This window comes from Vombatus ursinus, unplaced genomic scaffold (genome assembly GCF_900497805.2).
Source record: "Vombatus ursinus unplaced genomic scaffold, bare-nosed wombat genome assembly UNPS02014847.1, whole genome shotgun sequence".
In the NCBI taxonomy this organism is placed as follows: domain Eukaryota; kingdom Metazoa; phylum Chordata; class Mammalia; order Diprotodontia; family Vombatidae; genus Vombatus; species Vombatus ursinus.
The window spans coordinates 5,558,471-5,693,521 of NW_020954625.1; the positions used below are offsets into that span (position 1 = coordinate 5,558,471).

Consider the following 135,051-nt stretch of genomic DNA (forward strand, 5'->3'; position numbering starts at 1 on the left):
TATAACCTCGTTTCTTTTTTATTTTAATATCTTTTTCTTTTCTTTTCTTTTTTATAATTTTGAGTTCCAAATTCTCTTTCCCTTCCCTCCCCCTCCCTGAGAAGGCAAGCAATTTGACATAGATTATACATGTGAAACATCTCCATATAAGCCAGGTTGCAAAAGAGAACACAGACAAAAAAAGAAAAAGAAAGTAAAATAAAAAAAAAATAAAAAACAAACCATTATGCTCTGATCTGCATTCAGACTCCATCAGTTCTTTCTCTGGGGTTGGATAGCATTTTTCATCATAGGTCCTTCAGAATTGTCTTGGATCATTTCTTGTTCAGTCTTTCACAGTTGATCATCGTACAATATTGCTGTCACTGTGTACAACGTTCTCCTGGTTCTGCTCATTTCACTTTGCATCAGTTCATATAAGTCTTTCCAGATTTTTCTGAAAGCATCCTGCTCGTCATTTCTTGTAGTACAATAGGATTCTATCACATTCATATACCACAACTTGTTAAAGCTATTCCTCAATTGATGGGCATCCCCTCAGTTCCCAATTTCTTTGCCACCACAAAAGAACTACTATAAATATTTTTGTACATATAGGTCATTTTCCTTTTTTTTTTCTTTTCTTTTCTTTCTCTCTTTTTTTTTTGTTAGTCTCGTTGGGATATAAACCTAGCAGTAGTATTGCTGGATCAAAGGGCATACAGTTTTATAGTCCTTTGGGCATACTTCCAAATTATTCTCCAGAATGGTTGGATCATTTCACAACTCCACCAACAGTGCATCAGTGTCCCATTTTCCCCACATCCCTTTCAACATTTGTCATTTTCTTTTTCTGTCATATTAACCACTTTGATAGGTGAGAGGTGGTGTTTTAATTTTCACTTCTCTAATCAACAGTGATTTAGAGCATTTTTATGTAACTATAGATAGCTTTGATTTCTTTATCTGAAAATTGACTGTTCATATCCTTTGACCATTTATCAACTGGGGGATGACTTGTATTCTTATAAATTTGACTCAGTTCTCTTTATATTTCAGAGACGAGGCCTTTATCAGAGAAACTTGCTATAAAAAAAATTTCCCCAGTTTTGTTTTCCTTTTAATCTTGGTGGTATTGACTTAGTGTGCAAAACCTTTTTAAATTAATGTAATAAAAAATTATTCATTTTACATCTGTCATGCTCTTTGTCTCTTGTTTGGCCACAGATTCTTCTCTCATCCACAGATCTGACAGGTAAACTATTGCATGCTTCCCTACTTTGCTTACGGTATCACCCTTTATTTCTAAGTCATGTACCCATTTTGACCTTACCTTGGCATATGGTGTGAGAAGTTGGTCTATGCTTAGTTTCTGTCAAACTGCTTTCCAATTCTCCCAGCAGCAGCAATTTTTGTTAAAATGAGTTTTTGTCTCAAAAGTTTGGATCTTTATCTTTATCAAACACAAGATTACTATAGTCATTTCTTACTGTGTATTGTGTATCTAATTTATTCCATTGATTCACCACTCTATTTCTTAGCCAGTACCAAATGGCTTGATGATTACTGCTTTGTAATACGGTTTGAGATCTAGTGTGGCTAGGCCACTTTCCTTCACACTTTTTTCATTAATTCCCTTAATGCTTAATACCTTTCTGTTCTTCCAGATGAATTAATTTTTTTTTTCTACCTCTATAAAATAATTTTGGGGGATTGGCATGCCACTGAATAACTACATTGATTTAGGTAGAATTGTCATTTTCATTATATTGGCTGAGCCAACCTATGAACAATTTATATTTTTCTGATAGTTTAGATCTGACTTTGTATGAAGTGTTTTGTAATTGCATTCATTTAGTTCCTGCGTTTGTCTTGGCAAATATTTTATATTGTCTACAGTTATTTTAAATGGAATTTCTCTTTTTATCTCTTGCTGCTGGACTTTGTTGGTAATATATAGAAATGCTGATGATTTATGTGGGTTTACTTTATATCCTGCAACTTTCCTAAAGTTGTTCATTATTTCAAGAAGTTTTTTAGTTGATTCTCCAGGATTCTCTAAGTATACCATAATATCATCTGCAAAGAGGGATAGTTTTGTTTTCTTATTGCCTATTCCAATTCCTTCAATTACTTTTTCTTCTCTTATTGCTATAGCTAGCATCTCCATGTAATATTGAATAATAGTGGTAATAATGGGCATCCGTGTTCTACTTTGATCTTGTTGGAAAAGCTTCTAGCTTATCCCCATTACAGATAATGGCTGTTGTTGGTTTTAGAGAAATACTAATCATTTTAAGGAAAGCTCCTTTTATTCCTATGCTTTCTAGAGTTTTAATAGAAATGAGTGTTGTATTTTGTCAAAAGCTTTTTCTGCATCTATTGAAGAGAATTACATGATTTTTGTTGTTTTTGTTATTGATATGGTCAATTATGCTGGTAGTTTTCCTAATACTGAACCAGCCTTGTATTCCTGGTATAAATCCTACCTGCTCATAATGTATTATCTTTTTGATGTATTACTGTAATTTCCTTGCTAGTGTATTACTTAAAATTTTTGCATCAATATTAGGGAAATTAGTCTATAATTTCCTTTTTGTTTTCTCTCTTTCTGGTTCAGGTATCAGCATCATATTTGTATTGTAAAAGGAATTTGGCAAGACTCCTTTGCCAATTCTTCCAAATAGTTTATACACTATTGGAATTAATTATTCTTTAAGAGTTTGGTAGAATTCACTTGTGAATCTATCTGGTCCTAGGGATTTTTTCTTATGGAGCTCATTGATGATTTGTTCAATTTTTTTTTTTCTAACATAGGGCTACTTAATACTTAAGTATTCTACTTCCTCTTCCGTTAATTTGGACAACTTATATTTTTGTAAACATTCATCCATTTCACTTACACTGTCATTTATTGGCATATAATTGGGTAAAATAGTTCCTAATAATTGCTTTAATTTCCTCTTCATTCATGGTGAATTCACTCTTTTTTTCTGATAGTGGTAATTTGGTTTTCTTTTTTGTTAATCAAATTAACCAATGGTTTATCTATTTTGCTGGGGTTCCCCCCACACACATACAAAACCAGCTCCTAGTTTTATTAATTTATTTAATTTACTGGTTTTCTCATCTTCAATTTTTACTTATCTCTCCTTTGATTTTCAGGATTTCCAATTTGGTGTTTAATTGGAGATTTTTAATTTGTTCTTTCTAGTTTTTTTAGTTGCGTGCCTAATTCATTTATCTGTAATTTCTCTGTGTTATTGATGTAAATGTTTAGAGACATAAATTTTCCACTAAGTATTCCTTTGGCTGCATCTGGTAAATATCAATATATTGTCTCACTGTTGCTGTTCTCCTTAATTAAATTATTGTTTCTATGATTTGTTCTTTGACCCATTCATTCTTTAGGATTAGATTTAGTTTCCAATTAATTTTCAATCTATGTTTCCACAGCCCTTTATTGAATGTTTTTATTTCATTATGATCTGAAAAGGATGTAATTTAAATTTCTGCTTTCCTACATTTGGTTGTGAGATTTTTATGCCCTAACACAGTCAATTTCTGTGTTGGTACCATGTACTGCTGAGAAAAAGGCATATTCCTTTCTATTCCTACTCAGTTTTCTAGAGAGGTCTATCATATCCAGTTTTTCTAGAATTGTATTCGCCTCTTTAACTTCTTTATTTTTTGTTAGATTTATCTAGTTCTGAAAGGCGAAAGTTGAGGTCCCCTACTAATATAGTTTTATTGTCTATTTCCTCCTGTAACTCATTTAACTTTTCCTTTAAGAATGCTGATGCTACACTACTTGGTGCCTACGTTTAGTGTTGCTATTACTTCATTGTCTATGGTACTTTTAAACAAAATGCAGCTTTCTTATCTCTTTTAATTAGATCTATTCTTGCTTTTTGCCTTGTTTGAGATCATGATCACTATACTCCTGCTTTTTCTACATCAGCTGAAGCGAAGAGATTCTGCTCTAGCCCCTTACCGTTACATTACTCTGTGGGCATCTCTCTGCTTCAAGTGTTCCTTGTATACAACACACTGTAGGGTTTTGGTTTTTAATCCTGCTATCTACTCCCGTTTTATCAGTGAGTTCATTCCATTCACATTCAAGATTAGTGTGCATTTCCCTCAATTCCATTTTCCCTGTTCATCTTTCTCTTTCACCCTGTCCCTCTCCAAAAGTGTTTTGCTTCCAATCACCATCTCCCCCAATCTGCCCTCCTTGCTTATCCTGCCCCCTTCTCTTAACCTCTTCCCCTCCTGCTTCCTTGTAGGGTAAGACACATTTCTATATCCAACTAAGTGTGTGTTATTTCCTCTTTCAGTCAATTCCAATAAGTAGTAAGGTTCAAGCACTGCCCCTCCACCATCCCCTCCTAAAAGCTCTTTCATGCCTCTTTTAAGTGAGATAATTTACCCCATTCTACCTGTCCCTCCTTATTCCAGTGCATCCCTCTCTCAATCCTTAAATTTTATTTTTCTTTTTTGGTTATCATCCCATCATAGTCAACTCACAGCCATGCACTCTGTTTATGTACACTCCTTCTAACTGCCCTAATAATGATAATGTTCTTAGGAGTTACATATATCATCTTGCTATGTAGGAATGTAAACAGTTTAACTTTATTGAACCCCTTATAATTTTCCTTTCCTGTTTACCTTTTTATGCTTTTCTTAAGTCTAGTGTTTGAATGTCAAATTTTCTATTCAGCTCTGTTCTTTTCATCAGGAATACTTGAAAGTCCTCTATTTCATTAAATATCAATACCCCACCCCCACCCCCAAGGATTATACTTTGTTTTGCTGGGTAGGTGATTCTTGGTTGTAATCTTAACTCCTCTGCCTTCTGGAATATCATATTCCAAGTCCTCCGGATCTTTAACGTAGAAGCTGTTAAATCTTGTGTGATCCTAACTGTGGTTCCACAATATTTGAACTGTTTCTTTTGGTTGCTTGAAGTATTTTCTCTTTGACCTGGGAGCTCTGGAATTTGGTTACAATATTCCTGGAAATTTTCATTTTGGGCTCTCAGTAGATAACTGGTGGATTCTTTCAATTTCTGTTTTTCCCTCTGGTTCTAGGACATCAGGCAGTTTTCCTTAATAATTTCTTGAATTATGTCAAGGCTTTTTTTTTTAATCATGGTTTCAGGTAGTCCAATAATTCTTAAATTACCCTTCCTCAGTCTATTTTTCAGGTCAGTTGTTTTTCCAATTAGAAATCTCCCATTTTCTTCCATTTTTTTTTCATTCTTTTGATTTTGTTTTATTGTTTCTAGATGTCTCATGGAGTCATTAGCTTCCACTTACCCAATTCTAATTTTTAAGGAATTATTTTCTTCATTGAGCTCTTGCACCTCTTTTTCCATTTGGCTAATTCTACTTTTTAAGGAATTCTCTTCAATGAATTTTTGTATACTTTTTCCCATTCGGCCCATTCTGTTTTTTAAGGTGTTATTTTCTTCAGTATTTTTTGGTGCTTCCTTTTATCAAGCTGTTGATTCTTTTTTCTTTTTTTCATGATTTTCTTGCATCACTCTCATTTCTTTCCTGTTTTCCTTCTATCTCTGTTATTTGACTTTAAAATTTTTTTTGCTTTGTTTTGTTTTTTTGAGGCAATTGGGGTTAAGTGACTTGCACAGAGTCACACAGCTAGTAAGTGTTATGTGTCTGAGGCCGAATTTGAACTTGGGTCCTCCTGACTCCAGGGTCAGTAAAATTTTATATTCTAACATTCTTTTCTCTAAGGTTCTTTGCAGCTCTAATGTTCACTTTTTTTTTTTTTTTTTGGTGAGGCAATCAGGGTTCAATGACTTCCCCAGGGTCAGACAGCTAGTGTCAAGTGTCTGAGGTCGCATTTGAATTCAGATTCTCCTGACTCCAAGGCCAGAGCTCTATCCACTGCACCACCTAGCTGCCCCCAAGTACCTTTTGAGCTCTTACACAAATTCTTTTTGGCCCTGACACCAATTCACATTTTTCCTTGAGGCTTTGTATGTAGGCATTTTGACATTGTTGCTCTCTTCTGAGTTTGCGTTTTGATCTTCTGTCACCATAGTAACTTTCTATGGTCAGGTTATTTTGTTGCTGTTGCTTGCTTATTTTCCCAGTCTATTTCTTGACTTTTAACTTTATGTTAAAGGTGGGTTCTGCTCTGGGGGTGGAGGGGGCACTGTCCCAAACTTCAGGGTTTTTGTGTTTTTTTCAAAGCTCATTTTATTTGGTTTTTTTTTTGGGGGGGTGGGTCTTTTTAAGTTTTTGGTTCTTCCAAGGTGGCATGATTTAAGGAAAGGTGTGGTCACGGCTCTCCTGGCCTGTGCTCTGGTCTGTGAGCAACCACAAGCACTGTTTTCTGCCCTGGAACTGCGACCAGGTAACCAGTCCATTGGTGTTCTTCCTCCCCCTGGACTACTACCGGGATCCACATACGGGCAATGTAAGAGTCTTGCACCCAGGGCCAGCTAAGGGTCACCTGTAATCTCCGCCGGACCAGTGGTCTTACCCCGGTGAGACGGACCTTTCCTGCCGACCTTCTAAGTTGTCTTGGGCTGGAATACCGTTCCACCCCTTCCTTTTTTCTGTTTTGCTGCTCATTTTGAGGCATTATTTTAAAGTTGTTTGGAGGGGAATTTGGGAGAGGTTGGGTGAGTCCTTGCCCTTACTCCACCATCTTGGCTCTGCCCCCTCCCCACATTCTTATAAATATTTCAATGAATAGGGTCTTCCAGGGTTGGAGGAATGCCATTCTCAGCTTCCTAAATCTTCACCAAATACTTCCCCAAATCAGGACTTCACTACACGGCATTGTAGGGGGAGATCCCCCTATTCCACTTCACCCTGGGCTCCCACACACCCAGACCTCTGAACCTACTGAACCTACACGCTGCTCCAGCAGCTATTTGTTTTACCACTGAAACTCTTCCTTCATTACAAAATGATTGCTTTGGTGAACCAGCCACCTGGGGGGACAGCAAACCTGGTCAATCAAGGCAGTCAAGGTTAGAGCCAGACTGTCACAGTTAAAGGATGGGGCATTTTTTGTTGTAAAAAAAAAAAAAAAAAATGGATGGACTCACTTTGGGGGGTGGGGGTAGTAGGTTAGCTTCAAATGGGTTTGTCCCCAGAGAACGTCGGTGGTGGGATTTGATCTCAAGACCTCTGACTCTACTCTTTCCACACCTAGAGGATTTAATCCAATCAGCTCTGAGGACCTGCTGGGTGCCCAGCACTGGAAATATGATGCCCCACCGCCCCCCAAAAAAATCAAGCAATTCTATGGGGCGGGGGTCTTAACCTGAGCTCTGTGAACTTGTTTCTTTTTTTTGAATATTTGGTAACTATGTTTCATTATAATTGGCTTCCTTTGTCATCCAATACACTTTATTTTATGCATTTAAAAATGTCATTCCATCTTTTGACCCAGCAATACCATTATTAGGTCTGTACCCCAAAGAGATCATAAAAATGGGAAAAGGATCCACATGTACAAAAATATTTATAGCAGTTCTTTCTGTGGTGGCAAAGAATTTGAATTTGAGAGTATGCCCATCAATTGGGGAATGGCTGAACAAGTTGTGGTATGTGAATGTGATGGAATACTATTGTGCTGTAAGAAATGACGAGCAGGCAGACTTCAGAAAAACCTAGAAAGACTCGTATGGTCTGATGCTGAGTGAAATGAGCAGAACCAGAATGTTGTACAAAGTAACAGCCACGTTGTGTGATGATCAGTTATGGTAGACTTAGCTCTTCTCAGCAATACAAAGCTCTAAGACAATTCTGAAGGACTTAGATGAAAAATGCTATCCACCTCCAGAGAAAGAACCGATGGAGTTCGAACGCAGATTGAAGCATATCATTTGCTCTCTCTCTTTTTTTTCTTTGTTTCTTCTTTCTCGTGGTTTCTCCCACTGGTTCTAATTCTTCTTTACAACATGACTAAAGTGAAAATAGGTTCAGTATGAATGTCTAAGCAGAGTCTACATCCACTTGCACGCCATCTTGGGGTGGGGGGAGGGGAGAGATGGGGAGAAAATTTGGAACTCAAAATCTTATGGAAGTAAATGTTGAAAACTAAAAATAAATAAATTTTTTAAAAATTAAAAAAATAAAAAATAAAAACACCATTCAGAGAAGGGGTCCATAGGTCTTGCCAGACTGCCTGAAGGGTCCCTTTAATATAACCAAAACACAAATTATAACAGAATATAAACTTCTCTCTATGCCATTGAAAGGCCTTCATATTCTGCCTCCAACCTTCCCTACCACAGGCCAGTCAAACTGGCGTCTCCTTGTTTCTCACACACTATCCATGCCCAGAATGCTCTCCCTTCCTCCCCTCTACCTCGTAGGATGAGTTTCCTTCAAAGCCAAGATAAATGCCACCTCTTACAGGAAGTCTTCCCAGACCCCAACTCCCCTTGAAATTATCTTGTATACATCTATCGTACCTGTTGTCTTCCCCAATACAGGGGAAAGAAGACTGGGTTCAAATCTCACCTCCCATGACGACTGCCACAAGCAGGTCACTACACGTCCGTAGGCCACAGGTCAGACCAGATTTTCAGCTCTTGGGGGCAGGACCTGTTTTGTCTTGTATCCTCAGCACCTGACACAGTGCCTGGATCGGGGTTTATTTTATTTGCTTTTCAAGCACCTGGTGTGGTGCTCTGAGCAGAAACATTAGTGGATGAGCACCTTAGGAGCAGGAGGACAAGAAGCCTGAGCTCCCAAGGAAGAGGGGAGAGAGGGAAACAAGCATTTATTAGGTGCCAACTATACGCCAGGCACTATGCCAAGTGCTTTACAAATATCCCATCTGACCCAAATAACAAGCCTGGGAAGTAGATGCTATTGTAATCCCCATTTTACAGTTAAGGACACTGAGGCAGAGGTTATGACTTCTTTAGGTGGAAGGGCTAGGACGTGTCCAAGGCTGGATTTAAATTCATCCTCCTGACTCCAGACCTAGCACTCTATCCACTGCACCACCTAACTGCTAATTGCTACTAGGTTGGCTCCGTGCAATTACAGGGTTTAGAGTAGGAAAGGACCCTACCTGGAGATCATCTACTCCAATCCCTTCATTTTATTTTTTAAATTAAACTTTGTAACCTTAAATTCAGCAAAAATTCACTTTGTACTACGCAGTTCCCCCACTGGGAAAGAAAGAAAAACAAAACTCCTATTACAAACATGCATAGTTAAGCAAAATAAAATTTCACATTGTACCTATTTAAAAAAAAAGTCTTATTCTGCACTGAATCCTTTGCTTCTCTTGGGAAGTGGGCAGCATATTTCACCTTCAGTCCTCTAGAATTATGGTCAGTTGTCACCTTGATCAGAGTTCTTAAGTCTTGAAAAGTTGTTTGTCTTTACAATGTTGTTGTTGTATACATTGTTCTCCTGGTTCTGTTCTCTTCACTCTGCATCAGTTCCTACAAGTCTTCCCACATTTCTCTGAAACCATCTCCTTCACCATTTTTTCCCCTTGCTTTTTTTTTTTTTTTTTGAGGCAAACGAGGGTAAGTAACTTGCCCAGGGTCACACAGCTAGTGTCTGAAGCCAGATTTGAACTCGGGTCCTCCTGACTCCAGGGCCGGTTGCTCTAAACCACTACATCACCTAACTGGCCCCTTCCCACCCTTCACCATTTCTTACAGCATAACAGAATTCTATTACTCCCTTCATTTTAAGATTGAGGAAGCAGGGAGTCAGAAAAAGTAAGTAACCTGTCTAAGGTCAAATACAGAATACACAGAGCTAGTCTGCAGACACCAAATTTCATGTCATTTCCACTGTACCAAGTTCCCTACACCTGGAATCATTTTCCTACCACTCCGTCTCACCAAGGAACCCATGTTTGGGCACTGAAATAAGCTGAAAAACACAAGAAATCCCCTCTGGTCAGATTTAGCTATTTCATAATATTTAGAGGAAAGGAGAAGAACCACATCAAGTGCTGGACCTAAAATGGGGGAGACCCGGATTCACATCCTACCTCTTAGCACACACTAGAGAGATATAAGCTCACAAGCAAGTAACTCAACTTCTGAGTCTCAGCTTCCTCATCTGTAAAATGGATATATCACATCTGTAGTCCTACCTACTTAAGAGCTGTGATGAGAATATACGTAAACCGGGGTAGTTAGGTGGCACAGTGGATAGAACACCGGCCCTGAGGTCTAGAGGACCTTAGTTCAAATCCAGTCTCAGACCAAATACTTGACACTTACTAGCTGTGTGACCCTGGGCAAGTCACTTAACCCCTATTGCCTTAAAAAAAAAAGAGGGAGAGAGAATATATGTAAACTGCTTTGCAAACTTTGCATCACAGAAATGCCTATTCAGAAAAGGCACCATGCACAATTATGAAGCCAGGGAATGCATCTAGCTGTCCTTTCTCTGGAAATGCAGTGACAGGTCAAGGATTTCTTGAAAACATTCAGCTTCCTTTCTGAAGAAAAGCTACCTCACACTATCTCTTACCCATGTTTACAAGAACCATGAGGATGTCCCCCATCACATAAACCAAAATGCAGGGCACCTCACTTATAGCCGAAGAGAAAAAAGTAAAACTCCCATGAGTCTGCTTAGAAACTTCCAAAGTTTCCCCAGTCGTTCCCATGGAGTCTCTATGGAAACAGGCATCAAATTAAGCAGAAATGTTCATCTCAGTAAGTTCCCAAAGACTTCTTGGCAGGGTGTCTCATTTCCTACCCACTCCTAGCTCCAGAGCTGTTCATGAATGCGTAGCCAGCGGCTGAACAGAGATCCCATCGTGCTCACTTCCAGTTAAGACATTCCGGGAAGTCAGTCAGCAAACGGTTCACATATGAAAGGCACCGTCCATGGCCTGGCCTATTTCTGTGCATGTTAAATTCACCTAAACTCAATTCCACCAAAATCCTGACACATGAAAGGCATACATAAGACCATAAGAAACAAAGATTTCAGGAACTTTGATGAATTCAGAAAAGTGCTGAAAGACTGATTGATGCAACTGAAAGGAACCAGATAATTATTAAAACTGAATGTTGTCTTATTACAATAACCAAACTTGGCCCCAAAGAAACGATGAGAAGACCCCTCCCCCTGCTCCTTTGCAGAGAGCCTAACACCATGGAACATTGCATATGATGTCATACTTTCGAGGTGATGATCAATTTTTGAATTTTTTCCCTTTAAAAAAGGAATTTTACAAGGGATTTTATTACAAGGGATGTCTCTCTGAGAGGGGAAAGGGGAAAGAATAGAGGGAAATGTAGGTCAAGTAAAAACAAAAGAGAAATAAAACCTTTTTTTAAAGTAAAAGTATCGGGGCAGCTAGGTGGTGCAGTGGATAGAGTGTTGGTCCTGAAGTCAGGAGGACCAGAGTTCAAATCTGACCTCAGACCAAACCCTTGACACTTACTAGCTGTGTGACCCTGGGCAAGTCACTTAACCCCAATTGCCTAAAAATTTAAAAAAAAAATTTTTTTTAATTAAAATAAAAGTATCATGTAAAAAATGCAAGTGGGAATATTTGAAAAACCCAACCTGAATTCATTAACATCTTTTTGTTGAATTACATGACTTCCAAGGTCCCATATAGCCCAATGCAAACATTTTAATTTGAATGAAATGAACAGACACTTTTACAACAACTGTATATGATCCTAACTTTCAAGAGACTGATGTTTCAGAAAATAACAACAGAGCACTGGCCAGAGGGTTAGGGAAACTGGAGGTTTCCCTAAATCACAGCTACTCCACACCAATTCTACCTATGCCTTGGGCAACTCCATTCTCCTCTGTCTGGGCCTTAGTTTCCCTATCTGTAAAAGGAGAGGGATCTGACTAGACTAGGTGTATAGGGAATATTCTGATTTATTTAGAATTGATTTCCAATCAACGAAGTCACAAAATTTTTTGGTGTATTCTTGAATCACGTCCCAGCCTTTTCTGTTTGAAAAATTACTATTTTATTTCTTATATGTACTTAACATAGTAAACTCTACAATTTACTTTCTTTCACCTTGAATAAAACTATGGGGACTAAAAAAGGTTCCCTGCATGTAATGACTTCTGAGGCCCTTTCTTGTTCCCACACACTTACGAAAAGGGCCAATGTCACAGAGTGACTATGCAACAAAGGAAAAATGCCATCTCAGAGCTGAGAGGGACCTTAGAGAGAGGTTAGCCAGCTTGGCCATTTTATAACCGTGACACGTTTTGTTAGATACTCAGAACCGCAGTTCAAACAGATCATCTTGGATCCCAGCCAAAGAATTTTTACTCAAAAAACCCCCAAAATCCCTCATTGGTAGTAATGGAGGGAGACACTAGGAATTACTTCATTTCCAGTCTGATTTTCCTTAAAAGTATCCGGCTTGAAATTATGTGCCTCCTTAACAAGCACTTTCAACTTTATAAACAACTGCCTCTGAGGTGGTGAAACCAGGAGGACATCCCCAGTGTGGTTCATTTTTCATCTCTTAGGACGTAGAAATGGATGTTATTCTTTAACAAGGCTCGCTTTGAAGGCTGGAAGGTGATGGGAAGACTACATACAAATACACCCTAGAAGATCAACATTCCATGTATCTGCAGCCCACAAGAGGGGCTCTGTTCTGAAAGACCTGAAGTTTCTTTTTGCATTTCTAAGCATTTCTGAGATGCAGATACACAGAAAACATAGCCTACAGGCTTTGTCATTCCTATAAGCACAGGTCTACGCAGCCAGAGAAAGGACCTGTCCACTGACAAACGAGCTCAGGTCCCTGGTCCATCCAACGGAATCTAACAATTACCCAGAGAGCACTTCGAGGTCCTCTGGACCTGTGACAAAAACAGTAGGTATGAAATCCACAGGGTCGGCTGGCCTTGTAGGACATGACTGTGACTTCATCCCAAATCTACCTTGAACAAAACTGGTGTGTGTTCTTAGTGGAGAGAGCAGAGACAATGGACAGCGTTGAGTAACAAAGACCAGAGAGGACAGCAGTGTTAAAAAGGGATAAAGCATTTTAATTTGAATTAAATATACATAAACTTTCACAGTCAAGTGTGTGTATGTATATATGTATATATACACACAGACACACACATATACATATATCTCTTGATGTGATTAGTGTAACACATATAAAATACGTTTTATATTACACACACACACAGAGCTCAACGCGGTGATTAGTATAATCACTTTTCATATTCTATGGTTTTCCTTTCAAAGATGGCTCCTTTTAAGGGTGTGGCCTATATTCCAACCAATACAACCCCCTTTCATCAGACTGGTCCTCAGTCTGGGCTGAAGGAGAACTTCATGCATGAAACTAATTCAGCTCAGAAGTCTACAATGATTAGCAAAAGAAAGTATGGCTATTGCTGACCCTCCCGCCCTAGCCACACCTTGAACTCTGGGGCTGGGAAGCAGCTTCCCCTCCCTCACCTACTTCAGCAAACTCATGATTTAAGGAGTGGTTCTTTCTCCTTGACTCACGGGCAACAGAACTAACTGTTTCTCCAGTTTTTTGGCTACTTGTCCAACTGCATTGAAGCCCTTCCTCACGGCCCCTTCTCCAACTCACACCCTTGACGCTCAGATTTCAGCAACTTCCCCAAGTCACAGTTTGAGTCCGCACCTCTAAAACAGTTATTGTGCGGAGTGGGAAGCGGGCTGGAAGAACCTCTATTTCAAAGATGCATTTCATCACAATTAATAAACGCAACAGAGTGGCTCTATGGGGTGGCGGGTTAATCCCGTTCTAGGTACTTTCCAGAGACAAAAACCATGACTTTCTATTATGCTCCAAAGCAGAGGAAATGTCAAACGAACTCCAGAGGCTAGGGAGTCTGGCCAAACACAGAAGGGTAGCACCACACCCTTCCAAATGTTTCAAAGCCACGAAGAGGCATATTCAGCCCTTAGTTCCTCAGAAGGCAAAGGTTAGAAGACTGGTGATTGTCATCTCAGTTAAACGTTATATTACCATTCATGACGTACTCTTATCAATGAACTCTGTACTACTGAAAGGCATCTGTAGGAAGGGAATGGTGTTCACCCCAAGCAAGGCCAGTTCAGTTCTAGGGCACATGGAGGCCCATCCCAAATGCAGAGGACAGCTGACAGGCAGGACTGAGAGACAGGAGGGGATGGCCCACAGAACTTATCTAGAGACACCAACGTCCAGAAAGGCTGGTGAGCGGCTCGGGGCCACAAGGAGTGAGTAACCAAACCAAAAGGTAAGTCTAGCTCTTCTGAATCCAAACCCACAGGCCTTCACCGTGTGAAAGGCTAATCCCGGGGGCTGAAGGTCTACCTTGTATCAGCCCAGTTTCATCACAGCCTTTCAGTTCTGATTTTAACTAGGCATGAACCCAAGTTTTCTTGGATCCTCGAGGGACAGAACATTGCTAATCAGGATTTCATTCTAAAGTATTCAAAGTATAGTCTGAAAACACTGCAGAAAGCTGGGAGAAGAGGTGCAGGAAATGGATCTTTAAAGAATCAATGTAATGGGTGATCTTAAGGACTAACCAGTTAATATAGTCCTGGGGTTACAGAAATGTTCTTTTACAGTGCTCCAGAGGCTTTCAAATGAAGAAATCCAAGCTAAACAGCCATGTGAAAAAATGCTCCAAATCATTAATAAATTAGAAATATGCAAATTAAAACAATTCTAAGCTCCCACCTCACACCCTTCAGACTGGCAAAGAAGGAAAGTGACAATTACTGGAAGGGCTGCAGCAAAGCAGGCACACTAAGCCAAATACAGGTCCAGACACTGTGGAAACTGTCTGGAGCTACGGCCCACACGTCACTGAACTGTACATACCCTCTGACCCAGAGATACCAAGAAAGACCAAAGAGAGAGAACAAGATCCATAGGTACAAAAATATTTATAGCAGCTCTTTTTGTAGTAGCAAAAAACTGGACAAGAAGGGGGTGCCCATCCATCGGGGAACAGTGAACAAATGGTGGTCTAAGAACATAACAGAACGTCGCTGTGCCGGAAGCGAGGACGAAAGGGAAGGTTTCGGGGAAACCTGGGCAGATTTGTGTGACGAGAGAACAACTCATACGATGGTCTAAAGACAGAGCCAGTGACATACATACCACACATTCCTGTTACTCAGGACAAATCTCATGGTCCAAGACAACGTGGCGTGGAGGGGCCCTGTGACCTCTGTCCGCAGGCGGGGCCCACCCGGAAGGGAGAGCAGCCAGTATCAAAATCGAACCAGAAAAGGCTTTCAAAACAGACGCTGTTTTTATTTTGTACTAAAAATCTAGTGAGCTTTTGGGTTGTTTTTCTTCCTCCTCGTCCTCTCTGAGTGGCTGCCGTCCTCGGCCCTGGCCCTCTCCTCCTCCGTCTGCTGCTTCAGCCACTCTTTCCGCAGCTGCTTCAGCATGTGCGGGGTGAGCCGCCCTTGGCGCACCAACTTCGAGGCCAGGGACTTTGAAGCCAGACTCTCGGCCATGGCGGCCTCCACGGCTTCTCCCGAGCTGGGCTTTGCAGCCCCCGGCAGCTGGCCCTGCTTCCCTGCTGGGGAACTGTCCAAGTTCAACATACGCTGGGCCTCAGACATGCGAATCAGCGTGGTGATGTTGTGCACACCCTTCTGAATGATGCCATCGAGTTCTTTCTGGAGGTCTCGGACGAGGCTGGCATCAGGGAACATGTCCACAAACCGGTAGCTAAAAGAAAGAAGGCATTACACTGGGGCCCCAACATTGGGTTCAACCACAGTGATCAGGGTAAAAGCCGTTTGGCTTTTACCTGCTACATGGACACAGCCAAGTTCTGTCTTACTGCAAACCCAGGAAGTCTTTGTACCCGACCAACAGCTATCTAATGGTGGGATGGCTTCAAAAGGACTGCCTCAGGACAGCCAGCAACTAAAGACGTTCCTAGGGCACCATGTTGGGCCTCCTGAGCTAAGGACAAAAAGCCCCCTGAACATCAGCTCAGCACATGCTAAGTGCTGACTCTTCTTGAGGCCTGTGGTGAAATTCTCAACTACCAAGGGGCCTCCAATCTGGCACAGCAACAATGAAGACTATTCATGGTGAAAACCAGGGCAAGGAGAGACATTTTCCCCAGCACTTCATGGAGTACAAGGCGGTTTCTTCTCAAAAGCTCCACGAGGTCCACAGTGTAAGTATCATGACCTCAATCAATAAGCGTTTACTTCTTAGCCATGAAACCCAGAGCAGCAGCTACTCCTCGACTGATGACATTCTAACTCCACTGGGCAGGTAAGGAGACTAAGGCTCACAGGGATGTTCCTTTGTCTCCTAAGGTTCCCACCGTCTTACTCTTTCCAACACCATCGCTTCCTCCCTTGTGGCCAGAGGTCAGGCCACACAGTCTCACTGGCCTCAGGAGCCAGGGACCTGCTCAAAAAGCCCCTTGCTGGGGCCCAGGTCTGCCCCTGCTGCTGCCAGCCCTCTGCGGAGGCTAGACTGGGTGACCTCTAAGGGCCTTCCAGTTATAAATCTCTGATCGTGTGACCTGGCCTTCACTTGAATGAAGATGCATGCTGAGTACAGGACTCAAAGTCAGGCAAGGCAGGGTTAAAGACCAGCCCCAACGTCACACAGCTCAGTCACTTAGCCTGGCTGGTCCTCAGGCACCTCATATTTAAAACGGAGATAATGACACTTGTATTAGCTTTCTCGAGACCAATGTGAAAACAATCATGGTCACCCTTAAAGCACAAGAGATTCCAGCTGTTTCCAAAAGCTTTTCAATTTGCCCCAAACTGGAGCTGCGCTTGCTGCCACATCGCCATTACCTGAGCCACAGGTAGAGATCCAGAACGTCGTGGACGGCTTCCAGTTCCACGAGGTCCTTGATGTTTTTCGGTGGCTGTAAGGGCCACCTGGTGTATCGGCGTATCCAGGCAAACGTCAGTGGCTCATTCCGACTGAACTGCCTCGCAAACTAGGAGCACAAAGACAAAGGCTCAGGAGGGGAAGAGGCTGGCTGCACAGCTTCCCTCCCAGGAACCACTCTGCCCACACCCCAGCTTGCCCCGTCTTTGGTCCCCCTCTGCTCCTTCAGCCGCCTTCCCTCACTGGCACTGACCTGCCAGGAAGGACCTTGGCACTTACGGACCTGAGTGGCTCTGCGACTTTGCCCATTTCATCTCTTCCCCAACTGGATGCTCGCTGACACCTTCACTCTAAGGCTTTAAGTCCTCTCAAGGCTGCGCCACTCAGACCCACAGCCCAAGCTACTCTCTCCCAAGGACCTGAGGAGCGCAGGGGAGGGAGGATGCTCACCTGTAACAGGGAAGAGCAGACAAACGGCTGCTTCTTGTTGATGGGGGCCGTGCAGAACACGTACCTCACCCGCAGGCTCAGGGGGATGTGCTGGATGAGGTCTGCTGAGAACTTGAAATCATCCATGTTGCAGACAAAATACTGCCCGTCAACCTGGGAGAAGTCCACAAAGATATCCTAGGACAAGACAGAAGACACAACACCAAGTCAAGGCAAGCAGTCAGTCCACGCAGTGCCCAAACCCGACATCGACGGAGCGACCAGGCCAACACAAGGCACTCACTACAACCCCGGGCAATGCGGGCTCTCTGCCCCCCAAATATTCTAAAAGAGGCAACTGTAGGTCCAAAGTCCCTGGTGACGCGTGAAAAAAGAAAAAAACCTAAGGCGATATTTTTTTTTTTGGATTTTCTTTTTCCTAAGTGAGGCAATTGGGGTTAAGTGACTTGCACAGGGTCACACAGCTAGTAAGTGTCAAGTGTTTGGTCTGAGGCCACATCTGAACTCAGGTCCTCCTGACTTCAGGGCCAGTGCTCTATCCACTGCGCCACCTAGCTGCCCCCAAAGGCGATATTTTAAAGACAGAATTTCCAAGCCTGCAATACTAGAAAAAGTTATATAATGAATGAAAACAAATCCAGCTATCCCAAACACACTCATAAGGAGAACCAGTAACTGCCACACATTTAACATTACTGTTGAGATGTAACACAAAGAAAAATTAAAAATCAGAGTCTACTTACGATAAGATTGGCGAGAGTCGTATCTGGGAGATGGTATGCAAACATTTCAATCTGGTCAGCAGTAGGATGAAGGCCAGCTGCCTTTAAGGAGCGTTAAATACAGAGAGAATTAATGAATCAACCAAATAACGTGAGAAACCCCCTCAAACCTCTTCTATAATAAGGCAGTAGTCACCTAATAAATATTGGCAGAAATGACTTGAGATTTTATATTCAGAGCAGAAACTGTGACTCCAAATGGCTCCCAACATATCACTTACATTGCAATGATGTGCACTAGAAATGACTTGGTTAAGTAAGAGAGTAGTGATTTCTGGGTCACTTCCCACATTCCTAAGGCCTCTACCACTCTGGTAGACTATCAGAAAACAGTTCAAGAGTAGGAAATGTCTACAAGTCTCACCGCTGACCAGTGACCACTGACCAATAGTGGGGATGGAAAATCAGAGGAACATCAAGAAAAGACCACAGCACTGGAGACTAGCAGCCTCTTCAGCCCTTCACTTGACCCACCAGGCCAAGGAATGCCCACGGACAGGCATAAGGTCTAAGAAGCAGGAGAAAAAGGGCAAAAGAAAGGATGGGAAAATATAAGAAGGCACATCAAGGAAAAGGACAGCCACAACAGAACAGAAAGATCTCTGGATTGGGACCCAAGGAGCCTCGGGCTGTGCCCTGGCTTTGTCACTCACGACCTCTTCTCTAGGCCTCAGCAAAGAGGTGGAACGGGCCGGCCTCCAAGGTCCCTTCCAGCTTGGACCCTGAACTCCTGTGACTCAATGGTGCAGTGGCCCCACAGCAAAAGTTTGCCCACCCTGGCCTTAAGCAAGCAGATATAAGCTTGTATTTCTATGGCAGCTTCTACCCAATGAAGTAATGGCTCATTTATCCATCACCAAGAAACACGAATGAGGCGCCCTAGCCAAGAGAACTTCCCACATCACGGACACTCAACAAGGCACAAAACCAGCCTCTGTCTCTGAAGCACGTGTTCATGAACAGTCCTAGCACCGAGCCGTTCCCTTAGTGACATGAACACCTCTTAAGGTTTCAGGGCAGCCTAAGTCCGTCCCAAATGGCTCCAGAGAGCCACACAAGAACACTGACAGAACTGACCCCTGCTGCCCCTTCTCAAGGTATCATTTCGAGCAGCTCTTGGACCCTGACAGCCTCCACCTCTACCTACCTCCTACTTTCAATCACCCCAATCTCCAGCCTCATCATCGCACTTTTCTCCCACAAGCCTGTGATACGTTCGGTACAAATATCATTCATACTATTTTACACACAAGGAAACTGAGGCCTGTCCAGGGTAACACAGCGAGGACTAGGCAGAGCTGAGAAGCAAGGCCAGGCTTCCTGAACACAAGCCCAAGGGACTTTCTCCTGTGCTGCAGGGTGTGTCTCTAAAGAGCTGAAGGATGGATGGCCGCAGGAACCTCCCTCCTCGAAAGGCCTCCAGTACACAGGCTTGATGACCGCTCCATCTCCACAGCCGGAGGCCCTCTTGACCACCTTCATTCTAAGCGGTGTGGTGATGCCCTGGACACCTCACTGAGCAGGGCAGTGAGGACAAGGCACGTGCTTGGGCTGACTTACCCCTATAGGCTCCACAGGCTTATTCAGAATCTCTTTCAGTAATTTCAAGTCTTCCGGATACATGGTAGTAACCTCCCCTTCTTTAAACTTGGAGCTGAATCTGCCAGCTCTGCCCGAGATCTGCAAAGCCTGCGAGGTGCTGATCGGCTCCATTTCCTTCTCCCCCTTCTCATTGATACTGGGCTTTATGAGAGAGTTAAAAATAATTCTTTTTATGCTCCTGCAACAAAGTCAAACAAGAGAGATCACAGAGTAATCTCAGCAGCTCAGGGTGCAGCCACTGTTGCAAGATGAGAACAGGGACACCTTTCTCTCCCTTTCAAGGTGCAGCCTTGGAACAACTGGACTATGAGTGTTCCTGGGGATGAGGCTGGTGGCCAGTTATTACTAAGGAATTCTACAAAGAAAGCCTTTTGCACCATCCCCATGAGGCAGATGCACACCGCCACTTCAAGGTAATGCTCGTAACGTGGGCACAGCCCCCCGTGATATCAGGGTCCAAAAATAAAAGTTGGCCAACTGACCGAAGATGAGGGACATGGCCTGTCCACAGGCCCCATCGGGGGCTCAGGGGTACCTGAGAAGGGGCCTCCTTAATAGGAGAGTTCTACCATTCTCTACGTGCCTGCTAAGGGTCAGCGACAAGCCACAACATCTCAGGTCTACATGGCAAGGAGCCTCGTCCCGGAGGGCTACAACCGGCTGGCTGCACAGCCATGGAAAACCATCCACTTCCCCTGTGTTCACAACCAAGTACTCACAAGTTCAGCCCCATGCCAATTGCATCGGTAGCCACCAGGATTTTGCACGGATCATCAGGATCATTAAACTTTTTCGCCTGGGCAAGCTTTGTCCCTACAACAGCGCCAGTCACAAGACAGTTAGATCGGGCCAGGCCAACTCAAGCCCTCACACACACTGAGCATCTTCATGTCCCTCAGAGACTTCCCTGGCCCCTTTCCCAGCCATAAACATTTCCTTTCTCCCACAGGCCTCGATCTTCTCCCTACCCGTCCCAAAGCCCTGGCTGTCTTCCCTTCTAAACAAGCTCTCTTTCTCCTGTTTCTGTGGACAACTTTGGAGGGCTCAGACCCAATCAAAGAAAACTCACCCCATATTTTAAGGGCATTTCTATAATCAATAATGAACATACAGACGCGTCGACAGCCTCAGCTACCAGAATGAAGTCTAATTCCAGATCGTTCCCATGGAGAAATCCCATCTCCCACCCCCCACCACAGAGCATGAGCCAGCACCGCACCCCCCAGCCCCATCTCAGACACATGACGAGGCAAACCTTGTGATGATGAAAACCCGTCCTTACCAGGGGGCAGACTGCCATAGATGACAGCCGACTCCAGGCCCCGAATCTCAATCTGACGACTCACGGAGTAAATGTCATTCTTGCTAAAACAGACAATGCAGTCCCCAGGGCGAAGGTTATCTAGGGACTCGAGAGCCCGATCCAATACGATGATGGGGGTCAGCCTCTCGTAGTTTCGAACCTAGGATCAGGTGTTAAAGACAGTAAAGAAACGCGCATCTTTCTCAAAGTTAACTGAGCTTAACAACAATAACAAAAAGCTCCTACTTTTTCATTTCACTTAAAACAATGCTGGATTCGACACAAACTTTAACAAGTCCTCTTGTACCAGAATTAGAACCATGGAATCTCAGGGCTGGCAGGGGTGCTTGAGACCGTCTGGTCAGCCCCTAAGCCCCTCCCAGGAGGGGGTCCTCAAAGCTGCTAACGGCAGAGCTGAATCTAACAAGGATGCTTGGTACCTGCCCTCCACCCACAGAGGAGCCACATGGCAGATGCCTGCTCGGCCTAACAGTGGCTGCCCTATGCACAACACTTCCCCCTTTAGGTCAGGTACATTTAGGAAATTTAGAAACCTGTCTGGAATACAAGACACACATTTCGCTTAAGTAACATTAAAAACTGAAGGAACCAGAGGCAAAAATTAAAGCAGTATCATGTCACCCTTCCTGCAGGCCAACAGAAACAAAGGTCAGGGACTAACTACCTGGAACCTAGGGTCTGTCACCAGGACAGCTAGAGTCAAACCCAGCTCTGCTGCTCACAAATGGGTGAGCCTAGGAGGCGACGGAGTATCTCAGGAGGCAATGGATGTGCAGTCGGGCCGGAATGGAGCTCTGCCTGTCTGGCTCCCTTTGCCTCCATCTGTACCAAGAGGAGGGGGAGTGGCCTCCTCCCCTCCCCCCATGGGCTGCACATCCACCTTCCTATGCTACAGCCCCCATGCAGCTCCTGGAGAGCGAGTCCACAGTCTGGTTTCTCCAGGAACTCAACTTTTAACAGTGTGCATTCACGGGGAGGGACCATCACAGCAGGATAAAGTGATCAAATGAAATTTTAAAATGTGGCTGGAGAATGAATATATCCAAGTTCTTAGCACTGGATTGATTCTCCTCACTTTGTTTTGTCTGCTTCAGAACCATCACTATCTCACCTGATGTAGTGCCATTTTAATGTTTTGCAAAGACCTGACCCCTTTAATTCTCTCTTTCACTGACACAAGCATCAGAAATCGGGAGAAATCTCCACCAAGGCTGGTTGCCAGCTCAGGCTTCAGACCACATCCACACTGGTGGAGCTGCATCTACACCCTCTGCAGGGGGAGAAGACAGATGGCTCTCATTCTCTTCTTTCCTTCTTACCTCCACCCAAGTCACAAGTTAAGAGAAAAGCAAATCAAAACAACTCTTCTGAGGAGGGATTTATCTCATACCAGCTAACTGGCAACAGTCAGTATTGGAGGGACCGCCCAAAGACAGGCACACTGGTCCTTGGCTGGTGGACCTATGGAACGGTCTAGCCACTCTGGAAAGCAAAAGCGTGTAACTGCCCGCCAACCTGGTCCACGACTGCACCACCAGAAGCAATAGCTGCCAACTGGAGCCCATCCTAGAGGCTAGAGTTAGTGAGGAGGGGGTGACCTGGTCAGGCTGCACTCACTGAAAATTACCCTGGCAACAGAACATCCATAGAAGAGAGCAGAGGGGAAGGGACTCAGGAGCTAAGAGGGGCTGAGGGTCTATAGTAACATGGCGGCCCATGGGTCAAGAAGTGGGAGACATGCTGTCAGGGTAGGAAGACAGGCAGTGGCCTGACTCTGTGGGGTGAGGGAGAGGGAGGAGCTGGCAAGAAGGGCAAGTCTACACACCTGGCAGGCGGGAAGGATGGCACAAGGCAGAGGATCGGCCTGGGGCACTGAGAGGAAGAGGTCAGACCTGCCCAGGGCACGAAGACAGCACTGGAAGCCAGGTCATCCTGACCAAGGATGGCCCTGCTCACTGTGCCACCCTGCCTCTCCTACAGTAATGTGACAAGCCATGCGGCAAGAAGGACCTTGTGGGGCCGGGAGGACAGAACAGACCCATTACCTCCACTTCCTCTCCCGTGGTGTACATCAGCTCCGTCACGATATCAATAGCAGCAGCTTCTCCACACAGATGGATTTCTTGTGCACAGAGTCCTGGGAGGGTAAAGGAAAAGCATAACTGGAACACACAGAGAACAAAACAGCCCAAGGGACTTGGTCTGGAGAGTCAGAGCCTCCAGGATCCCCTGAAAAAGATGGGGAGGGGGAGTGGAGGGGAAGAGAAAGGAAAGGAAGGGAGAGGAGGGGGAGGAAGGAAGGAGGAGGCGGGGAGCAGCAGCTCAGCCCTGATGCCACAAGACCCCAGGGGAAACAGTGAAATACTGACCCAGGAGTGCTCTGGTCCAGGCCCATCCTCTAGCTGGATCTTTAATCATCTGAATTTCATCGATCACGGCCACGTCATCTTAAAAGAAGAAGCCACGGTCAGCGTTCGGCAGAGCAGAGAAATATCATCACATCCCAAGGACGATAAACGCACCCCTGCTCCTTTATCTGAGGAAACCTACAGCAAACACTCCCCTTTTCTCATCTTTTGGGGGGTTGTTCCCCCATAACTGACCCAAAGCAATATTCTGTTTCCAGCAAGGTCATTCTCTGCTGTCCCCAGGCTGGGTGGCTCAGGGCTTCCCTTAAGAGGCTCCAGTGGAGGCCCCTGTGGTCGTAGGAATGGGAGGAGTCACCACGGTCCCCCGCGAGATGAGGCCTGTGCACCTCCAGCCCGGGTGGGCAGTGCTGCCTTCAGAGCACGCCTTGGAGCTCACCCCGCCCCCCACTCATCCAGCAGGTACAGGGTCCATGCCCCCGTCCCACTGCCCACAGCTCACGTCCTCTCCCTCCAAGCTGCCAGGCTTCCTATTGGCGGCATTTCCCCCAAGGCGTTCCCCTGACAGTCTCACCAAACACACCATCTTCCTTTAACAAACAACTGACATCGATTCGGCTATGGGGCATTTTAAGGATTATGAAGCACTTTCCTCAGGGTAATCCTGTGGTAGGTTTATAAGTGCTGTTATCCCAATATGCAGATAAATAAACTGAGGCTCAGAGATGAAGTCCCTTCCTGAGACTGCAGGACAAGCGCATACCAGGGCCAGGACTCAGGCCTCCAGAGGCCAGATGCCCAACGCAGCGCTCCTTTCCCCTCACCACTGACCCCCAATCCCACGCACAGATTGGAGCAGACGAGTGAAAAAGATCCTACGCTCCAAGGGCCTCTACAGGCAAACTAGAAACCTAGTGCTAGAATCCAAAGCCCCAAGGGAGCCAGACTCACTGATACCTACAAGGGGACGTGACGCTGCACATCTCAACAGTGCAAGCAACGTGGGCGGCTGGCTTTCCATCTGGGTCTGCCATCACCCGTTCTTCCCCCGTCACCAAGTCACATGACACACCCTATGGTGATGAAAAGAAAATCAATTTCTACCTTGAAAACAGCAGCACATACATCTTTTAAAACAACAATTACCAAACACATCAGGACTCTCCTCTAACATGGTAAGATTCGCCCTAATGTTAACAACACGTAGTGGGTAACCGGCTGGCTGCGCCAGAATGGGCTTGGTACGGATTTCTAAAGGTAGCCGCCGAGGTGGGATGCTTTAGTGAACCCAAGGGACACAAGAGCGCCCAAGCCTCTTACCAACAAGTGACCTCTGCTCCCCTCAGAACCAGGTAACGAGGAGGGGAGGAGGAGGAAGAATTCTAGGGCCTATCTGGGCAGCCACGTGGCGGCCGACCCCAGTAACGGCGGCTCCACAGGGAGAACCCTGAGCCACCAGTCAGCCCATCCAACTGAGGCAGCGGCCAAAGGCAAAGACGGTAGCTGCAGAGGGCTCCCTCCCCTCCTTGCCCCCAAGCGTCTCTGTGACAAGAAGGGAGGGGAACAGCTGGTGACATACTGACAGCATCATTACTCTTTTCGAAGATCTCGTGGGCCAGCAGCTTCAAAGGGCCACAGTAAACCCCCGACTTGGCAGCCAAGTAGCTCTGGATGGCATGGTAGGTTTTGCCGCTGTTGGTGGGGCCAGCATGGAACACTACCTTCCGCCGAAATGATCTGGCTTCTGGGTACCTAAGAAAGAAGGAAGGGAAACGGTTTAACGCGAGCAATTTTTAACTCCAGCCTGTGACCTGGGAAAATCCCAAACGTGGGAGACTCTGAACGTTTACCAGGCAGCTCCTCTAGAAATGAGACTGCTACCATCCCAAAGGAACAGGTTATGACAAAAACAGGTTTACTTCCTCGCTTCTAGTCAATAAAACCCAATTAATCTACTAACCAGGAGACAAATACTTGTAAGTGCTGCAGATACAAAAGACAAAAACAAATAACAACAAAACCTGGCCCCAAGGAATTTTCAGTGTAACGGGGGAGACAACATGTATACACACAAACTTCACACGCACGCGTGCACACACACACACAGAGTCCACACTACAGCTACAGAGGGAGCCCCCTCAGTGGGCTGAGGCTCTTGCTAGCTCATGGTCCAGGCCTCCTGCTGCTGGCTCTGGGCTGCCGGGGGCTCAGCTGTGCCCACCACTCCCCTGGACTCATCCTGCCATGCCCATGTTGCCCTTCGTGCCGGGTACAGGACCAAATCTGGGGCTGCCTCCTTTGTCAACAACTTATTTCCTCACTTCTCCCCAGACAGAATTTACCGCAATCACTCGGCACAACTCACTGAGTGATGCGCAGCACCTCACAAACGTACAGAACAGTGACTCCACCAGACACTGGGGAGAAGATCGAATTTAGACAAGACTCAGGCCCCTCCCTCCCTCAACGGACCTTACAGTCTAGGACGGGAGAAAACACAGACAAAAATAACCACGCTATTTTGCTTGGAGCTCTCCTCTGCAATGATCACATTGTAGTGTGTTGTTATTATTGTAAGCACCATCATCATTATGAGTGTCTATTTCTTATCTCCTCTAATAGACTAGCTGAGAGGGCACCAAGCCAGCCAGACCACGAACATCCCCTTCCCCAGAGAGTGCCCACCCTCTTCAGCCCATCGAGTCACCCGCTAGAATCCTGCCAGACAGATGGGAGGTCACAGAGCCACGGCGGCTGCCACCTGTCCAGCATCGGGTTCTCCTGAGTACGTGTACTCTTTCCCCATGAGCTCTCTGAGAGCACAGCCTGCCTTGCCTTCCTCTCTGCATCCCTAGCGCTCAGCACAGCAGTTGCGCATCCCCTCCCTAATTCATTACTCGCTCCTTCAGGATGGATTGCTTCATCTTTGTATTCCCAACACCTGGAACACAGGCTATCCAGGGTAAGAAACATTCTAAAAACTGAACAGAACGCATTAGATTTCCCCTGAGAACAAGTCTGCAAGGTCTGAGCATTGTTATTAATCCTACGGATGGTTCACCTTACAGGTTTGTGCTTTTTTGGAAGAAAACAATTGCTAATTTTTAAATCTCAAGCCCAAGACACCAGTCACCCTTCACCTCCACAACTAGAAGAGCACATGAAAAAACTGACCAGTTGGGTGGAAGGCGTAGGTCGCTGATTTTACGGAGATCATCCTTACAAGCCAGCATGGGGAACATCTGCTTTGCATGTCTCATGAAAAATGGGAAAAGATCATCCACGTGAGCTGTGGGACAAGAATCAAGGTCAGCAAAAGGGTCGGAGTGGACACAAAGGCTGTTCCTGACTGTTTTCAGCTGGGGAAGGTTCCCAGGCAGAAAGAGGAAGGATCTGAGGACAAGAGGCTCCTCGGACCCTGTTTTGGGGTCCCACACTGTTTCTTCTCCAGTGAGTATCTGCCAATAGCATCGTTCAGGTGCAGAGACTGAGAGATTTAAGGGCATAAGAGTAAATTACGTGGTTTTAAGTTATTCAGAGAAAACCTGTGTTTATCTCACTAGAAATGCCAGTGCAAAGAAAGGTAAGTTTACCCAAGACTCCAAGATCAGCAGGAGGCTTCCTTCATAAAGACAAATTAATCCCCTGTAAGAAACTACTGCCCTGAGCCTCCAGCCCTCCTGGTGCTCCACCCAAAGGTAACCTAGCTTTTCTTGTACGCTGAGGGCTGCCCCAAAAGACCGCAGGGGCTAAACTGGGGAACCCATCTCAGGAATCCTCATTTTCAACTAAGACATAGTGGGGGGTTATTTAGTGACTGTCCCTCCAGGTGATAATTTTAAAAATTAGACTCCTCCCAAGTTTAATTTCTAAGCCATTAAGTGAAACCTTGAACCATTTCCCGAGGAAGTTACTGATGCCTAAACCAAAACAAACAGGACTCTTGGAGAAAAGTATACAAGGAGCAAGGAAAGGGGGGTAGGGGGAAGGGCGAGGAGGGAAATGCCAGGCTTGAGCCTGTGCAGACCTAACCGCCCCTCCCTCCCATCTACTTGCCTGCACTGAAGCAGATATCATTCAGTGTGATGTGGATGTCCACGTCCAAGGACTGAGACTGTAAGATATAATTTCTAAAACTGATGAAAGCTTGGTGGAAAAGTCGGGCTGTGAAACATAGAAATCAAATTAAGGAAGTGAATTTTACATTTAAAAAACAAAAAAAACAAAAAAAAACCACCTTGATCTCACAAAAAATTTCGTTCGTGCTTAATTCTTATTTAAAAAAAATCTGAAGCAATCTCAAATCACATCTCATACCTGCAGATAAACAAAGGATGCTACCTGAGAGAAAATGACCCAGATAACGTGAGAAGTATTTCAGAACTCTTTCCCAAATACAACTGAGACATGGCCAGACTAAAGGACTTGGGCGTTTCTGCAAACTGGCCTCCTCAAGGGCTTGAGTTCCAAGAGCAGAAAACAGTGTGACAGCCCAATCTGACATAACACGACTTAAAAAGAAATCATTTTAGAAAGTGGAATTTTTTTTTAAAAGACAGGTAGAGAAGCCCTAAATGATAGGAATGAGCCTTTGCTATAATTCTGGTCACATTTTTATGGATTCTAATACAATCCATTCATATAAGGGAAAAGAATCTTGAGTCCTAGCATTATTAAATGGATGAGATTCTACCTCCCAGCCCTGGAAGACTGCCTGTTGCCATTTTTTCTAGAAACCCATATTTTCTGAAGTTACCTTCTTTTTCAATTGTTTTCAGTCGTGAAAACAATTTGTAATCTTTGTAATCCCATTTGGGGTTTTCCTGGCAAAGAGACTGGAGAAATTTGCCATTTCCTTCTCCAGCTCATTTTACAGATGTGAAAACTGAAGCTAACATTGTTAGGTGACTTGCCCAGGGTCACACAGCTAATGCCTGAGGCCACATATGAATTCAGGTCTTCCTGACCCTAGGACCAGCTCTCTGTGCACTCTGGCGCCACTTAGCTGACCCTGGTGCTAACTCACTCCATCAAAATCAGTTTATAGTAGAACCAGCCCCTGTTTATGCTTCCCTTGGTTTATCTAAAACAGAGCATCAGAGGATGTAAGGAGTGGAAGAGACCTCAGAAATCACTTAGTCCAGGGGTCTCATTTCTCAGGCGAGGAAACTGAGGCTCACAAAACCCTAAGTGCTCTGGCAAATGAGGGAATGTGTTTTGCTTGACCCTACATGTCTGTAACAGGTTTTGTTTTCCTTGCTTTCTCAATGGAGGCAAGGAGGAAGTGGGAGGAGAATTTGGAGCTACAAATAAAATCAAACTGAATTAACAAACAAATAAAGCCTGAGTATCTGTAAGATCCAGAGACAGTCCTGGTTCCAAGGCCAGGACTCTCCCCACTAACACATGCTGGAGCAGCCCAGCCCCATCAAGGTGACCTCCCCATTTCCTCCCCTTTATTCAATGTGTCCACAGGCCACTAGACCTGTTTATTCAATCCCCCCTGGTGTGGCCTGCTCCAGAAGCAGAAGGGTTTACTCTATGTCTCTATTACACAGTGAGCAGGCTGCCTTACCGTCCAGACCATAATCGGTGCCCAGTTTCTGTATTTCTTTCCTCTTGTAAAATCTGTCTAAGACTTTCCTGACTTCAGCTGCAAGAAAGATAAAAACAGATTGAATTTTGTTATTTACCATTTGACACATTTTCCTTGGGGTATACCAAGGGAAAACTGCCAATAAAAAGATGCCCATACCCTCTGACTCAGAGATTCCACTACTAGGCCTACATCCCAAGGGGGGCATTGGTCAAAAGAAAGCTCCTCATACAAGCCAAAATGTTTACAACTGTGTGGCTCACAGTAGCAAAGAACTAGAAACCAAGCCAATGTCCTTTGGGGAGTGGCTGAAGAAACTGTGGAACAAGAATAGCATGGACGTCACTGCGTTGGAAGAGACAAAGAACATGATGGACAGATGGAGAGTAAAGCAGATGGGTCAGACTACTGTGATGCAAACAGAGGCAGCCCGCCCCAGAGAAGCACAACTTGGTTTTCAGACTTTGGCTCTGCTCACTGTTTTCTCTTTTGTTTTCCCTTAAGAAATTATTTGTCCAATGGGATTGCTATGGAGTGGGGGGCGGGAGGGGGGGACGGAGGAGGAATATTGGGAGAAATTTTAACAAAAAACCAAAGTTACCCATAAGTTTATTTTTTAAAAAGGAAATGATGCAAAATTATAAAAAACAAGCATGGCCACAAAGAATACGCCTCCTTCTGCTCCTTTCCAGAGGTCCACAAGTGTGGAATGCTACACATATACATCTTAGATGTTTCTCAAAGTAATGATTGGTTTGGCTAATTATTGTTTCTTTACCTCTTTTTCTTTTAAAAAATACATTCTGTTATATGGGATGAGTTTCTGGGAAGGGGTAAGAGAGGATAACAAGGGGAAATTTTGGTAATGTAATGGCCGATGTGGGAATTTGCTTTACTAGCCTATTGTGAGAGCTTTAAAAAAAAAAACACAACCTATTTGATTGCAGTAAGATAATAAATGCTTAGGGGCAGCTGGGTGGCACAGTGGATAGAGCTCTGGCCTTGGACTCAGAGGACCTGAGTTCAAATCCTACCTTAGACACTTAACACTAGCTGTGTGACCTTGGGCAAGTCACTTAACCCCGATCGCCTCACCAAAAAGCAAAAAAGAAAGAGAGAGAAAAGAAAAAAAATAAACGCTTGTAAATTTTAAAATATAATTTAGGTAATGTAAAAAAAAATCAATAAAACTTAAGACATGGTGAGAAGTAAGGAGGTTTCAATCCTGAACCAAAAATTGTACTCTATACTGTGAAAAGAAATTTATCTACTCCTAATTTACAATGTAATTCTTTCCCAAATAAATCAAAAGCCCGAAATCTCCTTAATTAAATAATTGCTAACTCATTTGAGGTACCATTGGTAGCTACTGCTATCACAAAGGCTCAAAGCTACCTTAGCCAATCAAGGAGAACTTCTCCATCCTCCCGCTCCGAGGCTACCTACCAGCTGCCCCCACTCTGGCTCTCACAGATCGGCAGTAACTGGTCAAGCAGCAACAATATTCTTACATTACCTCTGAAGAGACTCAGTGGGGGTGCCCATCCCCCTCGGGATGGCTAAACACATTATGAAATGTGAAAGTAATGGACATCTGTCAGGAGGGTTTTGTGGTTTTTGTTCAATTGAGGGGATAGGAAAAATAACTGTCTAATTAAAAAAAATTAAAAATAAAAACTACTGTACAAAAGTATTTATAACAGCTCTTTCTGTGGTGGCAAAGAATTGGAAATTGAGGGGATGCCCACCAACTGGGGAATGGCTGAACAAGTTGTGGTTGCCATATGATTGTGATGGAATACCACTGTGCTATAAGAAATGATGAGCAGGCAGATGTCAGAAAAACCTGGATAGACTCGTATGGTCAGATGCTGAGTGAAGTGAGCAGAACCAAGAGAACGTTGTACACAGTAACAGCAATATTGTACGATGATCAGCTCTGGTAGACTTAGCCCTTCTCAGCAGAAATCCAAGACAATTTCAAAAGGTTTATGATGGAAAATGCTATCCACACCCAGAGAAAGAACTATGGAGGTTGAATGCAAATCAAAGCATACTATTTGCTCTCTCCTTTTTTTTTTCCTTTTTTCTCGTGGTTTTCCTCATTGATTCTAATTCTTCTTTACAACATGACTAATATGAAAATATATTTAACAGGAATGTGTAAGTAGAGTCTATATGAGATTGCACAGAATTTGGGGGGGAGAAAATTTAGAACTCAAAATCTTAAGGAAGTAAATGTTGAAAACTAAAAAAATAAATAAATTTTAAAATAAAAATAAAAACTGCTTTACAAAAAGAGCCTTAATATAGGAACATTGTTTCTTCTCAAACTCAAAACATAAACAAGGTTAAAAGGGATCTGATTCTAAACCAAAACAGCAGGGCTATTTTTAGCCTCCTCAGCAGTGCCATCTTACAAGGAAGCAATGCCCATTAACATCAACCAGGAACTTGATTCTGACTCTTTCCTCTCTAACATACATGGTTTTTTCTCTTCGAAGTGCCTGAGATTTAGCTTTGTTTCTTCATTCTCAGGGTCACTACCTCAGTTCTTATTTCCATACAATTACTACAAGGAAGCACATGTATCATCTAGCTCTCCTCCCACACCAACCCTTGCAAACAACCTGCACAGCTCACGCTGGCTAATCTTCCTACAATACTGCCCGGAATGGATCTGGAATGAGCTTAAGAGTCTACCTGTGGGCCATGGAGTCAGGAGGACCTGAGTTCAAATCTGGCCTCAGACACATAACACTCACTAGCTGTGTGACCCTGGGCAAGTCACTTAACCCCCATCACCTAGCAAAAAAACCACCAAACAAACAAAAAGAATCTACCTGTGGTGCCTCCCACTTCCTCAAGTCAGAAACCTCCGCCCCTGGCCCTGTCTGTCTGCTTAGTCTGTTCTCTGACCCTTCCCTTCATCTCCAGGCCACGGATGCCCCCCCCCTTTTCCCCAATTCCTTCAGCCATCAAAGGGCCACACAGAGAACATCTATGCTCCTGAGCACGCTGTGGGGCTGTTTTCTAATCTCTTACCAGCTGAATATCACAGGATATTTTATTTAGTAATCAAGGAAAGAATCACTGAAAAAGAACAAAGGAGGATGATGGACCAGCCTAAAGGACAATCTCAACAATCAGCGTAAATTCTTTACGCTCCACACTGGGATTAACATTCTCTAGAGGACTGTAACTGATGTTCTTTGAACCCCAGAGCAAGTTTGTAAGAGAAACGCTAGCACCAAAAAAAGGCAGGTGTGTGCGTGCGCGTGCGCTGTTTTCAACAATATTAATTAAAAATGAGGCTTTGTTTCACTGTTCACATTTGAATGAACTGAATCCAGGACATAATAACCACTCATTAAAAATAACAAGTGATTAATTCAGACCCCCTCGGATGTCAGCCCGAATCCAAACAAGATTGGACGTCACAGCTACTGACTAATTATGAACCTTCCTCATGCTGACTTCAATGGGGCCTGTGGATGTAAGTTCACAATCTGTCATTCTGGGGAAGGTAAGTCTTCTTAATTTAAGTGGACAAAGAACCCAAAGTGACTTAAAAGTGTCACCTCACTAATTATTCAATCCATCAACAAGGTTTTTAGGAAGTGTGTTCACTCTTGGGTGAGGCACGGGGCAAAATCACCAGGTGCTCAGAGCCCTCAGAGGCGGTCTCAGGGGATCTGAACTGAGTCTGGAGGGAAGCCGGGAGAAGGTAGGGTGCAGGCAGGGGGCACACCTGGTGAAGAGGCAGGCTGGGAAATGTCACGAGCTAAGGACTGGAAGAAGCCAAGGCTCACGTGGAGAACTGCCCCCTGGCAAAAGGAAGCTGACTCACAGAAATTCCTTTGCATGCATTGACTCCGGTGCCCAACTGTGCCCAGCAGCAGTCAGGGCCTGGAAGGCCGGGCATGTGCCAGCCAATCAGGGAGGGGAGACCTGGGTTCAAACCCCACTCCCCACCCCCAACTAGGCCCACTGAAGAGCCCTGCTCCTATCCAGTGACAGCCTCAGAATCTAAAGTACGAAAAGGTGGCCCAGTCATCTGTCACATTAGGCCTACAATTGAACCCTCCATGCTGGGCCTTCCTTAGGAGATTGCCTCCAATTAACCCAGCACGGATCTTGTTAGTAACAGGGCTATTTGCAAATTGGCTGCCTCTTGCTTTTCTTTTGTATTCCCAATGCTTCACACAGGGCCCAGCACACAGTAGGCACTTAATAAAGGCCCTTTTTGGTGTTTGTTTTTTTTTAAAGCCAGTAAGCCATTACAATTCCAGGGGGTGGGGGGCTTCCTCCTGGTTGCCAGAAGTGAAGGCAGCACTAGGCCTAAGGAGTAAAGGAGTGGCCAGGGTTCCCTGCTCCCCTAAGGGGGTACAACTGGTACGTGGTTTACCCTGAAGGGGTAAAAAGGCATCAAGTGATAAGACCTCTGTGCTCTCTTGCCTGTGACCAACAGAACACACTAAGAAGAAATCCAGGTGGAGTTAGAGGGAGTCTGAAGAAGGAGGCACAAGGGCTTGCACAACTCCCCACCCCACCCCCAATCATCTCCTAAGTATGTGACCTTGGACAAGTCATTAAACCTCTGTGTCAGATTCCTTGTCTGTAAAACAAGGGGATTGTAAATCAAGGCTCCTTTGACAACTTTCATGTTCTGTTTTTGGATCCCCAGCCCTAAGAGATACAAAGTACATAAGGCATTCCATTCAATATGACAAGTAAGGACCTACCATGTGCCTGGCACTGTGCAAGGGATGAGACAAAAGGCAAAATGGAAGCCATGTTTATCCTCAAAGGGCTTCCATTCTGTTGGGGGGAAAGGTGAAGTCCTTGGCAGGTGCACAGGGCCCCTCGAGCTACTTACGAGGAGCCCCAGCAGCCTTGGGCTGGAACGTGGCCTCCTTGGGGCCTCCCTCCTTCCAGGGCCCATGTCTCTCTCTCCCCTGTCCACTGGCTCTCCTCCGTCCACAGCACTTGTGCCTACTACATCCCAGGAGCTGTGTTAGGCATTGGGGATAGAGACAGAAAATGAACCACGTACACTTAGAAACACAAAGTAAAGACGGTCTTTTTCACCTCAGTGATAATGGTGGAATCGTAGGTGCACCAATCCAGGATTACAATCATCTCTATTTCTGGAGTTACACGGGACCTTAGGGAGTCTCCTGGGAACCCTTCACTGGAGTAAGACCCTGCCTCCTGGCAAGAAGATGAGGCAATGGAGGCGGAGGATGTCTGAGGGCCCCCGGCCCTAAGAAGCAGCCCCAGCAGCACTCACAGCAAAGTGCAAGGTACCCCAAAGAGTCCAGAGAAGACAAGGATGTGCATGTGCACAGGGGAGTGATGGCAGCTCTTTTTGTCGTGGCTGAGAACTGTCCACCACGAGGGTACCCATGGGAAGAGCCAGTTCTCAGAGAACCCTGTAAGGGCCTGTCTGGACTGATTCAGAGAGAAGTGAGCAGAACCAGCACAAAAGAGCAGGGGGGCTAACTCTCTCTGCACAAAGGGGCGAGAGACACGGTTTTTGGACAAGGCCAATAATGGGGTGCTGTGTTTGCATACACTTGTTACAAGGGTTTGGGTTTTCTTTTAGTTCAATTGGGGAAAGGGAAGGTGGGAGGGGAAGAAATGAAATGCTTGTCAATTGGGAAAAACAGTTTTTAAAAAGTGATGGGCAAAGTCTACTTGGGGCCACAGATGTGGAGCTTAGAAAAGACTTCAGGTCACCAAACCCAACCTTCTTACTTCATAGAGGAAGGCGAGGTCCAAGGGGGCAGTGTCCATAGCCGGATTTGAACCCAAGTCCCCTGACCCCTGAGGTACTGCTTTTTTCTTCTCTCCTCCTTCTCTTTCTCCCCAGTCAAGAGCTGTAGCTGTCTTCTGTCCCTCATAGCTGGTCTTCCAGCCTCAGTCTCTTGCCTCTTCAATACTTCCTAATACCCAGGTGCCAAAGTGGTCTTCCTTAAGGACAAATCTGACCACGTCACTACCCGACTCAAATTTCAGTAGTTTCTTATCAATCAATAATCATTAAGTGCCTACTATGGACCAGGCACTATTCTGCTAAGAGCTGAAATATAAAAAGAAACAAAAGGTAGTACTGCCCTCAAGGAGTTTACAGTCTAATATTAGGAAGAGAGAACATGCAAACAAATATATACAAACTATATATAGGATAAATAGGAAATAAGCAACAGAGAGAAGGCACTAGAATTAAGAGGGGCTGGGAAGGCTTCCTGTAGAAGGTGGGATTTTAGTTGAGACTTACAGGAAGCCTGGGAAACCAGCAGCTGGAGCAGAGGAGGAAGAGCGGTCTAGCCATGAGGGAGGGGCAGCAAGGCTGCCCTGTAATAAAACAAAACTCCCAGTGAGCTTTCCAAATTCTTCTCCACCTCACCCCATGGCTCCTTCCATCCTCACTGTAGGTCCCAATCTCCCTCCGATCTCCTCCCTGGGCTGCAGAGGATGCTTCCTTCACTTCCTCCAAGAAGCAACTCAAACAGGCCCTCTCCTGAGCCCTCCAAGTTTGTTCTCAGCTGCCTGGTATTAACAACTCACGTGCTGTGACTTTATTCCAAACGCTCCTATGTCCCTGCTGTCTTCCACATTAAGATGGAAGCTGTTGGTGAGAATGGTTTCATTCATTCCCTTTGTGTCCCTAGCACATAGTAGGCACTTAAATACTTGATCTTACGGACTGACTAATTGATCTTGGAGAAGAGATGAGGGACGGGGGCCAAGGCTTAAGGGATGCCAAGTACAAGAAGAGGAAAACCCAACCTGCAGCAGCTGGGAGGGAAGTGGCATCCCTGGGGTCACCCCACCACCCCTAAATTAAGCTCCCACAGGTAAGCTGGGAATGCCTGCATTGGCAGAATCAAGATGTCTGGGAAACAATTCTCTTGTCAGTTCCTCATTTTCTCCCTCAGCAGCACCTAGTGCAACCCCACCCCCCCAAACCTGATTCCCTCACCATCCCATGTTCTTCTGACCAGAAAATCCTAGTCACCTCCCTGACTGAAGAAACAAAGGATGCCACAGAACTAACTCTCCATCACCTCTCGGTCTCCCTGAACCCCCAGCTGTCAACCTGAGGGGACAATACAGCATCTCCAGAAGAGGGTCCTTCTATGCTGAGGATCTCAGCCCCAGTAATACATGTTCTGGTTTAGAATTGGAAAAGGCCTTCGCACTAATCCACGTCAGTATTCCAGTGAAGGATTTCTCCCCTTTCACCTCTCCAAACACACATATTAAGAGGCAGCTGGTGGTACAATAATGCATGGAAGACTGCCCCTCTGCCTCAAACATGTACTAGCTGTGTGATCCTGGGAAAATCACTTCATTCTTCTCAGCCTCAATTTCCTCATCCACAAAATTAAGATAAAGCCCTTACCTCATGTGGCTGTTGTAGCAGATAATGATATTTAAAGAACTTTGCAAACCTTAACCTTAAAGTGCTACACAATTGTTTGCTATTATTACTATTAAGAGACACTTTGGAACAGTGGGAAATGAACTTGGGAGTTACAAGTCCTCGGTTCAAATCCCAATATTTCCAACTGTGTGACCTGGAGCAAGTAATTTCTTTTGGCCTCAGCTTCCTCATCTGCAAAATGAAAGACTGGAGTCGATGACCTTTAAGGTCCCTTCTAGATATAAAGCCTGTGAGGCTATTTGAGGGGTGGGAGGGGTATGATGCCCTTTAGAAGAAACTGGGGTTCTGAGGGGTGGGATGGAGAGAAGCCAAGAGAAACCTAGCCTGGAGCACAGCCCAGTTCTACCAGTATTTCCAAAATCACATTTTCAAGGGGTGTGTATGTGTAGGTACATGTACACATACGTATATATGCATATGCATATACACACACACACACACACACACAATTTTTATACAAAAACTCTGAGGTTAATGCTAAGGTTATGGTTTATTTCCATTTTACACATGGGGGAACTGAGGCTCAGGAAGGGCTGCAAGAGACCCGAGCTCACCTACGGAGGCACAGCTTCCGCGGTGGGCGTTTCTCCGCGGGTGTTTACCTTCGGGGAGGTGCCCAGTTCTGCCACTGCCTGGCCTCAGTTTCCCGAGGCGTGCTCAGGGTCTCCCCGCCGGTGGGCTCAAGCCCAGGGTCAGATCCCAACGTTCTCACTCCAACGTCGAGCCTCTACCACAGACACAGACATGGCGGGCTCTGCCCCCTTCCAGCCCCCGCCTTGCCCAGCGTTTAAACGCTCAACAAACGTCTGTCAAGCACCTGCTATGTGCCAATGACAGTGCTAAGAGCTGGGGACACAAAGAGAGGCCACAAAAGCAAACCCCCCGGACCCTGCCCTCGAGGGGCTCCCGATCTAACAGGGACACAGTGACCCCAACCGCTTAACAAAGAGCCTCACACACATAAAGCGCTTAATAAGTGCTCTACCTATCTAACCACCTGGTCCAACCTCTCGCTTTACAATTCGACAAACTGAGGCCCGAGAGGAGAACTTGCCCCACACGGGGCGTTGTGGGGGGGGGGGGAGGGAAATGACATAAGCAGAACCGGGGGTTGGAGGCGACCTGGGCTTATGGGCTCGGAGTTGTTACCGGTAGGGAAACTGAGGCCCAGAGCGGTTAAGTAAACGCGACGCCAGGAGGATGGGAAGCCAGGTCCCCTTCCCCCCCGGGAACAGACAAGGAAACTGAGGCACGCGGAGGGGCGGGGAGAGCCTGGCAGGGCCGGGACTGACCTTTGTTGAGCGGCCGCGTAAGCTCGGCCCCCACGTCCCCCGCGGCGCTGGGTCCGAGCGGCTTCACGGGCAGCGGGACGTAGAGGGACGTGTTCGGAGCCTTGGAGCCGCCCGAGGACGACGAGGAAGAGGAGGAGGACCAGGCCCCAGCGGCAGCCCGGCCCAGCAGCCGAGGCCCCGGCCCCCGGCCCGGCCGCAGCGCGGGGCCCACCCGGGCCGGGAACCAGACCCAGCGCAGCGCGCACCACGGCAGCGACATGGACACTCGGCCTCGAACGGAGCCCTCCCCGGGCCGGGCGGACGCGCGCGCGACTGTGACGCAACCGACCGCGACCGGCCCCAGAAGGACCCCGACCGAGCCCGGCCTGCCCCAGGATGTGCCTGACGCCAGCCGGGAAAAAAAGTCCCGCCGAGGTTATTTCTCCGCGGCGAATGAGGCCACTTCTGGGCAAGATACGTCCCGCGGCGGAGCCTTTCTCTTCTCTAAGATCCAGCCCTGAGGCGAACGTCCTTCGGCAAAGAAAACAAGCAGGCGTTTCCAAAGGCCTCAGAGGGCATAGTGCGTGGCCTTAGGACTTCCGACCACAGCGCGCCGGGGATTGGAGGGGGCCGTGTCACGTGCCTCGGGCGGACACACGTGCTGCGGCGCACGTGGGCAGCAAGGACATACAGTCAGGATGGAGCTGGGATGAGTCCTTAGTCCGGGCACTGAGACCAGAAAGGCTACCCGTGTTTGCCCTTCACTGTGACCTTGACCTTTCCCCCTTCCCTGGTGACCTCCCCGCCTGCTCCCGGGGAGCACTGGAGCCACCGGGGCCGAGGCAGGGCGGGGCATCCCTCCCCTCTCAGCTGCGGCTGGGGGGAGGGGGGCCCTTGGAACCGCTGGAGGAAACTGAGGGCGGGCCGACTCCCCCAAGGTCACTGCCAGAGGAAGGGGCAAAGCCGGGATTTGAACCCAGGACTCCCAAGTTCAAACCTTCTCATTTTGCGGTTCGGTAAGAGGCAGCAGGGAGCTGGCCTGGCTGCCCGGAAGAGCGGGGGTTCAAAGCTTGGCGCTGGGGTCATGTCCCGCGTCTGGCCGAGCGCCCTCTCCCCAGCCTAAGGATGGTTTCACAAAGTCGACAAGCATTTATGGGTCGCCTCCTATATCTCAGTTTCCTCCTCTGTGAAATGGGGATAAGAACATCACCTACTTCATAGGGTGCTGGTTGTGAGGATCCCAAGGGTTGTGTGTGAAGCGCTTTGCAAACCCCGAAGAGCTGTATTTGTTGTTCAGTCGGACCCAACTCTCCCAGACCCCATTTGGTGTTTCCTTGGCAGAGACACTGGAGAAGTTTGCCATTTCCTTCTCCAGCTCATTTTACAGATGAGGAAACTGAGGCAAACAGGGTGAAGTGACTCACCCAGGGTCACACAGGAGGTGTTTGTGGCTAGATTTGAACTCTGGTCTTTCAGACTCAGATCCAGTGTTCCATCCACGGGTGTGGTTCCAGAATTTTCAGGGTCCTTGCAGGCCACTGCAGGAATAAGCCAGCAAGGATACGGACAGTTTATTTATCCACTTAAGAGGGTGACACACCCCATCGCTAGGGGATGGATATGTGGGCAGTTCCACAGATGACATAGATGTACAGTCTCTGCCTGAGCTGCATGACCCAGAGAGTCGGGGTAAGGAAAGGTACGTTTCAGGAAAAGAAAAAAGGAGGCTTACTTAAACTGTTAGAAAGGCCTTTAGCATAGATAGCCATTTACACCCCACTAAAGAAAACTGCATCTTCTTTAACAGTCCATTAACATTTGGTATGCCCCTACTTTGTACCTTATTTGGTTGAATAAAGAGAAATGGATGAGTTCCTGAATTTTGAGGGAAGAGAGGTGCTAAAGGTCACCTTCAGTACATTCAGATAAAATAACAGTAAATGCAGCACAAAATGGTGTCAGTTATGTTCTCCTAAAACCCCACTTTCAACAATTTCTCCCTTTGGCCCTGGATTAAAAAAATAAGTTTTTAAATCACTGGGCCATATAAATATTCACAGAATTGCAAGACACTTATTTGTACAGAACCATAGTAAATTTGACAGAGAATTAACAAAAGGATTAAAAAGTCTGAACCTCTTAACAAGATTAAAGGGTCAGAATCATTTCCAAAACTTAAATCACATCCTATACATCTTCTAGAGCTATTGATTTAAATATCTTTAACTATTTGGCAATATTATCTACATTCAAGAGGATGGGGAACCCAGACCTCAAGAGTAGGATCTTATGGAGAGCTAAGATACTCCCAGTCACAGGCTGAGATATAATTAACAATTGTACAAGGAATTAACATGAACTGAATTTAAACTTCCAGTTTAAAATTTAACATTTGTGTACTTTTCCGTAAGAGTCAAGGCATTGTAATGTAAACAATGGACAATAAATGTAACTGTATAATCACGAAAACAAAAAAGAACAAGGAATAGGATGTGTCTTAATGTCTGTTTCAACAGGCATTGTCTTTGTCTTGGGTTTAGCTGTCTACTGCATGAAGTTGTTTGCTTCTGGGAAAGATTTTCCCTTGGAAATTCCATGTCAAAAGAGTCTGTCCTAGTATATGGTCCGTAAAGTATCCAGGTTGTTTCACTCAAACTCAGCGATATGCATCCCTGAATCAACCTCTTGTATGTTTAACTGGGAATCAACTGTTACAAGATGGTACTGATGAGGATGGGATCTGGACCCCAAAAAGGAAAAACCTGGACTTTGCCACAGGGCCCTTTATTATTGCCTACCCCCAGTCTCCCAATTCTGTTACCCTTAACCTAGCCTGCCTTCTATTGTCTTATCTTCCTATGGACCCCTGCCACTTCCCACCGTTAAACTCCATTCTCCCTTGGCCACATGGTATGGTCCAGGCCCCAGGTGTTCTGTTCACCCCAGCTTACTGGCCACTCCCATCCAGATCTTCCTGAGACCCCTCCTCCAATCACCCCACTATTTGGCCACTCCTAGATCTCTCCAACAGTCTTTCTGTATATAAGGTCCATCTTGTCTCCACTGCTCAGATTCCTTAAAAACCTAGCCAATAGCTCACAAATGTTCAGATTCCTTAAGAGTCTGGCCAATGTGGTGGATCCTTAATAAACCTTGTCTCTAGCTGAAAGAAGGCTTGGGTCGAATTCTTTCCGGCAGGACCCGCATGTCGTGATTTTGGGGTCCCAGCACCCCAAACCTCTAGACCTCATCAGTACCTGGAATGGGACTACCACCTTGTTTCTGCAGAGATACTTGTTTCAGTAGAACTTTACAGGTTTCAAGCCACTTGTGGAGGTTTCCTAGATAACATTGCTTAAAACTGCTAGTAATGACAGTATAATTTAATAGGGTCTTACAAAACCTAATCACATCAGCCTTGAAATAAATAGTTCATGTAGTGAAAGCCAGTACATACAGAAGGCTTATGGAGTTAACTTTATGAACATCAGGGCTATAGGAAGAATATCAAATTAAGTTACCCATAATCCATCTGGAAATTTGAAGAGTTTCAGTTTTCACATACCATTTGTTTTTTCTATCTTTGCTTGAATCCTATCCATTGTATAAAATAATGTTATCCATAAGCTAGAGAAAGCATCTTTTTAAAAAAAATCCTTGAGGACCTGACTTTGTAACATTAAGTCCTCTATCTTGATATTATCAGAGAGACCTCAAACAGAAAAAAAATGATTTAAAAGTTTTTGTGCATGAATTAAAGTAATACTATATCTAAGAGCCTCTGTCCAACTTGAAACCATTTAAACCACATCCAAAGCCCATGTATTTGGGCATGTGTATGGCTAACTATCTATAGATAATCAAATGGCCCTGAAGGAGATGCAGTTCTTTGTTCTATTTCTTTTTTTTTCAGTCAAGTTTTCTGTTATCTCCAGGTCAAATTTAAAATATATCATTTACTGTCATCATCTTTACTTAACCTTTTGTTATTGTTTTCACTGTCACAAAAGCAGAATTTATAAGACTAACACAGTTACAGTTATCTAGACTCCTTTAAGTGTATTGTTTTACCTAATGGAAGACATTTGGTAACCAATCACATATAGAAAGTCTAATCCAATTGTTTTTCTCAAACTAAAGTTTACTAATCCATTCAGATGTAAGCTTTTACATCTTTATCACGTGACATCTTTATCATATCCCCCTTTGAGGATATATTTTATCCTATCATTCACCAAAAAAAAATGTGATATTATATGGACATAATTTTCCAATCCAATAATCATGTATTAAATGCCTACTATGTGCCAGGCACTATGTTAAGCACTGGGGATACAATTAATAAAGGGAACAGTCTCTGCCCTCCAAGAACTTGCAATCTGATGGAGGGAGACACACAGAAGGAGCCAGGAAAAGGGGAGAGGGAGACACACGAAGGAGCTGAAACACCAGGCAGAGCAGTAGACACGGTTTCTGCTAAAGGAAGGTATTGGGAGGGGGTTGGTACTCTGCCCTCTAGCCTTCCAAGCACAGGGGAGTAGAGGCTGGGGAGGGACAGGGTGTCAATCAGGGCTTGAATTAGCAGCAGGGTTTAGTGATGAACTTATCCTGGGAGGGGTATCTCTTTGGAGTTGAAACCTGGCAGAGCTGCAGATGCAAAGTGGAGCGAATATATAACAAATTAAACCAATAAGCAAGGAGATGCCAAGTCTCAGAACTTATTTTCCCTGGTTGAGAGAAGTCATGGTCAGAAATTCAGAACGGTAAAAATCAAAGCCATAGACTCCTGTGTACTCTTGTCTCATAGCAGTAGCCCACACGTGCTTACACATTGTAGCAATAAGATTGATTTATAAGTGCTCTCAAGTTCTGCCATGGTCAGAGAAAAGGAGGATGAGGGACATGGATGGTTATAAAAGACTGAATTTGGGTAGGATCAGATAAGTCTCACAGAAAAAAGAACATTTTTAGGAAAAGAAAAAAAAAAAGGCTTAAACTGTCACAATGGCCTTAGCATAGACCAGAATAGACCATAGCATTTATGCCAGGACAAAAAAAACCAGTATCTTCATTTGTTAGTCATTTTAGTTAATTAGCCTTGGAAAAGCTGCTTCTACTACATGCCTTATTTAATAAGATAAAGAGAAGTGAGTGGGTTCCTGGGACTATTCAGAGTCCTATGAGTTTCCTTTTGTAAATGTAAAGTGATTGTGGGAAGACAGGTACCCAGGCCTAAATGCCTAAAGTCACAGACTGACAACCTGTAGGAAGTACACCAGGAGAAAGCTCCTTTAGCTCTGTTTGATTTCAGGTAAAAGTCATAGATAACTTTTTTGGAATAGCCAGCCATGCAACAGAATTCCAGATTATTCACAGAGTATCATAGCTAGGCTCAGAATCAACCAGGTGGGGGAAACTTTCTTGTTCAGAAAGGAAATAGCACACTGGGGAAACTGAGTGAAGAGTATCTTACCATGACTTTCCTAACACTGTCTTCTCAGCTTTTCTGGTTATTTACATTCACTAGTAGCGTCTTCCAGAAAATTGTCTCTGAGCAGCTCTTGGTATTTCCCTTGAATGGTGGAGTATGAGCTTAGCAATCAAACAATTATACCTGAACTAAAAACTCAGAATAAATCAAGTTACAGTTCCAAAATACTCCAGTTCATTCAGCAAGTTGCAGTGCTTACAGTTTAGAGCAGAACATAATTATTTTTATTTTGCAATAATAATAAATTACAATAAATAAAATATCTTTCTTTAGTCCTTACTAAGTATATACAAGGCCTTCCCAAAAGCATTCATCATTTTAATTGTCTTTTTTAGTTAAATCATCCTGATGTAAAAATCAAGGAATTATTCACATTCTGGAGTTGAATACAGAAAAGGAAGAAAAACAAAACTGGCTACTATTGCATATTAACCCCTAAAGTAAGGGAGGAAAAATCTTTTCAACTGTGGTCTGTTGATACTAACTTGGCCCAGATATGTAACTTCAACACATGTTATTCCAGGTTTAGTTCCATAATTTTCATAATCAGTAGCCAGATAATTCATATAAATTACTTCTACATTATAAGCAAATTTAACATCCTTTCCCGCTTTGGATGTGAGTATGTTACGACTTGTTCAGTAGCTTTGTAATTATCCCTAGTCTCAGGGTGGAGTTTGTGAAAGACCTAGTTACATTCTCTTTCCAAGCAGCTCCATTTTTTTTCCATACGGTGGATCTTACCAGGGTAGAAAATTCAGAGGCTGTCAAGGTCTGTGGGGAAGACTTCCCAAGGTAACAAGTTAACTTTGATAAACCAGAGCATATTCATTTGAATATGAAAAACAGCCTAGGATCAGAAGAGCACTATGCAAAATTCTCCCAAAAAGTAACAGTTCGAAGTTAGGAAGATAACAGCATTTCTTTGTTTTCTTCTTTCTTTTTCTTTTGTTTGATAATTAATTATTTTAGTGTTCAACATTTACTTCCATAAGATTTTAAAATTTTCTCCCCATCCCACTCCCCCCCCCAAGATGGCATACAATCTAATGTTAGGCTCTACATATACATTCATGTTAAGCATATTTTCCCAGTAATCATGATGTAAAGAACAATTAGAACTAATGGGAGGAACCATGAGAATGAAGCAATAAAACAAAATGACAAAGGAAAAGGAAAGCAAATAGTATGCTTCCATCTGCATTCAGACTCCATAGTTCTTTCTGTGGGTGTGGACAGCATCTTCCATAGTATCTCAGAGATCATAGAAAAGGGAAAAGGCCCCACATACACAAAAATATTTATAGCAGCTCTTTTTGTGGTGGCAAAGAATTGGAAATTGAGGGGATGCCCATCAATTGGGGAATGACTGAGCAAGTTGTGGTATATGAATGTAATGGAATACTATTGTGCTGTAAGACTTCGGAAAAACCTGGAAAGACTTGTATGGACTGATGCTGAGTGAAGTGAGCAGAACCAGGAAAATGTTGTACACAGTAACAGCCACGTTGTGTGATGATCAATTATGGTAGACTTAACTCTTCTCAGCAATACAATGGTCCAATACAATTCTGAAGGACTTAGATGAAAAATGCTATCCACCTCCAGAGAAAGAACTGATGGAGTTCAAATGCAGATTGAAGCATATTATTTGCTCCCTTTTTTTTCTTTGTTTCTTCTTTCTTGTGGTTTCTCCCACTGGTTCTAATTCTTCTTTACAACATGACTAATGTGAAAATTGGTTCAGTATGAATGTCTAAGTAGAGTCTATATCCACTTGCATGTCATCTTGGGGTGGGGGGAGGGGAGAAATGGGGAGAAAACTTGGAACTCAAAATCTCATGGAAGTAAATGTTGAAAACTAAAAATAAATAAATTTTTTAAAAATTAAAAAAAATGAAAGCATCAGAGAAGGGGTCCATAAGTCCAGGAATGCAGGGCTGGTTCAATATAAGGAAAACTATCAGCATAATTCATCATATCAACACCAAAACTAACAGAAACCACATGATCATCTCAATAGATGCAGAAAAAACTTTTGACAAAATACAACACTCATTCCTATTAAAAACACTAGAAAGCATAGGTATAAATGGAGTCTTCCTTAAAATAATAAATAGCAGTTATCTAAAACCTTCAGCAAACATAATATGTAATGAGGACAAGCTAGAAGCATTTCCAGTAGGATCGGGGGTGAAACAAGGATGTCCATTATCACCACTGTTATTCAACATCGTACAGCAACGTTAGCTTTAGCAATAAGAGAAGAAAAAGACATTGAGGGTATTAGAATAGGCGAAGAAGAAACAAAGCTATCACTCTTTGCAGATGACATGATGTCATACTTAGAGAATCCCAGAGAATCAAGTAAAAAACTACTTGAAATAATAAACAACTTTAGCAAAGTTGCAGGCTATAAAATAAACCCACATAAATCATTGGCATTTCTATATATTACCAACAAAACCCAACAGCAAGAGATGGAAAGAGAAATTCCATTTAAACTTAATATAGACATTATAGAATATTTAGGAGTCTACCTCCTGAAACAAACCCAGGAACTCTATGAACACAATTACAAAACACTTCTCATGCAAATAAAGTCAGATCTAAGTAACTGGAAAAACATCAGTTGCTCACGGGTAGGCCGAGCTAATATAATAAAAATGACAATTCTACCTAAGCTAATTTACTTATTCAGTGCCATACCAATCAAACTACCAAAAAGTTTTTTATAGAATTAGAAAAAATAATAAGATTCATTTGGAAGAACAAAAGGTACAGAATAAAAAGAGAACTAATGAAAAGAAATGCAGGGGAAGATGGCCTAGCCATTCCAGATCTTATATTGTATTACAAAGCATCAATCATCAAAACTGCTTGGTACTGGCTAAGAAATAAGAGTGGTGGATCAGTGGAATAGGTTGAATATGCAAGACACAGTAGTCAGTGACTATAGTAATCTATTATTTGATAAACCCAAAGACCCCAGTTTCTGGGATAAGAACTCACTCTTTGAAAAAAACTGCTGGGAAAACTGGAAAAGAGTATGGCAGAAACTAGGCATAGACCAAAATCTCACACCATATACCAAAATAAAGTCAAAATGGGTATATGATTTAGATATAAAGGCTGATACTAACTGGGAGAGCAAGGAATAGTTTACCTGTCAGATCTATGGAGAACAGAAGAATTTGTGACCAAACAGGAGATAAAGAACATTATGAAAAGCAAAATAGATAATTTTGATTACATTAAATTGAAAAGTTTTTGCACAAAGCCAATGCAACTAAGATTAGAAGGAAGGTAGAAAATTGGGAAAAAATTTTTACCATCAGTCTCTCCAATAAGCGCCTCTAAAATATATAGAGAATTAAGTCAAATTTATAAGAATACAAGCCATTCCTCAATTGATAAACGGTCAAAGGATATGAACAGACAGTTCTCAGATGAAGAAATTAAAGCCATCTATAAACATATGAAAAAATGCTTTAAATCACTATTGATTAGAGAAATGCAAATCAAAACAACTCTGAGGTACCACATCACACCTATCAGAATGGCCAGCATGACAAAACAGGAAAATGATAAATGCTGGAGAAGATGTGGGAAAATTGGAACACTAATGCATTGTTGATGTTGTGAAGTGATCCAACCATTTTGGAAAGCAATTTGGAACTATGCCCAAAGGGCTATAAAAATGTGCATACCCTTTGACCCAGCAATACTACTTTAGGGCTGTATCCCAAAGAGATCACACAAATGGGAAAAGGACCTATATGTACAAAAATATTCATAGCAGCTCTTTTTGTGGTGGCAAAGAATTGGAAATTGAGAGAATACCCATCAAATGGGGAATGGCTGAACGTTGTGGTATATGAATGTGATGGAATACTATTGTGCTGTAAGAAATGATGAACAGGCTGACTTCAGAAAAACCTGGAAAGACTTGTATGGTCTGATGATGAATGAAGTGAGCAGAACCAAGAGAACGTTGTACACAATAACAGCCACGTCGTGTGATGACTAATATTGATAAACTTAACCCTTCCTGGCAATACAAGGATCTAAGACATCTCCAGAGGCCTTGTGATGGAAAATGCTACCCACATCAAAAGAAAGAACTATGGAAGTCAAATTGCTATTTTTTTTCTCTTCTGTTGAATTTTGTTTCCTCTTTCTGATGGTTCCTCCTATTGGTTTTAATTTTTACTTACAACACCACTAATGTGAAAATATGTTTAATATGAATGTAAACACATAGCCTATATCAGATTGTGCGCTGTATTGGGGAGGGTGGTGGGGAAGACGGGGAAGAAAAATTTTAAACTCAAAAGCATATGGAAGTGATTATTGATAAATCAAAATAAATTAATAAAAAAAAAAAAGAAAAACTGACCAGGAAAAAAAAAATTTAAAAAAAATTAAAATAAAAACAGCAGAGAAGGGGTCCATTGATTTTGCCAGACTGCCTTGAGGGGTCCCTTTAATATAATCAAAACACAAATTATAACAGAATATAAACTTCTATGGCATTGAAATGCCTTCACATTCTGCCTCCAACCCTCTCTACTACAAGCCAGTCAAACTGCTATTTACCAGTGGTGTGACCTTAAGCACATGGCCAAGCTGCCCAACTTCTGAGCCCAAGCCCCTTCCTCTGTGGGATGGGAATGCTAATATTTGCAAGGACCTACCTTCACTGGGCAGGTGAGGGGGGGCAGTGATATTGAGAAGAGAGTTAACAGCAAGAGAAACCCAGGATCACTGCAAAGCAAATGCCTCATAAGCCTCACAGCACTGTATAAACTTTAGGGAGGTCCATATAAAAAAACAAACTTCGGTATGGACCCCTTCCCTTTACAAATCAACACGAAACAGCCATCAATCTCCGCCATTTCTTTCTCTGCCAGGGTTCAGTTTAATTAACAGCCCTAATATCCCAGATCATCAAAGTTTTTATTAAAAATCTTTCTCATTCTTTAAGTTGGTTATCAAAAGGTAAGTGCCCCGTATATAATCCCATGAGTTTTAAACAAGCTCATTAGTATATGGGTTCAAGTTGCAGGGAAACTGAAAGCACCCCAAGAACCCCTAACTTTGTTAGGGTAGGCCCTCTTGGAGATGACCAACCCTCAGCAGTGGCTGTGGCCAAAAAGTCACCTCAGTCGGTGCCTCGTCTTGCTGATAAGCCTCTCCAAACCTGGCCAGGCTTCGCAGGTCAGAACAATGAAGTCTGATCCCCTCAGCTCAAGACTCAAAAGCGAGGACGTGCCACATCCTGGGCCTCACTGGCACCGCCGGCATGCCAAAGACCAGCTGAATTATCAGCAGCATTTGTCCCAGAACAGCCTCCTAACCTAACTTATGGTCAAGTCAGTCCATCTTTACAACGTGACAATCATTCACGATTCCCATGTAAGGCAGTATTGACCAACCCCCCAGCGGCTAAGAAAGGAGACCAGGCTTCTTGAGAATACAGCTATTTTTAATCATTCAAATAGCAGCTCAATATCAGTTTCAAATTCTTTATTATACACGGTTGCACAATTTTAGGCTGGTTAAATACAATCAGTTTTCAAAATCTTTTCAAACAGTTTCTAGATTACTACATGCAAGTGACCATGAAAATATTTGGCATTTTAAATTTTTTTTTAATTTCTGAACAGGCACTTACATGAGGAAAAAAAAAAATCCATCTGTTTCCACCCCCAGACATCCACGCTGAAAAGAGATGTTCCCAGAGCACAGGAACTCAGAGAGTATCTTCTGCAGTAAGAGGAGGTGGTCAAGGTGCCACCAGAGGAAAGCAGTTCTCAGACAGCATGAGCAGAGACTGAGTTCGGTCCACTGGCAAGGCTAGCACTGACATCTGTCAAAAGTCTCGGTTGGTTCGTGAACCTTAAGTGCAGGTGGCTTCTGTGGCTCGGACAAAACCGGCGCCTCTGCCATGCAGATACATCATGGATGCATCCCAACCAAACCCAGTTCACCACTGCGCAAGCTTTGAGAGCCTTTGAACCAAGGAGGACTTAAATTCAACGTTCAACAAAACTGAGACAAGGACATTGGGTGTGTTTCCTAGAGAGGTTAGTTAGCTTGTAAAATCTGAGTTTTGACTGGCCAAAGCTGCAGCTTAACATGAGTATGTTTAACCAGATACAGACTGAAGATAATACAAAGTCCACCCACCCCAACAATCAACAAGTTTGTGAATTGAAGAATTAGTGTTTTCTCACAGCCGAATTTTCCCTAAGACTTAAAAAAAATAAAATGCCTTAAAGTATCTATGGGGAAAAATTTTATATGAACATTAGAAATTTTAAAACACAAACAGAACACACCGCAAGAAAAACTACTGTGGTGCCAACGTAAGAGCTAAACAAACTTAACGGCAAAAAAAGAAATTGTGGGTGTAAGACAGCAAGCACCCCTTCCCATTACAAGTTGTAAGAAGTTCCCAGTGCATTCAGAATGCCACAGAACCGGAGGGCTCAGGACAAAAACGGCGCCTGGACCCCCCAACACCCACAAAACTGAATGGAAATCCTCAGGCAGGGACAGCTGCCAAGCCGGGCAGCCCACAGAACCTCACAGCCACTCAGAGCCTCTCTCATCAGCTGAACACACAAGTCTCAGGTTTCGCAGAGAATGAGAGGGAGCCCATGACATGGAGATGGGGCAGGAAGATTCATGATCTACATCTCTAGAAAGGAAACAAAATGACAAAACGCCAGCCTACACGCATGGACATTTTTAATGTTTAAGCTTATGCATATCTGAGTGCATATGATCAAATCAAAGTATGAAGTTTAAAAAGAGTGAGAGAGAGAGAGAGAGAGAGATGGCAGCTTGAGAAAGCTCCAGTGTTTCAGAGAAAGCACTTTGTAACTGGATGTACACCTTTGCGACCGGTTAGTAGTGCCACCAAACAGGGGACCATGGCGAGAGAGAGGGCGAGGCGAGGGGTCTGAGGCCCTGTCCTGTGCAGGCTGTGACCGCTGGAGCCAGACAGCCTGCCCTTCCCCACCCCGTTCTCCTCCTGCCTTCACATTTCCGGCTGCTCGGCAGAGGCCTGCGGCTCGGGAGGCTCGAAGCGCTGGTGAAAGTTCGTCCTCGGCTTCCTCAGCTTCTCGGGAGCTTTTCTCCATAAGATGATCTCCTGGTAAAAATAAATGCCAGAACACCGATACATGAACTATTTGTGGTTGTGACTGTGTTTGAGCGTTATATGCGTGTCTTGAACTTTCTACTTCAATCAACAAGCATTTATGAAGCATCTACTATGTGCCAGGCATTATACAAGGCGCCAGGGAAACAAAGACCCAGAATGAAACTATCCCCACTCTCCAGGCGCTTACGCTCTACATCTATAAAGCACCCCAAACACCCAGGAGGGCACTGGCAGCGGAAGCAGCTGTGGCTCTAGGGAAGAGAGCAAGTACATTCCAATCATGGGGGATGGAACAAGCAAGGGCCCAGAGACAGGAGCCAGGAACAAAAAGAAAGCCAGAACCTCCATCTGGGAGAGTAGGAGTAATGCCCACAGAGGCTGGAAAGGTAGGCTGGGGCCATCTTTAAAAGCCTAACAGTGGTTTGTAACTGATCTTAGAGGAGACACTGGAGCTAAATGAGTGGGGATGACGTGGTCTGATCCGGGCTTAAGGAAAATCTCTTTGGCAGCCGAATGGAGAATGGACTAGAGAAGGGGGAAACTGAGGCAGAATGACCAATAAGAAAATACTGCAACAGCCCAGGCAAGAGGTGCTAAAGGCCCGAACCCAGCTGGGGGCATCGCGAGAAGAAGGGTTTGGGTGGAAGAGATGTTGTGGACACAGAACGGAAAGATCTGCCAACTAACTGAACATAAGGACTGAGGAAGAGTGAAGGGACAAGGATAACAACAAGGTTATAAGCCTGGGAGACAGAAAGAATAGCGGGTCGGGGGAAAGAGACTATGGACTCTGTTCTGGACAGATGGAGTATGAGATATCTCCAGGCCATTCAATTTGAAATTTCCAAAGGGCAGTTCGGGAGCAAGAGGTTAGTGCTGGATGAACAGATCTGCAGAGAGATGGTGATTAAACCCAAGAGAGCCGCAGACAGCCTGAGAAGCTGCTTTGGTCAAGAGAAGACTCTTTTTTTTAAAAAGGGTGGGGAAACGGAAGTCAAAAGTAGTAGGAAAGAGGTTGAAGGTTAGTTGGGAAGAAGCTGATTGAGAAGACAGAAGGGGAGGTCATCCTCAATACCAATGCTACCATTAGCTTACACCTGTCTAAAACAAAACTAAACTTTTCCCAAATATCAACAGGCATTTTTTTTACTTCTTCATATCCAGGCTGTCAACAAGCCTTGTCTATTCTTCCTCCCAAATAACTGTAATGTTTGTGTCCTTTCCTAGACATCCTAAGTCAACATCTATTGAGTGTCCCCCTACCCCAAGTACAAGGCGTTGCAGAATTGTCCCAGTGACTTCAACCACCTTAATAAACTCCTACCTCCACCTTCTTGCCCACAGCACCCTCTCTACCTACCCCGCATACGATGTTAGTTTTCCTAAAACGCGTCTTTGTCATATACTCTCTCAGAAATCTTCACTGGCTCCACGATACCTACAAAATAAAGACACTACAACTTCCCTTGCACAGCACTCATGTTAGCAGGAAGCTTGGTCCCAGAGAAGAGTTGAGAAAATGGACCTCCCACTCTCTTCTCTGCAGAAGCCATTAAGGTACTATGGTTAGGTAATACTCTATGTACTGTCAACACATCAGGTGACAGGTTGGTTTATTTTACTATAAGTTTTTCTTTAATTTCTTATTATAAGAAATAAACTTACTGGATAAAAGAGGAAGGAGATGGCCAGAAAAGAAAGTGACGTACAACCAAAAAGAATCCATTTTTTAAAAAAGCATGCCAGTCATGGCCCTCTATAACCTAGCCCCTGGCTGCCGTTCCAGCATTACCTCACCTCTTCCCACTCCCTTACACTAACCCTCCACCTCAGTCAATCTGGTTTACTCACTATCCCCTAAAATGACCTTTACTTTCTTACCTCCCAGCCTCTTTGCTCATCTAAATCCTGCCAGATCCTTCAAGGTAGGAAATCCTACCTCATCCATAAAACCTCAGATTACATGCTGGACTATGGTGATTTTTCTTTCCTCTGAACTCTTCAAAGAAATAACTGGTTTATATTCAGAACCCATGCAGATAATAAGACTCATTTGTTAAACAAGTCCCAACTCCCTGAGGGTTGGCCTTCAAGGGCCAGCACAAGGACTCACTCCAATGACACTGCCATTACGCAAACATTTTTGGAGCCGCTGCTATATTACAACTGATTTCAGCTTAAAAGCCCCCCACAAGAAAACCAGTTTTGCCACTTTATGGTCATTCCTAATTCTGAGCCTCTGGGTTCTGCCATCCTGAGCAGCCAGATCATTCCACACTTGACCAGACTGCTTCCTGACTGACTTGCCTGTTTCTCCAAGTCCAGTCCATCCCTCAAAAGATAACAATGTGTGACTGTTGAGGCTATTCATGCTCTGAAGGCAATTCTCAAAGAGGGGCTTCAACACAGCTTCCCGTCTGGGGTGCTGTCACATGACTCAATAGCCTCAAGGCCTCTGGTGGTTTATTTTTCCTTTTTGGTGAAGCAATTGAGGTTAAGTGACTCACCCAGTCACACAGCTAGTAAGTGTTATGTGTCTGAAGCTGGATTTGAACTCAGGTCCTCCTGACTCCAGGGCCAGCTCTCTGTCCACCGCGCCACCTAGCTGCCCTGAGTCCTCAGGTTCTTTTGGGAACTGGTCATTCAGGCAACACCTCCCCACTTCTCTGGTGTTCTCAGGCAAAATCCAATTCACCCCGTCAAACATCTGCCTCGCCTTTCCCATTCTGTCGCAGGCTCCCACACTTCTGCTTCCTCTGATCCCCCCAAGATTAGTAAATACTTGTTCACTGTGTCTTCATAAAAGGCCACAAGTCTCTTACCTCCCATCGGTGGTTTTCACTATTGAAAGTCTGGAGAAAGTCTACTTAGTGTTCAGACTGAAAACCAATGCATCTGTGAAATTACCCTATCTAGAGGTGAAATAAAAGCCTAGGAATCAGACTGTGCCCAATGGCTGAAAAAGCCATCGGATGGACGTTTCCACCACTTGAACTAATGGCAGCTGAACACAAGCTGCACACATTCAGCAACCTCACTGAAGCCTTGAAAAACAGAGTCACCGATCGAGGTGGCAGAGTCTGAATCAAAGTGCTTTCAGGAGCTTTGTGAAATGGATGAATCACACCTGTGCTTCTCTGAATGAAGTGAAGATGGCACGCACAGACCCCACAGGCAGCTCTGCTCACCTTCCTCCATCTGCCCATGACCCCCACCGCCACAGTGACCAAGAACGAGACATCAGCTGGCTACGCTCGTACCTGCTGCTTGAAGTACCGTCTGTCTTCCTCATCCACCAAGACTAGGTTCAAAAAATAGCGTACTGAGAATTTCTTGTTCACATCTCTCATCGTTGGAGTTGGGTCATATCCCGCTAGAAAGAGTCTTATGGGGATTGATTCACCTTAAGAAAAAGATAATTATTTTTGTTGGGGAAAGATAATCCTGCAACGTCACTAGAGAAAGCCCCATGCCACCCGGGCCTGCGGCCCTGGCCAGCAATTCTGGAGGTACTTCCCACAGCACTACTCACACCAAGGGAATCACACGTGCAGGCTGAGACCATTCCTATAAGTTAAATTTACTGTAAACATTAGGACCAAAACATGCCATGTGTCCCTCTTTCCTGATGTGGAGGTTCCACTGACCCTTATAAAAAACCAGGAGAGAAGAGGAGAGCAGCATCTGCCCGCCTCCAGCAGGAGAGGCCGTCACCTAAACCCTTCTTCACACAGTCCTCGCTCCACTCCCAAAGCATGGCAGACCCTGACTTGACTCAAGCACGGCTGCCATGGTCAGAAGCACCAGAGACAAGGGGGAGAACGTGGCCACTCCGTCGCTGTGTAACATGTCACTCCAGGCAGCCGCCCTGCACCGATGCCCTCCTTGGGCAACTCCCACTGGTAGGCGCCAGCCTCGCGGCATGAGCTCATACAGGCATGCTGCCTGGCCGCTGTGGGGAGAGGGAGCCTTGGCCACCTCTACTGCGAGCCTCAACCTGACTGAAATGGTTAGTGAAGTGTGTTACATCTTAGAAAGGTGGCCAAGATGACCCATCATGCCCTGTAATTGTGATAGGCTGAGGGAGGGAAACACCTCACCAAAGCTGATCAACCAGCCATGGAAAAGAAACTCCCTTCCTAAGGGCTCTCCATCTCTCCCTATCCTCAAGTCCTACAGCCCACTCCTCTACCTCTGGCTCAGACTCAGGACTGCCCGGGACATCTGCAGACTTGTCTGATCACCTCCGTCTGCTTGAGGAAGCTCCAGGGTGAGGGGGTGCCTTACACCTACCATAAGGTCGAGCACACAGCCACCTAAGCAAGATTGCTGAGCAGAGCCAGCCCCCTAAAATGCCAACCCTCTTCTTCTTTTAGAGACAAGGATGAAATTAGGCTCCAATATGGGGCTGCCTCTCAGTAGATTTGTGCCAGTGGATTTTAGATCAGTTCAAAATCCAGGTTTGAGGCAGAGAGCAAACAAATATTTTCAAGTTAAAATCATAATAAAATCATAACTATTCCTCGTATGTAACAAAAGAAAATGAAGAGAAAGGAAATGTAAGTTACCTTTGACTGGGGCCCCATCCATGATTTCATACTTGGCAATGGTCTCTGTTTCTGTCGTGGTGCTGGGTCCTGGTCACACAAGCGTAATGGCATTGATTTAAAACATCTCCAGAACATCCTGCCTCTTGCCTCACCCTTTTCCATTGCTTTTATTAATTCTGGCGAGTCAACACTCTCATTCCACGGGGTTCCAGCCATGCTTGGCCAATAATCTTACTGGGCCTGCAATTAATAGGCTAACTATGCTGTTCAAGTTTGGCTCCCTTCTTCCCCAGCTCCTTCCTTCCTATAACTGCCATCACCATTTCTTGTCTCTATGCAAGCAGACACAATTCGTATGAGGAAATACTAAGAACCACTGTAAAGTTTCCTTTCTACGCACAAAGTCATCTTATCTCAGATTTCCAACGAGATAGATATCTACTCTGGGCAAAGAAAACTATCCTGCTGCAGACTGAACACTCAGGTCCTTTTGGTTTATGCCAACCTCTCCACCCCCTTTCCCATGCCTCCAAAAAGATGAGTTTCTAACCTTTGACATTAGACTATAAGGACCACGACTTACAAAACTAAAGATGGAAACCTAGGAGGAGCATAGAACTCAATTCTAAAGTTTGACCCGGAATTATAACGAGAGCTCTTAAGGTCTTGAAAAATGTGACAAGGTTATCTCCCATCCAAGCACAACAAACGAGAGAGAAGAAAAACTACAAAGAACTTTATAGCCACTAAAATCAAAGGATGATCGATGAATGAGTAGCTTGTGGTCAGCCATGGAAGTAGCGGGATCTAAATAGAGGGGCCTACCCGGGGCTCTTCTATTTCACACTTCAAGCTAAATTTGTTTAGATTCCAAATGAACCACACTGAGAAATCTGAACTGTGCTCCCATCAGATCTGGCAGGACACTTGGCCGATGAGTGTTTTCAACTTACCGATTCCTGTGATCTCTTTCTTTATCAGCTGTAATTCCATATGCTGAATTTTTATTCTCACTAATAAGAAATAAATTTTTCCAACAATCACATCCTTTAAATGATACCTTTGGGAGGGAAAAAAAGGATATATTTTTATAATTAAGACATTAGGTTTAAGTGTAACGAGCCGTTTTTCTACAGTATATGTTCATTATACCAATGAAGAACTGTTATGACATTTTGTCTTGACAAATTCAAGCTTGGAAATTTCAGTCATCATCACTCTACTGCAAGACTATATGGTTAGACATAGCCACATATGAAAACACAGAGTACTCTATATATAGAGTAGCAAAGACAGAGCATTTCATTGTGTTTCATCTCCAAGAGGCCAACTGCTAACTGGTCATTTTCTGACACTTATTTACAAGGCTGCTTTAACAGAGGGCAACAAGGGTACCACGTCCAGGACAATGGATTCGGAGTCAGAAAAATCTGGTTCCAAACCCATCAGCTGGCCCCACTGGCTGGCTATGTGACCCTGGGCAAGTCACTCAGTCTCTGTGCCTCATTTCTCTCACCTATGAAGTGCAGGACTAGCCTCAATTTTCCAGCTCTGAATCTATCCTCAAATGACTTTTACTTCAGAAAACTTAATGATGTAAGAAAAATGCAGAGCCAAGGTGGGCAGAAGATTTCCCTTTCTGCAGTGTTCATTTAGTAACTAATAAAGTATCATACTAGGAATGCCCAATTATTGAACCTATTAGGGTTTTTGTTGTTGTTGTTGTTTTTTAAACAATCCAGTATCAGAAACTCGGCTCCGATGGGCTCTTCTTTGCATCTTCGTTCCTATTTTTCCTTCAAGTAATTCCAATGTCCCAAGTACTTTTGTGACTGGACTAAAACAATGTCTGCCTGAAAAGGAGCATCGAGACTGTAAGCCTCCTCTTTACTGTTTCTGAACACTGACAGCTTTATGCCACCAGAGTCTGAGGTGCTTTCTAGTAGCCCCCACCCGGTAAACTAATTTATTTCACACTTTGGGTAACTAAGGTGGCCCAATGATCTTTCTTTGAATTCTGTGGTGGCCTCCTTTTTGGGAAAAGACACTCACTTGGATTTATTATACTCAAACTCTATGTGCAGACAGTCTTCGATGCCCACCTCCATCTTAATGGAGTTGTTGACGTCAGGGTAGGTGGCCAGCTGGTGAACAATAAGATCGTACTCTTTTACCAAGTCTGACAGTCGTCTGACTATTGTCACTTTAAGAAAATACCTACAAAGTAAACGGGGAAGAGGAGTTAAATCTCCCAGCATTAATTTAAATATTTTGACTCAAGAAAACCATTAACTGGAGTTCAGCCTTTATGTCCAACTCTGGCCAGAATGATTTTAGACTGAAGTATCACTTAACAAAATTTCTAATTTGAGAATTTATCCAAAATAACATGTTAACGACTCTAAAAACTGAGTTACAGGAGCCTCTCTGTAGCCTACCCAGACCTCCCCTTACCTCAGGTTTCTGATATTTTAGATGAACTGGAAGAAGGATCAATTGTGGATAAAAAATGAAAAGGTTTAAAATTTAAATCAGAAACAAAACTGGGAAGCTACAACCAAAACGGTCAAACAAAAGAGGAGCGGTTTTTCATTTTATGGCATCTCATGGGGGAGGAACAGCACAAAGAAAACAAATCTGACAAGTTACCAGACAAGAACATGAAACACTGTGAAACAGGTGAGCTGGAAGGCAACATGAGAACCCAGGAAATGCCGGGCTCCCCACTTCCAGCCTTTTTCAGGATGGCCCCAAAGGATGCTACAGGACGCAGAAAGCATGGCGGCTCCCCTCTGTGACATGGTCCTTGGAGATCTATGAGGTACTTCCTCAAATCTCCAATCCTTCTCTAAGCCTTTCTTCAATCTACCTGGCTTTCTGGTCTGCATATATTCTTGGGAAAACAAGTTCCATAAGTTACTTTAAGCACAGCATAATACAAAAAGAGCTGGTCTTAAGAGTCACAAGACCCCAGTTCAAATCCTGACCTTCCCATTTACTACACATATGACCTTGGCCAACTCGCTATACTTCTGTGGATCCCAATTTTCTCCTCTGTAAGATGAAGAGGCTGGACTAGATGACCGCTATGGTCCACGTGAGTTCTAAATCAACGCTCCCAAAAGAGCTAACTCACTATGGAAAGGAATACAACATCCAAAAGGTCCTAAGACTTTCTTCCTTGTGTGCCAAGGATGACAACCCAACCCAAACTTCCACCCTTCTCAACCAAAGAGCTGGACTATAATTTGACAGGCTGGGCTCGTGATTCTCAGAGCTTTCAGTGAGAACAAGTTCCTGCTTCCCAGAGCAGTATTAGCTTCAAAAATGATGGGGCCTTATCTAAAGAATGTTCTACCATCATTCTGTTTAACTTCAGCAGAAAGAGGAACGACACGTAAAAGACTGGCCTCAGACAACTTTCTGGTTTTGACTTTTGTAATTAAGGTGAGCTCAGATCTAAGACCTAGCCCAGACCCAGGCATGCAGTGACATCCATACCTCAATCGGACATTGGCACCAATGTAGGATTCATAGGGCTTTTCAACCTGCATAAATTCAAAGTCATAACTTCTGCTTTGTGTCAGTTCTCCGGGTAAGGCCAATTCTTTCACTAGGTTTACAAATTCATGGGTATTACTCTTGTCATTGAAGAGTTCTAAGAAATTAAGAAAAATAGAAATCGACCAAATTATTTTAAACACTGACTTTATAAAGATTACAAGTGCTATCTCCAATCAGTCCACTGGGCTTTTCCCCATTTTAACAAAAATCTGAATCAAATTCTTCCTCACTATAATAGATGCCTAACTAAAAAAGTTACACATGTTGCACAAATTTTAGTGACTCACATTACATAAAAATACCTCTAGGGATCTCATATTTTGATAATGTGAAAACATTAATTACCAACACTCATCTGAAGTTATTCTTTAAGGTCAAAAATAGTGTTGCTCAGGAAGACAGACAACCTTATTAAATTTACTATATATTCAATACCAAGAACAAGGTGCCACTGAGGTCAGGAATGTATTTTTTCTCCTCTAGTAAAACACCAAGTGGGGAGGAAAATAATCTCTAATTTTTATACTTAAGAATTAACAGTATAAAAGGCCTGTTATATTGTGAACTTATACCTTAAAAATGAGGGGCTTTACCAAGTCAAATTTCACAAACCCCTCTATACTGTACTTTTACACAACGCCAGTGGGATATGGGTGTGCATAGGGCTGGTAAGATGACAACAACCACCACCATGATCAATTCCAGGATTCAGTAATGACAAAGATAAGAAATCTGGAAGGGAAAACATGCAGAAATGTCTTCAAGATACAAAAGTTAAGATGCTAGTTTAGGACACAGCTTTTAAGAAACGTGGCTGATGCCAAAAGCTCTTCCTCCGAATCTTGCCGATTAGATTTTGCGTTGCTGGGTGAAACTCTGGGTGTCCTGTGAGTCCAGGCAAACGTAGGGCGATGAGCCTGACCAGCACGGGGAGCAAGCCTTAAGGTAGGCTAATGCCAAGTTGTGGTAAGCTACTGAACAGATCACTTTCAAGGCTGGTGGCTGGAAAACCTCTAGCTCATTTTCAGTTTCAGTAAGGAAAAACCAAAAGTTAATCTCCAAGTCAAAGACCAGGATTAGGAAGACTTGTTATTCTCATGAGGTCACTTAACACATTTTCCAACTGTGTCTTCTCTCCCCAACATCAATTCTCTCATTCCCCTCAGAGAAGCAGAAAGTCAATCACTCCGACACAAACTTTCCTCTCACTCTTGAAATACCAAAAACAAACAAGAGATAATGTTTTAAAACTCACCAATTTGGCCTACAAATTCAATCCTAATTCCTTGGTGTTCTAGCCTCTTTCCAGGTTGCTTAAAGGCTAGGTTTACCTGCCAAGACATAATGTTTTAACAAATGTTAAGGGAATGCCATCACAACCAGCTTTTTCTGGGGCAAGTACATATTTATTTTCATTTCTTTTAATATCATTTTCATTTCTGTGTCTATAGCAGATGCCGTGCCTATTCATAATATATTACTAGGTATTTTCAGGAATATACAACCTTGCTTTGCATCACCAACTATCTCCTTCCCTCCTGTCTCAGAGAAAGAGCGGATAACCTCTATAGTCCTTGGCCAAATGAAGTAATTAAGCACTTTGATTTAAAAGGTTTCTACCTAACCTACACAGGGATGGGGGAGGTAATATTGTCAACATAGGACTTCCTCATCAATTCTGTTATTTTTTGTTGTTGTTAGGAAGAATCTGCCACATTGGATCAATAAGTAAAATATATTCACTGCTCTAACAAATCAGGAAAAGAGCTCATTTCTTAGCACATTATTTATGAAAGACCTCATATAGAATCAGGGATTTAAAGCCAGAAGGGGCCTCAAAGGTCATCTAGTGCTATCCTCTAATTTTACAGAAGAAACAAAGGCCCAGAGGTAGCATGACTTGCCCAAGGTCACACGTGATAAACGGCAGAGCCAATATCTGAACCCAGGATCTATTGCTCTCTAAGGCACATGCAATCCTTGGGATTCACGCTGAGAGAAAGGTCGTTCTGGAAGGTAACTGAGAACGAATACATAATACCAAATCCTACAGAAGGATGTCACTCCCCTCTTCCCCATTCAATAGACTCCAGTGGCTCCTCATTACCCCCCAGGATCAAAGATGAAATCCTGTGATTGAGGCCCCTTTCCTCAGCAGTCTCACACCTTCTTCAGCCCCACGGTGATCCTGGCCTCCTGGCCCGTCCTCGCACTCTAGACTCTGCTGCCCAGCTCTGAGGCCTAGAATGCTTTCCCCTCCTGGCTTCCTTTAGGTCTCAGCTAAAGACCTGCCTTCTACAGGAAGCCCTTCCCAATCCTCCCTAGTCCTGGTGCCCTCCTTCCGAGACCACCTCTAATTTATGCTCTACGTAGCTTGAATGTGCACAGCATCCTGTACCTTCCTCTGCCTCCCCAGCACTCAGCATGGTGCCTGGCACCCAGCTGGCACTAAATAAATGCTTGCCGGCTGATGCTTCAGGATCTCCAAACTAAGCTTCCCCCTGATCTTGCTAACAAAGGAGTCGCTGAAATTCCTCCTCGTTTCGGTGCAGAACTGAACTCTGTCACTACCACCTGCCCGTCATCTAATCCTCCGGGCCACTCCAGGTCATGACAAAGACTCTGACAAAACAGGAACCATCTTCAAGAGAAGAAAACGACCCTGGACACATGAAGACTCGCTCCAAATCTCGGAGAAGAGAAGTACAATTAACTAAAAGAACACGGTGGTTTTCCTCATACTGTACCCCGAAAATTAGCCAAGACTACCCAACAAATGGCGGACAGGCTGAGGGAAGCTGGGCACACCATGCCCCGCAAGGGACTATGGACTGGTCCAACTGTTCTAAAAAGCCCTCAGGAAGGGAGCAAAGGCCACTGAACTCCTCAAACCCCCTCCATTTTAAAATGTTTTATTTTTTTTCCCACTTGCATGTAAAAACAATTTTTAACATTTCACTTTTTTAAATGGTGAGTTCCAAATTCTCTCCCTCCTCCCCAAGACTACGAGCAATTCGATATAGGTTATACATGTGCAAGCACACAAAACGTATTTCCATATCAGTCATGTTGTGTTCACACCCTTTGACCAAGAGGTCTCACTCCTGGGGATGTACCCCCAGAACAACAATGATGCTTCGATCAGTACACTGTCAGGCACCAAAGAACAGAAAACAAAATGCGCACCCAACAACTGGGAAACAGCTGGAAAAATGATGGCGCGTGAATGGAACAGGGTATTATTGGTACAGCAAGAAAAGATCAGTCCCAGAAATCTGGAGAATCACAGGAAGAGATGTATGGGCTAACAGAGAATGAAGACAGCAGATCTGGAAAAACAGCTTCCCTAGAACGATGAAAATGAAAAGATCACTAAACAAGGAAGCTGAGTGCTGAATCAGTCAAACATCCAATGGTCCTGGAGGATAGACCCTGGGAAAGGGGAAGGCACAGCGGGCTCGTGGTCACTGGGACTGCTGCTGCTGCTGCTGCTACTACATCTTTGTCACAAGGGAGGTGTCAACCGATGGAGGGTATTCAGAATGACAGTGAGAAAAAAAGCTAAGGCGTCAAAGTAAAGAATTTTAAAATAAAACCTACTGGAACAGGTAAAGAAGCTGACCAGAATCATAATCATAAAAGATTCTGTGTGAATACGTAAGAAGATAGAAAGAGAAAACTCACACTCCAGGTATAGTTGTTCAACCTACTGAAAATCCAACCAACGCCCTTCCCTTCACCCTTCATCCACAGGGATCTGTCTAATGCCAGGCAATCTGGTATCTTCTGAAGAGAAGACAGACGACAAGACACTTAGTAAGCCACAGCCCTTCCCTGAGCCTCAGTTTTCTCATGTGTAGACAAAGAATGGCAACACAGTTCTGCAGACTTCACTTGGTGCCTTCCATAAGCTCGGCGAGAGGCTAGGTTGTGCAGGAGCTGGGCCGCCTTTTCTACGTAGGGAGATGAGATGACTTCTCTGCCCATCACCCATTAGGGGTGGGACCTCCACTGGGCTGACTTCCGTTGCCTCAGCTTTCCTCTCCTCCCTAGGCCAATCAGCCCTAGGGGCTTCTCAGCTTGTCTAAGCAGATTGATTTCCCATCCCCGTGACTATTTTGGTTGCTGTTCTACAGATCCCTCCTGTTTCTTAAATGTGGGGTTGGAGGGCTAGAAAAGGCCATGATGATTATCTGTGCTAGACCACTCCTCCCCTATTACCACAGATTAGAAGTGACTCTGTTTCTGAACACTAAGGTAACTCTGCAGACGGGAGGGTGGGGAGGAGGGGAGCCCCAAGCACCTGGCCACAATCCCATGACAAAGGAAAAGAAAATGAAGTACCAAGAGAAGTAGTGCAGGGAGTAACACAACAGGAAATAAGGGACAATGGATCAGGTTCCGAAGCCAGACGACCTGGGTTCAAATCCTACTTCAGCAGCTTGTATGACCTTGAGAAAGTCGCTTAACTATAAAGGCCTCAGTTTTTTCATCTGCCAAATAAGGCAACTGGACTAGATAACCTTTGAGATCCTTTTCCTCTGAGCCTCCCCCCCAACTATTCTACCCTAAATAATTTAGTCATGAGAGTGTAAAAACTTGTGCTTTAAAAAAAAAGAACTCAAACATACTTCAAAAATAAACCATTCTAAAATCTTTTATGGTCAACATGGAACTACAAATATTAACGTTCTGCAACCAGCCAGTGACTAAAAATTCTAATCCCATAGAAAGAGTTTACCTTTCCTGAAACAGATTCACCATCGTAGAAGAGATAATGTTTTTCTACTTTGCCATCTTCGGTCTTCATTTCCGCCATCTTCCGTGACTCCCCATCATTAAGGACCACATCAATCTCGCAGATGGGACCAAAAAAACCTCCAAGAAAACTCTGAAATAAAAAAAAAAGCATTCTAATCACTAACAAAAGAATATATTTTTCTTTAGCATACTTTATAATTCAAATTAAACTAAGTTATCTACCACCTCCATTTACCACAGAGATTAAGGAAATTTCTGCTGATGAGCTTAAAGAAGTGGTGAGAAACAGAACTAAATCTGTAGTTAAATAAAATACATTGTAACTGAAACTTTTATGTAAAATTTATCTCTATGTCAGTCTTTTCTCATTGATGGAACATCAGAGTTGTATGTTACTACATACATACATACATACATACATAAAGTAAACAAAGTAAACAAAACTGACTCCCAAATAAGTAGGACTAATTCCATTTTAACGGGTTAATTTTTAAAAAGATACTTACAGAGGCTATAAGTTTATATACTTTATGACCAATGTCAGAAATTGATGTTCATGGACACGGGAGTGTCAAAATTAATTGGTGGGAGACAAAAACAACATTTGGGCCACACAAATCATTTTTGATTTCAGTGATTTTGATTCAGTTGGTATTTAAAACCCACGACCCTTGACAGTCTATAGATGTTCTTTAAAAAAAAGTGGTAAAGAATATTTTGTCCTAATAATAGAAAAATCAATGAACTGTACGTAAAAACAATCATCAAGAGGAATGCTCTTCATAGGAAGTCACTACAGCACAGCGGGAAAAGCCTGGGGTTGGGGGACAGGAAATCTGCATTCTAGTCCCAGAAACTAGTTCTGTGACCTGAAGCAAGTCACCTGTTTCCTCATCTTTAAAATGGTGAGAATCCCATCCTCATCTGACCTCATAAAAGACCTGGGAGCCAAATCTGCAGAAAGGCACTCTCTAGCTAAGTAGGTAAGGATCACAAAGGTCAAATGCTGGTCTCATGGCATTATTTCTGCCTACATATTCCAGGTATACTGATGACCAGGTTTCCCGTATCAGCCCTAGCTGACAGCATTATGCCCAAATAATGAGCTAGCTTTATTTTAATGCGGAAACCTGAAGGCCAGTTCTAGGAGGCAGATTCTAGGAGGCAAGCTGACAGAATTCCACCAGAATTCTGTGATGGTAGCTACATAACACCTTTCTAGATAACAGCAACATGCCAAGATAGCATTTTAAAGTTAGAAACCATATGTGAATTCTCATGAAAATTGGGCTTTGTTACCCAAGAATGAGAGAACGGAATATTTTTAACAACCATTAACCAGAAAACATTTCTGGAATGCATAGCATATGCCCAGTCCTGGGGTAATAAAAGCTCCATCAGCTTCTGCTCTCAAGGAGCAGACAATCTAAACAAGAAATCAGGGCATAGATGCAGAAAAATATAAGGCAACATCTAAACACAAGAGTTGTCTCCCTCCATCAGATGGACCAATGGACTTGACTCAAATTCTTTGTTGTTATATAGTTCAGAAGACCCTAGATCTGGGACGCGCACATGTAAACTCTCAAACTCTCTCCTGGGATATTCTGAAAGACTTCCAAGGTGATGTCTTCCAACAGCCTCCAAAACCATATCTCCAGATGCCAACAGTTGTTTCTTTTACACTAATTTTACAAATACACCCTCCAAATAAAAGATATTCCTCTCTTTAAACAACTTTTCCTTCAAAACAAACCACCAATGTGAACTGTTCATTTACTGACCAAATTAATACACATTTCTCCAAATATTCCTGGTATTTAAAATACTGTAACCTGTACTTTTTAACATCTTGGCTACCAATCACCTTTTCTTTCTTTTTTGGGGGGGAGGGGGGACAATTGGGGTTAAGTGACTTGCCCCAAGTCACACAGCTAGTTAATTATGTGTCTGAGGTCACATTTGAACTCAGGTCCTCTTGACTCCAAAGGCCAGTGCTCTACCTCCTGCACCACCTAGCTGCCCCACTTTTTCTTGATAAATCTAAACTACCTTTAGTAAATAAAGTTTCAAACTGGTGGGGGGGGGGATTAATTCCCCCTTTATTAAGATTTCTGGTAATATGTGTAGCTGGATGTCTAATTTCAAAGTTCACTAAGTACTCAATTAGCAAAAGTAAAAAAATCAAATTTACTTAAAATTAAACGAGTCATGAATCAAGATGACACTTTACAAACCTCAAGAGCCTCACCAACTTTCTAATTAGTTCAAATGTTGATGCCAATATACCCCACCCCCACAACGTTCTTTCTGGAGGAATTTTCCTCCGCCTCCTCAAATGTAAAATTCTAGAGCAGTAAAAAGTATGAAAACAGACAATGTCATGAAAATGACCAGAGCCTTTGCCCGGGGCTGCACATATGCCAGGGTCTCCCTATAGTGCAGAACAAGGCCTCAGAGAACACGGATTTCAATGCCAATCCCTACGAGGAAGAGAAGAGGCAACAGTGTAAGAATTTAGCACCTGCAAAATGCCAAATGTTCCTATTTGCATTTCTGTTCTAATTCCAAAACATGCACTGAAGGATTTGGTCTTCCTTGTTTATTCCTAAGGCCACATCCAGGAGTAGAGAAGGTGCTGAAGACTTGGGTACTTCAGGAAACAGAGGTGTAATTTTCATCAGTTGGGTGATCCTGGGCAAGGAACTTGATCACTCAGCCTTCTTCATCTGAAAAATGGGGGTATCCTACTACTTACACTGCTTGGCTCATAGCTTAGTCGTTACAAAAGCACTCTGCAAACCTTAAAAGTTTAAAAGGGCCTGAAGCACCAAGGCCTGGCCTTGAAGCCAGCCTCCCCGACTCCACGGCACTAGCTTTTCACACATGCCAGGTTCCTTTATTCACAGAGAGCTCTTCTAAGAGAAATTAAGAGGAAAAAAAAGAACCTAAAATATGTTATTTATTATTATATATCATTTCAAAGATCAGTACTCCTTCTGCCTCCTCCCCCATAAAAAATTGGGAAATCCAAAGAGCTCCGAGTTAAAAGAAAAAATTCCTGATCAAAGGAAACACATCTTTTCATTGAGCTTTTCCTAGAACTCCATTCAAGACACCTCTCCAAAAACAGGACCATGGGATTCTGAGCTGGAAAGAACCTTAAAGTTCATTTTGTCTAACTCCAATCACAACCAATGGACGGCCTAACTAAACCTTCCCGTGAAAGTCTAATTTTGGTAGACAGATGAAGAACCAATCTCATCTCTCCAGAGATGTAAACAGACTATAAAAGAACAGATAAACAAAATGGTCTGGGCTGGTAAGGAGCTGAGGAAGGAAACTAAGTGGAAATCGAGTTTGCTAAAAGGGCTCGGATGCTTTCATGCAGACCTATTGGAGGCTAACGGACGACTGCTGAAATTACAGAAGGCTATTTTGAGATCCCATTTGAAGCTCAAAGAAACTAAACAAAGGCCACAGACTACACCAGTTCTTTCCAAGTCAGTAAAAGGTCCTAAGCACGCCTGTCAGCCGCAGAGGAGGAGGAGGCTTTCAGAAGCAAGACCAGACTTGAAGACAGAGTAACTCATACAGTAGATAGAAGGACATCAGGGACAGGAAAGCATGGTGAACCATTGAAGTACTAAATGAATGTAAAGTATTATTACACGGAGTACCTGGATAGGAGCCACTTTTCCAAGGCTCTTCCCAAACCTACGCCCAGATCACTGACAACTAACATATGAACCTCATTTTGAACCCCACTGTCCAGTACAATTTCACAGACACCGTCCTAGCCTACCTGAATTTGTGAGCCCGAAGAACTTCATCCAATGGAGGATGACAAACAATCAGGAAAACTCTCAAAGTCAGAGTGGACTAGATTTACTTAGTAAAACAAACAGGCTGATCTTGTTGAAGGTTACGAAGTTGAGTTTTTAAAAGGAAGCTATATGAAGGGATTCAAAAAGAAGGAAAGCTGGGCCAAAGAGAAACAAACATTCCACGATTCTAACAGTGCAAATAAGGCGACAAGGAAAGGTAGTGACACCCCTGCAAATGCTCAGGGCAATGGTACTGAGACTTGTGGGATGTCCCATACAAGTCACTGTTAGAACCATCCAGCCAAAGCTGAAGGACAAATAGTAATCCAATCATTTTTTTTCAGGGTATGTACCTAAAGGGGTACGTGTCAGACATATGTGTGTGTGTGTGTATGTGTGTGTGTGTGAGAGAGAGTGTGTGTAATTCTTACATAAGAACAAGATTACTAGTTTAAAAAAAAATTCTAGGCATTACCTTTCTATCATTTTCGATATTTTAAAGGGAAAAAGGAATAAGCATGTTTTCCTGTTATTCAGTCATTTCCAGTCATGTCTGACTCTTTATGACCCTATCTGGGGTTTTCTTGGTGGTTTGCCATTTCCTTCTCCAGCTCATTTTACAGATGAGGAAACTGAGGCAAGCAGAGTCACACAAGGAGTATCTGAGGCTGGATTTGAACTCAGGTCTTCCTGACTCAAGGCCCAGCAATCTTTCCACTGCACCACCAAGCATGTCCATTGTGCTTATTAAGTCTGGGCACCAGGCTAAGGGCTTTAAAACTATTATCTCATTTGATCCTCACAACAACCCTGGCTGGTGAGTGCTATTATTATTCTCATTTCACAGCTGGACAAACTGAGGCTGAGATGAAGTGACATGCCCGGGCTCACACAGCTATTAAGTGTCTTATCTGAACTCAGGTCATCCTCACTCCAGGCCTGGGGCTCTATCCACTGAGCCACCAGCTGCCCATGAAGCTTTCTTCTTAATAACTCATTTTAAAATTAAAAACCTACCACTTTCAATCATTCTATTAAAAGTCATATTACAGAAAAACCCCAACCTTCTACAGGAAGCTTTTCCCAATCCCCCCTCAATTCGAGTGTCTTCCTTCTGTGGATAATTTCCAACCATTTGTGTACTGAGTTTGCACGTCGATGTTTACGCACTGTCTCCCCCATTAGACTATAAGTCCCCTGAGAGCAGGGACGGTCTTTTACCTTTCTCTGCCTCCCTAGCACTTAGCACAGTGCCTGGCACATAGGAGGTGCTTTAATTAATGTTTACTGACTGCCAAACAGAATGAAAAGGTGTGGAAGGGCCTTCTTAATACAAAACGCCAAATTAAAGAACAAGGAGAAAAAAGCGGCACATAGAGCCATTGGGTACAATAGGAAGCACCCTAGCTCTGGTGTAAGAAGACCGAGATTCAAATTCCACCTGTGTGTGACTGTGAGGAAATCATTTAACCTCCCTAGGCTTCAGTTTTCTCATCTGTAGGAGGGTTGGGTCTAGCTGGCCTCCAAGGTCACGTGCAGCTCTCTATCTGTGATTTCTGAAATAGTTCAAACAATGAACAATTATGTTATCTTAGTTTTTACAGAAAAATTCAAGCAGTCACATTATGAACTGAGGTTATTTACAGAAAGCTAAACTTAAAAAATAATAAATCTAAACTTGAATTAACAGACTGGTAAGTCCCTTTTTGCTGCCCACTGACACAAAAACCAAGCTCTATGATAAGATAACCCCAAGTGAAACTCAGCCTAGCAGAGGCAGCTGACAAGCCCCAACCTCAGCAGAGACCCAATCAAGTAAGCTTTCCCCTATGAAGGACATGGAGTACTTTGATTTCTTTGTCTGCCTTTTGAGCCATTTCCTCATTTCAAAGACTTAAGTTTACATAAGTGAGCAACGGTGATTTGTTTAGAAAAAGAAACACCAAACTCGGTTTTCCTCTTCAAGTGTAAAGTTTCTGCTTCCAATTTTTACAGTATTTTCCCTCCATTTCTTCAGTTGTCAATACCTCCCAGCTCTGAAGGATCACCAAATGTCAGGAAATCTCCACATAACATGGAAGCTGCAGTCAGAAGACTTTGCCACTTACTACCTATGTGACCCTGGCCATTTTCCTTCACATCTCTGGGCCTCAGTTTCCTCCTCTGTTCCCAATACCTGGAATGCACTCCTTCCTCCTCACCTTTGCCTTCTCTTTTTTTTAAACTCCAGTTTCCTTCAAAGGCCCCCTACAAAGGACTTTCCTGGTCCTTTCTTCCAGCTGCTGGCACCCTGCTCAAAGGATTTATTTTGCAAATTATTTTATATATACGGGGTGTCCAAAAGCGTTAGTGCGGTTCTACTTCTGGAACATCCTGTACGCGCACATACCTACACACCTACTACGTGCATACGCCGGACACAGAGTAGGTGCTCCGGGACCCACCTACCAGCTCCGAAGCCTGGGAGCCCGGGATCCCTGCTCCCGCCGCCCCGGCCCCGTCCAGATGCAGGGTCCTAGGGTCCCCCCCAGCTCGGAGCACCCCGAGGTCCTGCCAACTCGGGCGGCACGTATTAAGCGCCTGCTGTGTGCCCGCTCTGACCGCCAGCCCGGGTTCCTTCCAGCTCGGCCCCGTCCCTTCCCCGGGCGCTCCCCCGCCAGGAAGCACTGAGGAGGCGCCAACGGGGTGCCCGGGGGGCCCTCCCCGCCCCCGGGGCTACCTTGGAGGGGGCGGCGGCGGCCAGGAGGGCCCGCAGGAGCGGCGAGCCCGCGGGCAGCCAGGGGGCCCACAAACGGCCGGGGGAGGGCAGCGGGGGCCCGGCCATGGGCGGCTCCGCCTCGGGCTGGGCTCCGGCCGTTGGGCTCGCGCGCCCCGCGCCCGGCGACGCCTTCACTCACCATGGTCAACCCCGCCGCCGCTCCGCACGCGCCCCGCACGGAAACCCCGAGCCCCGGCTCCCTCCGCCCAGCGGCGCCCCCGTCATGTGACCGCCGGCCGCCCCCCCCAGCACGTGACCCCTCCGGAGAGGGCTGCGCGGGGGCGGGGCCTTGGGCTCCTCCTCCCGGGGGCGGGGGCGGGACCGGGACCGCGGCTGACGTCCGCAGGGCTGGGGGCGGGGCCGCGGCTAGCGTAGGCCCGCCTCCCTCCAGCCCCGCCCTGAGGGAAATGTGACTTCCTCCTCCCTCCCCCCTCCCCCTGCTCCCTGCCCCACCCTGGGAAGAAAGTTGATCCCCTCCCCGCCTCCTTGCGTTGATCTACTTCCCCAACCCTGGAGATAAGCTCAGTCCTGCTCCCCCTTTCCCTCCTCCCCCCGAGGACGTTCTGTGCCCCCCCAAAAGCCACCCCACCGCTGTTGTCCTCACCCCACCTCTTCCAGCCTCCCTCCCCCCTCCCTTGGGGGCTTGCAAGTCCTGGGAAACCCCCTCCCCCGGGAAAGTGGTTTCCCTTTGCCCCCAAGGAAGATGACCACAGATTCTAGAGCCGGCAGGGACCTCAGAGGCCAATTTCCGCTTTTACAGATAGGGAAACTGAGGTCCAGGGAGAAGAAACTGGCTAAAGCCCCAGGATTCGAACCCAGCTCCTCTGATACTGGAGCCAGCGTTCTTCTCCTCCCCCTCGGGAAAATGTTAGTCCTCTCCCCTGCGTCCCCATGCCTCCCTCTCCTCCTCTGGGGAGGGCACTGGTTCCCCCTCCTCTCTCTCTTCCTTTTCTTTGGGGTACATTGGCTCTCACTCGCAATGCAATAGCATTCCATTCCAACCCAATGGACTCAACAAACCTTTATTAAACACCTACTCTGTGCAAGGCTCAGTGCTAGGCATTAGGGGCACGTTAAAAAATAAAACAATCCCTACCCGCCCCCCCCCGCCCCCCCAAGAATTCACCGTCTGTTGAAGGCGTACAACAGCGTAGTGACTGTTCCCCGGAGGGGATGCTTCAGAGAAAGGTGTGATGGAGCGAAGGAGAGAGCAGACATCCGACCTTTCTGCTCAAGAAAGAATAGAGAGGGTGAGTAAGTCCCACGGACAGAAGTCTGTCTTCCTAATGTGTTGTCCTCCAGTTAACAATTGTGAGTACGGTGTCCACCTCTGGACAATACGACTTGAAAGGACATTAATAAATATGAAAAAATCATCTAAGTCATTATTGATTAGAGAAATGCAAATTAAAACAGCCTTGAGATATCATTTTACACCTATCAGGTTGGCTAAAATGATGGAAGGGGAAAGCAACAAATGCTGGAGGGGATGTGGAAGAATTGTGACACCAATTCATCCTTGGTGGAATTGTGAACTGATCCAACCATTTTTGGAGAGCAATCTGCAATTATGTCCAAAGAGTTATTAAACTGCCTGTACCCTTTGGTCCAACAGTACCACTACTGGGTCTATTTCCAAAGAAATAGGGAAAAAGGAAAAGAACCTATATGTTCTACAATGTTTATAGTAGCTCTCTTTGTGGTGGCAATGAACTTGAAATTTGGGGGGTTGCCAGTCAACTTTAGAATGGCTGAACAAGTTATGATATGTGATTGTGATAGAATACTACCGTGCTATAAGAAAAGATGAGCTCAGTGATCTTAGAAAAACATGGAAAGACGCACAAAATAATGAAGAGGAAAATAAGCAGAACTAAGAAAATGTTGTATACAGTAAGAGCAGTATTGTTTTAAGAATGACTTTGAGTGAAGAAGTCATTTTGACTTTTATAAATACCCAAATTAAACTATAAAGGACATATGAAGAAAGAAAAAAAAAGGACATTAATAGGCTGGAGCCCCTGACATAAGGATGGGCTGAGGAGCTTGCCTTCAAGAACCGAAAGCCTGTGGGCTGGAGGAGGCTCCAGAGAGCAGAACCGGGACCTCGTTGCAGGTTCGTTGTTAGGTTGTTGTCGGGAAAAGCTTTCTGATCATCAGAGCTGCTCAAAAGTCCAGTGGACAACCAGATAACCCCAAGAGGTAATTGGGTCTCACTTCTTGGAGTGGTTCAAGCAGGGGCTGGCGGACCACACATTGGGAATATTACAGCAGGGATTCCTTTCACATCTGGGCTGGGCCAGATAGCTGCCAAGGTCTCTCCTCACTCTCAGATTCTTCAGTTCACTAACTGGTGAAACAAAATGGTGCTCCGTCCTCAGGCTTCCCAGTGACAGCAGCAGAGTGCTGAAAAGGACGCAAATCAGTTAGGAAGCGGTTATTAAGTAACAGACACTGTTCTAGACACTCGGGATGCAGAGGCAAACATAGAATGTTTCCCAACCATTAATTCTATCTGGGGAATGACATGCATGAGTAGTGACTATGCTCTAGTTCTCTCACACAGAGCCAGGATGCTACATCCGCCCCTCGGGCTTCCGGGGGTAACCTTTGCCGACATTGGCTAGAGCCTCTGCCAGATGTGTTCCCCTTACTCTTAGGTTTCGGTGATTACTGTTCCAATTCCATTTAACCACTTAACATTGATTGACTTTTACAAAGAAGCATTTACTGCAAAGATAGGGCAAGAACAGATGTCCAGCCATTTCTCCCAGCACTCTTTCCTGTACCACGTCCATCTCTAGGGAGTTTTTAGCTGAGTTCCTACAGAGCCTTGGTCTCACCAAGCTTATGTTCGGATAGATGGATGAGTGCTGGATCAACTCGTGCCTCAGCTACCACTGGCCTGGGCCTCAATTGTCACTTCTCTGGAACCCAGACTCTGGCATGCCAATACCCTGGAGCAGCTTCTAACCCACAAGGTCCTGGAGGCTTCACTTCATTCACAGAGAATGAAAAAGGACAAAGCCAGACACCGAGCACCAAAACCCTCCCATGAGACCATAGGGCCTCAGAGGGGAAGAGGCCCCATAGGCCTCTCCCCTTACAGCTGAAGCTGTGCCCCGAAAGAGAAAGCAGCCAGGGCTGGCAGGCCTTTTTTTCAGTCAATCAATGAAGATTTATTAAGTGTGCCAGGCACTGTGCTAAGCACTGGGAATACTACCTAAAAAAAGGTAAAAGACAGTCTTTGTCCTCGAGAAGCTAACAGAGGGAATAACATTGAAACAAATATATACAAAGCAAGAGCTATACAGGGTAAATAGGAAATCATTAACAGAGGAAAGACAGTAGAATTAACAAGGGTAACATAGGAGATTTCAGCTGGGCCTTAATGGAAGCCAGGGAGGGGAGGGCGTTCCAGGATGGAGTATCTTGTTCAATGTCTCTGTCACCTATCAGCTCTTGGCCAGGTCATTAGCCATCCATGCAGGCTCCACAGTATAGAAAAGACCTTCCATCATGGGAACTCTCATGGAAGCAGACTCCTTAGCTCCTCCATGTGGAAAGGATCCATCCGTTGAATAAGCTGCTGGACTCTGTGCAAGCACCAGTCCCCAGTTATATACATCTATGCACAGAGTCAAAATAAGCAAGGTCATTTCTTGAGGGAAGGAGCTAATAGCTGTGGGGTGGGGTAGGGCAGTGGGGATAGATCTGGAAAGTTCTCACACAGGAAGTGGCCATTGAGCTGAACATTGAAGAAAATAAGAGAATCTGTACTCAAAATCTCATTAATTGTGGACTATCAATAGTAACTTAACTGTCTTAATTAACAAGCATTTATTAAGTACCTACTATATGCCAGGTGCCATGTTAGGCTCTGGGTCTAAAAGAAAGGAAAGAAAGAGAAGAAGGAAGGAGGGAGGGAAGGAAGGAAGGAAGGAAGGAAGGAAGAAAGAAAGGAAGAAAGAAAGGAAGAAAGAAAGAAATCTTGCTCTGTAAGTCCATGATCCAATGACCACTGAATAGAAATGCTATTAGAAAAATCAAATCCACTAAGCTGGATATTCTCATAATTACTAGATAAAAAGATGGCTTCAGAGTCAGGAAGACCTGGGTTCACATGGCACCTCTGACACATAAAGGCCTTGTGATTCTGGCAGTCAGGAAGACCTGAGTCAAATATGGCCTCAGGCACTTATTACCTGTGTGACCCTGGGCAAGTCACTTCACTTTTTTTTGCCTCAGTTTCCTCATCTGTAAAATGAGCTGGAGAAGGAAATGGCAAACCACTCCAGTATCTCTGCCAAGAAAACCCCAAATGGGAACATGAAGAATCAGAAACAACTGAAAAAGGACTCAGCAGAAAACCAATCTACATTGGTAGCATGAGTTCCTCACCTCTTCCTGTGAAGTCACAGATCTGCTGCCACCACTCCCCAAAAAAGAATCCAAAATACAAAAATAAATTGTAGCAAAATAGAAGGATGGCATATGGGTTCTTCTTGGATATTCAAGGAAAGGAGTTGGCAGAATGGATTTCATTGTGCACCCAAAAGTAACAAGAAACATTAGGTCATGGGATATGTGGGTATTTTGTGAAAATATATGTCTGCAAAATATATGGGAAAAGATCCACATGAAGATGATTACAGTTTCTAGACAAACTTCTGTGAAAGAGGACGGAGCTAGGTGGTACAATGGATAATTGGAGTAGGGAAGACATGAGTTCAAATTCAGCCTTAGACCCTTTCTAGCTGTGTGACCCTGGACAATTCACTTCACCTGTCAAATTAATGAGGGTAATAGTAACACTTACCTCCCAGCGTTGTTGTGAGAAAATATTTGTAAAGCAAATATTAAAGTACTACAGAAATGCTAGCTATTGTTACTATTGCTGTTGTTATTATTATTGAAAAACAGAGAAATGCTACAAAGGCCTTGGTAAGATCCTCCAAAAAAAGTCATCATATACTTTGATGCTTGGTGCCTTGAACGAGAATATAAGCACAGAGGTTGATGGTGAATAATATCTTGGAAAATACATTTCTGGTTTGAGAAATGAAAGATGTCAAGGGATTCATGGATTACTTGAAAACCTTGGGTCTAGATATTATAGATATCTGGAAGATATTCTGGAAGAGAATTGAAATTTTCAGCCCCAAACATAGTAAACTCTGAACACACACACACACACACACACAAAGGGGAAGTAGTGTGATGATATGATGCAAAGAGAGGTGGATTTGGATTCAGAGGACATGGTTCAAATTCTAACTCTGTTCCTTCCTCCCTTTGTGACCCTGGGCCAGTCCCTTAACCTCTCAGGGTGTCAGTTCCTCATCCTTAAAAATGAGGTGGCTGGACAGTCTGTAAATCATTTTGGAATTCTGCAAAATAAGTGACTAAAATGGCCATACCCTTTGACCCAGAACCAGGCATATGCCCCAAGGAGGTCAAGGACAAAAATAAAGGCCCCATATACACCAGACTAGTGCTTTTTGTTGTAGTAAGAAACTGCAAACAAAGTAGATGCCCATCAGTTGGGGAGTGCTGAACAAGGTGTGGCACGTAAGTGTGGTGGAATATTACTGCTCTGTAACAAATGAGCAATATGATGATTACAGAGAGGCATGGGAAGATTTATCTGAACTGATGCAGAGTGAAGTCACCAGAACCAGGAAAGCAATATCCACAATGATGACAACAATGTAAATGGAAAGAACAGTGACACAACATGACAACTGAAATTGAATGTTGTAGAATGAAAATAAGCAGACTTGGCCCCGAAGAAGAGAAATGAGGAAGTACCCTCCCCTCTCCTTTTTCTTTTGCAGAGGTGCAGGCCTACGGGCATAGAATATTTTCTATACTTCAACATGTTAATTCTGCTGAATTTTCATTTTCCTTCTTTAAAAAAGGCGGGGGGATGACTCTCAGAGAGGAAGAGGAAAGGGATACATTGGGAAATGCAGGTGATGTAAAAACGAAAGATATCAATAAAATTTTATTTTAAAAAATGAGATGGGGGAGTTGGGCCAGGTGGCCTCTATGGTCCCTCTGTACTTATGATCTTGTGATCCTTTGACTATATCTTTTTTTTTCTTTTTAGGCAATTGGGGTTAAGTGACTTGCCCAAGGTCACACAGCTAGTAACCTTTGACTATATCTTTTTTTTTCTTTTTAGGCAGTTGGGGTTAAGTGACTTGCCCAGGGTCACACAGCGAGTAACTTTGACTATATCTTTTTTTTTTCTTTTTAGGCAGTTGGGGTTAAGTGACCTGCCCAGGGTCACACAGCTAGTGACCTTTGACTGTGTCTTAAAGGACAGGAAAAGACTGATTACTGATGTGCGAAGTCCTGTCACAGTCAGCTGTTTACGTGCCGGCGGGCCATCTCCATTAGAGCAAGGTCAGAGTTAAAATCAGACTAGAATAAAGAAGAAAAAGGAAGAGACACAATCTCAACACCTGGAATGCTGGCGGTGCTTCCACCGCGACCCATTTGAATGAGCCATCGATGCCCCAAATTAGAAAATGGAAAAAAACCCGAAGATTTCTACTTTGCTTGTCACATTTCCTGTAAAAGTTTGACCATCGTGAAATAGTCACCACAACCAGGATGCTAAAAGAGTCCAAAAAGTCAATTCAATAAGTATTTATTGAGCGCTTACCGTTTGGTGCCAGACACCGTACCGGGGAACACACCAAGACAAAAAAGAAGAAAAGTCGTCGTCCTCAAGGAAATTAAATTTTACCGGAGAGAAGTAATGTTCACTTAGATATGTAGATGTTAAATATTTGCAAAGTAATTTGGGGAGGTAAGGGCTGCAGGGGAAATAGGAATAACTGGGCAATCAGTAGGAAGGGGTGTGTGAGCCGCATCCTGAAGGGAGCTAAGAATTACAAGACACAGAGGTGAGGAGAGAGTATATTCTAGACATGGAGGACCAGCTCTAAAGGCATGGAAAGTTACCTACAGAGGCAGTTATGCCTGGAGTCAGGAAGATCTGAGTTCAAATCTGGCCTCAGACACATATACATACTAGCTGTGTGACCCTGGGTAAGTCACATAACCTCTCTTTGCTTCAGTTTCCTTATCTGTAAAATGGGGATAATAAAAGCACCTACCTGGCAGGGTTGTTGTGAGGATCAAATGAGATAATAATTACAAAGTGCTTAGCACAGTGCCCCACACATAGTTGGTGCTTTATTAATGTTAGCTATGATGATAATAAGGATGATGGCGATGTTGGAGTGCATAAAGGGGAGATGTGCATAAAGCCTGAAAAAGTTGATCGGAGCCAGACTGTGAAGGGCTTTAAATACTAAATAGAGGAATTGGTATTTTATGCTAGAGGGATCAGGGAGTCGCTGGAGTTTCTGGAGAAGGGCTGAGGGCTGTGGTTTTAGGAATGGCATTTTGGTGGAGGATGAGTGTAGAAGGGAAAGACTGGAGTCTAGGAAACCAATTAAAAGACTATTGCTATAGTTTAGGTAAAAGGTGATAAAAACGTGACCTAGAGTGGTGGCTGTATGAATGGAGAAAAGGAGAAGATGAGAGGCAAGTGGTAGAAATAAAATGGAAAGAATCTGGTGACTAATTAGGTAGGGTGGGAGTGGGGGTAAAGGAGAGGGATAACCCCAAGGTTGCAAACCTCGTGACTAGAGGGATGGTGGTTCCATCCTAGGGAACTAACTTTCTTAGCCAGCAAAAACTGGATGTCCTTGCTGGGGAAGAAAGAGGGCAGTCATTGGTTTGTAATACAAACTCATCTGTAGAATCCTGGAATCATGGATCAAAGGTTCAAAGCTGGAAGGAACCTTAGTAACCATTTGATCCAACCCTCTCATTTTATAGGTGATGAAAAGTGATTTGCTGAAAGTCACATGGTTACCAAGTGCCTGAGGTGGGATTTGAATCCAACTCTCCCTGACTCAAAGTTAGAGAAGGAACATTATGGGAGGCTATGAATGGTATCACCTTTGAAAATGACGAAAAACAATGAAATTGAAGCTTAGCTCTAGAGCAGGATGAGCTACATCATTCTAAGATCTCTCATACCTGAAATTGACAGAAGGATAACAAAGAGATGTAAAATTAGAACAAACGGGCCAATATTTCTATTTTCATAACCAGCAACAGAGGACAACCAGCCACATTTGGACCCTAAACCCCTCAGCCCATAATGTGCCATGCAAAGAAGGAGAAATGATACCTGATAAGATAATGTTAGGGAAAACAGGCAAAATCCACACTGAAGAGATTAGTGGTAGAGATGCCCAATCTTGAAAGCAGCTAAGGGACCACTTTGTAAGACATGACGTTAATTAAACAATCCCAAACCATTTATTATGCACTTATATGCAAGGCATTGACCTACACTCTGCATTTGCAAAAGCAAAAATGAAACATTTAGGGAGTTTACTTTCTTTTTTAAATTCTTTTTTTTCCTTAGGCAATCAGGGTTAAGTGACTTGCCCAGACTCCGAGGCAGTAGCACTATCTACTGCACCATCTAGCTACCCCCCCCTTTTTTTTTTTGCTTTTTGGTGAGGCAGTTGAGGTTAAGTGACTTGCCCAGGGTCACACAGCTAGTAAGTGTCATGTGTCTGAGGTGGGATTTGAACTCAGAACTCAGGCCCTCCTGACTGCAAGGTGGGAGCTCTATCCACTGTGCCATCTAGCTGCCCCTAGGGAGCTTACATTCTAATGGGGGATAGGGAGGGGGACACACAGGAATGCCAACAAATATTATGCAAGGAAGACCTAACAACTGGGAGAATCAGAGAATGTCTCATGAAGAATCAGATGATCTGAAGATCCTTGGGGGTTAGCAGCTAGGTCATCTCTGACCAAGGTTACCTATGATCCGTTAATTGCCCAACCTGAAGGCCTTTTCTCAGTCCTCATCCTTATTGACCTCTCTGCTGCTTTTGACACCGTTGACTTGCCTCCCCCTTCTGCATATTCTCTCCTGTCTGGGTTTTTGTGACCTTGCCCTCCTACCTGTCTGACCACTCCTTCTCAGACTCCTTTACTGGTCCATCAACCGCATTAGTGCCGTAGATGAACTCCAAGGTTCTGTCCTGGGTCCTCTTCCCTTTTCTCTCTACCTTCTCTCTTAGTGACCTCATCAGCTCCCATGGCTTTAATGATCATTTCTATGTGGACGACTCCCAGATCTATATGTTCAGTCCTAGTCTCTCTTCTGAGCTCCCCTTTGTCGTGCATTTCCCATTGCCGATTGGACATTTAGAACTTAATGTCCCAGAGACACCTTAAACTCAACATGTCAAGAACAGAACTCATTACCTTCCCCCCAACACCACCTTTCTTCCAAACTCCCCAGTTTCTTTTGAGAGCACCATCATCTTTCCAGTGTCCTAAGGCTTGTGACCTCAGCACTGCCCTGGACTCCTCACTCAGTTGCCAAATCTAGCCATTTATACCTCGATGACGTCCCTCGACTCTATCTCCTTCTCTTTTCTCAGATAGTCCCCATCGTGGGTCAGGTCCCTATCCATTCTCCCTTCAACTGTTGAAATGTCTCCTATTTGGTTTCCCTGCCTCAAATACTTCCTCATCCCACTTCATTCTTCACACAGCTGCCAAAGTGAAATCATGAAGAGAGAGAGTATAGAGAAAAAGAGGAAAAAGCTATGGGAACCGTCACATGTAGGCAGGGGGAGGAGATGGATGATGATCTAATAAAAGAGACTGAAAAGAAGAAAAGAGACGGAAGAAAAGAACAGTGTCACGGGAGCCAAGGAGGAGAAAGAATCTAAGAGGAAGGACTGGTGAAGATCAAAGAAGATGGGGACTAAGAATAGGTCATTGGATTTCTAAAGGAAAGGGAAAGAAAATCAAGGGTGATTTTGAGACTTCTAACCTAGGTGACTGAGAGAATGGCAATGCCCTCAGAAAAGAGGAGGTTTGGAAGAGAGGAGAGTTTGGGAGAAAGATAATGTTCAGTTTCTATTATAGACTGCAACAACCGTTTATTAACAAGCACCTATCATGTGCCTCTGCAAAGTGCCTGGTGCTAAGGGGTGCTAAGGTGAGACACAGCTCCTGCCCTCATATGGCTTATGCTCCAGTAGCAGGCTAAGTCATCACAATACAGAAAGCTTGCCAGAGTCCCAGAGGTAGTAAGCAAAGTTGGAATTCAAAGCTATCTGCTAACTCCAAATACAGGGAACTTTCCACTACCTCTGGGGCAGCTGGGTGGTGTGGTAGATAGAGTTCAGAGTCTGGAGTCAGGAAGATATCTTCTTGAGTTCAAATCCAACCTCAGACATTTTTGACCTTGGGCAAGTGACTTAACTCTGTTTGTGTCAGTTTCCTAATCTGTAAAATGAGCTGGAGAAGGAAATGGCGAACCGCTCCAGGATCTTTGCCAAGAAAACCCCAAATGGGTTCATGAGGAGTCATATATAACTGAAACAATTGGACAATTCCATTAGCCCACAAGGTTCTGTTAGGAGGGCAAAAGTAGGAGCAAGCAGACTCACTCCATGTTTTCCAGAGTTCCTGGCTCTTCCCTCTTGTTTTAGCCAGAGAGTGATTCAGCTCCCCACGTTTTACACTGCTAAATGACCATGAATGGCAGCAGGATGGAGTGGAACTATCAGTAAAGAGAATAAAGGTAAAGAGAATCTGAATTCAAGTGCTGACTTTACAGACAGGGGCAAGCCTCCTGACCTCAGTTTCCTCATCTGTAAAAATCATGGAGGTCAGACCAGGTGACCACCAAGGCACCTTCTGGCTCTAAATCTATGGTCTTCTGGTCATTGGTCCAGCGTCTCTGACTCTCGGGGGCTTATTAGGAGGGGCAATAAATAAGCCAGAGGACTCAAAGGACTGAAAGCTAGAAAAGACCTCAGGGATCTTCAGACCCAACTCCTTCTTTTTATAGATGGGAAACTGAAGTCCAGAGAGGTTAAGCAGGTGCTCATGACCACAGTGAATTAATATTTTATTCCTTGTACCTCCTGAAGTACCTGGCACATAGTAGGTGTGTTGTAAAGGCTTGTTGGTTGAAGGTTGAACCCAAACTGGAAATGGGTCTTCTGATTCCCAATCCAAGATTCTTCCTACCAGTTAATTCAACTCAATTCAATTCAACAAGCATTTATTGAGCTGCTGCTACGTGCCGGGTTCTGCCCCAGGAGCTGGAGATAGGAAGACAAAAACAAAACAGAACTTGCCCGCCAGTAGTGTAAATTCTATAGGAGAGGGTGGGAAAAGGTGTGTGCACAGATAAGTAAATACTGACTATATTCCAAGATAATAAACTCCAAGAAATGGGAACTAGGGGTCTGGGGTGGGAGACTTCAATGACGTAAAGCCTTTGTGACAAAAAAGAGGTTGAAACCTGAATTGGTAGAAAGAGTTTGCTCATCTGGGAGTTTCTATACCAGTGATGGGTCACAGGTCCACTCCCTCTCCCCCTGTCCCTATGACATTAGCCTTGAAGGCCATGGGGAGAAGCCAAGCTGCCCACATGCAGGAGTAACTGAGAGGCTAAAACATACTGTGTACACCAAAGACAATTTCTGTGGCCCCAGTCATTTACAAAAACCATTTGTAGGGCCGTATTAATGTTTTATTCGTAACAGGAATGGGAAGAGCATTATTGTCTCACTGAAGCTTACTTAGAGAGAATAGTATACATTGGAAGCACCAGACTGCTGCGTTGGCTTTCCCCAAGACCATTTTATTAATGTGAGTCTGAGAATATTGTCCCATGGGCCTGGAGTTTTGTTTGTTTGTTTGTTTGTTTTTGAAGTCAGGGGCAATCTGATCCATTGCACTCAAATGTTTGAAGGGCTGTCCCAAGGAAAAAGAATTAGACATATTTTACATGGAAATGACAAGGCAGTAGAATCAATTCAGTTAAGTTCAGCAAGTATTTATTAAGTGCCTCCTTTGTACAAGATAGTGTCTTGTGTCTTTGGGATAAAGAGGCAATAAATAAATAGTTCCTGTCCTCAAGGAACTTACATTCTCCTGGGTTTCCATTTTTATTAGATTGGAAGCACATATAGCACCTGGGAGCACCTCCAACTCTCATGTGTTTCATCAAGATAAGGCTGCCCTGAGTTTCAGATATTTTGTGGATCAGCTCTGATTTTTAAAAGGGGGGAGCACTTAGGTGGCACTGCAGTGGATAGAGTACCAGCCCTGGAGTTAGGAGGACCCAAGTTCAAATCCCGCCTCAAACACTTATTAGCTGTGTGACCCTGGGCAAGTCACTTAACCCTGTTTGCCTCAGTTTCCCTATTTGTGAAATGAGCTGGAGAGGGAAATAGCAAACCACCCCAGTATCTCTGCCACCCAAATGGTGTCACGGAGAGTTGGACACAACTGAAACAACTCAACAACAACAATAACATCTGATTTAAAAAAAAAAACCATAGTTCATGAGCTCCTATCAGTGAATTTACTTTTTATAATCAGCTTTTTGTAATAATAAACCATTAGATGATACAATGAGTTAAAAACAAAGACACTTCATAAAATAGCATAGTAGAAAAAGTAGTAATAAAATATTTCCCCCATAAACCTAGGGCACATTCTTCCCCAAATACCCACATTGTTAATTGGGAAGAATAGTTGTAAAGAGGGAAGACATAGAGAATATGTGTGATTAGGGTTCATGTGTAGAGAGAGGCAATTCATACCTCTGATCCTGCCCAACTGTAGCTGTCATCTGGTAACGTCACCTCATGGATCCCATTGGGTCTGCTCCTTATCTTGAAGGCCTTGCTAGATTTTCCAGATTTGTGGACATGCTAGTAAACTTCTGGTGGGCATTGCTCCCTGATGGTCTCGTGTAGTCCTTGTCAGGTAAGTTCTGGGAGACTTGTGATCATCTTTGGTCTCTGCCAGGTACAGCTCCACTGGGCCTCCAGATTTTGGCTTCGGCTGAAGTCCTCAGCTAAGATGCTACCTCTTCCCTATAAAAGGAAGACAGGACTCTGCCATCTTTATTTTAGTTTAGTTTAGTTTTTTTTTTTTTTTGGTTCTTCTTTTGTTTTGCTGAAGGTCTCTTAGAAAAGCAGAGCACTCATATATACCATACTCATATTAAGGAGAAAAATTCTTAACAGCTTTTCCTACTTTTAGGAAGCTCTTTCTGATCTCAGCACTTTTGTTGTAAAGGCATTTCCTCTTCAAAAGATTATTTATCCCAGGGAACAAGCTCTTTGGGGCACAGAACAGTCTAAATAGTACTTTCAGATTTTTTTTTTAACTACTCCTACCTTGTCACTAAGGGCAGAATCTCCATTAGAAGCCTCACTCTGACTTAGGGTTAGAAATTACTTGTGGCTCCTTGTTTAATCCATTCATTAATCAATAAACAAGTATTTATTCAGCATCTACTATTTTCCAGGCAATATGCTAAGCAATGGAGATACAAAGACGAAAATGATATGGTCCGTAACCTCAAGGAGGTTACAAGCTGCTGTGAGAATACAGTATGTCCACAAATCAATAAATACAAGATATAAGTAAAAATAATTACAAAGTGATTTCAGGAAAGAAGGTGAGAATGGAAGGCACTAACAACCAGGTGAATCTGAGAAGTCTTCTTAAAGTAAGTAGCACTTAATATAATCCTTGAACCCTAGAGGCTCAGAGAGGCAGAGGTGAGGAGGGAGAGCATTCCAAAAGTGGGAGAAGATAAGTACAAAAGCATGGAGGTGAAAGATGAAATGTTGAAGTCAGAGATCAGTGAGTTTGGAGGTGAGGTGGGATGGGCAATGGAAACCATAAAAGAATGCTTTCCTTTGCTGGAGAAGGGGGCTAGCGCTCTCTTCTTGGGGGATCCAGTTTTCCATGATGATTGAGGCCCTGGACCAGGTGACTTGGGGGCTGAACTGGGTCATTATAGAGAGCTAAAGGAGTTGATTTACTCACCCTTCCTTGTCAGTAAGGGCACCTCTGCTCCAGGCTCCAGGCCTGGTGGCAAATACCATAGACATTACCTTTACTCTACTGATCCAATGCCCAGTCATTGCACCAGGGAAATAAACACCAAGAGAAATTGACCTATGCAGAATTATTGCAATTTTTTTTTTGCAAGTCAGCATGATAGGGTCGGGTTGCCAGAAGCAGATAGAAGTGTCTCAACAGAATGATTGGGATGCCAAGTGCCTGGACCAGTCTCGATGGCAACCTTCTTTGCCAACATGAAATTCACCCTTTTAGGATAGAGAAGAAAATTGGCTGAATTGTAAGTGTTCGCTTCCATGCCAGCATCAAGCTTGGTTTCTCATTTCATCGGTAGGTGAAAACAGCATTTGAGCCTTTTGTCCACCAGGACCAACTGGGCCAGAGGACAAGCTATTAACAAGGAGCTATTATCAAAGGAGAGAAGTATGGGATGAAGAATGGAGGTCAGGGAGTAGCAGTTTCCGTGGCCAGAAGGAACAGAAGGAGGAAAGAGAGACACAAAAGGTTGGGAAATCCATTTGATTTAGTCTGACCCCTGACCATCCCCTTGGTCCCCACAAGGTAAAAGAAACCAGTAGAGAGAATCAGTTCAAATGTGGCACCAGTGGAAATCTGCAAGCCTTGTGTGCGCCTGTATCTAGCTAACTCATGGTTGGTATATTCAAAAGACTGTATCTGGAAAAGGTTCCATCTCCCTTTGCCCTCCAGAGCATAAAACAGTATTAGTCCTAATTGCTGCTGCTGTCTCCATTGAGCCTGAAGTCCTGATCAAAGCTCAGTCATGCTGGAACTCCCACTTTGGATGTGTTGCTTCCTGGGGGCCATAGCAGACAGCTGAGAAACTGGTGGCTAGTGGTGCTAAACAGCACATATATTTCTTTTAACCCTTTTGTGTGTAGCACCTACCAAGGTGCCTGATACATAGTAGACACTTGATAATGCTAGTTAATTGATTGTATGTCATCAGTTCAATTTGATCCTATTCAAGCATTTCTTTGGTACCTACTATGTGCCTGGCATTGTACCAACATAATATGTTCCAACAATTGGCATATTGTCAATAAAGTTTTCGGAATTAGGCTTGACTCAGTTCAATTCAACAAGTATATACTAAGGGCTCTCTAGGGATAGATACAAAGACAAAAATGGATCTGTTCCTGTCCTCAACGAGCTTACATTCAACAGGAAGGAAACAGTAGCTATAAAACATATACGGCGTAAATGCGAAGTAATTTGGGGGAGGAGGGGAGAACGTTAACAACTGGGAGATTGTAATGAAAGCAGTGACCTTTTTCTTGAGATCTAGGATGGGACTAATTTGCCCTGGAAAACATTTCAATGAAGGGTGGAAACACTTGGTCTATGATTCTCTTAATGCCATAGGAGTTTGCTGGAATCGATTCTGCTTAATATAGCTGCAGAGTATCAGCCAGTGCAGCTGCAGTGGTGCCTTCAAATGTCTGTCTGTGGCAGCCCAACCCCCTCTCCTTCTCTTCTTGATGCAGCAGGAAGCAGCTTTGGGTAATGTGAATAGCTCTGCCCAGCGTGAATAGCTCTGCCCAGCTGTCCAAAGGGAAAAGCACAGGAAGAACTGAAAGACAAAGGAAGATAGGAGAGCTTTCCCAGCCTGTGGGCTAGTGAGAGGTGCATTGTGTGTGTGTGTGTGTGTGTGTGAGAGAGAGAGAGAGAGAGAGAGAGAGAGAGAGAGAGTGTGTCCAACTATGGCAAATCACTGAGATAATTTGATCTCATTAGTTCCCATGGATTTAATTATCACCCTTATACAGATGGCTCCCAATTCTGTATGTACAGCCCTGAATCTCTCCTGTGAATTTCAGTTCTGCCTGAAGAATATCTCTCCCGTAGACCTTTCAACTCAAGATGTACACAACAGACATCATCTTCCTTCTAGATCAGGGGTTTGGAAACTTTTTTTTTTATTCTGGACCACTTAAGGAGGGAGACACATTAGTGAGATATAAGGGGAGGTTGGTTCTAGACCCTTACTAGCTTGTTTTGTCTTTATATTCCTAGTCTTTAGTAAACAGTAGGTACTTAATAAGTACTTGTTGATTTGACTGGCTTGGCTTAACTATTCTTGCCAACAATAAAACCGTAACTGGGAATTTTTGCACCTGGGTCAAGAAACAGGAAAGACAGTCTCACTTAAGAGGTGGAGGGAGAGGAGACCTCGGCACACCATCATGAGGAGAATGGAGGGGAGGGCTCACCATTACTGATCACCAGATTGCCTTTTCTTTTCTTTTGGTGACACCATTCACCTTCTTCTTACTTCTGTGAATGTTCTTTTTCAGTCTCCTTTCCTGGAGCATCCTGCCCCTTACCTGTGAGTCACTCCTAGGCCCCTTCTTCTTCTCTCCTAGGCAGCAATATGCTCTCCCTTTGTGATCTCATTAGTTCCCATGGATTTGATTATCATCCTTATGCAGATGGCTCCCAATTCTGTATGTACAGTCCTAATCTGTCTTAGGAATTTAAGTTCTGCCCAAAGGATACCTCCACCTGGATTCCCCATAGGCCTTTCAACTCAGGATGTACACAACAGATCTCATCACTTTCTCTCTAGATCAGGGGTTTGGAAACTTTTTTTTGCATCCTGAACCACTTAGGCAATCTGGGGAAGTCAATGGATGCTGTCTCAGAATCATGTTTGTTGCCTACATTCATAATGGAAGGAAATGCTAAATTTCAGATCAAAATGAGTAAAAATGAAGATGTAATTTATTCCCCTCTCCAAGTTCACAGGATCCATCCAGGAACCTCAAGTTGAGAACCATATTCTAGATACACACCTCCTCCATACTTCCTTGTTTCTATTAAGGGCAACACCATCTTCAAGTCACCCAAGTTCACAACCTCAGTCATCCTCCACTCTTCATTTTCCTTCACCCACTCACATCTAAGCAGTTGGCAGATCTTGCTGACTTCCATAACATTTCTCACTTTACTCACATCACAATCACCCCGCTTCAGACTTCATCATCTCTCACCAAGACTATTACTATAGCTTCTTCATTGGCCTCCCTGCCTCCATTTCTTCCCTCTCCAATTCATCTTCCACACAGCTGTCAAATAATCTCCCTAAGGCACAGGTGTGATGTATCACTCCCCTGCTCAAGAAACTTCCTTGGCTCCTTATTGCCTCTAGGATAAATTACAAACTCCTCAGTTTGGTCTTTAAAGGCTTTCACAATCTGGCTCTAATCTGCTTCAATAAACAGTTGGGATTACTCCCCTTCCCCCATCTACATTCCAGTCAAACTGGACTAACCACTATTCCCATAACTTGGAATTCCAACTTGTCTCAGCGGTGCCTTTGCATAAGCTGTTCCCTCATGCCTAGAATTCACTTCCTCCTCTCCTCTGCTTCTAAGAATCCCTATTTTCCTCCAGGACTCAGCCCCTGTGCTATCTGCTGCTGCAAGAAGACTTTCCCAATCCCCCTGCTTGTCACTGTTCCCTCCCTCCCTCCAGCAACCAAAATTTCTATAGCACTAGCTCGGGCAGGTGTCCAAAGCACTTTGTATATGCTATTTCATTTTATCCTTGTAACAACCCTATGAGGTAAATGCTATCCCCATTTTACAGTTGAGGAAACTGAAGTAGGCAGGTTGAGTGGTCACACAGCTAGTAAGTTGCAAGGAAGAATTAGAACTCAGGTTCTGACTCCCGAGTCTAACACTCTATCCCCTAGACCACCCAGCTACCTACATAACCATGTAACCTTCAATAACTATGTATCTACTTATCTAGCTGACATGTTGTATCCTCCCAGTAAACGAATAGTAAGTTTCTTAAAGACAAGGATTATTCTTTCTTTTGTTTTTGTATCCCCAGTGCCTAGAATGTAATAGGTGCTTAGTAAATGCTGGTGGTTGATTTAGCTGGCGTGGCTTGCCTAGCCATTCTTGCCAACGAAGTCTGGCTAGACCATGTCCCTGCCTGTCTGGACCAAGGATACATGCATCAGCATCCTTCTCCGTCCTCAGCCGCTCAATTAGGATGTATCATCCTGCCCATCTGGCTGTGAAATGTGTCCAAGCTCCTGTATGGAACAACTCCATGGCTCTGGGAATGGTTTGCAAAATTCGGTTTTCTTTTTTCCAGGCTGCTCTAGAGTCGAAAAGCTGAATGAGCCGGCTTTGGTGAAGTCAAGACAAACTTAGACACTACTACTGGCACCCCTCTACTACCCCCTTCACCTGATGAATTCCTGCTTGGCCATTAAAGCCCAATAGAAATGGCCCCTCCTCTAGAAAACCTTACTTGATGTCTCCAAACGGTGATGACCTTTCCTACTTGAGATGCTTTTTGAGTCCCTCTCAGTGGATCATAGAAAGATGAGATTCGAAGCCAGAGAACCTAGGTTTGAACCCTGGCTTTGCCATCTGTACCCTGGGTAGCCTGGGGCACAGTTTCCTCACTCGGATAATGACTGGGCTAGACTTGATGGCCTGGGAGACCCCATCGAGCTCTAAAGGCAGATTGTGTGGATGGCTCAAGAGAGGACCTTTATCAGAAAGCCGACCAATAGTGTATGAATCTTTGTGTCACAGTGACGCCTTACGCCAACTACCAAACTGTAGAGAGTGTGGGTAGAAAGAGCCCCATGCCTCTGAGGCCATGGTTCCAGCAGTCTCAAGGTCAAAGTTCTTAAAAATGACTGTTTGTTGAATGGTCTTTGATGGCTCAACTGTAAAGAAAAGCCTGGTCTGTGATTACAGGCAGCTAGGTGGTGCACTGGCCTGGAGTCAGGAAGACCTGAGTCCAAACCTGGCCTCAGACCTTTACTAGCTGTGTGACCATGGGCAAATAACCTCACATCTGTTTACCTCAGTTTCCTCAATTGTAAAATGGGGCTAATAGTAGCCCCTACCTCCCAGGGTGTTTGTGAGGCTCAAGTGAGATAAGTGTTGAAAAGTGCCTGATACATAATATGTGCTACATAAATACTATTATTATTAATTTCTCATGATGGTCATCATGTCTAGGAAGGGTTTTTTATTGCATTATTACTAGAGTGTTTTCATTTCCACTGAGAAATGAAAAAGGAGAGAATTACAGGCACCCTTAGAAACAAAAGGCAGAGGGAGGATCTTTAAAGATCCCCTTCTTAATTAAATTCAAGCATTTGAAGGGCCATCCTGTGGAGAAAAGGCATTGGCTACTCCACCCCAGAGCTTCCATAGGGTGGAAGAGGCCAGGATGGAAATTTCAGGCTGATCTTAGGAGAAACTTCCTGACAATAAGAGCCCTCCAAAAGGGCAATGGGTACTTTGTGACCTAGGGGGTTCAATTCCACTCAATTCTAGTCAAGTCAATTAAAAATAATTTATTAAGTGCCTCTGTGCTGGTGTCCCTTTATTAAAAGCCTTCCTACAAAGGCTGAATGGTCACTTTTTGTTTGTTTTGTGAGGCAATCAGGGTTAAGTGACTTGCCCAGGGTCACACAGCTGGTAAGTGTCAAGTATCTGAGGTCAGATTTGAACTCAGGTCCTCCTGACTCCAGGGCCATTAGCTCAATTCACTGTGCCACCTAGCTGTCCCTTGAATAATCACTTGTTGAAGAGATAAGAGATAGAGGACATTCTTATTCAAGTCTGAATTTCACTAGATGGTCATAAAGGTCCCTTCCAACCAAGAAAGTTGGTGATTGGGGGAGGTTTTTGTCTTCCGTGGAGTAACTTTTACTGGCTCTAGGCATACTCTTGACACTTATTACAGACAATGTTTTAAGCACACTCTCTTAAGAAGACTACTCAAAATGGACAAGTAATTTTTTAAAACAATTCTTGGTCTGGGAGCAGAGACTGCAGGCAACATCACTCTGGTTTTATAGTAATTTTGCTTTAATAGGTAACATCAAGCATGTACTAATATCCAGGGAAGCAGATGAAGCAATATTAGATTCAGAAAAAAGCACAGACCCGTCCATTCTGAATCTTATCAGGATGAGAGTGATTTAGGGTTCCAGGAAAATAATGGCTGAGCCCTAGTAACCAATTAAACAAGGGACAATAGTGGGGAGCTCCATGCTAAGCAACCAACCCCAAAAAGACATTGAGAAATTTACAAGGCATCTGTTACTTTTCAATTTTCCCATAAAGGAAATCTGAACTTGCATGCATTCATTCTCTGAGGGAATCACAGCTCCAAGAATGGAGGAGGGAATTCAGAAACTAACAGCATCTCCCTAACACTTTGCTTTCTCTGTGTGTGTGTGTGTGTGTAAATTTTAAAGCCAGGTTCTTTTTTTTCCCTTTAAATCAGTCTTGTGAACTTCGGGCAACTCAGTTGGTCTAGACTAGGGGTGTCAAATGTGCTGATGGTCTAAGATGTGCCCAGCAACACTCCCCAGTGTGGTCGGAACTATGTGAAACTGTAGTTAGGAAATATTTAACACAATAAATAAAAATACAATAAAACACAGTTAATTTGTGGCTTTCTGTGTCAATGGGTAGCCCACAGGGATCCTCATGTATAACTTACTGGCCCTGTTTCTAGTTGAGTTTGACAGCTCTGCTCTGCGCAGACAGGGCTCCATGATTTCATGATATAAAGGTCTGGTCTCTTATACACAGAGGAAACACTCAGAGGTCATTGCAGCAGATACAGTGAAAAGCACACTGGACCTACACACTGCCGAAGTACTCTGTATGAACTCTACCCCTACTTCTTTACTGGCTGTGATGCTGAACAAGTGATTTTGCTTCTGTGAGCCTCAGTTTCTTCATCTGTAAAATGGGAGTAGGGTGTGGTGGGTGTGATGATTTCTTAGCTCTCTTCCAGCTCTACCATTCTATATTCAATTTAAGAAAACTTTATTAAACACATCTATGTGCAAAGCACTGAAGGGTTCAAAGAAAAAAAAATCAGTTCCTACCCTCCAAGAGATTATATTTTAATGGGGGAAATAGAACATTTATCATAGATAAGGGAATACAAAATTTTTTGAGGAAAGAGAGAAGACTGGAGGGATTCCTAGAGGTAGAGGTGGAGATATACATTAAAAAGAGGGAATGCATTCCAGGTGTGGGGACAGCTGTGCAAAGGCATGGAGACAAGATGTTTTATGTGTGAGCAAACAAGAGGGGATGGTGATTGCATTCATGTATAAATGTACATTTGGTTAAGATTTGTAATGAAGAAAAAGAGATACAGACTGAAGCTCTTCCAGAAGGTGTGCATTTTCCACAAAGCACTTTGTCCGGGAGTTCGTTGTTTCTTATCTAGAATCCCCAGAAGATGTCTGGTCAGCCTTCAGCGTGGGGGTGTGCTTCGGTGTTTAGATGAGCAGTTCTTCCTCTGTTAGTTCTTGTTCCACATTCTCACCTTCCGAGGGGCTGAAATTGTAGAAATCCTCCTCGTCTATTGGCTCGGTTTCCATCTCAGGTAAGGAGCCACTGCCAGAGCCTGAGCCCGAGCCAGAGGCAGAGCCAGAGATGGACCAAGGATCTTCCTTGGAGAAAAGGGACTCTTCAGCCGTGTCCTGGGGTCTCTTCATTCTAAAGAAGAATAGAAATGAAAGTCAGGCTTTCCATACCACGAAGGACACCGGGCAAGGCTGTTTGTTCAAGACCAACAACGGAACAGGGAGGAAGCTGGTTCTTTGCATTATTATTTGAGGCTAAAACCTAGACTACCAATGGAGTTGCTCTGCTCCTCAGGATCACAGTATTTCAAAGGGAAAAGGCCTCAGGTAGCCTCTGGTCGAAACCACGACTGAATAAAAATCTTTACAACAGAATATGATGTTACTTCACAAACAGGCTGCCTTGGGGGTGGGTAGCAGACTGTTTTTGACCACACGTCCAATGTAATACAACAATCCATCCATCAGTCAACGTGCATTAAGCAGTTAGTGCCAGACGTTGCTAGACACTGGGGCTACAAATACAGAAGGGGAATAGTTATTGCCCTCGAGGAGCTTACAATCTAGTTGGAGGAGAAGTGTGTATATGTATGTATATATATGTATGTGTGTGTGTGGATAGATAGATGATAAAGATATAGATAGAGAGATGATAGATATAGATGGATAGATGGATAGATCAATAGAAAAATGGATGGATGGATAGATGGATGGATGGATAGATAGAGAAAGATGGATGGATAGATAGAAAGATGGATGGATAGGTAAACTGACAGATAATGAGTAGATAGATAGATAGATAGATAGATATGAAAATGGAGGCCATTCACCAAGAACTCCCTTCTCTCCCCTAGTCATCTCACACCCTTCAGATGCCTTCTGCCACTCTGTCCTCCTTCACTTTGGTCTCTTTGCCAAGGCAAACCTTTCTACATTCATTCACCCTTGATCCCATTCTATCCTGTCTTCTCCAGCAGGTTGTTCCCTCTATCATCCCTACTCTCTCATCCTCAATTTCTCCGTTTTGCCTGCATTCCAACTGCCTACAAATACATCTATTTCTCTTCCACCCTTAAAAAAAATCCTCACTATATTCGTCCATCTCCAGTAGCTATCAGCTTTCATCTGCCCTCCCCAAACTCCTTGAGAAGGCTGTCTACACCCCACACTTCCACTTCCTTTCCTCTTTTTCTTCTCAATTCTCTGCAGTCTGGCTTCATTCAGCTCTCTGAAAAGTTACCAATGATCTCTTATTCTTCTTGACCTTCCAGTAGCCTTTGACTCTGTTGATCACCCCTCCCCTTGATATTCTCATTTTTCTAGGATTTCATGACACTGCTCTCTCCTGGTTTTCCTCCTCCCTGTCTGACTTCTCCTTCTCAGTCTCCTCGGCTGGATCTTTATTTGAAACACACCCACTTACTGGAAGTGTCCCCTCTGCCTCGGACCCTTTTCTCTTCTCTCTTTATCCAGGGATTCTTAATCTAGGATCTAAATAATCTAGGTTGTTTTCTAAAGTATTTTTGATAAATACATTTCAATATAATCAGTTTTCTTCATAATTCTATGCATTTTATTTTATACATTTAAAATATTTTGAGAAAGGGGCCATGGCTTGCACCAGACTGACAAAGGGGTCCATGACACACACAAAAAAAGGTTAAGAGCCCCTGAGTTAGACAGCTTTCTGGAGATACCAAGAGGTTAAGTAACCACTCCAGCGTCACACAGCCAGTAGTTGTGGAGTGGTCCTGAGTCCACCCTTTTATTTACTATACCAACTACTGCCTGCCTCTCTCTCTCTCTCTCTCTCTCTCTCTCTTTCCCTCCATGCATACACACATATATACATACTTACATACACACATATACAATACACAATATGCACATACCACATACATAGACACATACATATACACACATACACATGTACATACATGCATACAGCCAAACAGATATTTCTGTCTGGACCTGTAATTTCATCAGTGAGGGGAACTCTCAGGTGTGAAAATTCTCTCTGCTGATGCAGAATAGCAACTGATCTGTAGATCACATTGTAGTCTTAGGAAGTTGTCTGGGCACACTGAGAGGTCATGTAACTTGTCTGTGTTCACACTGCTAGTGCAAGTTAGTGCTAGGACTTGAGCCTAGGTCTTCCTGAAAGTAAGGTGAGTCCTCTACCTACTATACCAGGCTACCTCTCCATATAGACAAAAGTACTGTAAATAGCTTGGAGTATATCTGTAAAATGGAGGTACTGGTAGTGGGAGTACTTGCCTCACAGGATTGTGGGCAAAGCATTCTGTGAATTGTCAACTACCAGAGAAATGGGAGCTGCTATTATTATTGTTGTTGTCTTTATTTTCCCTCCTACCCCTATTCCCAACTTTCCTAACTTCAGAATCACATGCCGTTCCAGGTACCTTCACTCCCCACTCCATTCACCCTCAACTTTTCAGCTCCCTTTTCTGAGCTGTCTTCCCCACTAGATTGTAAGCTCATTAAGGGCAGGCATTGTCTTGCTTTCTGCATGCATTTGTATTCCTAGCCTTAGCGCACTGCCTGGCACATAGTAAATGCATAATAAATGCTTGTTTCTCTTTTTCCCCTTCTATTATTGTTAGCATTGTTGTTGTCATTTTGTTCCTTATTTTGTTTATTGTTTTTGTTGATTGTTACAAAATTTGTAATAAAAAAAACTTAAATATTTTCTGAAACACAAAAAATTTGCCAGAACTTTACGGTCTACCTGTTGACTCCCTCTCTGTACAGCATCTAGAAGGAGGTAGCTTGATTTACTTACAGATTTGAATCCACTGGAGGATTGACGACCCCATTGTCTTCACCTTCAGGCATGTTGAACCACGGCCCCTTTTCTTCAAGGCAGTTGGCAGAAAGGCTATCTGGGCGACATCGAACCCAATGGAATCTTGCCCTCCGGGCAGGAAAACCTGAGCAAATAAAGTGTCCACGTTTAATTAGGGACATCAGAATGAATCCTGCAACTTCTCACCATCCTTGAGGTGATTTCTAGATTTCTTTCTTACCATCCATCTAATGGAATATTGTGCAGGTAGGTTTATATCATTTCACAGATGACTAAAATCAAGTACAAGGATATTAAAAGAAAATCATAGGGAGGTAACCTTAACCATTTCCATCTTTCCACGGATTTGTGATCTCATTAATGTGGGCACTCTCTTCAGTGTTGCAGATAGCAACCCATCCATGCCTGCCCATCCTTTGTGACTCCTGTCCATTCCCACAAGGGAATTTAACCACCTGGAGGCTTTCCTCTTTCATCCCTTAACATTGCATACCATTGGACATTGAATACCAAATGGACCATGTGTATTCACCAGGTATCCCTTGCTCTCACTATGAGACAGGTCCATCTAGTCATATCATTTCCATCATATTTAGAATGTAAACACTTTTAGAGCAGGGATTGTTTCATTCTCTGTCTGTATTTGTATCCCTTTTATCTCATCCAGTATCTAGGATACAATTGACTTTTAACAAATGCTCTCTCTCTCTCTCTCTCTCTCTCTCTCTCTCTCCCCACCCATCCAATCAGGGTTAAGTGACTTGCCCACAGTCACACAGTTATTAAGTATCTGACACCAAATTTGAACTCAAGTCCCCTCCAGACTCTGGGGCCAATGCTCTATCCACTGTGCTATCTAGCTGCCCCAACATCTCCTTTTTTAAAACAGGTTGTGTACAAACTCTATGTATACTGAAAACAAGCTAAACTGTTATCGTTGATGTTTTACAACTATATTTTACTGGAACAACTGGCAAATGACAGACAGTAGCTTTGTGGCAGAATTCTCTGCATGTTCAATAACTAATCTTGTTTTGTTTTTTTTTTAACATTGCGACTATGGCATAGTTACAACTTGTGTTCATCACATTTAAAATTTGGATGGGTAAAGCGCCTTTAGTGTACTGTTTCTTTTTTGCTTTAACTTTTAAATCAGTTTGCTATAGACTTTATATGTATTTTGTTAAATACAGTTTCCAGTGACTTACTTACAGCTCTCATTTCCCAATTATAAGTGTTGAGGTCTCATTCTGAAAGTCCTCATTTAAAAGTCACACAACATATTTATGTGTCATTTTGAAAGCGTTCTCCTTTATAGTTAAAATTGTTTCATTTGCACATTTTTTTTCATTATTTGTGATCATGTTGTCTTTCAATACAGGCATAAAGCTTCCACTCTGTAACAAAACAGCTGCTTTTTAAAAGCAGTAATTGCTTCTTTATCTTTCGTTTCTTTGGTAAATGAAGCATTTCTTTAAGAAAGGTCACTTCAAAACATTGTCTTTTTTTTTTTTTTTTTTTTTTTTGGTGAGGCAATTGGTGTGAAGTGACTTGCCCAGAGTCACACAGCTAGTATTATGTGTCTGAGGCCATATTTGAACTCAGGTCCTCCTGACTCCAGGGCCAGTGCTCGTTCCACTGCGCCACCTAGCTGCCCAAAGTGTTGTCTATTATATAAAATAGCCAACACTCACTTGTGAAGATTGTTCTGATGCGTGGAAAGTGCAGATTTCTGTATGTTTTAATATGCATCATTAGATAATAAAGTCTTTTGTGAACAGAGGAAAAAATCAATGCTTAATGACAATGAGAACGCTAAGGCTGATGCAACTCAATTCCTCAGTCACTGCACAAGGAGCTCCCATACCTTTAAAACCTGTGATCCTTTGCGTCTCTGCCTCCTTTCTCCACCATCACGGCAGAATCAGAAGAAGGTGCACACGACCAACAGCCCTTTGGTGTTTTTATTGTTGTGGCAAGGGTTGCCATGACTAAAGTGTCTATCCACCAGAGGGCCAGCCTATTGGTGATGAACCTTACTCCACTCAGCTAGGCTGGTTCTCAGCACAGGAGCTCTGTCTGTTGCCAGCTCTAGGTGTCATGGCCCAGTCTGGCAGAACTTGCCCTCTGCTGGCATAGCCTTTGAGAGGGCAGGATCTTGAGACGTGACATCAGAGTAAAATGTGATGGGGTCTTTCTTTATCCTCTTAATACTAGTACTTCTCCCCTTACCCCAAATCATCTTGTATGGATTTTGTCTATTTCTAAATACGTACATGTTATCTCCCCCAACAGAATGGCAGTTCCTTAAGGCTTTTGGGTTTTGTCTTTGAAACCCTAGTACCTAACACATTTCCTGGCACATAGGAGGTTCTTAATCAATGCTGATTGACTGATTGATTACAGGGTGAAGTGACAGACCAGAGACATTATTTGAGCACTTACATCATGGGGGCATGGAAGTACATTTCCTTCTCCCCCCCACCCCACTTGTCCCCTTGAGCCTTACTCCTTCCTTCTGCACCCTCACTTTTTTAGGGTCTTCAACACAAGTCCTAAGGACCCTGGTAACCTATAGGAAGCCAAGAGAGCTGGGATAGAAAAGGGTAGATACTTAGTCTCCAACCTGTAGTATAGTGTCACAGGTAGGAATGCTTCTTAACTTGAATCCCAGGAAAAGTGGGTTGGCTTAACCACATGCCTTAAGGGAGTGGCCATGATTATCCTCCCAGGACTGGTGAACCCCTTCAGGGATCTTCCTGGAACTCACACCCATCACATTCTCCAGCAGAGGGAGACATCCATCGTCTTCCTCATCCTGTGCTTGTTTAGAAAAACCAGAGACAACGGTGGCGGGTATACAGCCCTAGCCGAAGCAATGTCGGTTATAACAGGAAGAGGAAAGGAAAGCCAATACCAACCTTTCCATGATGTAAACTTCACTGGGGGTATTTTTCATCAGGTAAGACAAAATATTGCCATTAACAAAAACTTTCTGGCTCATATTTCGCAACACAGTGCCTGAATGATTAAGAGCTGACATTTGCATAGAGCTTGAAAATTGTCCAAAGCCCTTAATATACATCTCATTGAAGCCTTCAGCATAAGTACTATTATCCCCAACAGATGAACACACAGGCTCAGAGAGGGTAGGCAAATTGTCTGGGACCACACAGCTAGTAAGTATGAAAAGGCAGAATTTGAACTCAGGTCCTCTTGATTCCAAATCCTGCACTCCATTCACTATCACATACTGCCTTAAAATGAAATGATCCAAGTAAATCATTTTGTAAATTTTTTTATTGATATCTTTTCTTTCTACATCAACTTTATTTTTTACAAAATATATTCCTAGGGCAGCTAGGTGGCACAGTGGATAGAACACCGGCCTTGGAATCAGGAGGACCTGAGTTCAAATGCGGCCTCAGACACATAACTCACTAGCTGTGTGACCCTGGGCAAGTCACTTAACCCCACTGCCTAGCCCCCCCCAAAAAATACATATATATATATATATATATATATTCCTTTTCCCTTACCTGGTGAGCTATCCCTGGTAACAAATAATAAAAAGGAGGGAAAAACCCAATATATCAAAACTAGCATATCAATTGAGTCTGACGGTGTATATAATGTTTCATACCCATAGTCCCTCGCCTCTGCAAAGAAAGAAGGAAGGTGCATTTTTTCATCTCTTTATCAGAGTCAAAGTAAATCTTCAGGTCATATTTATGAATGTCAATTATTATTATAAACAGTGAGGAGTAGGTGGAGGAAGTATCCAAGTGAAATAGGTACAGATAATTTCCAAGAACTCATCCTCCTCACCACCCCCAGAATTCAAATATCTCAGCTATGAGGAATCATAAAGAGAAAGGTGGAAACCACCTACTCATATGAGAGTGATTGCCTAATGGGAAGCCTGACACTTTGCTTTAGAATAAGGAATCTATTTTCCCCCTAAGTCTACTAGATGGTAGAATTCCTTCCCAAATAGATTGAAATTAACAGGCACGACACTGAAGATGTCTGTGTTGGGGGGGTGGGGCTTGAGGAGAGGAGAGGGATTGAACAAAGGCTTCTTTCCCCTAAGTGTGGGAGTAGCCTCATTCCATCCTGCCCTGGCTGAGAAAGGCTCCTGGTTCTGGACATCATCCAAGAAACTGAGGAAAATGTCCTGGACTATTTGTTTTAGTGTCTGGACATTACACCTTCCTAAGGAGTATCACTTAGAGGTCTCAGGGGCCCAGTTGGGTTTGAAGTTGCACTGAGAGGGTGAGGGGAAAGGGGAAAGTAAACATGACTAGAGAGTAAACTGGAGGGCAAGGGATGAGTCTTACTAAATTCTGCAAACATTAATAAAACACTTCCTATGTTCAAGGTCCTGAACTATTAGCTGGGGATAAAAAGAAAAAAAAAACCAATTCCTGTCCTCAAGGAGTTCTCATTTTTCTGAGAGGGTACATATACATTACACAGTATAAGGGATTACAAAATATATACAAAGTAACACAAGGTAATCTCAAGAGAGAAAGAGAGAGTACAATTTGGAGCCTATGGAAATGGTTGGAGTAGGAGTTTAGCCATGCTATTAAAAGAAGTGGTTAGTTTCATGTATAAAGCAAGTAGATCAGGGGAGACTCAGGGAACTTCTCCAACTTACCAGGGACTCTCCAGATGCTTAAAAAAAATCTAGCCGTTCCTTCCCAGTGACTCTTCTCACCTACCCCGTGTAACAAAGCTCAGCTAAGCAAAACAAATGACCACAGGGACCATGTCTCAAGACTGTAGGCTTCATTCCCACCACCTCTCGAGGAGGCAGGCTTCGGATTCAGTCTGCTGAAGTCTTTCTTATTACCTGGGCTTTGAAGGAAGCTAGGGAAATGGGGCAAAGGAGGAAGCAGCTTCCAGATATGAAGTGTCACTTGTACAAATGGAAGGAGGTGGAGATGAAATGTCACACACAGAGAAGATCTATTATTATTTTTGTTGCTGTTGTTAATAGATTTTTCAGGGGCTAAAGTAAGGCCTAAGTAGGTTCTCAAAGCATGGCTGAGAAACTGAATGAAAAGATTTAGGGGTTTTACTTTCAAAAAAGGGAATCCTGTTTTCCCCTCCTTTACTCATACACACAAAAGCAGATGTGGCCCAAGCAAATTTTTTCTGTTGGTGTCTCAGCATTTTTCCCACACTGGGCTAGCAATGCTTTAGAAGTCTGGAAGACCAGAAGTCACTTGACTTATTACTGTCAATTTTATTGAGGTGGCTTCCCCCAGGATAGTTTAGTGAGCACAAAAAAAATGTCCAGCCTGCTCTCTACTTCCGCATCACGGTACCCTAGAAGCCAGATTCCTGCCTTCTCAAGTTTCAATTTTACTGAGGAGTTTCCACTGTGGCCTGGCCATGTTGTTGCAGGGCACTAGACTGACAGAAGGCAATCTGTAAATACTTACTAGGGGAGTCTGACATGATGGCTGAAGGTAGTTGTTGTTTTTCAGTCATTTTAATTGTGTCTGACTCTTTGTGACCCCATTTGGGGTTTTCTTGGCAAAGATATTGGAATGGTCTGCCATTTCCTTTTCCTCCTCCTTTTACAGATCAGGAAACTGAGGCAAACTGGGTTAAGTGACTTGCCCAGGGTCACACAGTAAGGTCTGAGGCTAGATTTGAACTCATGTCTTCCTGCTCCAGGCCCAGCGCTCTACCCACTGCACTATCTAGCTGCAAAGCTTGAAGCATTAAGTGATTTGATGACGATGATGATAATAACCATGATTGCACAGATCTATCCAACTCTGCCAGACCAGACTTCACGTACGCAGAATAGTCCAAAGCTGAATGCCCATGGCCATAGGAGACAACAACCCTAGGAGGTTGGTGTTGTTATTAGCCCATTTACTAATAAAATCTTCTACCATCCAAGGGAGCAACCCTCGTGGAGAAGGGACCTGGCCATTGCCTCTGCCTGCCTCCCTCCTCAGCAGTCCCAGCTCCTGAAGGCTCAGAAAAGGAAGTTCTCCCAAAACTGGATAGTATACACAGGATATAGTATATCCATATACACACCTGCATGCATGCACATATGCGTACAAACTCATGTGTGTATACATATATACACATATGTAATGGAACTACATATATGATAATATATAATGGAAAAATCTAGGCACAGATATAGTGATGAATGGACAAACAATGACAGCTGAAGGGAAAACAAGAGTAATTTTATTGTTTGGGGAATTTTATGCATTGAAATGCATTTTTCAAATAAGTAGTGGTAATGTAGGTTTGGTTTGGTTGATATCTAAATTTAAGTTCATAATAAATTATTTTTTAAAAAATTCTCACCACCAAAATCTTTGCCCCTGTCAAATGGTTCAACATTAGATATTGTTTTGTCAATGGAAATGAGACTAAGGAAGGTGAATTACCATCTTCCTTGTTGATGAAGCCTAAGGACCAGGGGATCTTTCCATCTGCCCTGCAGCTGAAACCTTCTATGTGTGTTTTCTCTCCTCCTTAGAAGGTGAGCTCCCTAAAGATGGGGAATAGATCACTGATCTCTTTGTAGTCCCCAGTCACCCTGCCCGGCTTCAAAAATCCTTGTTGACTGACTATGTAAACTACAGCGCTTCACACATAGTAAGTACTTAATAGATGTTTTTTCATTCATTCATGAGAAGTTAGTGACTTGTCCAGGGTCACACAGCCAATAAACATCGCAGGCAGGATTCAATCTCAGGCTTTCCTGACTCCAAGTGCAGGGCTCTACTTACTGCAAGAACTGCTGAGCTGTCAGTAAAATGAGGGGGTTGGACCAGATGGCCTCGGTGGCTAGATCCTTCGATGGAGTAAATAAGGAAGACAGGACCTACTAGATCCACTTCTTGAAGGCAGGAACTTCTTTGTTTTTATGTTGTGTCCCTCTTTTTTTAAAGACATATTCCCTTTTTATATATATTACAACGAGTTATAAAAAGCATAAGGTTCATCTAAATCACAATGTACGTAGGATGAAATTTAACATTTCTTTTGATTCAGACCCGTGATGTCATAGCAGAGGGACGTCCTCCACCAAGGGGTATCGGCAACCATTCTACATTTGTAGTCTTAGAGAACAGTCTAGGGCGCTGAGAGGTTAAGTGAGATCACACAGGTAGAATTGAACCCATGCCTTGCCGACTGATAAGCCAGGCTGTTCTCAGAGCCTCTGGACCCAGAGGCTATAACAATTTTGGCAAGAACCTTCCATCCCCTGGGGAAAAAAGAACAGGTCCATCCTTTCAACAATGTCTTACTAGAAAGCAAATTCAGCATGATAGAGTTGGATTTACATTGAACCATCGAAGATACCTCTTGGGTTCTGGTGGATTGATGAGAAGAAGACAAAGTTTAATGTTTAATCAGTGGTTCCCAACCATAGGATGGACTGGAGTGGGGAGAGACTTGAGGACAGGAAGATGAATCAGAAGGCTATTTCAATGATCTAGTGAGAGGAGATGATAGGCTGAGCTAGAGCTGTAGTTACATGAGTGGAGAGAAGGGGACCTATAGGAAAGACGTCGTGAAGGTAGAAGCAACAAAATTTGGCAATAGATTGGCTATGTGAGGTGAGCCTGAGGGATCAAGAATGACAATGAGGCTTCGAGAGTAAGCATTTAAAAGGATGGTGGTGCCCTCTACAATAACAGGAAGAGGGGAGGTTTGGACAGAAAGATGCTGAGGGCCATTCTGGGTAAGTCAAGGTTGCTAGTGAGGCATCCACTAAGGTTGACTAAGGTGGCAGTTGGTGATACGGACCTGGAGCTCAGGAGAGAGGCTTGGGCTGTACATGTAGATCTGGAAGTCATTAGCTTAGAAATGATCATTGTACCTACAGGAACAAATTCTTATTTTTTTCGCTCTCCTTAGTCTAGACCCCTTCTGTTGTAGCTTAAGATAAGCTCGTAAATTCATTAAATTACAGTTTCTTTTACATCTGTCAAAAGTGGCAGCTAGGTGGTGTAGTGGACAGAGCACCAGCCTGGTGTAGGGAAGATCTGAGTTCAAATCCAGCCTTAGATACTTACTTAGCTGTGTGACCCTGGGCAAGTCAACCCCTATTTGCCTCGGTTCTTTATCTGTAAAAGGGGGAACACTGGAGAAGGAAATGGCAAACCACTCCAGTATCTTTGCCAAGAAAACTTTGTCCATGGGGGTCACATAGAGTCAGACATGACTGAACAAAAACAAGTTTAACAAGGGTATTTCCCTGATGGGATTTTTTGGAGAAAGTACCACAATCCCATTATTAACACATTGACAGCTGAGTTATTCCTAGAGCTGACTAATCTTCTCTACTTTTTGCTAGTTTCCATTAGCTTCAGTTTTAGAGCATGACCTTGTCTCAAATTCTAGGGACTTTCTTCGCTTAGAGCTGATTCCATTTTGTACCCACCAATTACCTTTTTCCTAGAATCTTGGAGACAGAAGGGACCTGAGGGACCATTTCTCCAACCTGCGCCCAAACCAGAACTACCCAACTCTTACTTAGAGACATCCATGATGAGGAACTCACTGTCTCTCAAAGCAACCCAGGTATTCCCACTTTGGGATAGGATTAATTGTCTGGAAGTGTTTCCTGCCTAATTCTACCTGGTGCTTCGAGTTCTTCCCTCTGGGGCCAGCAAGCCCAAACCCTTCAAATACTTGAAGACAGCTCTCATGTCCCCAGCAAAGTCTCCTGTTTTCCAGGCTAAGTGTTCCCAGTTCAACTGGTCCTCTTATGGAGAGTCCATTCTTCAGCCAGGTTCTCTTCTTTAGGATGCTCTCCAATTCATCAATGTCCTTTTTTTTTTTTTGCGAGGCAGTCAGGGTTAAGTGACTTGCCCAGGGTCACACAGCTAGCAAGTATCAAGTGTATGAGATCGGATTTGAACTCAGGTACTCCTGACTCCAAGGCCTGAGCTCTATCTAATGCGCCACCTAGCTGCCCCTATCAATGTCCTTCTTGAAATGCAATACTGGGAACCAAACATAATACTCTATCTAGATGTGGTCATCTCTCTGAGGGAATTTTTCCCCTGGGGGGGTTTATTAAATAATTCCAAGTTGGTTTACTGAAATTATGTTGATTTCTCTCTCAGACCCACACATCTAAAATACCACATTCAATAATGAGAATGAACGCCATTAAAAAAATCACATGGACCCTTAGTGGGAAATGTAACATGTTCATGAAATTCTGAAAACAGAAACAGCCCCAAATTGTGCTGAAATGTGAATCAGAAATACAGATATTTGTTCATTAATTCAATGTCCCAACAACAAGTTAACATTTTTGAAAAAAAAAATCTTATTTTGAGTGATGCAGGGTTTTTTTTTTAATACTGAATTCATTTCCCAAAATGTTGCTCCTTCCTCCCTACCCAGAGAGCCTTCAGGTGTAACAAGGATAACAGAGGCTACACATGCATTATTCCATACCCATTGTCCCTCCACCTCTGTAGCAAAGTGAGGGAGGTTCAATTTCTCAAATCTTTGCCCAGGTCAAGTTTGTTTACTAATACTTATCAGGTGCCTACTTTGTGCATAGCACCCTGCTAGATACAAAAGTACCTAAGACACACTGGATAAGCCCTTTCTCTCATGGTCTCTTCCTCAGACTACCTTGGCAGGTTTGTGTCTTATCATCTGAGTTATTCTTCTCTAAAACTAAAGGTCTAGATCAAGAGTCCTTTACCCAATGTCCGTGGAGAGATGTCAGAGGGTCTATGAATTTGGGTGGGGAAAAAAAACCCAATATTTGATTTTCACTACTCTAACTGAAATTTAGTATTTCCTTCAATTATTTAAAAATATGATATTGAAAAGGGGTCCATACATTTCACCAGGCTTCTAAAAGGGGTCCAAGACACACAAAAAGGGAAAGAACCCTGGTCTAGATAATTTATTAGCTTAGACTTTGTCTTATATATATTTTTTTCTTTATAATTACAGATAGCATAGCAGAGTGAAAAGATAAAGTGCTGGACTCAGAGTCAGGAAAACCTGGGTTCGAATTCTGCCTTTGATACTTGCAAGTTGGGTAACTCTGGGCAAGTCACTGAACTTTGGGTCTCAGTTTCCTCATTTGGAAAATGAGGATAACAATAGCAGTCGTGTTGATTTAAAAATTAATTAAACCAAGGGATCCAACAACCCGGAAATTTTAAAATCTTCTATGTGAGCACAACCAGCCGGCATGCCTTTAACCTCCCAAATAAGAAGGAGGGAAGATTAGCGTGTTCTAAAACATCAACCGCAACTGAGAATAACATTGTGTCTCCACCGGAAGCCCAGAGTATGACGCACAGAAGTCATTTCTAAGATACAAACCCAAGACATCTGTGTCATAGTGAATTGATGTTTCCTTTAAGGTGCTGACCCCCTATAAATTTGTCCCCCCATCAACTGGTCCATCTTCTTACCTCTTCTTCCTTCCCCAAGGAAAAAGGACCCTTCCTAAGGAGCTTATTGTTCAAAGGTCCTTCTTATTAAACTCTTTCTTGTTTAGCATTGGCTAAACGAGGTCACCTATCACTAAATTACCCAGGAGAGTACAGGAGGATCACAATTACCGCTGTCAGATGGATGCGACTGAAGCGGGAAGAGGTGAAATTATTCCCCCAGTATCACTCAGGGTAGTAAGTGCAGGGCAGGGAAGAGACGAGACCTGAGCTCAGGTGTTCCTCAGCCCCAGACATCGTAGGCTCCTTCCATAGAACCAGGATATCTTCTTTAAACTGTCCTGCCTTTAGGTGACCAGAGAGTTGTTAGATTTCTCTCTGACCATCTTGCTGTGAAATTCAGGTGAATAATTACATATCTCACAGAAGAGTTTCCCTTTCCTGATCCTAACTGGCCAATTTAAAAATAGAATCAAGTAAACACAAAATTCAGCTTTGCTAAACCTTTTTCCTTTAAAGAAACAAGCTGGCAGTACTTCAGGTCTGATTAAGTGAGAAGATAGCACTGTCATAGTATCTTAAAACTTTGACCCAGTATGTCAACCCACATGAAGAAATAAAGCTGGATTGGAAGTTGGGAAGATCTGGGTTCTAATCCCACTTCAAATACTTCTAGCACCTCAATTTCCCCATCTGTAAAATTAAGACGTTGGGCTGGTCTCCAAGGTTCCTTTCAGCTCCTAAGCTATTGATCCTATCTCTGCATTTTTTTTATTTGTAGGAGGGGAAGACTAGATTTATGATTTTATTCAATGTGGGGAACTCCTAGTACGGACACTTCCTTTACTGATACAGATCACCGTCTCATCTGTATAGTCTTAGAGGAGGGTTCTTAACCTGAGGTCCATGAACTTTAAAAAAAAAAAAACCACAAACCTCCCCATCCCATATTCAATATAATTGGTTTCCCTTGTAAACCTATGCATTTTATGCATTAAATCACAGTATTTGAAGAAGGGATTACCCCATACTACCTAAGATCCCCTGTCTTAGAGTCAGTGGCTGTGGGCACTCACTGAAAGGCTCTCTAAGCTAGAGTCAGACTCGGCACATAAACCCAACACTCTATCCATTAAGCTACATAGCTTTTCATGCTATGCTTCAGTATTCTGAGGCTGTTGGTTTTTCTGGTGTAGACACACCTTTCACCCATTCAGGTCACAACCCTCTGTCACTTCGGAGGTGGTCTTCACACATCTCACCGGCTGAAAAAAAAACATCGCCTTGCTTCCAGACTCAGTTTCCCTTCATTTAGCTTAGTTGATCCCAAGATGATAGACACAGCCCTTCACAAGCCTTTTTTGAAGTCTTTCCAGTTGGAAGGACCCTCCAGAGTTTGATCTTTGCCTGTATGGCCTTAGAGAATGCAGAGCCCTCTCTCTACCAGAATAAGGCACCAGAGTGTGACTTTAGCACAGGGTCCCCATTTTCAACTAGCTAAAAGACACAATCAAACACCTGCCCCTTATTTTTGCACACATTTGTATGTATCAAGAATGGGCAAAGGCAAAATAACACATTGCTGCCCTCAGAAGGGTGGGAGAGACGACACCCACTATGAGAGATTAACTTTTCCTTGAATTTGGAATGAAGGTTTGAGTCTTAGCTCTGCTGCCTACTCACTGTGCGACTTTGGACAAGTCTTCGCCTCTCTCTGAGACTCAGTCTCCCTCTTTGTAAAATGAAGGGGTTGACTAACTGATCCCTAAGGTCCTTTCCAGCTCAGATTGATGGTTGTGTAGGAGTCAGAAAAAGCCCAGTCTACCAGGGTGTTCCATCATCCCAGATGCCTCCCCCACGGTTATCAGTTTTAGTTTTTAAAATAAAGACTTGGTGCTGGGCTGCCTGGCCCACAGCTTAGGTTGAAACACAAGCGAGCCTTACCTTGGACGAAGGGTTCCAGAAAGAGCAAGAGAGACAGAGCCAGGAGTATCCTCTGGGTATGCGTCCATGGATGCTGCATGGTGACCAGCTCCAGCCTCCACCGAGCGTCTCAATTGGGAAACGTAGTTGAGAGCTCTTAGTAGCTAAAAGCAGGTTCTGAATCCTCCACCCCTTCCCAGAAAGAGCTGACGTCACAGTTTCCTGAACAAGTAGAATGATATCCACATTAAAAAAAAGAGAGAGAGAGAAGTCAAAGAACAATTTTTGCCCATTATGAAACTGCTCCGGACTCCCCCGGGACACTTATTAGAAAGTTTTGCTATTTGCAAATTGTCTGCCTGTTCAAAAAAAAATTTTTTTTTCCATTCTCAGAGTAGCATTAATGAGAGTTTGTTTACATTTGCTTCAACAATGATCTAGCCTGTTTCCTATTTGGAGAAAGGCACCCACGGAACAGTGATGCACACTGACCGTGGCATCAGAAAGGCAGAACTTGGGATTGAGAGGTCTGGATTCAAATCCTAACATCCTAACTCTACCGTTCACTAGTTATGTGACCTTAAGTAAGTCCTTTTATCTCTCTGAGCCCCAGTTTCCTCCTCCATAAAATGAAGGGGTTGGACTAAAGGTCCCTTCCAGATCTAAAGTGTCCAGTCCAAACTGAAAACTCCTGCTAACCCTTGATAAGGTGGGAAAACTGGAGATGTAACATTATCATCATGCATAATAAACACAAAATGAATAGTAAGTACTGAAAAACATCTAATTGTGTTGCAATATAAAGCTGGCTTCTAGTTGTTCCCCATAGTAGGTTCCCTCCCTCCTACCTCCCTGTCTCCATGTCTGGAATGCATCCCCCACCCCCCATCCTGCAGCTTGTTGAATCTGTAGCTGCCTTCAAAGCACAACTCAGGGGCCACCACCTATATGAGATTGATTTGGGGCAGGGTCTGTGTCAGTTTTATCTTTGTAGCTCAGGTGCCGTGTACATAGTGGGCACTTAAAAAGTTCTTGTTGACTTGCATAGGCAAGAGCACTGAGTTGGGAGTTAGGAGAAATGGTATCCAATCCCCACTCTCCTCCTTCCTACCATGGTGACTTTGGGTGAGGCATTTACCTCCTCCAGACCTTAGCTGGAACTCTTAAGCTCCTTAAGACTCTTAAAAATCCTATGAAATTGTGTTCTGACCTATGAGTTGTGAGGCTCTGGACAAATTGTTTCTCATCTCGTAGACTCAGTTTGCCCCCTCCGTGTTTCCTCCCATGCATCCACACCAAGGAGTCCAGAAGGAATAATGTGACCACTTTGCTGGATTCACTGGTCAGGCTCTAGTCAAGGACTATGAGACCCCTGGGAATTCCTTCAGGTCTTCCACCCAAGTTGAAGTTTCTTCTGAGCCTGATCCAATATAAAGTTGGATTCCACCTTCACCCTTGACCAATCCTTGCTGGTCTGTTCCTCTTGTCTAGCTAGCCACTTCTTCCGTTGGGGCCTGGAATAAGCAGATGGTCAAGAGCACCCATGTTTGAAAGTCAGCCCTTTAGCTGATTTGCTATGAGACTACAATTATTGTTGCTGCTGAGTCATATCCAACTCTTTGTGACTCCATTTCTTGGTGAAGATACTGGAGTGGTTTGCCATTTTCTTCTCTGGTTCATTTTACAGATGAGGAAACTGGGGCAAACAGGGTAAAGTGACTTGCTCAGGGTCACACAGCTAGCAAGTGTCTGAGGCTGGATTTGAACTCAGAAAGATAAGCCTTCCCGACTCCATGCCCTGCGCCCTATCCACTGCACCACCTATCTGGCCCAGTTACAATTCAACACATATTTATTGAGCAAGGGACTACACTAGGCACTGGGGATTCAGACATGACCAAAATCCCCCCAAAACTGGCATCTGCCCCCAGGAGCTTCCATGCTACCTCTCCACAAGGTGTAACCAGAGGTGTAAGGAGGGGAAGGCACTCTAACAATGAAAGGCTTCTAAGAAGCTGATGATTCCAAGAGGATGCGGTGAGAAGGGACCTTTCAGGCACCAAGGACAGTACACAAAGGCAGAAGTCTGAGGGGTGACTGAGTTCAGGGAATACCTGGAACCCAGTGGAATGTGCAATCAAGTCTGGAGAGGGTCAGGAGAGAACACCCCCACCACTTCTACAGCACGTAATAATAATAGCATTTATATGGTATTTAAAGTGTGTTGTATATTTTATCTCATTTCATCTTCACAACAAATACCCCTCTAAGGTAGGTGCTGGTATCATTGACATTTACAGATGGGAGAACTTAGCTTTAGAGGTAAGGGAGTGACCCCTCTAAGGTAGGTGCTGGTATCATTGACATTTACAGATGGGAGAACTTAGCTTTAGAGGTAAGGGAGTGGCCCAAGGTCACACAGCTAGTAAGTGTCTGAGATGAGATTGGAACTCGGGTCTTCCTCATCTCAAGTTCAGCAGTCTATCTCTAGGGGTAGATCTCAGAGGCCAGATATTCTAACCCCCTCATTTACAGCTGAAAAATTGTCCCCTAGGGAGGTGAAAGGATTTGACCATGGTCACATAGGAAGGAACCAGGGGTGGTCTTTGACCCTCAGACTCTCTCTGGGCCACGCCTCACTTCTTCACCTGTGTGCTAGGCCATTGGGCCCTTCCCTCCCCGAGCTGGGCTTTGTGAAGAATGGAAGGGGGCTGCCTTCCCACATGAGACCCTTTGAGGACAGCTTCTGCATCTCGCTCCTGGCCTCCTTCTGCTGTTGCCTGACACAAAACCAGGTTGGAAGTTTGAGGTGTGTATCACTTTCCACTTTACATTTCTGTGGACTTTCTAGATCCAGTTTTTTTCTTATTCTTTTTTTGATCAGAGGGAGGAGTTTCCCTTGCCTTGTTTCAGTTTCCCAGCGGAACCCTTGGTCATTTCCTGATCGTTGCTAAGTATGAGCCTCAGACTCCAACTGCAGAACAGCCAGGGGGAAAAGGGGAGTAGCTTCTGGGGTCTGACTTCTTTCAAACAGGACCAGGCCCCAGGAGAAAGGGCCCATCAAGTCCCCTTGGTGTAATGGATAGAACATAGATTTGGAGTCAGGAGGACCTGAGTTCAACTCTGACCTCAAATACTTACTAGCTGGGTGACCATGGACTTCAGGTTGTTTATTTATAAAATTAGGGGGTTGGGCTCAATGACTTTCAAAGTCTACAATCTAAACCATGATCCCAGAAGTCATTACTGCCAGCAATAGGAGTCCTCACCAGACCTGGGAGCCTGAAATCCCCTTTATACCTGAAGAGTGCTTCAGTGCAAAATGCCATGCGTTGCCTCAGAAACACTCCAAATGCCACTTCCCAGACTGCAGTCCTGGCCAGGTAAATGACTCTCTACCTTGTCCTATCAGTGTTACTGATCTCACTGTTATTGGGTCCTAATATAGACTATGGCACTCCCTTAGAGAGAATGTAATTGTAGGGCCCTTCTCTACCTTAGCACCCTAAGAATACCTTCTCCTGGTGGTATGGTAGACATTTGGAATCAGAAGGACCCAATTCAACCCCCATTTCTATTACTTACTACCTGTGTGACCTTAGGCAAATCACTTTCCTTCTCTGCTCCCTCATGTGCAAAATGGGGAAAAATAAGTTACATGACCTCCCCTACAGAGTTATGAGAACAGTGTTTTGTAAACTGTAAAGTCTACCTAACTGTAACCTTTTTATTCCTGGTTCATTCACTATTATAAATATCTTTATATCAGTATGTGACCTCGATCATACTCACTACTTTCCTCCACTATAAAATAGGTATACTCTTTTCTCATCTTTTCCCCATACCGTTACAGAAATGGGAATCGGTGAAATGTAAGAGATAAATGTAAAGTCTTACACTTGGATCCAAAAAATCAACTTCACAAGTCCAAGATGGTGGAGGCATGGAGAGACATCAGTTTGTGGGGAAAAGATCTAGGAGTTTTAGTGACCTGTTAGCTCAATATGAATCAACTGTACGATATGGCAGCCAAGAAAGCTGACACTGTATGTATATGGCAGCCAAGAAAGCTGACACCATCTTAGGCTGCATTGAGAGGCACGATTGTCCAGAGCTCAGCCCTAGTTTCACAGTACTCTGCCCTGGTCTGACTGCACCATGACAATTATATTCAGTTTTGTAAGACACACTTTAGGAAGTACTTTGATGAGCCAGAAAGCTTCCAGAGGAGGGAGACTAGAGGGGTGAAGGGTCTTGTGATCCTGTTTAAGACTCAATTGAAGGAGCTGGGGAAGTTAGCCTGAAGACTCAGGGGGGAATGTGAGAGCTGTCTTCCAGTGTTTAAGGATTATGACCTAGAAATGGGATTGGTTTATTCCGCATGGCCCCAGAGGACAGAATTAGATACACTGGGTGGAAATAACAAAGAGATAAACTGAGGTTTGATGTAAGGATAAATGACCCAACAACCCAAGCTCCCCCAAAGCACAACGAGATGACCTGGGAGACAGAGGGCTCCTGCTCACTGGGAGCCTTTAAACAAACCTTCCTAACCACATGTTGGGGCTATAATAGAATGGGTTCTTGGTCATTCTGAAGCACCTCCCAACTCTGAAACTGAGTTTTTGGTTTAGAACAAAGGGAGCTTCTGAGAGAAGGGTTAAAAAGTATGCGTGACTATTGGAGTAGAATTGGGGGTAATAGATTTAGAACCCAGGCCAACCCCCTTGTTTAACAGATGAGGAAACTCAAGTTGAGGGAAGGGAAATGACGTCAGGTTGCAAATCAAGGATCAGAGATGTAGACCGGGAAGGGGCTTCTGAGGTCATTGGATCCAACTCCTTCATTTTTCACAGCAGGAAACTGAGGCTCAGGGAGAGGTGGTGACTTGCCCAAGGTCACACAGCAAGGGGGCAAAGCCTGACTCCAGCTCTGTCACTCTTCTTCAAGATGTCACCCTGCCTTCTGGCCCTTTAAGAAAGCAGTTAGCTATTTGGGTAAGAGCTTGAGCCCTTTCCAAACTTACATTTCAGAACAGAATGTTTGTTTTGACAGCCCCGATGCTTTCAGAAACAGAAGCAAGATGAACCCCACTGAAGGGCTGGCAGCCTGTCCTCTACACATGAGTCTCTAAAGGTCTGAGTTAAAGTCAAACTGCCCCCACCCTTCAGGGTAACTTCAGGAGAACTGGGAAGAAGGTGGAGCCAGCACACATCGGAGGTGGCATGAAAGGGTGAGGAACAGCAAAGGCCCCGAATGACAGGCTCAGGATCCGAAGCGAGCAGCAGCTAGAGGCAATGGGCCACAATTAACAGGATGACTGTGTACCAGCGAGGGCCTCCTGGAGTCCTCAGAAAGATCTGGGGTTTCCTCAGTGAGGTGGAGGGAAAACTTCTGTGAGTGGGAGGAGTTGCCTGTAGCAAATAGAAATTAAATGACTTGCCCAGGGTCACATAAACAGCAAAGATGGTATTTGAACCCTGTTTTTCTTGACTCCAAACTCAACCCTATACCATTATCCCACGGTACCTCCTGAAGTCTTATATTTGAGTAATGTTGAAGTACACGTTGAAAGGTGGAGGATGAGGCTAGAAAGACATTCATGGAAAAAGATCTGGGGATTTGGGTGGACCACAAGCTCACTGAATTAAGATTATGACATGGCAGCCCCCCAAAAGTAATGGGATATTGGATGGCCATGGGAAAGGAGGGAAAAGGGGGAAGGGAACAAGCATTTATTAAGTACCTATTAGGTACCAGGTGCTGTGCTAAGCACTTTTATAAATAAATATTATTTGAGAGATAATTCTATTATCACATTTGGAGATCTGGGAGGTAGAGTTCATTTCTGGAAGCCACATTTTTGGAGGGACTTTGATAAAGCGGAACACCCAGAGGAAAACGACCAAGATGGTAGAAGGACTAGAGACCCGGCCACAAGGAGCATTTGAAGGAAACAGATGCTTAGGATGGAGAAGAGAAGACCAGAGTTGGGGGGGAGGGGAGACAGGCACGAGCCGAATCTGAAGGGTAAGCTTAAGGAAAAGGAATTCTATTTGTTCTGCCGGATCCAGTCATTCACTCAAAAAGCACTGATTAAGGATGAGTGAGGGACTATAAGGGGATTTCAAAGACAATCCAGAGAGCAGAAATACAATAATAAGCAGGAGTTTCAGAGGGTCTGATTTGGGAACAAGGGGAAAAAACCTTCCAGCATGTGGAGCTGTCCCAGAGTGGAATGGATGGCCTCCTAAGGTAAAGAGCATCCCACGACCGGAGGTCTTTATAAAATGGCTCTTTGGAGCCATTCAAACCTCTAGTATCAGGCATGTGAAAGAGATGGTTCTGGGTTCAGGGTATGGATTAGATATCAATGATCTGTGAGGCCCCTCCCTATCTTAGAGATTCTTTATAGATCTCCCGGACTCTGTTCCTTAGTCCTGCCCCCAGGACAAATAGCCAACTAACACAGTCCTGCTTTAGTAAGAATCTGTCACACTTGAAGGTTTACAGAGTGCTAGCCTCTTAAGGTTTGCAAAGTGCCATACATAGATAATTATCTCATTTCATCCTCCCAGTAGGTATTTTATTATCCTCGTTTACAGAAGGGGCAACCGAGACAGAAGTTAAGCTACTTGCAGAGGGTCACACAGCTAGGCAATGTCTGAGGATGGATTTGAACTCAGATCTTCCTGTCTCCAGGACCAGTATTCTATCCACTGCTCCACTTATTTTAGCCCTACTATAATTTAGGACTCCTGAACTCAAGGGCTTCACTTCAACCTCCCCAGAAGCAGAAACTACTACTGTGTGCTATCATGCATGGCCAGCAAACAAGCAAACGAATAAACGAATGAGTGAATGAACAAATGAAGGAACAAATGAATGAATAAATGAATAAACAAATGAATGAATGAACAAATGAATGCATGAATGAATGAATCAATGAATGAATAAATTTAAAGAAAAGAAAAAAGAAGGAGAATGACTAGGGAGACAGCAGATTATTAATCAGTGGAGGTCCAGCCTCACATATGAATGATAAAGAAGGTCCTAATACAGCAGATTAGATAGTCCTGATAGCAAGAAAAGAAAGTGTACTTTGGAGAAAACTTTGAGAAGGGAATGACCTTGTCAGACTGTGTACCCTGATTCTGAGTTGGTAATCAGAAACTATCCCTTTTTTTTTCTTTTCAAGAATAAGATTTATTTTTATGCCTTGCAGTTGTTTCTGGAAACAGTGCCCTCAAATCACTTCTCAAAATTAAATCCTCCCTTTTAACAAAGAAACAACGGTTGAAGCAAAACCGGAGCTAGGGTGACCATGTCTGACAACGTATACGGTATTCTGCCCTTCCAGTCTGGACTCCTCGGCCAAGGAGGCACCCTCCCTTTTCCCCCTTCCCACACCCTTCTGATTTTCCTCCAATCTGTTTCCTCTTCCCTGCCTAGGACTTCTGGTGTTTCGTGCCACCCAAAGACTCTGCCCAGATGTACTGGCGGCCTCTCAGGGCCGGCCTGCCTTTGGAGGCCCCTAAATCCAGATCCCAACGACAATAATAAATATCCATGGAGCAAAAATAGTAGTGGCCGCGTCCAGGATTCTGGGCTCAGCACTGCAGGGAGAGATACAGAGTTCAGATAAGGCATAGTTCCTGCCTTCCTGTAATTAATGCTTTAGGAGGGGCATAAGATGCCCCCAAAGGTAATGCCGATAATACACAACATAGCAAGTGCCTGAAACACAATAGGCACTTAATAAATGTTCGTTAATGAGGTTATCCAGGGTTCTAAACCTCTTAGGGAGTAGAGACAGGATCTGAACCCAGGTCCACGTTCAGCTGCCTTGTTGGAGAGCAGGTATAATCGTATGATAAGGCTGGAAACGTAGAGTAGTATCAGATTTTGGAGAGTCAGGAATCCTAGGCAGGAAGTTGGAGGTCGCTGGGTAGGCAACAGGGAGCCTCGGAAGATCTCCCCCCCCCAGATACTTGCAAAAACACCGAGGCTCTAGTTTCTCCTTTGTTTGGATAGAAAGCTGATCTCCATGACGTGGGAATGCTCTCCACCAGCACAGGTCACCACCCATTGAGCCTTTCTATCCTGTGGGATTCTGATACGGGCCTTATCAGGACTCCTCCATCAAAGGTCTACCCCATGCCACGTCGTGGAGGCCTTCCTCCCACTGGTCCACAAAGCTCTGCGGTCACCGTTGGGCAATCAGCCGGTCTATCTGCTGTCCCCTGATCTCATAGCATAACGGGATAGTTCTGTTTGTGTGCTTCCTGGATGCTATTTCTGCTGCCTCTTCTTAGGAACAAACCATCATCGATGAGGAAGAAAACCAAAGCCTGCAGGCTGCTTAGGCCCACTCTGGCATCGGGGTCATCCACTAGGTCGATTATTCTCCGAAGAGAGAATATCCCATCATTTATAGCCGGGTAACATCGCTGGGAGACTCTAGGTGCTAAGAAGCTGGATGTTTGGTTCCCCTACTTTAAGGGAAATAATACACAGGAGACAGCGTAGCTGAGTGGAAAGAACGCTGGATCTGGAGTTCAAGGACCTGGGTTCAAATTCCGCCTGTGTCACTGCAACCTGTATGACCTCAGACTAGTCACTTAGCCTCAGTTTCCCCATTTGTAAAATGAAGAGGTTGGACCAAATGGCCTGTGAGAATTCCTAAAGTTACCTAAATTCTGATGCTGTCATTCAGACCAACGCTTCCTGAACATCAGTGGTTAGCCTGACTTCACCTGCCCGACCCCAAAAACCTACCTCTACGTGAGATACATGCAAATATTCATCCGCATACAAACGAATCTTCAGGGAGCAGAGGGGGAGTCAGGAAGCTCTAGGCTGGAACCCACCTCAGACACAAGCTGTGTGACCCTGGGTAAGTCACATAATCTCTGTTTGCCTCAGTTCCCTCATCTGTAAAATGGGGATAGTAATAGTACCTACCTTACAAGATCAAATGAGATAGTGCACCTAAAGTGCTTTGCAAACCTCCAAGAGCCACAACATCTTCCTCCTCCCACCTTTGCTCAGGCTGTCCACTGTGCCTCGAATGGACACCCCACCTTCCTCACTCCATCTCTTAGGACTCCAAGTGTTCCTCCAATAAGGCAGTAAGTCAGTTAATCCAACAAGCATTTATTAAGCACCTACTATATGTTGGGTACTGTGCTAAGCACCAGGAATCCAAAGAAGAACAAAAACAATACCTGCCCTCAGGAGGCTTCCAGTCTAATGAATGACTCAATGTGTAAATAGATATATGTAAGATGGTACAGAGTACTTTGAGAAGGGAAAGTGAACGTTGGACTTGGAGTCCAGAAGACCTGGGTTCAAATACTGTCTCTGACTCTTAGTAGCTATGCAGCTCTGAGCAAGTTTCTCTGAGCCTCAGTTTCCTCAGATGTCATGAAGGGGTTTTCTTGGCCTCCAAGTTCCCTTCTTGCTCCAAATCTATAATCTGATGAGCTATAGGAAGTCTCTTTGAATTCCCTTAGTCACTAGGGCTCTCTTTCCTCCTCGAATTCTTAGACACCAGCTTCTCTTTATACAGACTGTATCCTCCCAGGAGAGCAAGAGCCATTTTCCAGAATCTTTTGGATGGTAAGCATTTGATAAATGTTTATTGGGTTGGATCGGAAAATTGGGTGTTGTTAGTCACTGAGGAGAGAGGAAACTCTCCCCAGAGCAGGCCTCTTGTCGATGGTAACCACAGAACTGAGCAGCCAGCTCTCCCACCGCCCCCACTAACCGCATTTAACAGTTCAATGACCAAATGACTCGGGGTTCTTATCTGTGAGACAGTTCTCTTTCCCTTCAGTGGGCAGCCTGGAAGAGGGACCAGAAGAGTCAAAGGCACTGCCCTTCAGCTGAAACGGAGCTCAGAGAAAGCGTTCCCCGGGGGAGAAAGGCTAATCACTGACTCCTGAGAAACCTGAAATACAGATGAAGTCACCAGCCACCTGCGGGCCAGCTGTCACCATCACTCATCTGTCTTCTTCAAGTTCCTGTGACTTACAATACTAATAGTAATAACTAGCATTTGTATAGTACCTTAAGGTTTTCAAAGAACTTTATACATGTTATCCTCAGAACAACCCTGGGAAGGAGGTGCTGTGGTTATCCCCATTTTATAGATGAGGAAACTGAGGCAGAGGTTAAGTGACTTGCCCAGGGCCACACAGTCACTAAATGTCTGAGGCAGGATTTGAATTCAGGTCTTCCTAACTCCAAGTCCAATGTTCCATGTCAGGGGGCCACCTCGCTGTCTCCCTAGACTCTTAGAATTTAGGACTGGACTATGTATAAACTTGTCTTTCTGAAACGCACAGTGATTAGCTCTGCAGGGTGGCACGTGCTTACCTTCCCATGGGGCATGGGGTTGGTTGATGTGGGGGTTATAAGCATTGGATCTGAGGTCGAGAGAGCACGGAATTCAGATCCTGCTCCTAGCACTTCTGGGGTGTGATTGTGGGTAAGCCCTCGATGGCTCATCTCTGGAATGGAAATACCAATAGTTCTAGCACTTACCTTACACCACTAAGTAAATAGGGAACGTGTTAGGATTGCACACTTCTTATCTATGACCTCAGTGACCATCAGGATCGCTTGACGGATGAGAAACTGAGGCCCAGGAAGGTAAATGACTGCCTGAGAGCACTCAGGGATTTAAATGCAGGTCCTTGGACTCCACCAGAGTCAGTGATCTTAACTTCCATTATACCAGGATGTAGCCCCTTAGAAGAATGTAAGCTCCTAGAGGGCAGGGACTGTTTTGTCTTTGTATCTCCCAAAGTTAGCACAATTTGTGGCACACAGTAGGTCCTTAATAAGTGTTTGTTCATTGATTGAGTACCACACTTCTCACCCAGTCAAGCATAATTTGGGGTGCTCATGGGAAATCAGTACATTTCTTACCTAAATGAACAAAGGGGAAGGGAAAGGGATAGGGATGGAGGGTGGGGACAAGCATTTATTGAGCATCTGCTATATGCTAAGCACTGTGCCAAATGCTTTGCAATTATTTGCATGAAGAGAGAGGAGCTATGGCCTTACCAGACAACAGGGCCCTGAGTGCCATAAACTTCAGGGGCTGCAACCTCCTGCCAGTGATACCAGCTGTGCTGGACCAGCAAGAAGAAGGATGTTGTCATGGAAAGAAGACTTTGGATGCAGGGTATCTGGATTCAGACCCTAGTCTGCTACTCACCACCAGTGTGACCCTGGGACAGTCACTTCCTTTCTTTGGACTCGGTTTTCTCTGCTGTAGGAGAGGTCATCTGGTCCAATGCCTTATTTTAGGGAGAAGTAAACACCTCTAGGCCTCAGTTTCCTCATCTGTAAAATGAGGACATTAGATCAAATGGCTCTAGTTCCAAGGTAGAGTGTGAACAGTGTAAAGGAGAAATCTGAACTGCACTAAGAAAATATGAAGCAAGCTTACAAGTGATCAGCTAGGTTCATAAACATCAACCTTAGAAGAAGCAGTCAATGACAGCATCCCTGGCCTCAATGATGAGTCCCTGGCAGGCCCGGTAAACTTTCACCTCGGGAGGGATCAGGAAAAGCTCCGTGGAGAAGGCAGTTCCTGAGCAGGGCCTTGAAGAAAGAGAAGGATTTCAACAGGAGGAGAGAGGAAGGAGGACATTCTATCAACCATTTACACAGCACTTTGAAGTCTGTAAAGCCTTTTATAAGAATTATCTCAGGTGAGCCACACAGCCACTCTATAAGGTATGTCTTCGTTCCCATTTTACAGATGAAATCACTGAGGATGACAGGCTAATTAACCTGGCCATAGTCACACAGAGAGAAAGGGGATTTTGACCCAGATTTAGCACGTTAACCACTACCTTAGTCTGCCTCTCACCTAGGAAGGGAAGGAAAAACAGAAAGGATAAAGAAAGAAGAGAGGGAGAAAAAGAAGGAAGAAGAAAGTGTTTGTTTTAGTGCAAAACCAGTCTTTTTTAATCCTTAAATGGCAACCTTGATCAGTAAGAGGCACCGCTTCGGGACAGTCCTTTGGCCTTGTCCAAGAGGAAATGAAAATGACGGAGGTGGTGGGTAGAGTCATGTTAACTCAGAACCAAACTAACCCAAGATCAACTACGAATTTGCCAAATTTTCTCTCTCTTTCTCACTCTTTCCCCAAATTCAACTCCACCCAATGAGCATTCGTTAAGCCCTACTGTGTGGAGGACAAGGCATATCACGCGCTCTGTGCTGAGGGAGGTGCCAAGCAAGAGCAGATAAGCACGGCTCTGTTGTCAGGGCACTCGTGGTCCAGGGGCAGGCTAGGACACACAAGCGGATAACTTTGCTTCTCCATACCTCAAGGACCTATGATGTCCTTGGTGGGATTATGACATCTCTATTCCTGGACAGACAGTCTTTCAGAATCGCTAGAGCTGGAAAATTCATCTTCCCACAGTCCAGCCAGTTAGGAACCTCCCAGACCTAGCTAGGCTGGTCCTCAGGTAACAGATGTACGTGGTCCATCGTTACTCCCACGCTCAAACCTGTCCAGCTGGGTGGAACCTGTCAGAATCGGCACTGTGCTGCTTTGGAGATTAGGGGCACCTCATGCCATAAGAAGTCATCAGGGTAGGGCTAACTGTAATACACAGTTTCTATGCATACAAGAAGCATTTGTTAAGCGCCTACTCCACGCTGAACATCCCCAGTCTTTTTGGATGCTCCTCACTGGGCAGGTTGCTTCACCGTCTTGGGCATGTGCCTCTGGATCTGTTGTACAGGGACCAGGCTCGTGAACGTTGGAAAGGCTCGTCCCCAGGTTGGCCACGGGGGATGGGATGAGTTTTTTGGCTGCAGCAACTGAGAGACCACCCACTGAATTGTAGTGAGGCTGCACTTTGTATCGGTGGAAGGAAAAATCATATCAGTGAAAACTTAGAACCTCAAGGTTTTGAAATAAATGTGTATATGTGTCGCAAGTATGATAGGTGACCACACTGATCCTCGAGCCTATTGCTTGACTCATTCCCAATTGAATCTTATCATCCTGAGCTCTAGAATAACCCACAGGCATGGCTGAGTATTTTCTTATTAGTTAACAAAATTACAACCTCTTTTTCATTAACTAGTTGAAACCTAGTTTCATTAATTAATTGAAACCCAGTGAGTTCATTGACTATTACTTATTGAATAAACTGGAGAAATCTCCTTTTCTAGCAGTTACTCATCTCTTTCTATTTTAAATCCCTTAATCTCCTATGATTAAATATTAAAGCTATTTAATTTATTAATAATTTATTGAGAATTTAATTAATAATTGATAATAATAAATTAAGAATTTATTCAATGCATTACTAAAGAAATCAACCATAAAACAAAGATAAACAATTATAACATTTTGGCTGAGCAAAAAATCACAAGGTCACCTCAAATCCTTGCTATTAGGAGAGATGACTTCTCTTCACTTCTGCAAAACTAGTTCCACCATTCAGTTCATTTAAAATAGCCTCCAAAGTACCTTCTCTATATTTCTCCTCATAGAAGAGTTGAATTCAGTCTCCTAAAAGTAAGTTATTTTAGTCTTTTTCTTTTTGTTCTCTCTTCAACCAACCCAGGTAACAACCTTTCCATAATATACTGTAAAATGCCTGTTTCTCTCACACTTTTCATAAAATTCTCATTGTGATGTTTCATCATAAAACAATAGTTCAGACAGTTCGATCAAACAATCAACAAGTATTTATTAAGTGCCTACTACGTGGTAAGCATGGGGATACAAGTACAAAGAAGAAAAATCCCTACTTGAAATGAGCTTATGCTCTAATGATATTAAGAGGTCGAGGGAATGAGAAAGGCTTCATGTGGAAGATGGTGCCTGGATTGTATCTTAAAGGAAGAGAGGAACTCAGTGAAATGGAGGTGAGAAAGAAGGGTGTTCCTAGGATGAGAAATGATCAGTGCAAAAGTGTAGAGTTAGGGAATGGAGCATCATGTGGGAAGAACAGAGATAAGAGTTTGGCTGGATTGCAGAGCTCAGGAGGGGAAATAATGCCCAATGACATTGGAAAGATTAAGCTGAGACCAGATTGTACTAAACGCTAAACAGAGGAGTTGTATCTTATCCTGGAGGCAACAGGAAGTCCCTGGAGTTCGTTGAGCAGAAGGGTCACGTGGTCAGGTATGTGCTTAAGAAAAATCACTCTGGCATCGATGTATAAACTGGATTGGAGAGACTTGAGGATGGGAGATGGCTGCAATAATAAAGGTTGGTGGTGACAATGGACCTGAGCTAAAGTGGTACCTGGGAGATGCCAGAGACTGAAGATGTGGGGTGAGGGAGAGTGAGGCATCCAGGACCAGGCAGAGATTATGAACCTACAGCCCTGGAAGGATGGTGGTGTCTTTGACAGAAAGAGGGACGTTTGGAAGAGACGAAGGTTTGGGGGGAAAAGAATGAGTTCAGTTTTAGATGTGTTGAATTTAAAATGTCTCTAGGACACCTAGCTTGAAATATCTAACACGTTCTAACAAGCAAAAAGTCTTGCTCTTCTCCACTTAAGTTTAGCTCACACAACGTCCCTGCTTCCAGAGGGACAAAAACCTCAGAGAATGACAGTTACAAACGTAACTTCAGACTCCTTTTCTCCCACAATAACACACCTTTAGTCTCTAGGAGGGCTTACAGAATCAAGCATTTAACCGGTCAAGTTTAAGCTGTTAAAGTGAAGAGAAATCTGCCATTATAGGGAGGGTTTAAAGTTTAAAGTGACTCTGCTGTGGGCTTTTTTTAAGCGGACACCTTGTCTAGGGAGGGAGGGAGGGGAGAAGGGTAACGGATTGAGAGCTAGCCCCAGAGTCAGGAACCCTGCCTCAGACACACACTGACTATGTTACCTTGCAGGACATTTAAATTCTCTCCAAGTGGCCCAGAGACAAACTCAGTATCTCAAAAACATTAACAGTTGCAAATCTCTAATCTGCAAAGGTAAAGGGCATTCCCTGAATGGATTGGATGAAATTTTAAGCCTACTTTGCTTAAGTCTGAACGAGGGTCCTCATTACAACATCCCAATAAAGTAGGAGGCAGTAGGGCCGCATGGTAAGAATGCTGACTGTAGAGTCAGAAGAGCTGGGTTCAAATCTTGCCTCTGACATCTACCACTAAGGTTACTATGGCTACATCACTTAATTTCTCTAAACTTCAGTCCACCTGCCCTTCCCCTCCCCCGCCCCAAATCCTCTTCATCTAATCTTAGCTTAAAGCTCCCAAGTGAGAGGAGTTCCTTGGAGACAGCTGATCCTACTTTTTGAAGGTTCTATTCCTTTTCTTTTTGGGGGGCAAGGAATTTGGGGTTAAGTGACTTGCTCCCAGTCACATGGATAGTAAGTGTTATGTGTCTGAGGTCACATTTGAACTCAGATCCTCCTGGCTCCAGAACCAGTGCTCCACCTAGCTGCCCCAATTTTTTTTTTAACAAGGCAATCAGGGTTAAGTGACTTGCCCAGGGTCACACAGCTAGTAAATGTTTGAGGCCAGATTTGAATTCAGGTCCTCCTGACTCCACAGCTGGTGCTCTACCCACTGCACCACCTAGCTGCCCTTGGAAGGCTCTATTTCTTAGGAAGTCTTCCCTCACATTTGGCTGAAATCTCTCTCCCCGGAGCCAAGCAGGACAAATGGCGTCCCTCTTTCATGGGACAGCCTCCTCCACTGCCTCAAGACTGCTACTGGGCCATCCAAGTCCTCTTCAGGCTAAACATAAGGAGAGCTGGAGAGGGCCTCAGAGACCATCTGATTCAACCCTGTAACTCAAGACTTTGAGGCTCTAAGAGGGCAATGACTCATCCAAGGTCACACAGGTAGTGAGCAATGGAGGAGATGCTGGGTTTTAGTTCTGTGAATGCTCTGCGAGAGCTTCTTTGATTAAAACCAGAGCAATCTCTCTGCACCCCAGTTCCTCAGATAGATGGTCACTTGGCATGATCTCTTGGCAACCTTGGTTACTTTCCTCTGGACGTACTGCCCGGTTTTTCGGTGTCCTAAAAGATGATGCCCAGAAATGAACCCAATCCCGCACACGGGGGTTGACCAGGCAGAAGACAGTTGGCACCATTCTCACACACACCCAACCTTTTGTCTGAGGCCTGTCAATCATGCCTGGCCAATCTCTTTCATCTAACCCTCCTTTCCGCTGCCACTGAGAGCCTCGTGGCAATAGCGTGCTAAACAGCAACAGGAACACCTGGGATCACATCCACCCCTGACACTTACTAGCTGTGTGATCCTTGGTAAGTTAGTTCACCTCCCTGAGCCTCAGTTTTCCCATCTGTTAAACGGGCACAGCGGCACTGCCTATGGTCTCTACTTCTCAGGGTTATTGCAGGAAACAAAAGAGATAATTTATAGACAGAAAGCGTTTTGCAGATTTTAAAGTGCCAGATGACTATTAACTTATCTGATCCTACATTTAGGGTTGTAAAAGGCCTAGGAGGCCCTCTAGTCCAACCCCTTCATTTTAATGATAAAGAAACTGAGGCCCAAGGTCACATAGGTCATGTCAGAGGTGGGATTCAAACTCAGGTCCTCTGACCCAAAGGCAGCTTTGTACCTGTCCTCCTCCTCCTCTCCCCTCCTACCACCCCACGAGGCCCAGGCCTGCCTCCAATGGCCTTTTGTGTCTTTAGCACCGAGCATGAGGCCCGGGACAAAGCCAGGGCTTAACCAATGTCTGTTGAACTGAAGCTTCCTAGGGGTGTGTGTGTATGTGATTTTAGCTCTTTTTTTTTTTTTGGTTTGTCTAAAATAGAACTGGTTGGTGACTTTTCTGTGGTTTCCAAGGGTGAGAAAGGTAATAGCACAACGAAGTGAAAGGAGGCAGATTCTTCCTTGTCATTTACAGGCTGGTGGGAGTCTCAGTCTGGGGCCCCCCACCCCCACCCCATCCCCAAGGCTCCCTCAGAAACTTGAGCAAGAAGCCCACAGTGCAAAGTCTGTTGGGAAGATTTGGAAAGAGGGTTGTGCAAAAACAGCTTTGGAAGGAAGACCACTAGAACCAGAGGTCCCCAGAGTGCTGAGGCTTGTCCCACTAGGGAGAGGAGGGGAGGGCCTTAGGAACCCCCCAGCTGCCTGCACCTGGCTCCCCCGCCCTGCCCAGGCCAGATGTGCAGCCCAGCCCAGTGGTTAGGCTCCAGGAATCTCCCTAGAATGACTGTACACGTGTACTTGGTGGGACTGATGCTATGCAGGGACTGAGGTAAACTGTGAGCCTAATCACACACCCCACTCCTCAGAGACTGAGGGAGTAGGGGGATTATGCCCTGAGGTGTCTGTCTTGCTATGTCTTTGAAACAAATATCCCTCTGTAAAAGTGAATCTGATGTTAAATGGTTCATGGAACTGGACTGTTAGTCACCAGCTTCCAAAAGGGGTGAGGTTGGGGACAGTTAGGGGAGGTTCAAGCGAAGGCTCGAGACCTCCCAACCCTTTCAAGGCAGCAGAGAAGCAGGAGGGGGTAAAATGGGACAGGCTTGGCCCTGAGAGGGGGCCAGAGCAACCTTGGTACAGTGGACAAATCATCTCAACTCTCTGGGCCTCAATTTCCGCATGTGCAAAATGGAGATAGCACCTGCCTCACAGGGTCAGTGAGAGAATGTATGCAAAGTGCTTTGCAAACCCTGTATAAAACAATATCTAAATTCTAGCTACATTGTTGTTATTATCATTAAAGTAGAGAAAGGACTGTGGGAAAAGGGGAAAGAAAGCGAAAAAAGACAGAATGAGACTAACACTCAAAATGTTGCTAAGAATTGGAAATTGGTCAGAAAGTAGGCTTAATGTAGCACAGAGGGCATGCTTGTAAAGGGGCTTAATTAAAGACAAAGGATTCCTTGTGGAAGAAAGATCAGTGGGGAACCTGAACATCTCCCTTAGACTTAGGGGAGGAAGGAAGGAAGAGGGGGAGGGGGAAAGAAGGAAGGAAAGAGGGAAGGAAGGAGGAAAGGAAGGAAGAAAGGAAGGAAAGAGAGAAGTAAGACAGGAAGGAAGGAGGGAAGGGAGGAAGGAAGAAAGGAAGGAAAGAGGAAAGGAAGGAAAGAAGGAAGGGAAGGAAGAAAGAAAGGAAAGGAAGGAAGGAAGGAAAAGAAGGAAGAAAGGAAGGAAGGGAAGAGGGAAGAAGGGAAAGGAGTGATGGAGGGAAAGGAAGGAGGAAGGGAGGAAACATATCTTTATTAAGCCCTTGCTTTGCGCTGTGCTGGGCATAAAATATAAACAGAGTCTGTCCCTGCCCTCGAGAATCTCTCTCAGCCCTTTGCTTTACCCCTCTCCAAGCACATCACATATTTGTTATTGAAATTAGAAGTGTTGATGTCTTATCCCTCCAGTAGACTGTGAGCTCTCTGGGGGCAGGAATTGTTTTTTGGGGGGTTTGTCTTTGCATCCCCAGCCCTTAGCAGTGCCTGGCACATAGTAGGCACTTTAAAATGCTTGTTGATTGACCAATTACTTGGAGGATCTGTAATTTTATTCCTCCGGCTGGCCTTCCACTGGTTCTGTGTCGCTGTGGCCAAAAACAATTGTCCCTACCCGCCCTCGGGTCCAACGTCTAGGGATGAGCCTCTTTGCACTGATTTTGTCTGGTCCTGAGACAATAGCCATTCTTAGGGCAATAACTAGGCCAGGGTGGCCAGAGCTTTGCCCCAGGGCAACAAATTGAGAGGTTACCAAGAGCCCTTGCAGTTCTCAGGTAGGTGTCTAACTGCCAAGAATAATGAGTTAAACTAGGATTCAGATGCCTTCGAGGTGATCCCCTCCCTGACCCTGACCCCAGCCCCAGAGGGAACTTCAGGCCACAGACTCTGGGCTTGGTTTGGCTTCTCAGGGGCTGTTTCCGTCTGTTACCAGGCCTCCGTGATAGGATCATAAATTCAAAGCCGGAAGGGCCCCCAGAGGCCATCTGGCCCAGGGCTCCGGTTTTCCAGATGAGGCAGCAGAGATACTTGGGGATGGAGATTTTAGAGAAACCATCTAACAACAATGAGTGAGTGCAGAGAGCGCTTTCAAATCTGCAAAGCTCTTTACAAATAGTATCTCAGCGGATTCCCCCAACAACCTTGGGAGGAGGGTGCTGTTGGTGTCCCATTTTACAGATAAGGAAATGAAGGCCCAGGTAAGTCAAGCAATTTGCCCACAGTCACACAGGACTAAGCTTGGAAAGCAGGATTTGAACCCTGGTCAACTGAACATATGCCATTGGACTCAAGCCCGGGCTCCTTCCTAACCCAGGGCAGAACTGGTTGTAACTTGTGTTTTGACCTCCAGGAAGGCAGGGTCACCCCCGTTGAGGGTCAGAACCCAATGGCCACCCCAGTGAGTGGGCCCCCCATAGACTGGGAAGCTAATGGACGATTCCTGTGGCCTCACTGGCCACTGAAAGCACTCAGTGGGACACTCCTCTTTCTTCCAGTCTGACCCCCCAGGGGAGGCCCACAATCACCCGCCTCCACTCCCATCAGCTCCCAGCCTTCTCTTGGAGTCTGGACACACCTAGAACCAGCACCAGGTATGTTTGTACCTGAAGGCAGCCTCAGAGCAGCGAGGATCCATCCAAAGGCATGTTAGGCCTTACAATGTTCTAGGTGCTGTGACAGGAGCTGGGGATACCAAGAAAGGCAAAAAACAGTCCCTGCCCTCAAGGAGCTCACGGTCTGGGAGGAGGTGGCATATAAATGACTAGATCCATTCTAGGTATCAGCAGAATAGACAGAAAGGAATCTCAGAGGGGGCAGCACTAGTAACTGGGGTGAGGAAAGTAGGGGGCAAAAAAAGGCCCTGCAGAACGCGGGGTCTGAGCCCAGAATTGAAGGAAGCGAGGAGGCAGAAATGAGGAGGGACAGCATTCCATGCAGCGGGCACAGCCAGGACAAAGGCCTGGAGGTAGGAGATGAAGCATGCTGTGCAAAGAATGACAAGCAAGCCAGGAGAACTGGATCATAGATGACATGGAAGAAGGGGTCAGCTTATGAAGAGCTTTGAGGGTCCAAACTAAGGAGCCCTGGGTTGGCAGCCTAAGGACCTGAATTTAAAGGTGCACTTTGCCACTTACTGCTGTGTGATCTAGGGGGCAGGTCCTCTCTCTCCTCTTCAGTTGAATGAATCAATCGGACTAGATGGTCCCTATGGGCCCTTCCAGTGTGGAGGGCTGGCCCTAAGCAAAATAAAGGAGGAGAAAATTGTCTGTTCTCCCTGCTCTGGGAATCACAGATTGAGACCTGGAAAAGGCCTGAGCAGCCCTGCAGTACAAAACGCCTTATGTTATAGATGAGGAAAGCGAGGCCAAGGGGAAATAATATGCCCAAGGTCACATAGACAATAAGGAATAAAGCTTGGATTTGAAGTGAGCTCCAGGGTGCATTCCATCATATCACGCCTCCTTCATGCAGCATAAGCTTGCATTAGCTACCCAGGAAACTTAGTTCTGCAGAAGATGTCTAGGCAGAGGTGGGGGCCCATGGATATGGAATACTGCATACACTGTCAGACTCGTGTAAGATAGGTATGTCCACATGGGTTGTCTAAATGTAGAGATGAGGTTCATGGATGGCATGGATGGATAGGATCTGAGACCGGGCCCAGCCCAGCAGAGAAGAGGAGAGCTAAGATCCAGTCTGCAAACCCAGCATGATGGCTAGCAGGGAGGTACAGACAAGCCACTGCTGAGGCTGGACACCCTTTTCTCCAATCTCAGACAGAAACATCAGGCTAGCAGGACACCACCTGGCGCCCCTCCGCTATCTCTGCTCTAGAGGCATGAGTCTGAGCTCGGGAGGAAAGCAGCTGCCCTGGTGACTCTTAAGAGAAGGGCAGCCTTTAGTCTACACTTGCCGGCTTAGCTCCTTCCCACCAAACTTCTTACACAAGAAACCAACATAAATAGCAAATAGCAAGTGAAGAAATCCATCCCAGCAAAGCACAAACAGAAATGAGAGAAGTTACTTGAGTCAGAATATACAAAAGCCATGTGAGCATCTATGAGCTTTTTAGCTAGGAAAGGTCTGATGCAGAAGTCCTTTCTAGCAGGCTGTGGAATTTCAAGGAAATTCAGAGACACAATGAGTCTTGTTTCCTCCTACGTTTCTTTGTATCGCTAGTACAGTGTTGGGCACACTGTGGGCCTGAAATAAATTGACCGGGGAAGCCGTTGTCCATTTTACCTGTCCAACTTCTCTACTTTCTACACTCGCCTCTGAGATGGGGAGGAAGGGAAAAATTCAACCTATGTCAAATTCATATCCTAGCCCTGACTTGGAGTCAGGAAGACTTGGGTTCAGATCCAGTCCCAGACACTCACTGGCTGTGTGACTGGGCAAAGAGTGAATGAATTATACAGAAGCCCAGCATCACACAGGCAGTATAGATCTCAGGTCTTCCTGACTCCACCTTATGCTATTATCTCTGTGTGACATATGAACCTTAACAAAGACTGGCAGAGACCTTTGGAGGGACGTAAACAGTGTTTACTATTCATTGTGGGTTGTTGTTTTTTTTCCTGTAAGATTGCTTAACTTCATGATTTAAGAAAAGAGGAAAGAAGCCCAGCCACGTGTGTCTTAGACCATCGATGCCGTTGGGCGTGGGGGCCAATGATGGTTCCCTATTCTTTCATAGACCCAGCACTGGAAGGGACCTTAGACATTCTCTGCTCCTACATCTGGAGGCAGAAGGGGCTCTTACAGAACCCAGGCTCCTGGGGCGACAGACCCATCTATTTTCTCTTTGGATCTCCAGCACTTGGCACACAAGAAACACTTAATACGGGTTTTCCCCCCATTCGTTCATTACCCAGACCCTCTTTTTTTGCAGGGAGCCTTTCCTAGCCCCCTTAATTCTAGTGCCTTCATTCTGTTGATTATTTTTCATTTATACTGGATGTAGCTTGTTTGTACCTAATTGTTTACATGCTGTTTCCCCATTAGACTGTGAGCTCCCAGAGAGAAGAGACTGGTTTTTTGCCTTAATTTGTATCCCCGGTGCTTAGCACAGTGCCCGGCTCACAATAGGCACTTAATAAATGTTTACTGACTGCCCCCAAGTCTTACAGGCAGCGAGGAGTAGAAGTGGGACCCAAGTGTGGGTGATCTCCCTCCAGATCCCAGGTGCATCTAACTCACTTCTACTCCTTCCATGATAATCCAACTCCCTCCCGAGGAGACTGAGACTCGGAAAGAGAAGAGGATTTATCCAAGGTCATACACGAGTTGGTGGCAAGGCTGAGAGTCCATCCTGGGTCCAACGGGCTCCCCAACATCCAAGTCTTGAGATGCCAAAATACAGAAGAGGACTGGGCGGGGACCTTCGTGAGGGTTTAGCCTCCAAGGGATCCTCCATTCACTGGTGGCCCAGATCCATACCCAGAAGAGCAAAGAGAAGGGTGTCGCCCTGGCGCACATATATCCCCCGTCACAGGGTGAGAAAAGAGTATGTGACCTGCCATATTTTGTCTGTATCTCAAGACAAACCCTTTGAGCACCTACCGGCTAGGTAACCCTAGGCAAGTCATTTGACAGCTCTCAATCTTGACTCAGTTTCCCAGTCTGTAAAATGAGTCTCTTTCCTATAGCTCAGTAGGTAAATAGACCGCTGTATTTAGAGACCTGAAGACTTGGTTTGGGATCCTTTCTGAGATATTTACTAGCTGTGTGACCCTGGTGCAGTCACTTTCAGACTTACTTTCCTTATCTATAAAATGGGAACAAACATGGCACTCTACCTTACAGATGTGGTGAGAATCAAATGAAATAAGAATTTTGCAAACCTTAGAGTGCTAAATAAATGCTATTATTTAGCTTTATTATTAGCAACACCACGCCCAAGTCTCTAGAACCCTCCCACCCAGTCTACCTTCAGTCTGCTCTCACCTGGGCCCCACAGCTACCCCAAAGTGTCATCACCTGATGGATCGTGGGGTCTTGGCCACTTCAGGCTCCATCACTTTATGCCCTTTTGACCTCGAAGTCTGAGGCTCTCTTGCCCAAGCCAGGGCTACTTGGAAGCCAGTCAGCTGACACCCCAAGATGTAGGGAACTGACTGGCCTTCTCCAGTTCCATCGTGCCCCAGAATAGGTAGCTGCCAAGCCCTGGGATTGTGATACAGCTACCGGTACCAGCCTGGCCGTTATGTCCACCTGTGGCCAGGGAATGATGTCAGAGAGAAGAGGGGCCAGTGTTTCAAGCTGCTCTTTTTAGCTTCCTGGCCGTGTGACCTTGGACAAATGGCTTCCCTTCTCTGGGCCTGTGTCAAAGGAGAGGATTAGTCTTACCTACAACATCACTAATGTGAAAATACGTTTAATAGGAATGTATATGTAGAGCCTATATCAGATCGCGTGCCGTCGTGGGGAGGGAGGTGGGGAGGGAGGTGGGGAGGGAGCGGGAGAAAATGTAAAACTCAAAAGCTTATGGAAGTGATTGTTGATAATCCAAAATAAATGAATTAAAACTTGTTAAAAAATAAAAATTAACAAAAAAGAGAAGATTAGGGCAGGGCAGGGGTTCTTAACCTGGGATCCAAAAACTTATTTTTTAAAAATATTTTTATAATTATGCTTCAATAGAATTGTCTTTCTTTGTAATTCTATGTTATTTATTTTATGCATTAAAAAACATTATCCTGAGAAGGGGTCTGTTGGCTTCACCAGACTGCCCAAAGAATCTCCACATTTTAACCCAGGTCTTCCTGATTCCAGATCCAGCAGTTAGGTGGTGAAGTGGCTAGAGCACCAGGCCTGGTGACTCAGAAAGACCTGAGTTCAAATCTGACCTCAGACACTTAGTAGCTGTGTGACCCTGGGTAAGTGACTTAACCCTGTTTGCCTCAGTTTCCTCATCTGTAAAATGAGCTGGAGAAAGAAATGACAAAAAGTAACTGGGTCAAGAAAACCCCAAAATGGGGTCACAGAAAAACCTCACTCATCTTCAAAAAAAAAAAAAAAAAGACAAGAAAAATGCTAAGAGATAGGAATTCAAAGAAAAAGTGGAAACTGTCCCTGCCCTCGTGGAGCTTACTTTCTAAGGAGGGAGAGTACTGTACATAAATAGTTAGCTTCCAAGAACCTCCACTAAAGACCTCTCCCATGTACTGGAGGTGTTCCTCAAGGTCATTTTCTATTTTGCAGAGGTTAGTTATCCCTGACTTTCTCAGTAGGAGACTGACTTACTTCCTTTTCCAGCCCCACGTTTCTTGGATCCTATTTTTTATGACATGCGTTGTTCTTGGTCAGCAACATGAGGCAGCCACAAGTGCCCTCCAAGCATCTTTCCATTACTGCCTTTTTAAATGATTTAGTAATCTATCCCTCCCATTACCATCCAAAAAGCAAATTAAAAAAAAAAAAGGAGAAGAAAGTGCTGAATACATATTTACTTAGTCCCACAAAACAAATTCCCACGTTGGTCAAGTCTAAAAATGTACATCTCTTTCTGCATTTTAAGTTTATCACCTCTCTCAGGAGGTGAGTGAGGAGTTTCACCTTCATTCCTCTGGAATCATGCTTTATTATCACGGTGATCAAAACTCCAACCTCTTTCAAAGTTGTTTTCTCTATAATATTGTTGATGTATAAATTGTTCCCTTCATTCTGCTCACTTCACTCTGCATCAGTTCATAAAGCTCTTCCCAGTTTCCTCTGAAACTGTCCATTTCACCATTTATTATGGCAGAATAATATTTCATTTTATTAATATACCAAAATTTGAGTTTCTAATTTGGGGCCACCATGAAAAGATGCTACATGTACCAATGGTTTTGAATATATAAGTACTTTTCTTCCTTCTTTGATTTCTCCAGAATATAGGTCTACTGATGGTATCATTGTATCAAAGGGTATGACCAGTTTGGTAACTTTCTGGGCTTGGTTCTCAATTGCTTTCTAGAATGTATGGACCAACTTACAGCTCCACCAACAATGCACTAGTCTTACAGCCCCTCCCCCATTTGTCACTTGGTTTTCTTTGGTATTCTGATGGGAGGGAGGTAGAACCTTAGAGTTTCTTTAATTTGTTTGTTGTTGTTGAGTCATTTTTCAGTTGTGCCCAACAATACATGACCCCATTGGGGGTTTTCTTGGCAGAGATACTGGAGTGGGTTGTCTTTTTGGTCTCCAGTTCATTTTACAGATGAAGAAACTGAGGCAAACAAGGCTAAGTACCTTGCCCAGGATCACACAGTTAGTAAGTGTCTGAGGTCAGCATTCCTCTAATTATTAGTAATTTGAGCATTTTTTTCATGTGGTTGTTGATAGCTTTAATTTCTTCCTTTCAAAATTTCCTATTCATATCCTTTGACTATCTACGGGGAATGACTTTTAATCTTATAAATTTAAATAATTTCCTTATATATCTTGTCTATGAGACTTTTATCAGAGAAATTTGTTGCAAAGATTTTCCCCCTTGTTACCTCTTTCCTTTCTAATTTTTACTCCATTTGATTTCTTTGTACAAAACTTTTAAGATCCTGTATAAACACAATCATCCTTATCTTCTGGGATCTTCTCTCCATCGATTCAGGTGATTTCTTTCTGCTCCTCTCGTTTTTTAGGATGGGACCTATTATAGTCACCCATTTGTGTCTTCTCTTGCAGTACCGTGGGAGGCTTGGATCTAGTCTGCTCGGCTGCTGTCCAGCTTTCCCAGCAGTTTTTGTCAGCTAGAGTCCTTCCCCCAGTCACTGCAGTCTTTGGGGTTCTCCATCCTGACCCAACCCATTATGATTCAACAAGGTGTGTTCACTTCTCTGTAGTGTTGTACTGAATCTGCCCCACTCCCCTTTTTTTTAAAGCAGCGCCAACTCCTTTTAGAGATCCTTGCTTTGTAGCACAGTGTGAGGGCAGAACGGAATGTGGGCAGCATCATTTTTCCACTGATTACAGCTGAAGCTTCCTTTGCCTTTTATGGCTACATCCTCAGGAACTGAAACTGTTCATTGAGCTAGATTTTGACAAATGACAGAAAAACACTGAAGAATAGGTTTTGTGAAAGACCCATATCCCTGGGGCACGGACACCCAAATCCAAGGAAATTGAGTCACCTCGCTTCTCTTCCCTGGGATTTAACAACCCTGGCTCCTCCAATAGACCCTCAGACAGCATGGACCATTGGAGGTCTTGCCTCATCCTGGCTGCCCCATTCTGGGGGGCTCTTCAGCTCATCAGGGCCCTTTCTAATGAAGAAGGTCCATCATCGCAGAGCCTGCTCAGCTTGATGAGGTTAAAGGACGAGGCTTTTGTTTGGAACTCTGACCTTGTTTCCCTGACAGATCCCTCCTTTGAGACTTGGATCCCCCAACCTTGATAGGGGTAGGGAGTACCCTTGGCCTGGGCTCTTGTTGACCCATTCAAACCCTTGATGGGGACGAGCACGTAAGGCCTGGATAATGTGTTATCTTATCTGATTCCATTCAGCCCAATGTTCTAGCCTGTCAAGACCTTTCTGTATTCTGATTCTTTCATTCAGTGTTTCAGCTCTCCCTCCCAGATTTGTATCATCTGCTTTCATCCAAGTCATAGAAAAAAAGTATTAAATGGCAGAAACGCCAAACAGATCACTGGGGCACTCCACTGGAGACCTCTCTTCTGAATTAACATCAAACCATCAATGACTACTCTCTGAGCCCCTTGAAATTTCTCCCAAACTCTAGGGAGCATGTCACACTATGCCTAGCTTTCCCCTCCTTTCTTATCACAAACTCAAAGATCAAGAAGGCACTTCCTGCCCATGGTTGCCATTATTTCTGCCCCAGCAGCCACTTCTTTCTTATTGGCGAGACTCAGATTCAGAACAGAATCCCTCCTCGTTAATTCCTCTGCCATTATGGCAAGTCAAGAAATTATTAGCTTCTCTGCCTTTGGCAGAGAAATAGAAACAGACAGAAACAGAGACAAAGAGAGAAAGAGAGATGAGAGAGAGGGAGGGAGACAGAGACGGAGAGAAGGAGAGAGGAGAAAGAGAGAGAGAAACAGGGAGGGAGGGAGGGAAAGAGAGAGGAGACAGAGACAGAGAGACTGAGAGAACTACTACAGATATCCAAATAACTGTGCTTTCCAGTCCCTACTTACATGCTAAGATGAGGATCTGCCCAACCTTCTCATCTATTTCCTATTTCTGTCCAGGTGGTCTGCAATGCACATGGATGACAGTTTCATTTCTGTGTCTGCCTCTATTGATTTTCTCCCTTTTGTTCTCCACCAGGCTTCCTCACTCTGGCTTCTTGGATTTCCTCACAAGACTGTGTTTTCTTAATGTACAAGGCTACTCTACCTACCCCACTTCTTCCACCCAAGATTTTACCTTCTGAGTAAGGTGTGTCCTGTCAGATTCATATGCCAGTCATGAATTTCATCCTTATTACAAACTGGAAATCATAGTGGTTATATCCCCCCAAAGTTCTCATCATTTCCATTCTAGCAACCATACGTTCCTTGTTGGTGAGAATCATATCTGGGAATGGAATTCCCTCTTGTTGGTTCCTGCGCCAAGTCTCAAGGATACCAAGGAAAATAAATTTGCCTCCTGGCATTAGGATCTCTCTGAGCAGCTAGGTAGCATAGTGGATACAGCACCAGGCCTGGAGTCAGGAAGACCTGAGTTCAAATCTTGCCTCAGACACTAGCTCTGTGACTCTGGGCAAGTCACTTTACCATGATTACCTCAGTTTCCTCATCTGTAAAAATGAGCTGGAGAAGGAAATGGCAAACCACTCCAGTATCTTTGCCAAAAAAACCCCAAGTGGGGTCATGAAAAGTCAGACAATTCGGATCTCTAGTTCATTTTGCTTGTTCCCCGTCCTTTGTGCATTTATGTATAGACATCTGTCCTCAGTTTTATCACCATGTGCTTTCTTGGATTTTTGTCCCCTAGGAATTTCTGGGCATCTCCGTTGCTATTCTTTCTCTGACACTATTACTGCTCTGATCTGCCTCTAGCTCGGTGGGTGAGCAGTTTTCTTCCTCCCCTTTCCTTTTGAGTTTAAAGCCCTTTTCATTAGTTTTAAAAGAGTCTAGACAAATTTATTTTTACCAACTCTTGTTAGATACATTCCATTGAGGACATAACTGTCTTGTTGTACATTAGGTTGCTGCTTGGCCTTTGTTCTCGAAGAAGATCATGACATCAAGGAGGTGATGCCATGACATGCAAATGAATTGGATTTAAGTGAGGGAGGCTGTGCAAAGTCACCAGCCTCACTGTCTCCTCTGGAGTGCAAGATGTAGATCAGGATGACTGGAGATGGCCCAGGACGCAGTGGGAGACCCTGGCCTTTTCAAACTAAGGTCTTTAACAGGTCTCAGATTGACTGAGGCAGCGCCCATTCAGTGATTAAGGCTTAATAAGAAATGAGACAAAGAATGGCCTCTTTAAAAAAAAAAAAAAAAGATCTGGGAGGGGAAGGTCCTCAGGGTTTCTTGCCAAAACAGAAATAACTGCTATTTACATTGATTGGGAGCCAACCAGAGCTCAAAAAATGACCAAGGAGGGACCTATTGTTGGCCAATCAATGAGAGCCAGAGTGATTTGGGATTAAAGCTGGTCTTTAAGGGAGGGCAAAAAAAAAAAAAAAAGAAAAAGAAAGTTTCAGAGATTAAAATTTACATTCCCTTTGGGCAGAGCACCAGCAGAGGACAGAGAAAGGGAGGGAGGAAGGGAGGAAGGGAGGAAGGAAGGAAGGAAGGAAGGAAGGAAGGAAGGAAGGAAGG

General features: G+C 44.2%; 3 protein-coding genes and 1 long non-coding RNA gene across 5 annotated transcripts in view; 1 reads left to right on the plus strand and 3 right to left on the minus strand.

Annotated features, from left to right (window-relative positions):
- Positions 1–14,855: 14,855 nt before the first annotated feature.
- On the minus strand, positions 14,856–37,937 carry SUPV3L1 (Suv3 like RNA helicase). Of its 2 annotated transcripts, XM_027840717.1 has the most exons (15): positions 37,679–37,937; positions 28,913–28,990; positions 27,394–27,501; positions 26,512–26,626; positions 24,921–25,089; positions 24,299–24,410; positions 23,341–23,418; positions 23,017–23,108; positions 20,930–21,110; positions 20,367–20,460; positions 19,606–19,825; positions 18,007–18,087; positions 17,264–17,440; positions 16,774–16,922; positions 14,856–15,673 (listed from the first exon to the last, which is right to left on the minus strand). In XM_027840717.1, exons 1-15 carry the CDS (start codon positions 37,935–37,937, stop codon positions 15,265–15,267), a joined length of 2,322 nt encoding a protein of 773 aa, XP_027696518.1. In that variant the 3' UTR covers positions 14,856–15,264. The 2 variants fall into 2 exon arrangements, with proteins under 2 accessions (XP_027696518.1, XP_027696519.1); XM_027840718.1 differs by lacking the exons at positions 26,512–26,626; positions 27,394–27,501; positions 28,913–28,990; positions 37,679–37,937 and having other exon boundaries at positions 24,932–25,019.
- Positions 37,938–48,662: 10,725 nt separating this feature from the next.
- On the minus strand, positions 48,663–69,981 carry VPS26A (VPS26, retromer complex component A). Its single transcript, XM_027840658.1, has 9 exons — positions 69,922–69,981; positions 63,178–63,327; positions 59,692–59,767; positions 58,374–58,530; positions 56,925–57,089; positions 55,826–55,932; positions 54,891–54,959; positions 53,583–53,725; positions 48,663–50,310 (listed from the first exon to the last, which is right to left on the minus strand). The coding sequence occupies exons 1-9, from the start codon at positions 69,922–69,924 to the stop codon at positions 50,197–50,199; spliced, it is 984 nt and encodes a 327-aa protein (XP_027696459.1). The 5' UTR covers positions 69,925–69,981; the 3' UTR covers positions 48,663–50,196.
- A 20,588-nt stretch (positions 69,982–90,569) lies between these two features.
- SRGN (serglycin) lies at positions 90,570–106,502 on the minus strand. The gene is made up of 3 exons (XM_027840653.1): positions 106,336–106,502; positions 93,941–94,088; positions 90,570–91,270 (listed from the first exon to the last, which is right to left on the minus strand). Exons 1-3 carry the CDS (start codon positions 106,412–106,414, stop codon positions 91,051–91,053), a joined length of 447 nt encoding a protein of 148 aa, XP_027696454.1. The 5' UTR covers positions 106,415–106,502; the 3' UTR covers positions 90,570–91,050.
- Positions 106,503–117,542: 11,040 nt separating this feature from the next.
- Positions 117,543–135,051, plus strand: part of LOC114026890 — a 19,936-nt gene continuing 2,427 nt past the window's right edge. The window contains exon 1 of the long non-coding RNA XR_003567177.1: positions 117,543–118,040. This is a non-coding gene — a long non-coding RNA (uncharacterized LOC114026890). The remainder of the gene's footprint in view (positions 118,041–135,051) is intronic.

What these genes read in the sequence shown, in the direction of transcription:
- VPS26A (XM_027840658.1), bottom strand. An exon ending in TTTGAGTATAATAAATCCAA is followed by an intron (nt 55,933 to 56,924) that starts GTGAGTGTCTTT and finishes TCCCTCCCAAAG; the next exon opens with GTATCATTTAAAGGATGTGA. An exon ending in GAAAGAGATCACAGGAATCG is followed by an intron (nt 54,960 to 55,825) that starts GTAAGTTGAAAA and finishes TTGTGTGACCAG; the next exon opens with GACCCAGCACCACGACAGAA.
- SUPV3L1 (XM_027840717.1), bottom strand. Translation starts at nt 37,937, where the DNA reads ATGTCGCTGCCGTGGTGCGCGCTGCGCTGGGTCTGGTTCCCGGCCCGG. An exon ending in TCGAAAAGAGTAATGATGCT is followed by an intron (nt 24,411 to 24,920) that starts GTCAGTATGTCA and finishes TCATCACCATAG; the next exon opens with GGTGTGTCATGTGACTTGGT. An exon ending in GATCTCTACCTGTGGCTCAG is followed by an intron (nt 15,674 to 16,773) that starts GTAATGGCGATG and finishes TCTTTCTTTTAG; the next exon opens with CTACCGGTTTGTGGACATGT.
- SRGN (XM_027840653.1), bottom strand. Translation starts at nt 106,414, where the DNA reads ATGCAGCATCCATGGACGCATACCCAGAGGATACTCCTGGCTCTGTCT. An exon ending in TCTGGAACCCTTCGTCCAAG is followed by an intron (nt 94,089 to 106,335) that starts GTAAGGCTCGCT and finishes TTATTTGCTCAG; the next exon opens with GTTTTCCTGCCCGGAGGGCA. An exon ending in CCTCCAGTGGATTCAAATCT is followed by an intron (nt 91,271 to 93,940) that starts GTAAGTAAATCA and finishes ATTCTTCTTTAG; the next exon opens with AATGAAGAGACCCCAGGACA.